The sequence below is a fragment of the Rattus norvegicus genome, chromosome 1, assembly GCF_021556685.1.
Source record: "Rattus norvegicus strain SHRSP/BbbUtx chromosome 1, alternate assembly SHRSP_T2T, whole genome shotgun sequence".
Lineage (NCBI taxonomy): Eukaryota > Metazoa > Chordata > Mammalia > Rodentia > Muridae > Rattus > Rattus norvegicus.
In genome coordinates this window covers 119,457,970-119,602,148 of record NC_141534.1, presented here as the reverse complement: position 1 = coordinate 119,602,148, position 144,179 = coordinate 119,457,970, and the positions used below count along the sequence as shown (strand labels likewise).

The 144,179-nt window shown below is 40.5% G+C and overlaps 1 protein-coding gene across 4 annotated transcripts; it reads left to right on the top strand.

The window, feature by feature from the left end:
* Positions 1 to 26,476: 26,476 nt before the first annotated feature.
* On the top strand, positions 26,477 to 132,144 carry Gabra5 (gamma-aminobutyric acid type A receptor subunit alpha 5). Of its 4 annotated transcripts, none has more exons than XM_087551803.1 (11): positions 26,477 to 26,643; positions 28,103 to 28,162; positions 28,521 to 28,680; positions 44,937 to 45,058; positions 46,665 to 46,732; positions 46,837 to 47,057; positions 83,647 to 83,729; positions 109,749 to 109,892; positions 113,319 to 113,471; positions 119,813 to 120,024; positions 130,911 to 132,144. In XM_087551803.1, exons 5-11 carry the CDS (start codon positions 46,730 to 46,732, stop codon positions 131,214 to 131,216), a joined length of 1,122 nt encoding a protein of 373 aa, XP_087407929.1. In that variant the 5' UTR covers positions 26,477 to 26,643; positions 28,103 to 28,162; positions 28,521 to 28,680; positions 44,937 to 45,058; positions 46,665 to 46,729; the 3' UTR covers positions 131,217 to 132,144.
* The last annotated feature ends 12,035 nt before the right edge of the window (positions 132,145 to 144,179 follow it).

Below are 144,179 nucleotides of genomic sequence, written 5' to 3'. Positions count from 1 at the left end.
TGCACATTTGCATGTAAAACAATTTGCTTCCACAATGAGATTTTTTTTCTTTTGTGGAGGGGGTAGCAAGGGAAGAGAGCAGGTACTAAGGGAAGGGAGATGAATGGGATTGGTGTGCATGATGTGAAATTCACAAAGAATCAGTAAAAGTTAAATAAAAAAAAAAGGTTACTTCTGATGCAAAGATACACTGATTGCCAATACTGACCCCTTTATAGTAATACAAATACCACTATTTGATCACCACGTGATGTACGTACATGTTTTAAAGCATTGTGCGCTATCCCATAAGTATGCAGGATTATATGTCAACTAAAAGAACCATAGAACTTTCAAAAATGGCAATTTCAATGTTTAAAGAAAGGACACGAAAATAAACAGGAAACTAATGAGAAGAAAAGAAGAGGAAATAAGAGAGGTAGAATATGATTAAAATTAGTCAAATCCATGAAAATATAATGAAGTTCATTACTTCATACAATGAACACGTGTCAATAAAAAGAAATGATGTCCACATCAAACACAATGTAACTTAACAGCAAGATTACTGTAATGAACATGGTTATTTCTGACAGCCTTAACCAAGAAACCTTAAATGGACCTATTTTTATCAGACTAAATAAATTTAAGCTAAAATCACCATATTAGACAGATTTTTGAGAAAGAAAACTCATCTAATGGACTGTAAAAAAATCACTTAAAATATACTTTCATAAAACTGTGTTAAAAGATATGAAGCAAGCATTTAGAGAAATAGGAAAAGAGATTAATATGCAACAATACTCACAGAACTTTAATACATTTTCCATATCTATCAATAGAAGCAGAGAGATTTGTAGTGGACTATGGATAGTTCAATACCCTTGCTAAGAAGAAACTATCTAGACCATGTGGACTACAGGACACGCTCACTGCAGAGTCCCTCTGAAGATCTATTGTCTCGGTATTACACTGTCAAACTGAATTCATTTCCGACATTTTCCAAAGAAGACACCATACATACTTTCCCCCAATGATGGGATTCATTTCAAAATCATTGGCAAAAAAAAAAAAAAAAAAACACAGCAAAATTTCAACCTGTTCAGAAATTAACCCATGGATTAAAGAAGAAATGGGGTCTTAAAATTTAGAAAGTATATTAAAAAAACTATTAAACTTTGAACATGCAACTGAAACTGAAAATCATAAAAGAATGTATAACCCAAATTTATACTGGAGAAAGTGACTAAGAAAGATGAGATGAACCTAATCTACCTGAAGTCAGAACAGAAAAAGATATTTTTCAAGTCAAGAATAAGAAATATAATTAGCAGATACTGGATAAACATCAAAACATAAAATTAAAAGTAACAGAATCAAAAGTTGGCTCTTTGAGAGACAAAAACTGGGCCATTTCTGGTAAGAACATGACAAGGCTAAGACAACTAAATATACACAATTTGCAGGAAGAGCAAACTCTGCTGCGAGGCCTGCAAGCCCACCAGAAAGGAGCTGTGAGGCATCGTGCCCTAATATTCTCTGAACACGGAGATGAAAAGAACACTTTTCCAAGTAAATGAAACTGTAGAAGAGCAGTCCAAAAACAAAACCGGACATTCAGCTGGAAGAATGCGATTGACAGCTTCACCTCTTTATCCTCCTCACTTTTTGTCTGTTTGTGCACTTGATATTCTTGTATAGAGTCAGGAAAAGCAAAGTAACACAGTGGACACAGGGAAGCTGTGCTGCTGCACACTGAGGACAAACAGGAGCTGCTGTGAATTCTACAGAAGGACGGATCTGGTCTGACCTGCAAGGATATGGGTCAATAGCCACAAAGAACCAGCAAAAATAAAAAATCATCTACAAAATGTAGATACAAAATGTGTACAAAATCACAAGCTTTCCCATTCACCATGCCCGTGAACAACGCAGCAAGGAGACAAAGCTAATAATGATTCTGAAAACATGGATAACTCAGAAAAACCCCAAAAGGTGTCAAGTTACTAGAAATGTGATTTATGAAGCACAACGACAGGTACAGGATCCTGGAAAGACCAATGAAACATTCCACTCAGAGAAAAAGATTCCCATAGGCCTTAGTGAGCTCCAAGGTGCCATGTTGCAAGCCCCAGCTCACAAGTCCACACCAGCCTCCATCCCCAGAGGCAGAGGGACAAGAACCTAGGTCACATACCTCTAACACACAAGACCAACTCCATGGCAGAAAGGGGCCTGGAGAAGGTTTGCAGGAACTGAACAGCATCTGACAGTGGACATGCCCATCAGGAGAAACCCAACTAGGAAAAGCATTGCTTTTGAGAATCTCATTGAGCACCTGATGGGCTGCACCTGCCTGCCTGCAGAGCTCCAGTCACTCCAGTGCTGCTACGTAGCTAGCCCTGGGGTTGCCCCCCTCCACCCGCTCTTGTGACCAGAAGTAACTGGATGTCATTTGCCCCATATCTTTTTAACACATTTCCCCCTCAAAAAGGACCTGAATGTACCTTGACTTTCAAGCTCTAAATGAGCTTGTAGCAAGTTGAAAGTACCATCAGAGTGGGAACACCCCTGACCACAGTGGGATGGAGTGTATACATACATTCAGGGGGCTTTGCACTGAGACCTGTGTTCAGGGAATCCAGGGATAGGTGAAATTCAAAGTGTGCAGGGGCGGGGGTTGGGGGAGCAGTTGCACAGCGCATGGTTTAGGACCCTAAGAAAACTATGGTCCATTATCTCAACCCAAATACAAAATCTAATATTTTAGAATGATTTTAAAAAGAGAAACCATGTGCTTGATGGAAGTTGTGGAAAGAGTCAGAAGAATGAAGCCCGGCAACAGAGAGACCGTAAGAAGCAGAAGCGAAAACTACGAACTCCGTGTGGTAGACATATATCTCAGATTGCCAGTGAAGGCCCAGGAAACATTCATGCCGTCCATCTATTTCAATCCTCTTGCTGAAAACACACTGCATACATGGAAGAAAGCAGTCTGGAAGGCTAGGCATTGAACGACTCCATCACCATGACATCGTCGAAAGGCAGACTTACTGAGGTCCTTCCAAGACAAGCAGTTGCCCGCGACTGAAGGGTAGAAGAGGCGAATAAGCACAGGAAACTTTTAGGTCAGTGAGACTGGTTTGCACGTAGTTTCAAAGGTGTGTAGCTGATATTTAACGTAGTCACAATGCCTAACTCATATCAGCTGCTAGCAGTAAGGAAGCCATTACTGGGAGAATCGGTGCAGGGCTTCGGCTTGCACAGTTTCCTCAATTGCTTTTCAAAACTCTTCGTTACTTTTAAAGATTGGAGGAGTTGAAATTTTGATACCAAGATATGTATGCAGTCTAAGAAAAAGTACTGAATGAGAAAATAAAGAGCATTTTGTTATAAGAAAGGCAACAGTCCTCCAAGAATAAAGGAGTTATTTTTATCAGTGCACAAATTAAAGTAAAATTGTTCAGCACAGAAAGTTCGAGTTCCTCGTGTTAATAGAAACTGACGCTAGTACACATTAACACATTGTGCGCAGGCAAATGCAGAATAAAAACCAAAACAGTAGTTAGGATATAGACGTGGGGCCGTGGCTCAGTGCTGCTTCGCACTCCCAGGAGAACAGAGTTCTGCTTTCAGCATCCACGTGACTCATATCCACTTGTATCTTCAGCTCCAGGAGGCCTGATACCCAGGTTTCACAGGCACTGCCCTCAACATGTGGCACATGCACACACATACACATAAATAAAAATATTTTTAAAATATAAAAATAAATTTAATTTAAAAGCAAAACTAATAGAAATACGTTAACCTCAAAACCCTAATAGCCAGAGAATAGCCCTAACTTTCAAATAGACACCAAAGTCAAAGGAATAATGTACCGTGCAATAAAGCTGTAAAAGAACGAGATGAACAAATAAAAATAGGATTTAATGTAGGCCATTACTCTTTCCATGTAAAAGTATATGACATTAAAGGTAAGGTAAAAAAAATATCCGGAAATAGTGCTCTTAAACCACATCAAACAGGAACGAAGTAAAAACAGGAACAAACTAAATAAAATTTAGTTAAATTCATTAATTGATGCTAATTAGCAAGATAGACCATATTAAAATATAGAAATGGTCCTTAATTGCCATTGATATTATTAAATTGAAGTTAATTTTGCTCTCACAAGAAAATAAATGTCTTCGAATCACGTTATACAGGGCTAGGGATGAAGCCCATTGATACAGACTTGTCTAGCAAAACCTAAATGAGAGGAAGTGGGGAGAGGAGTATCAATGGGAGGTAAGAAGCCTGGAGAAGTGGTGATAAATGGCCCACTGGATACATACTGTGTGTGAGCTGCGGCCACCATCCCACCCCACTGCTCTGGCACTGCTACTGCTGAGTGCTAAATTTCCTGAAAAATGGTCTGTCTGGATGTTCCAATGTGCACACTGACCTGTGAATTAGTTCTGACATGCCCATTGAATGGCATTCCTGGGAAACAGGGCACAGCCTAAAGCGATCTCAGGCTGCCTGTCCACAAAGCTCCAACCTCAAGTTAAGGTCCGGGTGTGCTCATTCATGAAAATTGGAGATAGTCCGTACCTCCAGAGGGGTATGTGGAAGAAGGCTGTCAAATGCTGATATCTCTTTGGAGCATTCACATGCAGTTGGTGCTTGTTGGTATAGAAGAGTTGGTACGTTGATTTCTCGGATCCTGCCACATTCACAGTGTCAGGCCCAGGTGACATCCCCAGTACACAGAGAGTGATTACATGCAGTCCGTGACTGACTCCTGGTCTTCCCCAATCTCCATCAGCCCCACACACCTGGCTGCCAGCCAGTCAGTAAGTTCTTTCCAGGCCTGTGTTCACTGTCGCATGGTATTTCTGTTGGCAATGCGTTCAGAATCTAACCTACCACAGAGTCTGCGAAATGTTTCTTAGGAGCAGGTGTCAGGGCTGAGTCACCTCAGGAAACACTGCACATTTTGTTTCTCTTTTATGCATTCATATCAGTCTGAGAGACATCATGATTATGTATCTCTTCAGAAGATGATGAACTAGCCAGGCCTGGCGGCACATACCTCTAATCCCAGTAGTCAGAGAGGCAGAGGCAGGCTGACCTCTGTGAGTTTGAGGTCAGCTTCATCTGTACAGTAGTTCCAGGCCGCACAGGTTAATCCCTGTCTCAGAGGGAAAAACAAAACAAAAACAAAAACTAAATAAGGAACTTACTGGAGTCCAAACTATATTTTTTGGAAAGGATTCTGCTGTACTAAAATGTCAGCAGACATATGGTACACTGAAACAAGTGTGTTATGATCCCTGTCGCTTTCGTCATGCTTACAGGTTTCCTAACAACTCATACATGTTTTTCATGGATCCTGTGCATCCGTATACTCAGGATGCTGAGGCACAGAGCTCACATAGCTGCCAGTTCACATCAATCTGTCTCCGCCTCTCAGAACCCACTTTTGCTTCTTATGCTGAATTTAAAATAAAAAATAAATCACAAATGAGAAGACTGCCCAGACAGTGACTAATTCCCCGTCATTACACGGGGCATGGCATCCACACACAGCTGACTTTTACTTCTCCCCTGGATGAAAGCTCCAGAGAGCACTGTTTAGGGGACTAGATGATTTGAACAATATACATGATGACTAGGAAAAAAACATCGATGGATCAGATTGACACTTTTCACTAGCTGTTCCTCTTTTCTCTTCCTTCCTTCCTCTGTCCCTTCCTTAAACAGAAAAGACAGATGATGGAATGGTGCTCTGCTTGATCTACAGCAAGGGACAATGCTTCTTAGGTTCTCTTAAAGAGCACATGCTTTGGGAATTGGCTGCGTGTGAATTTTTTGTTGCAACTGTACATTTGATCCCCTTCCTCTATGTTTCGGTATATTGGATCTCTACATGAACTTGCTTCGACAAGCGATAAAATGGTGGCCAGTGAGGTGGTGGAGAGAATGCAAAAATCACATGTGTTTCAGGTGTGTAGACCTGAGTTCGGATGCTTGTAAGCTGAATGAAGCCAGATGGTAGCAAATAGAGGTGCTCCTTCATCACATTAGGAGATGGAGAAAGCATAATCCCTCACTCCCTGCAAGCCAGTCAGGATAGTATCTACAGCAGGGAATAAGAGCCTTGTCTCAAGGTCAGGGCCAACCCCTCGGATCTTCACATGAACCAGAGAGAGAGAGAGAGAGAGAGAGAGAGAGAGAGAGAGAGAGAGAGAGAGAGAGAGAGAGAGAGAGAGAGAACAGTTCATGGAGCATTTATAGCTGCTATCAAATGGGTCATATAAACACACTGTCTTTACATTCATCATTTTCTCCTTGCCTTCTCCCAGGAGGCACCCATCTCCACTCATGTAGGTTTGAAGATACATAAGCCCCATGTCACTTGTCTAATGTCACTAGCCTAGTAAGATATGCTCTAGTGTCAGCACCTGGCCTCAAATCATCCTAACCCCAAACCTAAAATCAGGTCAATCTCCACTGATAATTCAATTCTGCTTCTGCAGGAACACACAGTACTTCCTAAAGAATTTGGTTTCCCAAGGTGTCATCACAGGCTTAGTGAGACAGCTTCTTAAGGAACAGGAATTTCAAGACTTCTTTACAGGAGTTAGAAGAAATCATGGTTTCTTTGTGATGTGTGGGTCTTTGGTGTTAATTTCTTCTAAGTAGTTAAAGTGCCTTAATTTATGTTCCAATTAGCATGACATTATTTCAAAAGATCGCAGTAATTCACAATTCTGAAGTCTGGAAAACATGCTATGAAAATAGGCTGGCAAGCTCACAGAGGTAACATTGCTGTGGGAGGTACTTTTCCTCTGCAGACATACACGCTCCACTACAAAGACCTCCCTATCCCATTTGGAAAGTGGAGATCTTAACCACATTTAGCAATTATGGCTATAGAGCCAGAGACTGAAAATGGTAACTGACAATGAAGGAGGTTAGTAGACATGGTGGAAATTTACCATTGTCTGGTGACTATCCCAATCCTGACTAGATCCCAATACACTGCTGCCCCAAATAATCATGCATCAGATCTTCCTTTGATCCAGAAAACTATTTTTCAAATGTCATAAAAATGGATAAGTAGATGGTTCAGTGATTACCGAGCTTGCTGGGCCATCAGCAGTATAATTTCCTAGCGTCCAGGTAAATGCTATTCCAGCTTCAGAAGGCACAGACAAAGGATTGTTACGGTGTCATGACCATCTCTAACTACACGGAAGTCTCCTTACTACAGTGTATAAGACAGAAGAGTGGGGGAGGATTGATCATAGCATTCACCCCATCACAAGTGCAGGTGCACGCACACTTACACTGGAAAATGGAGACAAATGCCATAGATAGGCTTCAGGTACCATCCAGTGTCGTGTGCCTATAACAGCTCGTATGTCTTATTCCAGCTTGTTTCCTCAAAACACACACACATCATTCCACATTTTCTGATACTTTTTTCTTTTAAAACTTTCATGCTGACTAAATCAACTTGACTGAATTTGATACAATTTTGATGTAATTTAGATCTGAAATATTTCTTTTCCTTCTGGGCAACATTTGCATTCTTTCAAACCCTAAACTCATAATTCTCACCTAAGAAATTCTATCTGAGAAATATATCTTTTTACTTTGAGTGAATGTTGCATGTAAATATGTCTCATCTTGCATCAGAGGCTCTAGGGATGTATTTGTTTATGTTTGGTCCAGGACAATATAGAGCAGAAATGCATACTAATTCAATCTAATTCAATTTCTCTTGCCACACTGTCCTCAGTCCAGAGCTGTTGCAGTTCTTCTGGAGATACTGATTTCTACCTGATGTGACTAAGAGGCATCTATCTGCAGGGTTCCTCAAGAGTCCTTCAAAAAATCTGGGTGCCCATTAGTAGGTACTCGGACATATTCTAATATGTCTGCTGTCTAGTTGCTAAGACTGGTTGTCACTAAACAGATGCTGCAAAGAGGAACAATTGTCAGTTTCTTCTTCTTCTTCTTCTTCTTCTTCTTCTTCTTCTTCTTCTTCTTCTTCTTCTTCTTCTTCTTCTTCTTCTTCTTCTTCTTCTTCTTCTCTCCTCCTCCTCCTCCTCCTCCTCCTCCTCCTCTTCCTCCTCCTCCTCCTTCTCCTCCTCTTCTCCTTCCTCCTCTTCCTCCACTTCCTTTCCTCCTTCTCCTCCTCTTCTCCTTCCTCCTCCTCCTCCACTTCCTTTCCTTCTCCTCCTCCTCCTTCTTCTTCTTGTTTCTGCTTCTGCTTCTTTCTCTTTTTATTATTCTTGTTCTTCCTGTTCTTGTTCTTGTTCCTCCTGTTCTTCCTCTTCCCCTTCCCTATCGTCATCTTCCTTTCTCTCCCTCATTTCTCTTCTGTTCTTCTCCATCCTCTTCTTTATCTTTCTTTTTTTCCTTTTCCTTCTTCCTCCCCCACTCTGTTCTCGATTCTCATTTTACTTTTCTTTTTGGAATACAGTCTTAAGAACTGTGTAACCCAAGCTAGTTTCATCTTACAATCCTTCCGCACCCAGCTGCAGAGTTTTATGTTTGTAGGCATGAACCACCACCTCAGCTAGGGCTTTTCAATGCTGCACTCTTTTCATCTGCTTGCTAGATCCTTGCACATAATGGGTGCTCAGTCAAGTCATCTGCCCCAGATTTTCCTGCATCCTCTGTTTTCCTTCATACATTGATGTGAATGTGAATTTTCCCTCAGAAGTTCATGTGCTAGATGCTGGTTCCTCATTGTGATTATGTTGAGGTGACTGAACCATTAATAGATGGGGCCTGGCAGAAGGTAAGTAGGTCATTGGTGCCATCCTCAGAGGGGACTGGTATAGTTTTAAGGGGACCTTCAGAGTTGTTATGAAAAGAGAAAGCCTATTCTCTGAATCCCTCTCTGCTTTTTTTCTCATGAGACTTCTTGTTCCTTTGACTCATACTTCTACTGTGACATTTTCTGCCACATTGTAGGGTGCCTGAAGGAATCTCAACACAGGCCACTCAGGAGAATCAATCTGATCTTGTACTCACAGCATCCTTATCTATGAGTTACACAAATGCCCCTTACTTTATGAGGTACCAAGCCCTATGTGGTTTGTTATAGCAACAGAAAATTGCCTTAGGCATTCATTTATGTAAACTATATGTGTGTATGCCATGTGTGTTTAATTTTCTAGATACTCAAAACTCCTTCCTATGCATATCCTTTCTTTACTGATAAAAGACAAACTTGTAACTTTTTAGATGGCCATTTAAAATGGCTATCTAGGAACAAAATATGCAGGTCTGGAGACAGAAAACAGTGTAAAACACCATATTTTGCAAACAAAACAAGAACAACAAAAGCCTTCTGTTTCCTTTATAAGAAGCAAAACATGTTTATATCTTGAGGTGTGTGTGTGTTTCTTGAAAGTTGTGTTTGTGCTCAACAGATGCAAATTAGCACAGAAACACATGTGCCTTTTAAAATACCATCCTAGGGTGTAGGGAGTTGGCTCTGTACTTAAGAGCATAGACTGTTCTTCCAGAGTACCAAAGTTTATTCCTAGTACCCACAGGGTGGCTTACAACTGTCAGTGACTCTAGTGCTAGGAAATCTAATGCCCTCTTTTGGTCTCCATGAGCACCAAACACATATATGGCACACGAACATACATGTAGATAAAGCACTCAAACATACAAAATCAACAAATGTTTTAAAAAATTAAAAACCTGCAAATGATAAATTGTTACATTGTTACCATCATGAGTTTGGTTGTGCAAACTGACCAGAATTGTGACTAATTGTTTTTCTTACATAATGTTCTAAGTTTTAACTATAATAAGTAAAAACCTAGAAATTCCTTCCTTGTTGTTAGGATCTCCAGGACTGACATCTAAGTGGAGGAGCATTTTTAGAACATGCATTTGAGTTATACCTCACCGCAGCTCAGTACAGGAAGCTCCCAACAGGTGCAAATGTCGTCTCTCAATTATACGGTGTTCTAGGGGGTCCTGCTCTCTGAATTTTTTGTTAGACCATACAGCGCTGTCACAGGCCAATGGAAGACACTGTTTTTGAAACAACTATAGATATTGGTTTTTAAATGCAAAGCACTCATTAAAAATTTTTTGCATATACCTTTTTAAATCTTCCCTTCTTCTGGATTAGGAGTATCGAACCAGAACAAACTAAAAACTCTGTGAGATCAAAACTACTTTCATCCCTTCACCCAAAAGAATCTTGCGGTTGGCTTGATGGTGAATGGCCATAATCTCAGCATTCAGTTCCAAAGACTGAGACAGGAGGGTTGAGGATTGCACATTCTCAGCAGACAAGAGTATGCCGTGAATTTTAGAAAAGACTGGAATATGTTGAAAACACCACTCTTTCATCTTGAACACAAAATGAATCATTTATCAAAATAGAATATAATTTTGGGTTTTCTTACAAGTAACTCTGAGTGAGAGGAAAAGAAAGGACAAGAATTGAGCAACATGGATGGTCTGGGCTGGAGCTGTGTGTGAGTTATTACTCCTTGTGTTTTGTGCCATTTCCAAATCCTCTTGCTCATTCTCACAGAAATACCATTGTGGATACATATAGCTACTTTCTTTTGATTCTGAAAACATAGATGCACACAGAAAGGCATACAAAATGAAAATGTTTACTGTGATAACTTATTAAAAAAAACAAACATCTGCCAAAAGACCATCTTGTTTATGTACTTCCTTACATGTCTAACAATTTCTATTAATATTTTCTCAGAACATCAGTTTGATCTAAATTTTATATTTTATTTACTCTAGCTTTAGCTATACTGTCTTTTGATTTGTTTCTTGACTACTGCTTTTTTAAAACAAAATAAGCAAAGGTAAAATTAAGAAAGAAACTACTCAAGCATCTTAAAATTAATTCAAAGGAATCTGAATGTATTTGATTTTTTAAAAATGTTTTGTTGTTAATGGTGCTTGTTATTGAACCCAGGTCTTTCAGTTGCCAAGTGCTTTCTCCACCAATGAATTATTTGGCCAGTCTTTGAAAGATGAACTTAAGTACTTTATTTTTATAACAGATATTTAGTTTTGTTTAAGCTTATATGATAACTTTATCTCATTTGTATTAATACTATTTTTATTATTACTAAATTTAATTTTTAGATTTTTCTTTGCCATTTCTCTTTTTGACATGCTAATTACTTAAAAATATGCTGGTCACTTTCAATAATTATGGAAATATTTTAGCTATCAATTTCCAATTTAATTTTCATGTTGTCAGGACTTTGAATTGATTGTTCTGATTCTCTATGAAAAGACTAATGAGAAAAGGGTCTGGGAAGATGGATTTTTCTTTGCCTTTCAGACTTACTGGCTTTTGAATAAAGCACAATTTAAATATCCAGATTCCTGGTTTCTGTTTATATGATGGGAGCAGGCAGTTCACAGCTCCTCTTCTACACTGTAGTCCAGGCTGTACTGGGAACAAACCCACGGTATCTGGGACAAACCCAGACACTGAGACTCAAATATACTAGGCATGGGCAGCAAGCCAAATTACTTAGACTAAGAGAGCTTTAAGGGGAAACAATAGGAGTTGGACACTCCTTTCTATCCTTGCTACTCCCCATCTTAGTGATGCATGGGATTGAATCCAGGGCTTCCCATAGACTGCAAAAGCACTCTACCCCTGAGCTACATCTCCACAATTATTTTACTTGAAATAGATCTATATCATTTAGACTTGTCTCAAGCTTAAACTTCCCCTGTCTTAACTCTCCAGATGAGTGCTATGATTTCAGAATTCCACTGCTGTAACTCTCAGCCTTCTCTTTTAATCCCCTTTTCTTTTTATGCTGCCATGTTTATCTGACTTTTTAAAAAGGCAAGACATGGTGTCCCACAACGGAAGGCCAGCACTCGAAAACATAACTGATGTGCTGATGTTTTGCAAATGGAAAAGAACACCCTTCAGAAACCTAAATGTGGTTGTTCATATTTTAAATACACACATTGTCAAATAATTACAAGAAATTAAGGTATGTACATCATAAAAATGTGTGACGAAAACCAGAATACATGTAATCACCACCAAATAGAGGCATGGACAAACCAGTTACAGACCTTTGTATGGTCTTCTCAATGTTTGTTTGAACTTGTTTTATAAGAATAGTGTAGAAAATGTGTGTGTCTGTGGGCTGTTCTGATGGGATGGAAACTCATGAGCTTCTCCCCATCTATGCTGAGATTTTGAGTGTCTTGCCATTGTGCAGCTTATGTGTACACAACTCCAGTTGTTGAAAGTTCATCTGGACAATGGCTATGCCATTACCTGTAGGTTGATGTCATTATGCAGGTAAGAGGAGGTACAGGATAGAACGAAGCCAGTCATTGGACAAGAAGGAAGGTTTTAGAGGAAGAGGATACTGGAGTTAGAGGAAGAGAGGAGCCAAGAGAACATGGTAGCAGACGTTAAGATTTCTCTCTGCACATTTACAGGTTGTTATGACTATTCTTAAGGGATGGATGTGTACAGCATTTTGAGTGTCTAGATGAGTAAACTGTGTCTTATCTAGGTGGGCAATTTATATCCTTATCAATTGGTTGTAAGTTAATTGTGTGGATATATTGTAAATTAAGCATTTAACATATGAACCTGGTTACTGGGTTAGAGTTTGTTGAGTTATGTCTTTACTAGATAGTTGAAAGCATGAACAGAGTCTGTGACAGGAAGCCATGCTAGGCTATAGAATGCTTGGGGCTAGCTTGGCATGGGACTATGCTAGCATGGCCCACAGAAAGCGATGTGAGTCTGAGGCATGGTAAAAACCTGCCCGGGGACAGTGTGTAAAAGTGGTAACAGAAACAGAGCACACTGATTCTTGTGGAGTGGGAACTCTGGGGACCAGGACGAGTGCGCCTTTTTAAAATATATTGCAACAATTACTAGCAAATATTATTTCATGACAGATATGCACTCCCTCTGGCTCTCCCCCTTATATAACAATCCCTGAGCCTTATAGGGAGGGAGTATGACATAGATGTCTCACGAGTACTCCAGAGTCTTTTATTCTTTGCATGTTGGCCAGTCTTGGGTTTCTACATTAATTGTTTTTACTGCAAAAGAAGCTTCTCTGATGAGAGCTGGGAGATACAATAATCTGTTCACAAAAAGATGCAAGCTATGTGCTGAAGAGATGGCTCAGTGGTTAAGATAACTTACTTCTTCTGTAAGAGAGGAGCTGTGTTCTGTTCCCAACACCCCCAAGGTGTCACAACTGTCTGTAATTCTGGTTCTCCAGTTTCATGGGATTTGACACCATGTTCTGGCCTACACAGGCAGTAGGCATACATGTGGTAGATATCCATACATGCAAACAAAACATTAACACTCATAAGTTTTTCAAGTCTTAAAAAAGAAAAAGAAAACAGTGGACAGTTTAATGCTATGTCCATTCTATTGAGAAATAAGGATTTAGCCAGCCAGAGGGTAGTGACCCAGTTAATGCTGTGAAGAGGGCCTCAAATCCAACCAGAAAATGTTTAGTTGCTCTGACAATATTCACACCACTCCTGTACCAGTGAGTGTTTCTTGTCAGGGATGCAGTTACTGTAGTTCACAGGGCTAATAGTTGGATGAAACTGTTGATTATTTTTCTCTCTTCTTGCTTTTAGATATATTTCTGATGTAAATGTTTAATTTATCATTTTGTTCAAACAACTCTAATTTTAAGAAGCCTATCTAAGTCTCAGTAAAGCTCTCTGTTTCTTCCTCCTTGAATGTGCATGGAACTTGCTTTAGGTAGTATTCCCCCTGCTCTACAAGCAGACCCATGAATTCTTGGAGACTCCCTGATATTCTTTAGTTGGTACCTTAAATACCCAAATTAAAATCTCAATTCTTCATAGAGATAGAAAGAGCAATTTCCAAATTCATTTGGAACAACAACAACAACAACAACAACAACAACAACAACAACAACAACAAAACCCCCCAAAAAAACCAAAAACAGGGTAACGAAAACTATTCTCAAAAATAAAAGAACTTCTGGGGGAAATCATCTTCCTTTTCCTCAAGCTGTATCAGAGCAATAATGATAAAAACTGCATGGTATTGGTATAGAGACAGGCAGGTAGTTCAATGGAATAGAATTGAAGACCCAGAAATGACCCCAAATGGTCACTTGATCTTTGACAAAGGAACTAGAAAACATCCATTGGAAAAAGATAGCATTTTCAACAAATGGTGCTGGTTCAACTAGCAGTCAGCATGTAGAAGAATGAAAATTGACCCATTCTTATTTCCTTGTAGGAAGCTCAAGTCCAAGTGGATCAAAGACATCCACACAAAACCAAGTACACTGAAAGTAAGAGAAGAGAAAGTGGGGAAGAGCCTTGAACACAGAGGCACAGGGGAAATTTTCCTGAACAGAACAACAATGATTTATACTCTAAGATCAAGAATCAACAAATGGGACCTTGCAAAATTGCAAAGCTTCTGTAAGGCAAAGGATACTGTCAATAGGACAAAATGGCAACCAACAGATTGGGAAAAGATCTTTATCAATATCCCATCTGATAAAGGGCTAATATCCAATATATGCAAAGAACTCAAGAAGTTAGACTCCAGAGAATCAAATAACCCTATTAAAAATGGGGTACAGAGCTAAACAAAGGATTCTCAACTGAGGAATATCGAATGGTTGAGAAGCACCTAAAGAAATGCTCAACATCCTTAGTCATCAGGGAAATGCAAATCAAAACAACCCTGAGATTCCACCTTAGACAAGTCACAATGGCTAAGATCAAAAACTCAGATGACAGCAGATGCTGGTGAGGATATGGAGAAAGAGGAACACTCCTTCACTGTTGATGGGATTGTAAGCTGGTACAACCACTCAGGAAATCAGTCTGGTGGTTCCTCAGAAAATTGAACATAGGACTACCTGAGGACACAGCTATACCATTCCTGGGCATATACCCAAAAGACACTCCAACATATAACGAGGACACATGCTCTGCTATGTTCATAGCAGCCTTATTTATAATAGCCAGAAGCTGGAAAGAACCCAGATGTCCTTCAACAGAGGAATGAAACAGAAAATGTTGTACATTTACACAATGGAGTACTATTCAGCTATTAAAAACAATGACTACATTAAATTCTTAGGAAATGAATGGAACTCGAAAATATCATTCTGAGTGAGGTAAGCCAGTCAGTCACCAAAGAACACATGTGGTATGTACTCATTGATAAGTGGATATTAGTTCAAAAGCTTGAAATATCTAAGAAAAAATTCACAGACCACATGAAGTTCAAGAAGAAGGAAGACCAAAGTGTGGATGCTTCAGTCCTTTTTAGAAGGGAGAACAAAATGCTTCCAGGAGGAAATACAGTGGCAAAGAGTGGAGCAGAGGCTGAAGAAAAGGTCACCTAGAGACTGTCCTACCTGGGAATCCATCCCATATGCTGCCACCAAACCCAGTCACTATTGCTGATATCAAGAAGTGTTTGCCGACAGGATCCAGATACGGGTGTCTCCTAAGAGGCTCTGCCAGCACCTTAGTGATACAGATGAGAATGCTTGCAGCTAATCATTGGCCTGAGCCTGGGAACCCCAGTGGAGGAGTTAGAGAAAGGACTGAAGGAGATGCATGTGTTTGTAACCCCATAGGAAGAACAATAATATCAACAAATCAGACCACACCAGAGTTCTCAGAGATGAAACCACTATCCAATGAGTACACATGGAAGGACCCATGGCTCCAGTCACATATATAACAGAAGAGGGCATTGTCCAGCATCAATAGGAGGAAAAGTCCTTGGTCCTGAGAAGACTTGTTTCCCCAATGTAGGGGAATGCCAGGGCATTAAGGTGGGAGTGCGTGGGTGAGAGTGGGAGCATCCTCATAGAAGCAGGAGGAGGGGGTGGGGTACGGGAGAAGGGGAAAAGGGGATAACATTTGAAATGTGAATATATAAAATATCCAAGAAAAATAAAATTAAAAAATGTTCGATCACTAATGGCTGCTAAATGTTTTCTGCAATTACTAGAATGAATATAGAGTATAGAGCCTTTGCATTATAGTAAGAAAGAACTTTCAAAGACTTAGTTGACCTTAGATGGACCTGCCATCCGCTACTGTTACTCATGGCATTGTCTAGTGCTCTGTGATGATATTACTCAGCTACACTGTTCGTGACTTTTCTTTTTCTTTTTCACCCACCCCTTTTTTTCAAATAATATTTCTGGCTTTAATAATCTTGCAATTTTTTATTTCTTATTTTATTTCTCCAACAGAGACTAGAAAATATTGCTTTTAAATTGAAAGTGTTTCGTAGGTGCCAGGCCTAGAGCTTTCTCTATACCTTTTAATTACAGACTCAGGTTTGTTATAAAGACACGTGACACATTCCTGTTTTTCTTTCAAATGTACCAGTTAGGAGAGTTTTGTTCTTTCTTTTTTTCTTAAAGAAAACCATGCTTGTTTGCATGATGTGATCATGTGATTTCCTGTGGGCGCGTGGTCTGTAGCATGCTTCATTTATGCAACTGGGTCTTCGTGTGGGAGTCCTAAAGCAGGAGCAGGGACTGTCTCTGTTTCGTCTTTCTCCTAACTGGGGTGTCTAGCCTCAATGGAAGAAGATGCTCCTAGTCTTACTGTAATTTGATATGCCAAGGCTGGTCGATATCCTTGCGAGTCTTTCCCTTTTCTGAGGAGAAAGGGAGGAGGAGAGGACTGGGGAGGAGGTGGTTAGAGGGGCATGGAGGAAAGGAGAGAGGGAACCAGGGAATGGGATGTAAAGTAAACAAACAACTTAACCAAAAATAAATAAGTAAGTAATTTTCATTGATGTACAGGACCAAAGAGATGTCTCGGCAGCGAAGAGCACGCATTCCCTCTTGCAGAGGGCCAAAGTTCAGTCTTCAGAATCCACATCACAATCTACAAATCTTGCGATTTGAGTTCCAGGGAATGTGATGCCCTCTTCTCTCCTCCACATCCACCGGGAACACACATGATACATATGCATACATGCAAGCCAAACATTTATATGAATTAAGTAACAGAAGTGAAAATGTTTAAAAAGGGGGCTGGAGAGATGGCTCAGCGGTTAAGAGCACTGACTGCTCTTCCAGAGGTCTCAGTTCAATTCCCAGAAACCATTTGGTAGCTCGCAACCATCTGTAATGCGATCCCATGCTCTCTCTGGTTTGTCTGAAGACAGCTACAGTGTACATATATACATAAAATAAATAAATTTTTATAAAAAGGAAATGTTTTAAAAAAAAGCAAAGAACAGGAAATTTCCTCCCCTCTCCCCCATATGAATTTGCATGATGCTGCACTGGTTTTTAACATTTGGTCTAAAAGAGCATGCAACACACTGAGGCAGAAGATACATGAATTCCACATGAATAGTTCACTATCTTAAGACAGAGTCTGAACAGATGTGGCTCATCTCACAGAAATTCTTCAATGTACAGTTATTTGAACAAAACTAGTATGCAAATTATTTTTAAATAAAAAGCATCCTAAAATCCTACTTTTATTTCTAGCATATTTAAGATAATAGCTATAAGGAGCATTTTGAATCTGTGGAAGGCTGAGGGATGGTAATTAAGGATTCAAAGCGCAGTGGGTGATAAGAACCAACATTGTTGGCAAGTGCAGTCTACTTATTCCTGTGTCCCTGATGCCATACAAATTGTTTATCATGAAAGCAAAATACTGCAATTAACCTACGAGACCTTCAGCAAAGGGAGGCGATTGGGTAGTCACTAAAATGGTAGGAAGAATTGTTTCCTCATAATGTGTCACACAAACATGAAAAAAGATTGAGCTTTTATTTTGAATTTTGTCATATCTAATAATCAGTGTTTATGTAGAAAGCATATTGCTTATACAGAACACATAAACACAATAACTTAATTTTAAATAGGCCATTTCAAATAATAGGATTGAATGGATGCAGAGAATAAGCTTGAAGCTTTAATGTAATCAATAATATATTTCTGAAGGTCATTGGTTAGTTTATGTATTGTTGTTTTCTGTTGCTATAACAACCTACTCAAGGCTACATAGTTGTGAAGCAAAAAGCTTTACTGAGCTCACCAGTGTATAAGTTTAAGAATGTGGTCTTGGTTTCTGTTCAGTCCTGGTTGTGGACATCTGACCATATCACATCATGGTGGAGTGGCAACATAGTGAGAGTATGTATGAAAAGAAGACATCATTCAGCAAGTCAGGGAGTCTGGAAGGATCAGTGCCAGAGCTAGTGCCTTTGAATATTCCCAATGACCTAACTCTCTACATTAGATATTCTGTCTTCACAGTCACACTGCCTGCCAGCAATCCCACTCCATAGGCTTTGGAGGCCTCACCCAAACCATCTCCATTATAATAATTAATTAACTTATAAAATTTGACCATATTTCATTTTTATTTTGCACATTTCTATATTGATAAACTTACGCAATTAATATTGTACAAATAAATATAACTACAGATAAAAGAAAGCCTCTATCTATCTATCTACCTACCTATCATCCATCTATCTATCTATCTATGTCTGTGTCTGTGTATGTATCTGTATCTGTATCTATATATTTATTTATTCGGAGAAAAGGTCTCTCTTTGTAGTTCTCGCTATCCTGTAACTTGCTGTGTACACCAGGCCAACCTCAAATTCACACAGTCCCTACTTCTGCCTCCTCAGTGGAGTTGTGGGATTAAAGAAACACCTGGCCTAGAAAACCATGTTTAAAGGTTTAAAACAATACTGAGCTGTACAGTTGACTAGAGAAGAGTGCCGGCACCACAGGAGGAAGAAGAGATTAATTAACTCAGGAAGCATCTCTCTGTAGAAAGTTGAAAAGTGAGATTTACAAAAAAACTTTTTTTAAAAAAAAGATTGGTTATAAAAGGACACTAGAGATAACCAAAGGTTCAGCTTACTCATGAGAGTATCATCTTTACTGATGATAGCTTGTAGCTCTGCTGGCTGTTTTTTGTCAACTTAACACAATCTCAGGTCATCTGGGAAGAGGAAACTCAATTGTGAAAATTCACCCATCCTGTTGGTCTGTATAAGTCTGTGGACATTTTCTTAATTCATGACTGATATAGGAAAGAGCAGCCAAATATGAGTGGCCGCACTACTGGGCAGGTGGACCTTTACTGTATGAGAAAGCAGGCTTTACAAGTCACTAGGTTCAAGACAATAAGCAGTGCTTCCCCATCGTCTCTGTTTTACTTTCTGCCTCCAGGTTCCTACCTCGACTTCCTGCCCTGACTTCTCTCAGCTCTAAATGGAAATAAATCACATATTCCTTTTGATATTGGATTTTATTACAGTAAAAGACAGGAAACTAGAACCTACCCTTTTTTTGACCTATGCTATTGTCTGCCTTTCTGTTTTGAGACACAATCTCATTGTGTAGACAGAGCTAGGCTTGAATTCATAATCTTTCTGCCTTAGTTTCCAGAGTGCATGGATTACAGGTGCATACCACCATGCCTGACATTAGAGGAATTTTCTAATAACCAAAAGTAAATAAAACAATGCATATCTATGTATGGCAAAAGTCCCTTTTTACTTCATTGTCATAAAGGTCCACAGGAGAAAATTACTACACGTGCTCATCAGAGTAAGTATAGGGGGTCATAGTGAGATAAGTGTAATAGGATTCAACATATCCTTTATAAAAACCTAGAAAATCAGACAGAATAATACCTTAAGTAGCTTTCCAGATGCTAGACAGCTGTACATAGACACAAGGTCTCAGTGAGAAAGTAAACACAAGGAGAAAGGAGAAAGCCCAACACCCCAAACCAGACCAGCCAGCTGTTACAGACAAAAGGGAGACAGTAACTGGAACTTGTAAGGTAAATTATCAGACAGAAGGAGTAGTAGCAAGTAGTAGCTGCAGAAGTCTTCAGAGATGCTGGTAAGTGTGGCCAGGAATACATTGTTATGTATTCATGCAGGAAACCCCAGGAAGCTGAATAATGCATGGCCAGGAAGCAGTCAGATGAGCAGCTCCCAGAAAGCACCTTTCCTAGACATAAGCTGAAGAAACAGGACTTGTACAGCCCAGTCTTTGATGGAGGCACTGAAGGGAGCACACGTTCATGAGGGACTAAACTACTCCTATACTGAAGCTTTTGCAAATTAGTTACTGTAGAGCTTAAAGACTTGGGATCATGTGCTGATTTTTCAGGTGGTTTAACTTCCTTTCCATATTAAAATGCATAGTCTTAGTTTTTAGTATAGATGTGTGTGTGTGTGTGTGTTTACAGTATCTACACGTGTTCATATGTGTACTGCATGAATGTTAGTGATACATGCATGTGTGTGGTGTGTACAGGTATATGTGCATTATGTGGTATGTGAATGTGTATGTGTATTATATGGAATATGCATGTTTGTACTGTGTGAATCCACATAGGTGTATAGTGCTGTATGTGCACACACATGTGTGGTTTATGCAGACATGTGACATGTACATGTATGTGTATATGTATATTCCAATACATGGACATGTAGATTCTAAAGGTTGATATCACTGTCTTTCTCTACCACTTCCATTTTATCTTTGACACAAGGTCTGCCAGAGAACCTGGAACTTGCCATTTCTGCTAGACCAGCTGGCTACCAAGTCACCAGGAACTCTTGTCTCCATATCCTCAGTGCTAGAGTTAAAGGTGGACACAACTCCTGCCTTTTTTTCCCAGAGGCTTGAAGTCTGAATTCAGATCCTTACACTTGTACAGCAAGCTCCCTACTCATTTAGCCATCTCCCTAGCTCCAAAGGACACAAACGTTAAAGGAAGACAATCAGACCACACACTTAACAAAAGATTCATAATCCAATACAAAAATCAGCAGCCGGAGCACATAACAGAAAACTATGAGTCATAAGCCAAAGAACTAGTAACCCCAGCCTCAAACACCATCAATGGTGGGACTTACAAATGCCACTAAATATCTATAACAAAGGTCTGCTGAAGTTTAAGGCAAAACATCACATGGTAACTGGGGGTATAGACAATAAAAAGATAAAATCAGAGAGATGAGATATGCAATGGCTGAAGTAAAAGGTACACTAGGTAGGTCAGGGCAGCCCTTCAGCCTCAAAAGGAAAGGTTATTAGGAATAACCTTTAGGTTATTAACCTAGGCCTAGGATTACAAAGTGCCCAGAGAAAGAAGTTAAGCAAATGTTCCATGACCTGTGGGGAAGGCAGGAAACAGAGCAGGATATAAAAATCGGGACTGAAAGAAGTGATGGATTTAAAATGCTTTTAAATTTGACGAACATTTTTAGCTAACATAACCAAGGCTCTAGGGTCGAAGATTTTAAATCAAAACTGAGGGGGGAAATGAGAGGAGAGAGAGAGAGAGAGAGAGAGAGAGAGAGAGAGAGAGAGAGAGAGAGAGAGAGAGAGAGAGAGAGAGGCTGAAAGTGGTGATCCGGGGGAAATTTGAAAGTCAGACTCAGGAAAGGGCATATAAGAGAATAACAGTTGGTTTCTTATTAGGAATGGGATGCATCCAAATGCAGAGACACAGACCCTTAGTCAACACAGAAACACCTGCCAGGCTGGTATTGAGAAGTGATTCTAAAAGAAATACTCTTTCAAGTAATGCATGTTCATGGAGTTTATTATAAAAGATCTGTTATGTAGAAATGATAAAAATAAAGTTTCTCTGAGAATAATTAAAAGGATTCGCACTGGAAACTTTCCTGACTGAAAAATCCATTAAACATTGATTGATAATCTAAAAAAAAATAATTGGTGGAATATAGAATTAATCCTACCAAGTAGGACAGGAAAGAACAGTGGGTTGGTGTGTAAGATTCACACGCTACATGACTTGTCTGTTCACATACTACCATACTCACCTAAGTATAAGAAAGCCTTTGTCAGTTGTATCCATTTTAGAAATAAAAGGGCAGAATGTTACTTGAGAAAAACAGAGAGACCTGAAGGTTATCTATTGAACGTAAAGTCAAGACAGCTTCCACTGTGACAAACAGTGAATATAAAATGGAAAAAAAATAGACGTTTCAACAGCTCTCATCAGCTCTCAGTCCCTAGTTACAGAAATGAGGTCTTGAGTGGAGAATCCAGGCTCTGTTGCTCTGAGGAGCCCATTCCAGGGTAAGTGAGCAGAGCTGGGCAAGAATGTAGAATGTGACAATGCAATAAAATCTGTGTGATAATTTTTTCATTTTGTAAATGGAACCTAGAAATCTGAACATATGCATCCATCTATTCATTGATATACAAATCGGGTTTTAAAATACCATCTCTATTTTAAACCTATCCTAGCTAATTACAGAATGGCCCATGTGTATGTAGTCTTCAAATGACTAGTTCCACCATTCAAATTTAAATAACACAAACCCCAAAGGAACCAAGTACCAGATTGAAGGCAGGCACAATGTGCTTTCTCCTCCATTGTTGCCTTGCTCTCTGTCATCCTTTGCCCCTGCTGCCCATATCCATTGTCATGGTCAATCCACTGTTGCTTCCCTACAAATGTGCCTGCATCTCCTATGTCAGTCTCACCCTTTCTGTTTCCCTAACAACCAAACCATCTTCCATGTGCTCAGAGTGCTCACGTGTTGGATGTACAGACCTGTGGCCATGCTCTTTCTGTCAGTGAAGTAGCAGCTGCAGAAGTGCCTGCAGGGCTGCCCTGTGCTGCCTTGCTGCACCTGTTTGCTGTTAGGCTAGATTTCCCTCTCCATGCTTGCTCTGTGATAGCTGCCAATGTGATTCTTGCTTAGTCTGGCACTTGTGACATCAGAGCTCCTTAGAAGCACCCAAAACTTTCAGGAATAAGTTATTTCTTCATCCATGCCCATCTCCTTCCCAGACTCTACACACCCAGCTCACGTCATCTCTTGTGACTTTCACCTTGAAATTGAGTCTTCATAATCACACGAAGAAAGCACATACAGTTCCATAAGTAGGTCTCTCATTCCACACGCGTGTACTCTTAGCTTGTAGACTACTGCGTGCTCTGCTTGATGGGCTTTTTCTTAGAGGTATCACTAATAAGTGAAATGCTATGGCTTAAAATCGATCTACTTTATAATTTGGAATATGCATACACAGGGTAATTATAAATGTGTGCACTGCCTCCTTCAGTCTCATCCTTGGTCCTTCTGTATGGTTGGGAACTCTTAAAGTCCACCCCCTCAGCAAATTTTAAATGTATAACACGATGTTGCTAATAGGTGTCAAAGTGCTATATATTTCATATTTATATACTAATTCCTGTTCATATATGAGCAGAAGCACACAGACATATACATATACACATAACCACATATGTATGGTAACATGCTAATATAGCATCTCCATCCCATGCAAGCTGATCAAGTTCTTCTCCTTTAGGCTTTATTTCCATGCCCTCTATTTGGAGGATATATCTGAAAAAAAAAACCCATAATGCTCATTTTGAAAAGATATTTGGGTCCCTATGTCCATATTAACATTTTTCATAATAGTCAAGATATGGAAGGTAGCACAAATGTATGCTGATCATTGAAAGCATAAAGAGAATGTATAAATTATATGAAATATTCTCTAGCCCTAACAATGAAGGATGTTCTGCTGTTTGTAACAACATGGATGAAACTGACAGAGATGCTAAGTAAAATGAGCGAGGCATTGAAAGAAAGATGCCACATAGGCTCGCTAATGTGATACACCTGTCATGTTTTAGGTAACTATACCCTATACAGCATCCATCTACATAAGCATAGCTACCACTCAGCCTATTGTACATGTAGTGGTACTCTGTATTTATTGGTATATGGAGTCAGTGCTTCTTTTGCTAAAATGTCCCTCCATCCATTACACAGCTACTCTGGGAGTAACTATTTTAGGCTTTCACATTAGAAATAAAATACAGAATGAGCCAGTATGGGGATTATGTGGAACTGGGGTGCCCTCTACTGTTTTCCAGACTTAAAGCTACGATGTTTACTTTCATTCAATAAAAGGAGAATTGCTAATGAACAAACAGAAATGTGGTCAGGACTATTAGCCAGGACAAACACTGCATTCAAAGTTACCCCAAATTTGTTGAAAGGACAGTACGTAGACTTCTGGAATCAAACATTTCTGTAAGCCTTGGGTTCTTGGTCAGAATTCCTTCAGCCCCATCTATGTTGATTATCTTATAGCTGTGTTGAATATCATGTAAACATCCAGGGGAGAGTGTGACAACACTTCATCACAGGAAGGGGGATGGAACTTAAGCAATATGATCACACACAAGGGTTTTGTTGGTGATGACTGGATTTGGAGGTAGTGTTGTAACCTGGGCTTACTTCAAATTCACGATTCGTCTCCAGCCGCCCAGGTACTGGGCTTAGAGGTGTTTGTCCCATGCTCAGTTCAATAGTTTTAAGGAATGGATTTTATTTTTCATAATTTTCATTTTTATGTTTAAAGGTGTTGTTATGAAACTGGTGGTCCAAAACATTAAAATAGCAAATGTAGCCTGTCAAAAGAAAAGGTTCAGACACAGTTGATATTTAGTTCATGACAAATTAATATTCATAACTATGCTAATACAGAAGTTATCCTATTAGTACATGGAGTTGTTTTTTGTTGTTGTTGTTTGTTTTTTTGGTTTTTTTTTTGCCAAAATAGCCCTAGCTACTTTGCGTTCAGCTTTCTACTCACTAATTATTTAAGTCTTCCTACTTGCATTATGCTATAGTATTAGTCAAGAGGATAGCAGATGCCTTGGCATTTGTAAATCTAGAATTAACACACAATAAGTGAAAAGCACATTAAGCTAGTTATAAATTCAAATCAACTTTTTAAAAAACTCAGTGATTTTATTTGTTATGTTATATTTGCAACACCATGAGGAAAAAATTAGAATAGACAGCTTGCAGGAAGGAAAGGTCCTTTTGGGCGGAGTCCTAGAGATTTCAATAGCGTTGCCTCTGAGTTTGTGGCTACTTAGTCCTTTGTGGCTGTGAGTGCAGGATTCAGGACGGTGCTCATCAGGAGCAACAAGTCAGAGGGGTTGTCCCCCCATTCCCTTTCAAGGACACACTTCCAATGGCCCAACACTTAACACCAGTCACCTCTCTTCACCAGTCTCACTGTCAGGTAACCAAGACTCTGGAACTTGAACCTTCAGAGGACATTCAGAATCTTACCTATAAAATACTCAGGGAACTTTTAGAGCCATATCTTCAGAGAACTGGGCAAATGGAGAAATGCTTGTGTTCGTTTTATCCATCTTAGAAAAGCCACTTGAAAGAATATCTTCTATTTCATGAAGAACTCCTTGACTCAGAGTTAAGACTATGGCTAACTGTATAGTTATGGTAAACACTATTACTGGTGCACAAAAGGTAACGTTTCTATTCTGTTTCTGAAATAATTTTAAAGTTAATCATTTTGGGAAAACCAGAATTTCAGTAATGTGTAGAAGTACCATCAGGTACTTTGAAAAACCCCGTGACTAACAAAACTGGAGAATGAGTAAAGGCTTGGGTGGGTTTTTCTGCTCAGCGTTGTTAGAAAAGGGTCCAGAAGGAAGAGATAGATTTAACTGTTCTTTCTGTCACTTAGAAGTCACTGAACAGTCTGTCCCCCACAAATTTGCAGCACCAAAGCAAATTCCGAGGTTTCACTTTAAGTCTTTTCTGGTGTTTTGTTTTTAGACAGGTTCACATGTATCTTAGGTGGGCAAAGACTTCTCAGTATAATGCACAATAACCTTGATCTTCTGCTCTGCCTCCTGGGTTCTGGGATTGTAGGAATTGCCAACCGTGTAGGGATTACGTAGTGCAGGGAATGGAACCCAGTGCTTCCTGCAGGCTCAGCAAGCACAAAGCCTACTCCAGTGGAAACAGCACACTGCAGTCAAGGAGCCTCAGCGTCCAGTTTGTGTAGCATTTGAAAGGGCCTCTTTCTGCCCAGTGCTAATTGGTCCTGGCTGCCCTTGCCTCGCAGAAATTATGCTACTGACATTGGACCAACATGTTAATCAACCGCATGTGCCCGCAGAGGTGATGTCTTCCTTCCAGGCCCAGAGGGTCACCGGAAAGCCTTGCATTGCCTGTGACCTACTTTTAAATCAGTGACCCCATACCCTGTCTCTGCACTAAGGATTCTATAGCTTGTCAAGGAATGAGTCTTCAGTAACCCCTTAAACATGCCCTGCTACTGTGAAAGGGTTTCATTATCAGCTCCAGCAATGATTACTATCGGTGAATTAAATGACGAGCTTCTCTTGTACCAGTTTCCTTCTGAATAGAATGGCTGGGTAACTCCAAGGTTGCTCCTGAGGACTGAGGAAGAACAGAAAGTGCTGGCCATCCTACCTGACCTAAGCATCCACCTAGGTTACAGACGCTGCTGCCAGTCTCCACACCTTTTCTCCTCTGTCCTAAAAGGTGACTAGCGGTTATTCTAAGGGGGGGGGGGGGAACCAAATATGCTTCTAATGCCCACAAGCAACTTCAGCAGAAACGTGGTCTTCCCCGAAGCGGGTCAGACTTGCCCTCGCTGGACTGAGCAGGGGCTGGGGGCCGGGGGCCGGGCATTTGGTGAGAGTCTGGCGGCCTCTACCGGGCGCCTAGGCAGAGGGACGTTCCTCAAACCCAGAGACGACATGTGGCGCTTTGGAGAGGTGAGAGCGAGCGAGCGCGAGTCCGCCGGGGGCGCTGGGGGAATCTGCAGCCGGGCAGCGCGCGGCCTCAGGCCCGGCGCGAAGCAGAGCCGCAGGGCGGCGGCGGGAGCGCGGGGCTCCCGGACTGCACGGCGCCGAGCGCCGGGCAAGTTCGCGCCGGCAGCATGGGGCGGTGACCCCTCACCGGCCCACCGCGCCCGCCGCAGGGACAGCGGGCGGCGGCGAAGCAGGATGCGCCCTCGCCGACGGCTCGCTAGCCGGCGTAGGGTAAGGAGCTGCGGCGGCCACCGTTGCGGGCACCCGGGCCTCAGGACCGGTAGGAGCGCAGAGCAGTTGGGCGCTCGCGGATACCGCAGCGCAAACTTTGCCCGGAGACTGCGGAGGCCACCGGCACGGAGGGCAGGGGATCCGGTGGCGCGGCTGGACGGGGCTCCGGGCGCCGCGCCTCCCGGTTCGCTGTAGACAGCAGATAGCCGCTGCCTGCCACCGTCGCGGAGCTCGCCCGCCTGGAAGGAGGCTCCCGCCCGATAGCAGGGGCGCGCGGTGGGCGCGGGCCCCACTTGGTGTCGCGCGCCTGTCGCGCGGGTTGCTCGAGGCCGGGCTCTGGCTGCGCTGCCACTGCACCGCGCGCAGCAGAGGAGGAAGGCGCTGCCTGGCGAGCGCTCAGCCGGCCGGCTCAGGGGGCTAAGGAGGTCTGGAGGGCTCGGCGCGAGCCTGAGGGCCGGACCACTAGAGGTATCGGGTGGCGCTGCGGAGCGGCAGCAGGTGCGGGGTGGCGGAGGCTGCGGCTCCGCAGTGCCATCCCTTATTCCACCTGCGCTGTGCGCCAGCACTGGTGAGCTCGCGCGGGGATCTGGGGTCCCCCAGAAGAGCAGTCTCGCGGTGGGGATCGGGAAGTCGGGGGCTCAGGGGAGGCAAAAGAAACCGCCCGGGTTTTCCCCGCATGCGGCGCCGCGTGCTCGCCTCCTAGACTCGCCAGGCTACGGGCGCCTAGCCCTAGGATTCGCCCAGGCGACCACCTCATGCCAGCTTTCTATTCTTGAATGGAATATCAGAGGGCCTTCTCCTCTGAGATGGAAGTACCTGTTGTGTGCCTTCTTCAGTTCTAGACATTTTTTGGGGGAAGAGGGGTCTCCTTAGAAAGGCGTTTCTTTTGGAACTCTGGCTTACTAGTGTACATTGAGCATCTATTTGCGTTATGCGCATGTTGAGATATTATGTGCCTTCCCTAAGGTTGTTGCTGGCCCAGGGGCAGTGCTTGCTTCGATTTCCACTGCGCTAACCAGAGTCTAGCTAAGAACAGAGATTATTTTCCAAGCGTCGTGATTATTAAGCCATGTAGTCCTGGGGGCAGGTTGCCAACCCAGAAAGTCTGACCCTCACAGGCAAGTCTACCATTGCGATCCTGTAGATGTGTTTCTGACATGTGCCTTTCCCCCCTCTTCCCACACACTTTCAGCACCTTGCAGAACCAGAAGCAGCTTGCTGGCTTTGAACGTGTGGCAAATATTTCAGAAAGGTAAATTTATCTCACTTGTGGATTTGATAGATGCAAAATGCAATTGTCCGATAACTTTAAGCCCTATGTTAATAACTGGGTCATTTATGCCATGCTAAAACAGTACACTATCGAGGGATGCAAGCAGTCTGTTAGGACGACTGCACACTCTGTAAAAGTGGACTAAAGCTGTCCTGTCACCTTTTTACACCGCCTTGCTGCCCAGAGAAGGTGGTGCAAACTGTGCTGGCACAGTCTGCTGGTAACAAGGGCCAGGCTCCAGGCTTTGTCAGCTTCACTGTGGCAGCAGCATGGTTGGATTCGCTGTAGTGATGGGAATATCCATGTTCATGTGCTTCTCCCCTTGATGCACTTTCAGCTTCAAGATCAAGTTGGAGGAAAGGACGGTTTTTCTTCTAAATTCATCTGCTTCAACTATTATTCTTACTGGGAATGGACAATGGAATGCTCTCTAGATTTATCATGACCAAAACCCTCCTTGTCTTCTGCATTTCCATGACCTTATCCAGTCACTTTGGGTAAGTTGTCCCCTGTGCTTTCATTGTGTGGTCTTGGGGACCTGTGCTGTTGTGAAGCCGGTAGATCAGGACAGCCCCTGGTTGCCACCTCTGCAGTCCTGCACCTTCTGGTTTGTGTTGAATATGTCCTGACCCATGCTTTCTTCCTGAACAAAGCTGTTCCTGGTGCAGGGTCTCGGAAATTAGTTAGACAAAAGGAAAGAGGGTTTTGCAAGTGGAAGCAGAAGATAGTTTAAAGGAAGCTGTTTCCTCCTACTCGGGTTGGAAGAGATTCAGAAGTTCATTTGTTTTAAGGACATCTGCTGCTGTTAGACAAGTGTGCCACACTTTGATTCTCTCCTTGGGTCCATTATGACACTCATTTTTTTCAAGCCAGGCTAGTGCTATATATGTGTCATGGAAAGGGATCCACAATAGTCTTGGCCTGGGCCAAGTACAGAGATCATAAACTACGACTGGCTCATCCCTGCGGTTTTGGAAATGTCGTTTCCCCTGACCGCTCTCATCTGAGCCTTCAGTGTCTCTGTACTAATACCAGCCTTCCTTGCCACACTAGTAATACCTCTCATTCAAGATGCATGCTGTTAGAAGGCAACCAATGTCCGTCTTCTCTCCTCTGTCCCTCGCTGCCCCAAATTGTCCTGGCTAATCAAAAGGATTGCAGGTTGAAGTACTCCCACTGAACAGAGTGTGCTGCTTGACTTCCTGTTTACCAGTGCTCTTTCCCAAGGGAACACTTGGGATACTTAAAAGGACTGCAGCGCACAGTCACCTGTTTCCATTCGTATGGCCAGTGTACAGGCTACTTGGCAGGCGTTCACAGGTCCACTCTGCTGAACAAAATCTCCGTGAGGGCTGGGGCTTGTGCCTGGGGCAGTTACAATGTATTCTGAGTATCTGAGAAAGTCTTGTCAGTCTGTCTTTCCTATCTCCTCTCATCTCTCATACCTCTGGCATCTTTCTTCTTTCCTCTCTTGCCTCATCTTCCCCCTATCTATCTCTGTTGCCACTATGTGTATGCTTCTGTCTCTGTCTCTTTTCTCTCGTCGTCTCTTGTTCTTTGTCTCTCTTCCTCTGTTCAAATTGGAAGGGTCAGAAAGGCAGAGAATGTCGAGAGCACAGGCAGAAAATGTCATTCCCCAGCAAGGACAACTTTTCATGCCAGGAAAAAAAAATGTCTTTGTGGGCTGTTTCCCAGTCCTGTGCATTTATCATGTACACATGTGCAGAATATGCTCTAGAGTCCATTTTTGTTTTTCAGGTCAAATGCTTGGGGATTTTGGTTCTGAAACCAAGCCTGTCTAGCAGGTTGTATGTTCCATTGATTATAAGGCACACCATGAACGATGTGTGAGGGCCTACTTATTAGGTGCTATTCTTGCCTTGCTTAAAGTGGGGGAAACATGTTCCCTATCCCTGAACCTTTGATTCTTAATGTACTATATGACGGCTTTTCTTTGCAAGTTTTTAAATTAAATCCTATAAATTGTAGTTTCTCCATTGCTTTTCTGAATGGAAGGTGTCTGTGAATGAAGTCTCATGAATATTCATCACTGCAAATTAATACATTAAAATAGTTGGCTTGTTTTCTGATATCCTATGTATACTGGGAGACATTTTAAAAGTGATGCCCATGCTGAGCTGTGCTATCTTGGTAACATACAGTTTGTAGGATTAGTACAATAATTCTGACTATGAATAGAATAAGGCAGGAAAAGCTATTACACTTTCTGGTAGTACAAGTCTGAAGTAGAAAGTTATGTGTATGAGTTTAGTTAGTTTCTTATTTGTGTTATTTTACAAGGTCTTCTACAAAATGCAGATTGAGCTTGTCAGTTTCTGGAAGGAAATTCTAAGTCTGAGGATAGCCCTCAATCTCTCAAAAGCATTAACTGTTGTAGAAGGTATTCATCTTTCAGATAGAAAGATTTTCATGGTTTTAGAGTCTATTATAAAGCAATACCTACAAACTGCAGGAAATGTGTGAGGTGCAGACTACTTTATGAACTTGTACCAACTCCCAGGTTATCATACTTTCCCTTCTGGTTCCTACCACTGCCTGCTCTCCTGTGTATTGTATATATCTGCATACGTCTGTATATATCTGTATTGTCTTCTACATATTCAGCTTTTTGTTGGTTTTGGGCCCTACCTTTCCACAATTACAAATTCTTTAGGCTGTGTGATTTTTAACATGGATAGATACTGTAGCAGAGCAAAGTGGGCTGACATTAGCTATTTCCCTACTTTGGGACATTTACATCATTTCTCATTTTCCTGCTCTAGATTCTCTTGTAGAGGACACATTCGGTTTGGAAATTTCTTAAGAATTTGCACTTGTTTCTATTAGAAGACACACAGACTGGTCCAAGCATAGCAGAGGACTGCCTTGTCTGGCCTCAGTGGGAGAAGACGAGCCCAATCTTCCAGAGATCTGAGGCTCCAGGGAAGGGGGATGCCTGGGGTTGGGGGAGAAGAGGAGCACCTTCTCAGAGGCAATGGGGGTGGGGTGGGATGAGGAGCTGTGATAGGGAGACTCATTGAGGGGGAGTGATGCATGGAAAGTAAATGGATAAAATAATTAATAAAAAAAGATAATCTTATGATTGGAATTATACACCAGGTACTGTGGAGACCAGCAAAACACACTGCACACTGAACACATCATAAGACATATCAATCCCCCACTTGTTCCTTCTTAAATGAGGTTCTGCTTGCTTTCAGATTAATTGTAGGTAGGAATAATTGTGTTGAAACCCAGGCAATTTCATAACATTTCCTTGACTTTAGGTCTTGACAGAATGCAAAGTACCCAATATCATAAGGTTTTAAGTCAATCCCCGGAGCCTCGTTATGAGCTCAGTATCATTAGCCCCATTCTGCAGTTGGCAAAGTGGGACGGATAAGTATCTAAGCAGGGAGCTCTACCCAGTCAGCACCTGCTGGCTCTCCTCACTCTGCACCGCTCTGTGTCATTTTGCTCAGTTTCACCCTGTGCTTTTTTTTTTCTCTGACTACAATTTTGAAATATGTCAAAGCAATCTAGAAGCTGGGAGGATATGGACCTGAAATGTATTGTCCACTTTGGGCTTTTTCTGTACTCTGAAATTGGGGAAAAGAACAAGTTGAACAAATTCTCTGTCCTATCCTCCCTCCACCAAAGAAAGGATTTCTGTGATTGAACTTCAAAGGAAGTTGAAAAGGGAAGTTACAAAGGTCCTGGTTTGATCACTACTTAGTCACGGAACTGCTGATGCTCCGAAGTATGCCCAGGAGACTTGAGAGCTGGCAGGAGTAAGGAGTTCTATGCAAAGGGCAGGAGAGAATGAGAAAGAAACAACATACAAGGTTCTGCACAGGTACAAGTTGACACAACACATTTGTAAAAACCTGCACATTCAGCAACAAAAGATGCACTTGTGAAGAGGGAAGTGTATTTGGTGATTACATAAGATAGTTCAAGCAAACTTGCTTTGAAAATAGCAAGAGAATTATATGACTTTCTCCACATCTTTTTCCAAATTTAATCACCAAGAGTTCATTTTCGGGGCTGGGGATTTAGCTCAGTGGTAGAGCGCTTGCCTAGCAAGCACAAGGCCCTGGGTTCAGTCCCCAGCTCCGAAAAAAAAAAAGAGTTCATTTTCAATAGTTTTTTAAATTTTATTATACATTGTGAATGATAGAGCATACAACTGAACCAAGGCCTTCTAGTCAGTCTTTGCTATGGCCCATGCAAATAGATGGACTTATTGAAGCCATTACAGCTATTTTAATGAAACCAGCACAGTATAGAAAAATTAGCACTGAAACACTATGGGATCTAATTGCTGCCAAATTAGTTTAAACTAGAGTTAACTTATCAACATTTAAAATCATACTTTACCAGACTTGATAGGCCAGTGACAATTGCAAAGCACATTTGAGGGTTATCAGCTCAATAGATAATGCCAGATTCCATTCACTTACTGGTATTAGAGTAGAGATTTGTTCATTGAAAGGGAAATGTATTTTAATTTTTATTACAGTGGAACTGCAATTCAAATACATGTTGGAAAACAATATGTTTAAATTGGCAATGAAAAGCAAGCTCTTACAAACAAGAAGAAAGATCTTTCTCTGTGTACATGTGCGCCAGCTTGGCCTTGTGTCCCACAAAGAGGGTCCTTTTCATCCTCCCTCCTATACTCAAGGGCAGATGCTGCTTCTCACTGGAGCTGTAGGCATGTCTGAATCATATCTTTTGAAGCTGGAAGTTGGCTTGCATACCCTCAGATAACCGACTCATCCTTTTCCAGAGCGGCAGGTTCCCGAGGCTCAGGGCACACAGTCAGTATAATGTTTGTAAGAGCACCATAGCAGTGCAGTCAAACCAACTAGGAGGGACAGAACTGCTCTGATGGCTCTTCTTGGAAGCTGCAGAGAGGGACAGGCAGAGAGGAGGAAGGGGAAACTGCACAGCGCCTTAGTGGAGTTAGAGAGCCATCTCAAACTTTGTTTTACAAGACAGAAAGCAGGGCCTATTTCCAGACTCTTGACTTTATAAAGCTGACTTTAAGGATGTTTGATGCACCCGTGCTCAGTGAACAGCACTCAGGACAGCAGAGAGCACAGCTCTGGGAAGGAGGATAGCCCTAAGCTCCAGGATGATTCACTAGCTGGGTTCTGGGTAGAGGGGTGTGTGTGTGTGTGTGTGTGTGTGTGTGTGTGTGTGTGTGTGAACGTGCACAGATTGTGTGTATTTGGATGTTCATGAATATTCAATGGCACAAAACCCACGTTTTAATTGTTGTGCATTTCAAAGGGACGTATTAGAATTAAAGCAAAAAGCAAAGCTCACTCTCCTAGTAGCAAGAATTACCAACAGGCATATAGGTGCTTTGCATGAATTTCAGAATGACGTTGTTAAACCATGCTGTTCAATGTTCGCCAAGTCCTCACTTGGTGCATAAGGAGAGCCCCAACTTTAGAACTTATTGAATTGTGTCCACGTTTTTTGCTGACCAAAGTGGTGGAATCACCCCTTGCCTCCTAGATGCCTGCCAGGGCAAGAGTTCCCATTAGAAAGGCCTCTCCACCATGTCCTAATATTTATGGCTCTGCAGAAAAGAAGAGGGCAAGAGAGGCAATTTATATGTTAGAAACATCCTAAACCAGTAGATGAATCGGATCACTCCTGAGCAGCCCAGGCCAAGCTCACTATGATGTGAGTTTCTGGCAGGTAATGCATAGAGAAGCATCACATGTGGGGAGTAGAAAAGCTCCACCTTATCTGTATTTACGAGCTGTTTCCAAAACAGACAGAATGTAAAAGTCAGAGCAACATAAGGCATTGATTTTCAGTTAAAAAAGAAATTTCCCACCAGTTCACAATCAGTTTGGTTCTACCCCAAGATCACTAATGATAAATACAGAGTCTTGTTGATAGTGGGTCCTTCTATGGAGCCAGAAGTTCCATAACCATCCTGCAGCTCAGTTTCTGAATGTCATACCTGGGGATAATAACGGACCCTTCATCACAAGACTGATTGATATGCAAAATGCTAGACCAGGTTAGTGATTCAGATGGTAAGCAGTGTTCCTGAGCATGGCCTGAGCACAATTAAGACCATCACTTGGGTATAGCCAAGCAGCCTCCCTTGCCTGAGTGTGGTGGAAGTTATCACCCTGCTTTGACAGTAGTATGAATGTGTCCCCTTCCATGTGCTAGGCACCATTATGGATGCTAAGGGCCTAGCTTCAATGAGAGTGTGTTCAGACTTGAAAACGTCAGGCAATGAACAAGCAACAGGGAAGCGATGGTGGTTACTAAAAGAGCAATTCAGAAGGAGATAGTGAATGTGATGGAAGCAGGTGCTATTGCAGGAACCTGAGGGAAGTGGGGTTTAGTAACAGCTCTAATCGTTGAGAAGACCAAACCAGTGTTGGGGAACGGTGATAATGGCAGAACACCACACAAGGAATTGGAAGCCGTCAGAAGCTAGCTTGGCATTGGCGGTGGAGATCCATAGGAGGTATAATCACAGTGTAAGGGAAAGAACTGGACTAGATCTTGGACAACCTGCCATGTTGGGTAACTTTACCTGGAGAGTAACAGAGGGCCATGGAGTGGAGTGGAATTTTTATGTTTGTTAGTATTTTTGTTTTATTATTGGTATATTTGTATTATTATTTATTTTATTATTTGTCTCATATAGCCCATGTTAGTTATGAACTCTCTATGAAGCCAAGGAAGGACATGAACCCCTGATCCTTTTACCTCCATCCCTGACTTGTGAGATGACTGCATGTATCATGGTGCCCAGTTTATGCAGGACTAGGGTCAAGCTTAGGGCTTTGTGCAATTTAGGTGAGCACTTTACCAACTGAACTACAGCCTCATCCCATTTTACTGTTTTGGACATAAGAATGGTTGATGTTATGTAATCCTCCTACCATAGACTGTACCAAGTCGTCTCATGGTCCTATTTAGAAGTGGACCTTAGCATTTCATCCCCTGTTAGAGCAGAGTAAAGAGAATTAAGTGGAATCCGGGGTAAGAAGAGGAGAGATGAAAGTGGTATGCAGTCAGTTAAGAGGTATTCACATCAGGACACATCTGTTTTGACTAGTGGGATGTGTGGATGGTCTGACATAGGCACGAGGAAAGATTAAGGGTCAAGGATACTCCATCAACTCTTTCTTCTATCACTGAGATGGAGAAGAAGGTAGAAGATGTTTGTGCTTTATAAGTCCTTGAAGAAGCCACATCCATATCCAAGTAGCTAGGGCAGGCCTTTGGAGATGGGGAGCTAGAGGCCAGAAAAGGACTGGGCTGCATCATGATTTAAAAGACAATGGGCATGAGAACTGATAGAAACTGAGCATAGGCATTAATGAGTTTAAGAGGGTATAAACAAGACTGAGAGGTTCAGAGAAGAGGAAAAAGAGTATAGCAGGACACAGTAGCTTAAGGATTCAAGCAAGATTTTAGGTTCAAGCTACATAACATAACACTGTCATAAAAAATAAACCATTAATTCCAACACTTGGGAGGCAGAGACAGGCGGATCTCTATGAGTTGGAGGCCACTCTGGTCTACAAAATGAATCAGGCTATTATACAGAGAAACCTTGTCTCAAAAACCAAAACAACAACCAACCAACCAACCAACCAAAACCATCAAATATGAAGGGGCTCGGGGCCCCATATGAACAACAATGCCAAGCAACCAGAGCTTCCAGGGACTAAGCCACTACCAAAAGACTATACATGGACTGACCCTGGGCTCCAACCTCATAGGTAGCAATGAATAGCCTAGTAAGATCACCGGTGGAAGGGGAAGACCTTGGTCCTGCCAAGACTGAACCCCCAGTGAGTGTGATTGTTGGGGGGAGGGTGGTAATGGGGGAGGATGGGGAGGGGAACACCAATGTAAAAGGGGAGGTGGAGGGGTTAGGGGGATGTTGGCCCGGATACCAGGAAAGGGAATAACAATCGAAATGTAAATAAGAAATGCTCAAGTTAATAAAGATAAAAAAAAAAAAAAACTCCATCAAATATGCACACAACAGCCAGAACCTAAAGAGAAGAGTTTTCAGAAACCAAGAGGAGAAAGCTCTGTAGGAAGGGAGACGCAGTCATTTCTGCTGAATGTAACTACTGGGCCCATGAAGGTGGGTGATTGGTCTTGACTTTTGGATCTGCCCATTCAGAGTTTCATCTTGGCCTTTAGCAAAAGTTATAGGTGATAGGTGGCAGGATCTAGATAGGAGCGGCTGTAAGAGAGGGAAGGGAGGTGTGTGTGTGTGTGTGTGTGTGTGTGTGTGTGTGTGTGTGTGTGTGTGTGTGTGTAATATATATGGTTTTTCCAGGGAATTTTCTGAGAAGAGGAACAAAGGGCAGGGTAATTTGTAGGTGCTGTAGCCTGTAGAGCTCCAGTGATGAGCTTTGGGATTATGATCCAGGCAGCAGAGAACCTGCAGAAAGGGTCCTGAGGAAGACAACTTTGATTTGGGTAACTGAAGGGCATCATGGTGAAGCTCTGTGAGCATGAGGAAAACCCCCCAAAAAATTTTAAGGCCAGAAGAAATACAACTAACTAATGACATTTGAGTGTCCATCTCTTGTCACCATTGTTGTCTCCTGAGTTATTTTCCAATCTTACTTCTCCCAAGTCTGTAATTTATAAGCAGACCATGATCTTGGTCAAAAACAAAACAAAACAAAACACAACAACAACAACAACAACAACAACAACAACAACAACAACAACAAAAACCCTGCAGGTTTCCATTACCTTGAAGAAGATTTTAAAAGTATAGCGTGACGGGGGGAGGGGGATGTTTGCCCGGAAACCGGGAAAGGGAATAACACTCGAAATGTATATAAGAAATACTCAAGTTAATAAAAAAAAAAAGTATAGCGTGGCATTCAAAGTGTTTTATAAACTTGTATGTGATTAGTTTCCTTAGGTTACAATTTTGAGTTTTAAAAGTTTTGTGGTATTGATGAGTGAACTTAGAGCCTGGCCCCTTCCAGCACCTGGTGCTTACAGTGCCCTGTTACCCACTGCCTGGTGTTTGCAGTGCTTTGTTACCCAGATGCTAGCCCCTTGCTGTTTTGGTTACCCAGAGGCTAGCCCCTTGCAGTGGTCTGTTACCGAGTGTCTGGCCACTTACAGTACTCTCTTACTGAGGAGCAGTGCCACCCTAGCGCTGGCTTGTATCAGAGGTCTCCCACTCGTCTTCTGCAAATGACAGTTGCCATTTCATTCCAAACCTAGACAGAGTCCATGTTCTCCCTCCCCCTTATGTTCCTATCTTGTCATTCATACTTTGTGAAGTGACACTAGATTCCTGCCCTTTATGTACTCTGCTGAAATTCTCTAGTATGAAAATCGTTCATAATATGTCAGGGACAACTCTGCCTTCTACCTGTGCTTAGATCTCACCAGAGTGAGACACAGGTTCAAACACCATTCATTGAAACCCATCGCTGGCATTGTCCAGGAAGTATTTGAAGACTGTAGGGCTGCTGGGGCCCATGTTACTGGCCCTGGGGCAGTCGATTTGCCTGCATCTTACGCCCAAAACACACACTTTCCACCAGAACCACATAGGAAGATCTCCAGATAGGAGTCAGGCTCCGAAAATACGGTTTCCTTTTCCCTCTGTGATCAGTTAAACCCGTGTCTCCAGGAGCCAGAAACTGAGATGCTAATGCCTGGAAAAGGACAGGAATGAGACAACATTGAGTGAGAAAGATTCCTGTACTTGGAAGATTTCACTCTTGCTGAAGGCATGCACAATTTATTTCACTTACAGACTGCCTGGAAAGCCTGCCTGCTGGTAGATCAGATTTCATGAGATGGTGGTTCCTAAATTCGGTTTATCAGAATCAGAAGTTAGATCACCATGACAGGGATTCCAGTACATTCAGAGCTCTGCAGTACCCACCAGTGTCCCTCCAGCCCCTGCCCCATCCTGTGTCACTGTTTTCACCAGCCTAGAAAACAAGGCTCATTTATGTCATTTATTTGTCAAACTCAACTCATCAGAATCATCAGGTCAAATCCTTGTCCCTTCTATATAAACTAGAAAGGAAATGTAAGAGGGAGTGGTTTTTAAAAGCAGGTTGGGTTGGTTCTATACAGGCCCAACATACCTGCAAATTCTGCATCTGTGGATTCGACCACATATTTTCCATATTTGATTAAAAATCTCCTCTGTAACTGAGAATATATAAACTCTTTTCATTTTGTTATTCCCTAAATAACATGCTTTAATAACATCAGAATAACTAGGTCTAGAGATCATTTAAGTATAAGGAAGGCTGTGTGGAGATGCTATGGAAACCCACAACAAATTATGAAAAGAGACCTGAGCACCCACAGGTTTGGGTTCTATATTGAAAGGTATTTCTGTAGTCTTAATATCTTTTCTACAAGAAATCCAGAGCATTGTGAAATAATATAACATGACAACCAATGGCTGGAATTTAAAAATGTAAACCACAAGTGTGTGTGACATATATTGACAAACGTACTGTCTAGACATGCTAAAGGACTCTTGCCTTTTACAGAGATTTTGAAAGGAGATTAAGAGTTTATTTGTTACCAGTGTACAATTTATGTTAGAGCAGAAATAAACTAAATGTGATAAAAAAGACTTTGCCACAGGGGGAAAAAAAGGAATATCTTTTCTGCCTGGGTTCATGTTCCAACCTCTCCATTGGAAGTCTTACCTGGTTCAGGAAAAAGGCAGGTTCAGACTACATATGCTCCATTGCTAGGAGTCTTTACGGGGTCACCCTCATAGGCTTCTAGGAGTTTCCATTGTCCTGGGTTTTTAGCTCATCTCAAAGATGACCTCCCATTCTAGTTGTCTTTCTAAGTATTCCCTCCCTCCATCTTCCTCTGACCTGATCCCTCCAACCCACACTCTCTCTATCCATCCCCCCTCCTGCATACTCTATTTATTCTACTCCCCCTTCTCGGTGAGATTCATGTGGCTCTCCTAGAGCCCTCCTTGTTACTAAGCTTCTTTGGATATGTGGCTTGTGGCATACTTATCCTTCACTTTATGGCTAATACCCACCTATAAGTGAGTATATGGCATGTTTCCCTTTCTGGGTCTGGGTTACTTCCCTCAGGATGATCTTTTCTAGCTCCATCTATTTGCCTTCAAATTTCATGATGCCATTGTTTTTAGTAGCTGAGTAGTATTCCACTAAATTCCATTTTCTTTATCTGTTCTTCAGTTGAGGGTCATCTAGATTGTTTGCAGTTTCTGGCTATTACAAACAACTGCTATGAATCTAGTTGAGAAGTGTCCTTGTGGCACATTGGAACATTCAGTATATGCCCAAAAGTGGTATAGCTGGGTCTTGAGGTAAATCTATTCTCAATTTTTTGAGAAACCACCAAATTGATTTCCACATTGGCTATACACGTCTGCACTCTCACCAGCCAGGAAGGAGTTTTCCCTTTCCTGCATATCCTCGACAGCATGATCTGTCACTTGAGTTGTAACCGTTGACCTACAATTTGCCTGGCCTACAGGATGTGCAAAGGGTAAAGTTGGAACAGAAATTAAGAAGATGGCTAAGCAATGACTGGTCCAGCTTGAAACCCATGCCAAGAGAGGGGCCCCACCCATGACACTGTGGTATTCTTCTATACTCACAGAGAAGAGTCTAGCATAACTATCATCAGAGAAGCTTCACCCAGAAACTGAGGAGACCCACAGACAAAGATTAGGTAGAGCTGCAGAATCCTGTAGAAGTTGGAGAGCAAGGATGTTAGGAGCCTGAGGAGTCAAGGATACCACAGAAAATTTACAAAATCAACTAACTTGGCTAATAGGGTTTCACAAAGACTGAACTGCCAATCAAGGAGCATGCATAGGATATACCTAGGCCAGCTGCACATATGTAACAGTTGTATAGCTTGCTCTTCATGTGTGACTCTAATAGCAGGAGAGGAGGCTGTATCTGTTTCCTCCCTTTGGGTTTGGATCCCTTCCCCTAACTGGGCTGTTTCGTCTTGCTTCTTTAGGAGAAGATACACCTATTCTTATTGCAACTTGATATGCCAAGGCTGGTTGATATTCATGGGGCCTCTCCTTTTCTGAAGAGAAATGGGGGAGGGTGGATGGGGTGAAGAGGTATGGGAGGAGGAGAGGAAGGGAAACTGTGGCCAGATGTAAATTAACTAACTAACTAACTAACTAACTAACTAACTAACTAACTAAAACTTAAAATGCAGTTTAACAAACATAACAAAATAATCAATTTTCTGAAAGATCAATAAATGTGAAGAGGCCATAACTGGACCACTGGGTATGTGTAGCATGTTCTACTAAGTAATATTGATGAACTCTAAAGAAACTTCCACATTTTAAGAGGATTTGGCTATTTTAGCCTTGATTATATTTGAAGTAAGCTACCAACATTTAAAATTATTTCTTTTATGTTGAAAATACTTGTCAAAACAAAATAGCAGATTTTGTTTCTTTTTAAAAAGATTGATTTATTTATCATGTATAAGTGCACTGTAGCTGTCTTCAGACACACCAGAAGAGGACATCAGATCTTATTACAGATGGTTGTGAGCCAGCATGTGGTATCTGGTATTTGACCTCAGGACCTCTGGAAGAGCATTCAGTGTCCTTAACCACTGAGCTGTCTCTCCAGCCCAGAGATTTAGTTTCACTTCACAAAAAAAATCTAGTCCTTCACAGATCTTTATTTTGCTGCTGAAGCAGTTCATCCACAATTGTGCTAGGAGTTGACCCCATAGAACACTCTCAGCAGTGTTAAGAGGGTGGGTAGGCCTGCCTGGAAGCCACCATCGCGTCACATGATGCTCTTCAGTCACACTGTTTCTCACTGTACACAGATACTAGTACGTCCCAGTTGTTTTCCTTTTCAAGGGCTTTTGTTGAGCCAAATGAGAGTTTCTTTTTGCCTAAGTAGTTCTTAAAGACCTTGCAGCCTCATGGAAGCATAACCAAGTCCTCAGATATCTGTGGGTGAAGGAGGCACCATGCCAGGGGGAAAACAGTACTTGCAATCTCCTCAGTACTGTGAGAATAGGACATTGCATGGCCATGAATTACAGTTCATTTGTTTTTCAGGTTGATTGTGGAAAACAAACAAACAAAATGCCCAAAACAACATGAGCAGAATGCAAACCCTGCTTCTGCCCTAAGAGGCATTTCAGAAGATCTTTATTTCTTGATGTCTTTTTTCCACTCCTCTTGCTATATGACTACTTAAATAGAATAGAAAATATTCCAGACCCCCAGCCCTGAATGCTGCTATGGAAAGAACTAAATAAAGATCAGTACAGGAGGAAATAATGGTAGGACAGGGAAGATATTGAAATTTCTCCAAGAGAAGTGTCATTATGGATAAGTAGTGTGAGTAGACATTTAAAACTGTATCATAAGAATTGTGTATAGCTGGAGAGGCGTCTCAGAAGTTAAGAGCACTGACTGTTCTTCCAGAAGACCTAGATTCAATCCCTAGCTCCCACATGGTGTTTCACAACCATTCATAACTCCAGTTTCAAATGATCTAATACCACCTTTTGGTTTCTGTGGGCACCAGCCATGTACTTGTTATAGAAAGCCACATGCAGGCAAAAGAGCCATGTATATAAAATAAAAAGTAATACATTAAAATATGTGTCCAATAAATGTAAACAGCTCTGGAATTTATAAGTACTCTATCTATCCCTGGAATTGATGAGAATTTGGGTATGAGTAAAGTGAGATTCCAATCCAAGGAACATACGCAAGTGGTCTGAAACAATGAAGCAGTGGGCATAGCACACACACACACACACACACACACACACACACACATATACATATATGTATATATATACAGAGATAGATAGATAGATAGATAGATAGATAGATAGATAGATAGATAGATGGATAGATAGATGGATAGATAGATAGATAGATGGATAGATAGATAGATAGATAGATGGATAGATAGAATGCTAAACAACACTGTGGCTCACTATCATGAAAATAGCCAGTAATACCATCTGATCATTTTTTTCTTGATGGCCAGGGACATTCTTATCCAATATGATTGAAGAACATTTTACAACTGATATGGACAAACTTAGAAAAGTCCTTGAAAGATGAAATAGTTGTTCTTTGATTGTGGAGATATATTCCAAACCTTTGGTGTATGCCTAAAGCTTAGGATAGTATTAAATCCCCCATCTTTTAATTTCTTTTCTGTACTGAACACTGTGGTAAAGTACAGTCTATAAATTAGCTTACTAAGATATGAAGGACAACAATTTAAGTAAAATTTAAATGTTATATACTGTAATGAGATTGCCAACATCATTACCCTTGTACTTCGGACCACTTATGAAGTAAACTAAATTTTACTTGACACTGTACATTACAGTGATTTTGACAGAGCAGCTGAAACAACTCACTTCAACCGAGACAACTATCAAACAACTAACTCGCAGACAGCATATACAGTGTGGATACTCAAAACTATAATTTTTAGAATAATATACAATTTATAAATTCTGAGGAAATTTTATGCTTATTTTTATGCTTAAGACTTTTGTTTGAAGTGGACCTTGGGTACTTTAAATGGCAGAAAATAGACTTATGTGTGAGGAGAGACAATGCTGTTGTTGTTTCCTACAGTTGTATTTTCTCACATATTACTTTTTAAATTGAAGAAATAGTGAGGCCCTTCCAGTGTTAGGCATCTGGACATTGCCTTAAACTGAGAAACCAGACTGACAATCTTTGAATGTCATGAGAAGCAGACTATGAGGCCAGACTTTTTGGGACCAGTTTTTAGACAACCAGGCAAGACCAAAGGACAATATTCTTCTTACACAGCTCAAATGCCTCAAGGCTTTTCATTCCACTAGTAGCTATGGGGGTTCTATTGTTTCTTCTGAAGGATGAAATTATCATGAGTATTAGAATTGAGAGACACATGGGACCGCCAGGTGATAGCATTTGTCTTTAATTCTAGCACTCAGGAGGCAGAGGCAGGTAGATCTCTGTGAATTCAAGGTCTAGTCTACAAAGTTCCAGGATAACCTTGTACAACCAAAGCTATAGAAGAAGACCATGTCTCAACAAATGAGAGGTAGGGTGGGGGAGAAAAGCTCAAAGTATTTTAAAATAAAAGAAGAAAATATTCACATTTATGGGTTCTGTTCTAACAGGACTGAGTTTTAGTTTGTACGAGCTACAGCTGTACTCATTTTAGTGGCGATGTGAAATTTAGATCAAGGAAATTTTATGCTTATTCTAAAGGGACTCCCTTTGGGGCCGGTAAAGGATTGATCTGCTTAGATGCAATCAATGAAGATGCATGGTTTTCAAGAGCTGAGTGGGGAAAGGGCATGTGCATTCTGACCTCAGCTTCTTATAGGGAGATGGCAACTCGGATTCCAACAAAGGCATGAAAGAAAGTGCTTATGCAGATCTGCCATCCCACAGCCAGGCTTCTGGGGGAAGAGCCAGGAATCATGTGCTCTTTTTTTTGAATGCCAAGAGTACTGAATTTCATCCAGTAATCTGCCTTGAGTGTGCGGAGCCAAGACCATCTTGCACGTCAAGTGCTGATTGCACATCTGAAAGCAACGGAAATAAATGGAGGAGGCTCTGTTAATCTTCAGGCACATTTCCGTCTCCTGGGCATGTAGACTTTCTGTCCCCCAGGTAGTCTCCTTGGCTTGTTTAGCATTCCTCCAGGTAGATACTGAGGTCAGAACTGCTGTATGTCTGCCACCCCACGTTCATGGAACTTGGCTGTGGGATGCCAGGTCTGCATAAGCACTTTCTTTCACATACTTGTTGAAATCAGAGTTGCCATCTCTTTGTGAGAAGCTGAGGTCAGAATGCACATGCCCTTCCCCCACTCGGCTCTTGAAAACCATGCATTTTCATTGATTACATTGAAATGGGTCGTTTCTAGTGTCCATCTCCAGTTCCACCTTCTTTTGCAGTCTTCAAAACTTTACACTATTGAATAAAACCAGAATATTCTTAGAATCCCTTTTCTGAAGGGTAGTCTGCTAGTAAGAGTGCAGTGAGATTTGTGTTCATTAACTTGTCTTCCAACTTGGGTACAATTTTTATATACATTTTTGAGATAGGCTCTCACCATGTAGCTTTTGTTGGCTTAGAACTCACTGTATAGACCAGGATGGTCTTCTGAACTCACAGAGGTCTGCTTGCCTCTGTGGCCCGAGCTCTGGGATTGAAGTTGTGTGCTACCACACCATACTTGGATTGAAATTTTCAGCCTCCCTGTGTTCTCATTGATGACTTGCAAATTCATTGTTTTAAATAAAAATTCCAAAATCCCATGTGATTTCATCATCCTCCTAGCCCATGTACAGAGGTTCTTTTTTTCAAAGGTGGCTATAGCATTGATAACCACGTTCTGTGATACAGTCATAGTGTACTCTCTTTAAGAGTAGCCTGGCATTTAGAAAAGAAACACAGACCTTCAGCTCTTCAAACAAAGGAGAGGGGAACCTGGAACATGATGTTAAGTTAGCAATAACTTGGCCTAGAGCAGAAGAAAGAATAGTCAAGCTCCAGAGCTCATTAAAGGAATCCAGTTGTCAGCCAAGGCAGTGTGGGCGGTATGTTTCTCAGATGCCAGTCCTCCAAGGTCAGATGCCATATGAGTATTGTGTTCCTGTCTTGGAAAAAAATATTTATACAAAGCAATTGGAATTTTCTCTTTCTTTCTCTGTTTAAAAGCTTTTCACAAATGCCAACTAGTTCTGTACAAGACGAGACCAATGACAACATCACAATATTCACCAGGATCTTGGACGGGCTCTTGGATGGCTATGACAACAGACTGCGGCCTGGGCTGGGAGGTGAGTTCCAGATGAGGCTGATGAAGCTACAGGGAGAAATTACCCTCAGCCATAAAGCTGTGCTGACTGAAGTCCAGATAACTTAGGAGAGAACTACTTTGTCAGGATTCTGAGTTGAAAACCAATCTATATCATGTCCTGTTATCGTTTTTCAGATTCATGATGCTGGAGTGAAATGGTCTCTTTATTAAAGTCTTAAGACTCCCTGTTTGCTAGATAATGGGACAGTCTATTTTAGTTCCTTAGGAAAGAACCCTGGTCCATTTTAGTTCTTAGGTTCTGTTAAAACTGAGCACCCAAAAAATAATTTTAAAAAACTGTCCCTCTCTTATCTGTAAATGCTTGTCAGAACTTAATGATCCACTGCAGTTTTTCTTTGTGTCTTTACATTCTGAGTGTATGATTTCTCACTGAGACCACAGTTAAGGTATTTATAATATCCCTGTTTATCTAAAGGGGAATTCTCCTGAACCCCAGTGAAGGTCTGAAATAGCAAATACTTCCAAACTCTGTAGCTACTATCCTTGCTCCTAATACATAGAAACTGAGGTTTAGACCTTTTGCCAGAAGCATTCTTGAAGTAAAATGAGTTCTTCAGTATTTGTATTATTAATGAAGATTTACAGAAAGCAAAGTTTTGTATTCAAAGGTTCCAGTGTAAGAAAGGTCCTCATAGGTTAGGCCACATCTCTCTGTGCCACTGAAAGACATTATTAGGCTCAGTGCCCAATGTTCCCATCTTTGTTTGCACATTGAAAGGGCCAAAGTATAGGGAGGACTGTTGAGCTGTCATTGACTCTGGAATTTTATTCAGGCACTCTCATTCAGCAGAGAACCTAATGGGACACACTGGCTCAGAGGGTGCCGTAGACCTGTACCTTATCCAGAAGGCAGACTACACAGACATGGCAAATAAGTTGATTATCACTGTGAGAGAAACTTTAGGGAAACTATCTGAGCCCACTATGCCGTCAGGCAGTTTGGAGGTGGTGGATTCTAGATGGAGTATCTACTCATGCATGATCCATGGAAAACATTTGTCCCTACCCCAGCATTATTGATAATTTTGATCAATTCTGCATATTCATTACTTTAGTAATATAATAGGACCCTGTGATGGGGGTTTCAAACAATTCACAATGTCATATAAGGAGGAGTGGTTCTTGTTTTCTAGCCGCACTTGTGTTGGTGTGCTCCAAAACCCTTTCTCATTACCCTTTTCTTGAGGCCATCTAGTGCTTCCAGCTTTATTGAGAGATCACTCAAGTCAGTATCCAGAGCAGGATGGCCTTAGAGCTCCAGGTTTAGTAGTGTCACCACTCATTACCATCCATCTCAGTCCACATCTACTGAGGACGACTCCCCAGGGACAGAGGTACCATGAGACCTACGCCATTTTGCTAATGATGGATAGATACACTATTGGATCTGTAGTTTGAAGCAGTCTAGGTCCAGTGAATATTACTCCAGTCTTCTAGGTTTACAAAACACAAAAGTGTGCTATGGTTGTGAAGAATGAAGTTGTGCACTACACTGAGATCAACAGCACACTACAGAGGAGGCTCTTGGTAAGGCAGTTGCAAAGCAACCTGTGTCTGTGTTTCAGAGTGAATCACGCAGGTGCGAACAGACATCTATGTTACCAGCTTTGGCCCAGTGTCCGACACGGAAATGGTAGGTACCAAAGCCTGGTTAACACAGACAATTTCTATATTGAATTAACTGTGGTAAGGACCCCTCTCGCTGAGATGTCACCCTGATGTCTTCTTGTGCATTAGGAATATACCATAGATGTGTTTTTCCGACAAAGCTGGAAAGATGAAAGGCTGCGGTTTAAGGGGCCTATGCAACGTCTCCCTCTCAACAACCTTCTTGCCAGCAAAATCTGGACCCCAGACACATTCTTCCACAATGGGAAGAAGTCCATTGCGCACAACATGACGACACCCAACAAGCTGCTGAGGCTGGAGGATGATGGCACACTTCTCTACACCATGCGGTGAGCAGTTGCATAGCCCTGGGTGGTGGGTCAGGTCAGCTGATGCTGTCCTGGACATATCTGGACCAAGCTCAGTGGCTAATGTGTATGTAGATGATTTGAAGGTTGCACGGGTTGCAGAGGTGTGATGTATAAGCACAGTGAGCACTTATGCTTTAAGAACTACAGATACTAAGGCTAGATCAGATTGTTTTCCTGGGCTGTAGGGGTCAATGGCCATCAACATCTTAACTCAGTTTTATTTTTGGTATGTGTTCAAGAGCATCTTTTGAAGTTGCAACTCAGATAATGAAAGAAGGAAATTGTATTTTATAAAAATTTTATTAAGAAACTAAAAGGAGCCCATTTTTTTTGTTGTAGTTGTACAGGTTTTTCAGGGTTTGAAAACCCATTTCTTATGTTTTGATAAGATTCAAATACTAAGAATAAGTCGTAGAATTTATAATTTTAAATATTTGTCGCTCTTAATCATTCACAGACTTCAGTTAATCAGTGAATTGGCCAATGAGCAAGAGTCCTTCATAGGTTTTCGGTTTCCATGGCAAAACTAAGTAGGTTGCAGGAAATGCTTTCAAAATTATAGAAAACAAAACAAAATAAAAACCAAAAGGCTGCATTTCTTACACATACACCCTCCCAAAAATCTGGGTATCTGTGGAAACTTTTTTCAAAAATAACTTTAATTTGTAAACATATTGGAAAATAATATAGCTATTCTCATGGAGGCTGTTTTGAATTATAGGCACTCAAGAACGTGGGCATATGGTCCTGCACCTATCTTATAGCAACACTTGACTTTTAGCAAGGAGTGGTAGCAGCAGCAAGCCTGTGACACACATCTTTTTTTTTTTGAAAGAGCAACATACTTATTTTAATTTCTTTCTTTTATATAAACTAATATATTAAAAGACAGAAATTAAAAGCAATTTCTCGTAATAAATTTTAAAAATACATCATTATTGATATATCCTAGTTGTATAGTAACATCATGCTCATGGATATGAACTTTTCTGCATGAGTGTGAGGTGTATGTGTTTGTGTAAACATGTACAAAATCTTAGTATTCCCAAAGGATTTTTATCACATTAGAATCTATAAAAAGTCCAGTTTCTAATATTATTTAACTATGTAGCATGGATTTAATGAAATTAGTCCCCACAGACTTACATTTCGTATACTTTTGTGACACACATCTTGGCATCTCATTTTCTGTCCAACTTTCCACTTTCCTCATACTGCTCTTGAACTTGTGCCTGTCAATGGACATAGCACGTGAGAGTATGTGTCTCTGAACAGTACATTCTCCACGCAAAGAAGTCTGTGGAGAAGTTGAGAAACAGCGACAAAACTGAGAACAAATCCTGGCTCAGCAGCCTATGGAATACAGTCTGCAAGGGAACTCAATACAGCAGAGAAAGGTGCAAGATAGAATAGGAGCTCAGGCAGTCAGCGACGGGGTACTTAGCTTTGGGGTGAAGGATTGAATGAGGCTATTGTGGGAGTGACATTTTTCCATATAATAGAGACATCTACCATCTCATTAGATTATTGTCCTCGAGTCTCATTTCTGAGAGAATAGTTAAATCCAAAATATAAGCTGCACATCATAAAATGGGCAGCTTTACTCACAGCTCTGGTGCAAATTGCCTATGTGAGGAGTGGAATTAGGTATACTACAGACAGCGAGAACAGACAGAATAGGGAGTCCCTCACTGAGTCTCATTTTCAGAGTACAGACAACAAATCCTTCCACTCTCAATGAGTTCTGCTAGCCAGGTGCAGGCAAACACCTTCACATCTAATGCTCAGAGCAAATGAGGCCAGAGGAGTTTGGTAATAACCTCAGGGTCACAGAGCCATCAAAAGGCCAGCCACAATTTAAGCAATATCCTTGCTGGATCCATCACAATTGACCACTGGAACACAGCCACATTCTTACTGGATCTAGGAGAGTCCTATTAGTGTATCTTTTGAGTACCACGTCCAGAAGGAAGGGAAGCATGATGACAGAGCTGCTTGCGGCAGTAATGAGTGGTTGTTTATGCAGAGTGAGGCTGCTAATGAGCTGCAAAGTTGATAATGAGTTTTCTTTCTCTCGGTCTACAACATTTGAGAAGGGGAATAGCTCTTGGAACTGCTGTGAATCTTAGTATGCTAAAGCTGTCCAGGATGGGTTTCCACTGCAGTGATAAACACCATGACCAACAGCAAGGTGAGGAGAAAGGGGCTCATTTCAGCTTATATTTCCACTGAGGGAAGTCAGGACAGGAACTCAAGACAAGACCTGGGAGGCAAGAACTGAGTCAGACACCAGGAGTGCACTCACTGGCTTACAGTTCATAACCTTCTCACTCTGTTTTCTCATATAAGCTCTGGCCACCTTTCTGGGGTGGCACCCCAACGGTGGGCTGAGCCTTCCCATATCAATCACAAATCAAAACATTACCCCCAAAGACTTGCCTACAAAACAATCTTACAGTGGTATCTTCTCATTTTAGACTCCTTCTTCCCAGATATGTCTAAGTTTGTGTTAAGATTGCAAAAGCTAACGAGCATGTGACTGATTTAGAAAGAGGGTGAAATGACCGTACAAATCACTGTCAATTCACAGAGCACGTGCTGGTAACCAACTATCATGGGCATTTGGGGGAGCAGCTTTTGTGTTCAGTACTGAGGTTACTCAGGGGGCCTGACATTGTAGCTCAGATCTTGAATTTCCTTCCTTGGCCACTATGCTAAAGAATTTACCCTCCAAGCAGCAATATTGGGCAGGGGTGAAGTCTTCAAGAGATGTAGAATATTCTTTAAGTCAGGGAGTAACTTCCCCCTTCCTCCCTTCAGCTCCCTAGCACAAGACCTGTGGTGTGGTTCCGCCGTACATTCCTGCCATTGTGTGCAGGAGTGTGTTATGTGTATTGCAACAAGACCACAGCAAGGAAGACAAGAAGTCATTCCTGCAATCTCCAAACTGTCAGACACAAAGGCCCTTTTCTCTGTAAATTGATATTTTGCAAGCATTTGTTACAGAAACAGATAGCAAATTAACACACACCATACAAAACTAGTGGTTTTCCCCTAGTGCCGCGATTCTTATGAAGTATGCACCTTGGTGATAAGAAACACCTTGGGTCATAAGAAACAGGCTATGAACATCTGTACAGATGTGTATTATGACATTGCTCATGAGACCCAACAGTAGAAGAAATATGCAATGGGCACAATTGTAAAGTAAAAATTTGTCCCCATTCTTCTGTAAGACTGTGTATCTAATTTAAAAGATGTAGTGTAGGAAGGGCATGGTGTCCTTTTTACCTAAAGGCGGACCTAGAAATACTTAAAAGCAGTAGCCACTGTCTTATAAAGTGAAGCTCCACCACGTACAGTAAAACTCAATGTGAAGCAAAGAAGTGCCTGCGCTTGGATAAGATTTTACTTACAATCCCTACCGCACCACCGGGATCTTTCTAGCCTTTGCTGATGCGAGTTCTTCAAGTGCCTGTTACCTGACACATTTATAAGGAGCCAACAGTGAATGGAGTATCTGAAAACACCTATGGGCCCTTATTTCCATGATCTAAAGACAAACTTTACCAGCAACTCTAGTAAGCCTAAGGAGAACCCCTGACGGTTCCCATTATCTTAAAAAAAAGTTACTTTTGGCTGAGAGTGTATCTCGGAGGAAAATGTGTTAGTTCAGCATGTATGAGACCCCAGGCTTCACTCTCGGCACCAACCAATGAAACACACAAGAAACACAATGATAGATTCAGAGACTTATGATGTTGTTTTAAGGGTTACATTTTAGTAGACCCATTGTAAATGAAAAGTATCCTGAGCTGAAGATGCCTTTTATTCCTTCAGACTGGTAGACAAGATTAGTAGTAGCATCTTGCAAGTTTTTGATGTTTTCCCACAAGCACAAGGCTTCTGGGAACATGGTTCTCTGTCACTCTGGAGATTTGTATTATATTTTATATTATACATTTATTATAGATTTATACAATACATTTATAGCTAGAAAAAAATTAACCAGACACTGAATGTGTGTACATATGCAAATGTAGATACCTCTACATAATCATGGTCTAAGAAGTTCAGACTGCAGTATTCTAAGCCAGGAAGGACTAATATGAAATTCAAAATACTGTTGTTCCTTCGTGTCTTATTTTCACACCCTGTTCTTATCAAATCTTCAAATCTGACATGGGAAGTAAGAGATTGTGACCAGTGATTTCTGATAGGACACCTCCAGCACACACCCTCCCTATAGTTGTGTGCCCACTGGTGGGTAGGTCACTTCTGAGGATATTTCCACAGAGATGCCCAAGGCCTTTCTACCTGGGTCACGGAATGGAGGCATAATGTCTCCAAAGACCTCGTCATCTCTCCAAGAGTGCGGCTATGACCAGCCCATGTAACTGCTTTTACTTTTCTCGATGGAGTTTTCTGACATCATGCATGGAAGGTGAGCTTGGAGGACCTCTGGTAGGCCTCAGAGCTGGACATCAAGCTGTGATTTGATGTATCTCATAAGCAGCTCGCTTGGCTATCAATTGCTGCTTTTCCTTTTCCCTTCTGCTGCAACCCCTGTACATGCATGCTCCGTAAGATAATGCTGTAAGCACCACCGTAGGGAACATAACATTGAATTATGGGCTCCTGGCTGAAGTTGTTAGTGTGTTGGGCAGAAAACCACCAGAGGCAAGAAATGAGTTATGGGAATAGGCTTGCACCACCAGAGTCCTTCCTGTCAGGAACCAGCAGCTCTTTCACCTGAGATCCCTTCAAGATCTGAGCAGGAACACTGGAGTGTTGACAGTTTTACCATTGTATCAAAGCACATGGCAGAATAGCAGCTGCCAGCATTGTCTGCGTCAAGTGTCACTCCAGTTTCCCTTTTGCCCAGTGAGTTTGCCTTCTGCTATTCTACTTTGAAGAAAGCATATTAAAAACAAAACCAAAATTATTGCCTTTAAAAAAAATCTAGTAGTGTATATTAGTTGTGTAAGATAATGGCTTTCGTTTCCACATTTTCATAATGCATATAATGTATTTTGATCATGCGCACCTCTGTCACTGTCTGTTTTTATCTCTTCTATTACAGCAAGAACATTAGGTCTTAAGACTTTTTGCTGAGAACACGGTAGAGTAAATATGCACATCAGCCCAATGCCCACTGGAGGGCAGTATATCCAAGTTCAACTCAAAGATTGGCATCATCCTTCTGGTTAAAGTGTAACATAAGGGAGTTACATATGTTATAAATATCTGATTTATAGGTAATGTATTTGAAGAGTACCATACATTTATAACCACAAAATTTTAATTGGACAGTTACATGTGTGTATGCATACACACATGTAAACATCTACACATAATATACCCCAGTGTCTAGTTATGGGACTGAGGGCAGTGCTTGTTCTACAAGAATGAGAACTTGAATTCAGATCCTAACATGCACAAAGAAAGCTCATATGTGAAGGACTTGTCTCACATCTAATCCCAGCACTGCAAAGCAAAGACAGCAAGACTCTGGGCTTAATTGTGAGACAGGGTAGCCAATTAGTGAACTCTAGATTCAGTTGAGAGACCCTGTATAAAGGAGTGATGGGGAGGGATTGACACATGTCTCTGGCCTACACACACACACACACACACACACACACACACACACTCCTACCTAAACCAAACCAAACCAAACCAAAGCGGAAAAAAAACAACTTATAAACTAGGGTCTGTAGAATTGGAACAGTGTTTAAGGGTACTTGTTCTAGGGGTTGGGGATTTGGCTCAGTGGTAGAGCGCTTACCTAGGAAGCGCAAGGTCCTGGGTTCGGTCCCCAGCCCCGAAAAAGAAAAGGGTACTTGTTCTTCCAGAGGACCTGAGTTCAATTCACAGAACTCACATCCATCTGTAACTCCACCTTCGTCTGACCTCCTTGGACACCAGGCATATATGTAGTGCACAGACATACATGCAGGTAAACTGATTGTACACATAATATGAAAACTGCGAACTAACAAATGCATTAGCTGAATCTTACATTTGATTTTAAAATTTGAGAAGCACAAAGCATAGTAGTAAATCAAGAGTCTAAATTAATATTTAAGAGGGTAGCATGTTATCATGTCTGTGTGTCTAACATATAGTGTATGTTTACACACACACACACACACACACACACACACACATGAGTCTCTCAAAGATTTTAAATGGCTTATTTCTTCAAAATCTAGTTTGTCTATTATGGAACATACATTGGAAACCTTTCATGTGTCTTAAATGTTTCAGAATAAAAAATTGAAACTCTGACACATTGTCTTCCATTATGTAGGTATTTCACCTTCACGAGTCTGTACAAAGGTCATGCTACTTCAGATTTCTAATTATGATAAGATATACTGTGGATTAGTTCCAGGAACTGGAAAAAAACAAGCAGATACTTTGAAGTTGTTCTCTAGAGAGTCTGCCGTCATCATTCCCACCAACATTAAAAGGTAGAGATTTCTTTAATTACTTCCTCCCATACTTTATACGTGAGGGTGAAGTGGCAGTCCTTCCATAAGATGCTCTAGCAACCAGCCTGCTTTTTAAAAAACTTGCATAGCTGTCACTCATTTTACACAGTCTAATAACATCAGATCTCTTCTAACCTTTTCTCCTGTAAGGTTCAGAGAAGCCTCCTTTTTTACTGCCCGATTTCAATGCACTCATTCTGGAGCCTGGAGTCTGGAGCCTGACTTGCATCTCTTTGTTCTCATTTGCTTGTTCTCGCCAAGTAGTCACGCACCCATCATTACTCAGCTTCCCATTCATTGGCTGCTGGCTCTCCTAGACATGACTCTGAAGTTTGCTCCTCTGTCTAGTCTGCTCCAACAACCTCATCTTTTTGTAGTCTGGGCTTTCAACATGCTGAGTAGCATACTGTTAGATTAGACAGTGTTCCATGTTTAAGACCTTTGAAAGGGGCCTATCACACAGTCCCAGCTCTCACATAGTAAAAAAACAAAACAAAACAAAACAAAACAAAAACAAAAGCAAACAAGCAAACAAACAAAAAACACAAACAAGAACACCTGCACCAAACATGACAACTTTTCTATTCAACACAACATAACAGTTATTTATCTAGTTTCATATTGCATTTTGTATGAGAAGTCACCCGTGGGTGAGAAAAAGTCTACCAGGAAGATGTTAAAGTGTGTCTTGAAGTTTCTCTTCTTGTTGTTTTTAGCTCACAAGATAATGTGTTTCATTATGACACTTTCATACATACATCATGGTACTTATTTCCCATACTTGTCACCCAACTCTCCTCCCTCTCCACCCTCACTTGTCCTCTTCCTCCCCACAAATATTCCCCATTCTGCCTTCATGTGACCCGTGTGCATGTACAGATGGGTGAATCTGAGTCTAACATGTGTAAGACAACTTAGGTTATTTTGCCTCTCTCCCACACCCACGTTCTTTCTTGTTCCCCTCCCTAACTACCCTTTTTGAAGTTTTTTATTTCATAGTTCCTTTTCTAGTAACAACATGCATTACTACACAACACACATAAAACAATACCTGTAGCATTTGTCTTTTTGAGTTTAACTTACTTTGATCCAATTTTCCTGCCAAGGATGTCATTTCATTCTTCTTGATGAAGAAATAAATAGTCCAGTATATATCTATAACCCACTTTATTGATCCATTCATCTGTCAGTGTACATCTAGACTGGTGCCATATCTTGGGCATTGTGAATAGTACTTCAGTAAAAATGGATGTGACCATATGGATGTGGTCTGTTGACTTAGAATTCCTTGGGTATATTCCATTTTTAGTTTCCTGAGCACCTTCCTCACTGATTTCCATAGTGGTGCACAAATTTACACCCTTACTAGCAGTGACTCTATCATCTTTCCTTGCAGACTTATAAGTATTTCTTGTAATTTGTTTTTTTCATAGCCCCATGGCTGGTATGTGATGAAATTCTAGAATATATTAAATTTGCATTGCCCTAGAGACTGAGAATTTTCAACTTTTTTTTCTTCAAATATTCTGTGTGCATTTATATTGCTTCCTGTGAATGCTATTTATTCAATTCATTTACCCAATTTATCTTATAAACTTTATTTTCATGACTCCACAGCATATATGTGTAATATAATTTGGTTATACTCTCCCCCATTATTCTTTCTTATTCACTTCTGCCTCCAATCAGATCCCTCATTGCCAAGAAGCCCCTGCTACGTCCATGTCTGTGTCCTACTGTAGTTAGGGTTTCTTTTGTGAGCGTGGGTAGGGTGGTAGGGTGTTACTTGCTTAAGCTACCAAATGAAGAATATGACTCCCCCACCTCCATCAACCATGAACTGCCTCAGGGAGGGCCAGGGTTTATGAATTTTCCCTTGATCTATGATAGAATGCTGACGAGGATGAGCCCAGTCTTCTGTTGTTGTGAATTCATGGATTCAATACCTATGTCATAGCCAAAAGATAGTTTTTGCAAACACTCCTTCCCATCCTCTGTCTTTTTGCCTTTTTTCTAACTTCTCCTTAGCAGTGTTTCTTGAGCATTGGAGGGGTACTCTAGATGTTCAGTTAGGGTCGAGTACTCCATAGTCACTTTTTCCCAGTGCTCTCATCTGTCAGGACTCTCTGCTCTCACCATTGCCCACTTCGAGAATATGCTTCTTTAACCAACACTATGCATAAGTAATGTAAACATGAACATTTAGACGGCTGTTTGACACCATGCTCATACAGCAAGACAGCAGTAGGTTTTCCCATAGGGCCTATGATGCCCATAGCCATGGATTTTGGACCAGTTTTACAGATCTGGGCATGAATTCCTCCTTGGAGTAATAGAGTCCTCCCACTCAATTCACAGCCAAGAGCAATAGCAGAAAGTTTGGGGAGGGTCTGTGAGACCCACCTGACAGACAACTCAAAGGTACTTGACACCTAGCTTTTTACTTCAGTCTATAGTTTCTAAAAGGCACTACCACCACCCCTCATTATAGGCTAACTCCAGCTAAATTTCTTTTTATATATTTAGACATATTTTAGGAATTTGTTGTAATAGGTTTCCATATGGCATATTCAGTGGTCTTTAGTGTTAGTCATTCTTCCCCCTACACCTTCTTCTCTCACCATCCATCCTGCAGCCCATTTAACTCTTCTTATGCCATCATTCATCCTTCTCTCTTTGTACCACCAGGGTTTTATTTCCTTTACTTTGATGTCCACCAGTAGCCTTCTACTGTTTTCTGTGTCCTATGAGTGTGCCAGTTTAGACACATTTATCCAAACAACCAAAGCAATCAGCATTTGGAACTCTGGGTCAGGGTTGCTTCACTTGACGTGATGATTTCCAGCTTCATCTGTTTACCTGCAGATTTCAGTATTTTGTTTTTCTTTACAGCTGAATGATGGTCTGTTGTGTATATGTACCAATTTTTCACTGTAGTAATCTTCATTATCCATTTACTAATTGGAAGACATTAAGTCTGTGTTTTGTGCCTACTGTGAATGGAGCAGAGATGAGCAAGAATCAGCAAGTATAGCTACAGGAGGATATGAAGATGCTATTAGATGTATGCTCGGGGGTGGTAAAACTGGAGCGTGTGGTAGATAAATGTCTAGCTTTTGGAGGAATCCCCCTGGAATTTCATAGTTGCTGTAACTGTTGGCAATATCAACAGCCATAAAAAAGTGTTCCCCTTTCCCAGAATCCATGTCAGCATATATTGATTTTTTTGTTTGCTTATTTGTTTAATATTAGCTTCTCTACCTGATATAAAATGAAATCGCAAAGTTGTTCTAATTTGCATTTCCCTAATAGCCAAGAATGTTTAACACTTAAAAATATTTCTCAGCCATTTGTTTTTCTTTCAAGAATTTAAAGTTTCTCAATCATGTTTTCTTCCCAATATCTGGAATTTCCAACGATAATCATTTTATTTTATTGACAGCAGACTTTCTACTTCAGATTATTTAGGTATCTTACAGCAAGAACAATTGCATAAGATATTTTATTAGATAATACCATACATTTCTGAGGCACATGAAATTATAATTACGTCAACATCTGATCCCATAGCTTACTTCTTACAGATGTTTGCTGAACTATACATGGACATAACTCAAAAGTTAAATTCTGTGTATCAGTGATAACTGAGACTAATGCTTCTAGTGAAGATTTCAAGAATCATATTAAACAGGGTTAGGGAGAGTGGCCACCCTGTGTTTGTTCCTGATTTTAACAGAAATGCTTTGAGTTTTTTCTTCATTCAACCAGATGATGGATGTTAAATTGCTGTATAGCGTCTTTATTATGTTGAGATGACTTTCCTTTATCTCTAGTTTCCCTAGGACTTTTAGCATGCTGCAATGTTGCATTTTGTTAAAAGACTTTTCATTTGAGATTATTATATGATTTATGTCAATGAATCTATTCATGTGATAGGTTCAATTTATTGATTTAGATAAGGCAGACCAATCTTTTTTTATCTTTATTAACTTGAGTATTTCTTATTTACATTTTGATTATTATTCCCCTTCCCGGTTTCCAGGTCAACATCCCCCTAGCCCCTCCCCCTCCCCTTCTATATGGGCTTCCCCTCCTCATCCTCCCCCCATTACTGCCCTCCCCCCAACAATCACGTTCACTGGGGGTTCAGTCTTGGCAGGACCAAAGGCTTCCCCTTCTACTGGTGCTCTTACTAGGCTATTCATTGCTACCTATGAGGTTGGAGTCCAGGGTCAGTCCATGTATAGTCTTTGGGTAGTGGCTTAGTCATTGGAAGCTCTGGTTGGTTGGCATTGTTGTACATATGGGGCCTCGAGCCCCTTCAAGCTCTTCCAGTGCTTTCTCTGATTCCTTCAACGGGGGTCCCGATTTCGGTTCAGTGGATTGCTGCTGGCATTCGCCTATGTATTTACTGTATTCTGGGTGTGTCTTTCAGGAGAGATCTACATCCGGCTCCTGTCGGTCTGCATTTCTTTGCTTCATCCATTTTATCTAATTGGGTGACTGTATATGTATGGGCCACATGTGGGGCAGGCTCTGAATGGGTGTTCCTTCTGCCTCTGTTCTAAACTTTGCCTCCCTATTCCCAAGGCAGACCAATCTTGTGTTTCCGATATGAAGCCAACTTGTTCACAGAAGATGATATTTATGGTATACTTGATTTCAGCTTGCAGATATTTTATTGAGAATTTTTCTGCCCAGGGTTCAGCTACGATATTGATTTATAATTATATTTTTTATTGGGTCTTTGTTTTAGGTACCAGGGTAATACTGACTTCTTAAAGAAATTGAAAGACTTCCTTTCTATTTCTATTTTATAAATACGTTGAGATTAATGTCAGTTCTTCTTTGAGGAGTATATAGAATTGTGGATTGAATCCATCTGGGCTGTTTTAACTGGGAGAATATTTTTTTCAAGTTGTTACCACATAATTAGTAAAATAAAATATAACAACTGCATATAATGTAGGTTGTTAAAGTCAAGATCATATTATACTGCACTAGCTTTTAAGAGGGCTGTTTTACATTACATACATATAGATTAGCTGGGATATTTTTAAATATTGCTTTGGTCTCATTTTTTGATATATGTCTATTTGAATTATCTACCTCATCTTAATTTAATATTCATATGTTACATGCATTTAAAAATTCAATCATTTCTTTTAGATTTTCCAATAAATTTTAAAGTATGTTCTTATGATTGATTCTCTGATTTAGTGTCTATTGTAGTGTCTTCCTTCTTATCTCTAGTTTGGGGCCTACCTGTCCTCTCTTTACCTCTCCTCTCTCCCTATCTGGTTAATTTGACTAAAGTTCTGTCAATCTTGTCAAAGAACTTTAACTTTATTTCACTGTTTTGTTAAAAAAAATCTATTTTATTAATCCCTAACCTTCATTGTGTCTTACTTTCTATTTTTTTGGGGGGGTGCAATTTGTTCTTGGTTTTGAAAAGGTCTTCGGGTGAATCATAAAGTTTTAAATTTGATATATCTTAAACAATTTTGCTATAACATTTCCTCTTAGGACTATCTTCACTCTTTCCCATGAATTTTCATATTTTCTGGATTCATTTTCATTCAGTTCTACAAGATTTCAAACTTCCTTTTTGATTTCTTTCCTGACCCAATGATCATTCATAATGTGTTGTTTAGCTTTTATGAGTTGATCTACTCTCTGTAGTTACTATTGTTGAGATCCAAATTTGTTCCATTGTGGTCAGATAAGATAAAGGATGCTATTTTGGTTTCCTATTTTTGTTAAGAGTTGTTTTGTGTCATAATATGTAATTGACGTTAAGGAAAATTCCATGGGCTGCTGAGAAGAAATTAGTGTATTTAGTGTTTGGATGAGGTGTTCTGTAAAACGTCTGTTAGGTCCATTTGATTTATGATGTAATTTAACTCCAGAGAATCTCTGTTTGTTTTTTTTTTTTATTTATTTTTGTAGATGTCATGTGTATTGGTGAGCCTCAGGTATTGAAGTCACTCATTATCACCATGTTGGATATACTCTGTGCTTTTACATTTGTTTGCTTTGCTTGTATGGAATTAGGTACCCGTGTTTGGTACATATATGTTTAGGACTGTAATATGCTCTTCATTGATTCATTCCTTCAGTGAGTATGAATTGAGCCTTCTTTGAAGACTTTTTTGTCCCGTGTAAGAATAGCTATGCCTGCTATTTCTTGGTTTCATATGCTTGAAAGTGCACTTTTCCAATGCTTTAACCTTAAAGCGGTGCCTACCATGTATGGTGAGGTAAATTTTTGGTGGCAAGAAAAAGATGGATCCTGTTCTATAATGTAGTCTGCTGGTCTGTGTCTTTTTATTGAGGGAACTGGGACTGTTAATTTTAAGATTTATTTTGAATGATGTCTCTTAATTTGTGTCATCTTATTGTCTTGTGGTGTTTCTTAGATCTTTTCTCTTGAACTCTTCTGGAATTACTAATTTATGTGTGTGATCTGTTTGTGCTTGTCTTCAGATCCAAGTAGTCATAAGTTTCTTTATCTATTGTCATTTGAAATGTTTTGATTTTACCTTTAATTTTAACAGTTAGTTTGGTTGAGCACAATAACTGAGTTCATAAATGTGGTCTTTCAGAACTTGGAATACATCCTTTCAGGTCTTTTTAGCTTTGTACTTTTTGTCTAATAATCAGCAGTTACTCTGGTGACTCTCCCTTATAAAGTACCTTGACTTTTCTGTCTCAAAACCTTTAAGACCCTTTATTTGTTTTTTAATGTTTTAACTACAATATGTTATAAAGATTTTCTCTTTTGCCCCCATCTCTTTGAAATTCTGTAGATATCTTGCACCTGCACGGGCATTGTTTTCCTCTAAGTTTGGGAAAATTTCTCCTATGATTTTCATGAAAATATCTCTATCCCTTCACTATGATGTTTTTCTCCTTTTATCTGCATCTGACATCTATGCCTTTTTATGGTGTCCCAAATCTGTGCCACTCCATGTTCATATTTCTTTTAGAAATTCTTCTATACCTTTAATGAGTGATCCAATTCCTCTATCCTGTCTTCTGTCTTTGATTCGCTGATTTCCACATGATCCATTTCATTGGTGAAGCTTTACGCTGTAGAGGCAGCATAGATCAGACGCTGAGCATGAGGAGGCCCCATGGCCAGTGACGAGAAAATAAACTGTAATGTTACACACGAGCTCAATTTCAGTTCTCATATCTGAACATTCTTTGTGGAAATATTTAATCTCAATTGGAGGCTTCTACCTCACTTTTGATCAATAAGTTCCTAAATAAAAGCCACTCAACTTTGATTAATAAGCCTTTATCAGCACTAGAGCTGGGCAGATATTTTCCCTTGAAGATATTAGAATCTATTTTTCCACCAATAACCCCAAATGATAATTGGCTGCTCTTAACTTCATTTGGCCAGCTCTCATGTTCTTGCTTTCATGCCTCAATGAATCCATAGCATCTTCTTCTCTTCTTTGTGGTTCTCAGACCCCAAACACAGAGAACCTTAATCCTAGCCCATCTCAATTTTGCCCAGCTATAGGTGGCAGACATCTTTATTACCAATCAGGGATAACTTGGTCCCAGAGTCACTTGGGTCTACCTGCAGATTCTCTTGTTCTTTGCCTCAACCAGGCCTTGGGGTGGGGCGGGGGCAATATTTAGCATTACAACACAGCAAAGGAACAAACCTAAACATCACATACAAATAAGTATGTTCAGTATGCAAAGAAAAATCGATTATTTCATTTTGACAATTGGAACTCTAGTTTTATGTTGTAGACTTTTATTTCCTTTTGTTCTATCTTTCTCTGTTCTCCACACCCTCCTTTCTCTTTTCTCTGTCCTTTTTGAATATATTCAGTCTTCATTGAATTGTTAGAACATACTTGAAACATTCTCTTTGTTTGCTATTTCTTCTAAGGACTTTTCATTAGGTACTATCATTTTGGAATTAATGATTTGTGAAGGAGATATGGTGTCTTTATTTCTTAGGATGTTTCTTATCTGTACTAGAACTTGCAAATATAGAGTTAGTTCATCGTTGAGCTTTTCTTTTAGATTTTAATTTGGAAATGGTAAGTCCTGTTTTTGCTTTCAGTGGTGGGCTTTGCAGTATTCAGTGTGAGAAGAATTCCTGGTAGGGTAGATGGTTTGTTTCTCTCCAAGGAGCTGGTGTTTGGGGCTAGAGTTTCTATCTGGGGTCTTTCATTGGATACCAGGTATTGCCTTGTTCGTTAAGGCTTCTTGCTTACGTCTGCAACCTTTGCTGTGAGTTGTGGAACTTGACAATGACTGTGGTCCTTAATGAGAGTCAGATCTGAAACCCACTCTGAGTCTTCCGCTGAAGCATCACAGACCACTTCCTTTGTGGGGAGGGTCTGTTCATTGAAAAACTATTGCTGCTTCAATTGGCTATTTGCTATAGATCTGTCTAAATCATTTATAACCTTTTTTTAATTTTGGTAGGTTATAAAAGGGAGTTTACACATTTCTTTTAGATTGTCCACTTTGTTTTCAAAAAATGTGTTTGCTAATGATCGTATGGTTTTCATTGCTGTCTTTTACAATGGAATAGCATGCTAAATTTTAACAATTTCGGTTTATTCTCTTTTGGTTAATTTGTTTCTATTTGTGACATTTGGCTTTATGGGTCTTTGAGGTTTTCTTTTCACCTTCATTTTATTATCTTCTGACTGGTCTTCCTAATTTCTTACTGCTTACTACCTTAAGTTCGGCTTACATTTTGTTTTCATCTTTACTAACTTGGGTATTTCTTATTTACATTTTGATTGTTATTCCCTTTCCCTGTTTCCGGCCCAACATCCCCCTAACCCCTCCCCCTCCGCTTCTCTATGGGTGTTCCCCTCCCCATCCTCCCCCCATTGCCGCCCTCCCCCCACCAGTCTAGTTCACTGGGGGTTCAGTCTTGGCAGGACCAAGGGCTTCCCCTTCCACTGGTGCTCTTACTAGGATATTCATTGCTACCTATGAGGTCAGAGTCCAGGGTCAGTCCATGTATAGTCTTTGGGTAGTGGCTTAGTCCCTGGAAGCTCTGGTTGCTTGGCATTGTTGTTCATATGGGGTCTCGAGCTCCATCAATCGGCTTATATTTTTTACACTACCTTGAAGTGCATTATAAATATTTACTCATGATCTTCCTGGCTTTTATTTTGCTTTATTTTTAAACATGTTCTCACTGTGTATGCAGCCCATGTTTAAATTAATGACAACTTTCCTGGCTCAGCCTCTCTACTGCTAGAATTATAAGCACGGAACTGGAACCCCATGTTCCCCTTGATGCATGATTTTTATTGTAGGCATTCATAGCTATAAATTTTTCTCTTAAGAGTCCCTCTAATTTGCTATTAAAAAGTTCTAATAAGTGTACTTTCGCTTAAATTTAATTCTAGGAAGTTTTTCATTTACTTCTTGACTTCTATGAGTCACATTTCACCAAACAGTGTAATACTGAATCAGTAAATAGTCATATAGTTTCTGACAACACACATAAGTAGGCAGGCAAATATATACACATATAAAATTATACAAATGCATAAAGACACACAGACACACAAAAATACAAACATACAATATACACAAACACAAAACCATACAGAACACAAATGTGAATCTTATTTCATTCACAAATCTGCTGAATGATGAGTTTCTTCCAATTATGTGAAGATTTGAGCTTATATTTAATAAAAAATATGCAAACAAGGAAATTCTAAGAATACACCCCCACACACACATATATTTGTTGCTCTGAAAAATATGACTAGAATTCTTCTGGGTGTGTTGTGATTCCATAGTCAGTGCATCCGTTCAGCCCATGAGTGCTCTTGGCATTTGGAAGGATGCACAAATGGACTGTTCCTCCTTGTTTGTCTCCCTATACCTGTCCCCTCTCCAATGCTATGGGTCATCTCAGTCCTAATGTGCTGCTCTTGCCTGGTGTCATCATGTCATCCCCTGGTTATTGAGGATCTTCTTAAACAGAGCTACCTATTATATAGGGCTGCAACCCCCAAAGGTTCTGGGGAATGTCTAGTGAGAGAGAAGATGGTGGGCTGCGTGCTGAGTCCCAAGCTTGTGAGAGTTTCTGCTTCAATCTTTCATCCCAAGCTTTAGAAGAAAATGACCTGGCAAACAGTTCTGTCTGAATGAAAGGAACCATTTGATCTGGTCTCTTGCTAACTACAAGACCTTATATAGTTTTGTTTTGCACGGGATGTTTCGACAAATACAAACTCATGGTAGAATTTGTGACAGCATTGTCTACATCCAAGGATCAACAGATCATGTAAACTGTAGGCATACATCTATCTGGGAAAGCCAGTAGGCCCCTGTTCTGCAGAAACCCCAAGAAACTTGGGTAGTGAACTTTAGTTAGACAACAGGGCTGAAAATCACAGCCACTAGATGGTGCTATGAGTACATACATGGAGGGGAAAGTAGGCCAGAGAAGGGAGTCTGCTGCTGAGCAAGCATCCATGCAGGGCTTTCAGGGGAAATAAGATGCTGGCTGTCTGGAGAGCTCCTGAGGGAGCCAGCTGTGGTCATCACTCATGTGTGGCTGGACTGTGACTGGGAAAGACAGGGGCAACACCAGAGTTCTGGGCCAAGGTCAAAGGTTGCTAAAATATCCTAACTTCCCATCCTGTTGAAAAAAATGAGTAATCGGGCCTCATGAATTTACTAAACAAAGGACGTGGCTAGGCTTTTAGTAGTTAGAAATTGATGAGTATATGTCATACATCGCCCTGTCTGCACTCCATCCATGCCTCCTGAGCCTGAGATGATCTATAAATGTCAGCCAAATGATCGATGGGGGGTGGAGTAGCTGTGAGATTTTGAAATTTATCTGGAAATGACTAAGTATGCCCCTGATGCTGATGAAGAGATATGTTACAGAGTCCCACATGCGTCCCATTTCTCAAAAAATTTCAAATAGTAAGTTTTTTTTAATGGTTTTTCTAGATGCAGTACAGACCAGTCTTCTATAGCATTTAAAAAGTAAAGATGCGGTTAGATGGCTTGGTGGTTAACAGGGTGCTCTACTCTGGCTGAGAACCTGAGTTGGCTCATAGGATCTACAGTAGACAAATGACAACCTCATGTAGCCCCAGCCTTTGAAACTATGGAGAATCTGAGGCCCTCTTTTAGTCTATGCGAATGCTTGCACTCAGAGGTACATACCCATAGTTCACTCCAGCCCCTCCCCAGCAGCACACTTTTTTTTTAAGGAGTAAAATCAAATCATAAATCTTAAGAAACTAAAGAGAGATGAAATCAGTGATTCTGCTCTCCAGGGTATTTGCCACACGTGATGGTTTGACTATGTTTGGCCCTGGGAGTGGCACTATTAGGAAGTGTGGCCTTGTTAGAGTAGGCATGGGCTTATTGGAGAAAATGTGTCACTGTGGGAGTGGACTTTGAGCTTCTCTGCTCAATCCCTTCCTAGTGTGGAAGAGACAGTTTCTTTCCTGGTTGCCTTTGGATCAATATGTATAACTCTTGGCTCCACCAGCATCATGTCGGCCTGCATACTTCTATGCTTCCCACCATGATGCTCATGGACTGGGCCTTTGGAACTCTGAGCAAGCCCCAATTAATTGTTGTCCTTATAAAAGTTGCCTTGGTCATGGTGTGTACTCATAGCAATGAGACTCTAATTAAGACACTGTATTTCAAGCAGCCAGTAGCTAGATGTGAGCGGTATTAGGCAGATCATTCAGGGTAATTCATTTCAGTCCACCACGATCTATTGGAAATTCAGGCAGATTTGAGAATCAAGCTCTGATCATGACCATACATACCTATCACAGGCGGTAGTCTCAGTGGCTTTGTGCTAGTCATGTGAGCATACAAAGAGCCAAACAGCTGAGAATCAAGGGACGTTTTAGGCTTTGGTGGCATCTTAGAGTACTTTGAGGAACATTAAAGCTTCTGTTAGCATGAAGAGACTTTCTGAAGCATTTCAAACATGAGTGTGGCCAAACAAACTCTGAGTACATTCATAGACAGCTAACAGAAAAATAATACATGGCTAACTTCTATTATTGAAGTTTGATTTCTTTCCAGCGGAAGCTAAATTCTTCCACAGTACCCTACACAGTGTTAGTAAGGCTGGTCAAAGATCATGGGTTGTTTCTGACTGACAGTACTCAAACACAGTAGGGGAACAGGAGATGCCCTTAGAGCTAGCCGAGGCCAGCAACAGCTTCCTGGAATGAGCTGTCTGTTATCAGGCCCAAGAGAAAACATGGCCTTGAATACATAAGAGGAGACTAATCATGGTTGTTGGGAACGCTGCACCACTGAGATATGTGCAGGTGAGGGAAAGCATCAACACTCACTGTGTTTGAAGCAAAGAACCTGCTGTTTTGTGAAGATAATGGACGGTGGGATCACCATCCAAGAGTCAGCCATTGGAGACTATGCTTCCAGACAAGAGAAGAGGGCAGACTCCATGGGTGTAGGAGAAAGGGACCATGTCTGCTCTTTAAGGAGCTAACAAGATTGGTCAAGATGGGAAGCAGTCAGTGATTTGGAGGTGTTAAAAATAATTCTGGCTTTAAAATGTTGTCATTCCCCCTAGGTAGTGCCTGGAAAGGGGAAAAGGAATAAGCAGGGACATTTGAAGGCTGCCAGGGTTTCACAGTGAGTGACAGAAATGAATTCTGTTCTAAATTTTACGAAGATTTTCTTCGAGACAGCTAAATGAAACTGTCTGAGAAAAGAACATCCCAAGTAACATTTGTGTTTGACTTTACAGAGAGAGCACTGTAAGATAAATTTCCCTGGGTACTGACCTACAGAGACGGAGCCCTAGAAATGGGGAGGGGGTCATAGGCCCTTTGGGTAGGTACATGTAATAAGTGACAAGTGCTAGCCATTCTGAGCAACGCATCTCTGTGTCTACTGTGTGCCATCAGCTCAAAGTACACATCCTGTTCTACCCAGCTGTGAAACCTAACATGCTCAGAATACTGGAAGAAAGCCCTTTTGTTAACTTTCCCTGTTCTGTTCTTTGATGGTGCACCATTAAGCTTGAGAACATATCACTGAGGATGGCTATAATAGGAGCTGGTGAGTGTGAGTATACAGGTAGATAGATGAGTATGAACGGGTATGCAAGGTACATAGGAGAGTGAGTAGTATCATATATATGAGCGTTTGGTGTATGGAATATGGTATATTTTTCGTAAGAAGTATGGCAGTGTGCAGACAGACATGGAGTTGGAGAAACCAGAGTTCTATGTCTTTATCCGAAGACAGCAGAAGGAGACTGTTCTGCTGGCAGCCAGGAAGAGAGTCTAATTCCACCCTGGGAGGTGGTTAGACATAGCAGAACTCAAAGCCCACCCCCACAGTGACACACTTGCTCCAACAAGACCCCACCTCATAATAGTGCCATTCTCTATGGGTCAAGAATTCAAGCACATGAATTTATAGGTGCCAAACCTATTCAAACCACCATATATGGATATATGGTAAAGTCTACAACTTTGTAAAAATCTCTCTCTCTCTCTCTCTCTCTCTCTCTCTCTCTCTCTCTCTCTCTCTCTCTCTCTGTGTGTGTGTGTGTGTGTGTGTGTGTGTGTGTGTGTTGATCTGCCTAATTGTCAATTCATGTTAAAAAAAAGTAGTGTTTCCCTGGGACACTGGTTTAGCTGCCGCTCTACCCTGTTGTTGCTGCCTCGGCCCTTTACATCCACCCTTTCCTTGCTCCCTAGTCCTTACTCTATCCATTTAGTCACATCGCAGTTTCTTACTCTGAGCCTGTCTGAGAGCAGCTGCCTGCCCAGCTGTCAGGTCACAGTGATGATGGGGCATGCTGAGGATGCAGTAATGAATGAGGGGCAGTGTGAGTTCATACGGAGACAGCTAGGCTGGAATGAACAATGACCTGAGGAAACAGCTACCAGAGTGTTCTGGACATAGGGACCAGCAAGTTCAGAAATACGTACAACCTAAGGAATGAATATGAAGTTACGTAAAGTGTTTACCTGATAGTGTTGCTAAGAATTGATAAGAATTAGTCAAAAATGAGACATAGTATATAAAAAGTAACCCAGGGGGTCTATATACAGGTGAGAATAGGTAGTAAAAATCAACACAGGGAACCCTGTGTGCAAAATGACAGTAGGTAGTAAACAAACAAACAAACAAACAAAAAAACAACCCAGAGAACTCTGTGTGCAGGGTGATCATAAGATACATCATACGATAAAAGGACTCCTGCTAAGCCAGACATGTCCTCATGCTCAACTCCTTTTCCTCGGAATTCTGGGGAGTAGCCACAACTGTAAGCAGACTTAGACTTTTCAAAAGCTCCCTTTATCTGGAGGCACAAGTACTATACAACAGTCTATGCTGTTGGGAAAAATATCAAAACAAAATCTACTGGGGTAATGGTATACACTTTTCTCTCAATGTATGAATGGTTTTACTTCTTTATTTGTGGTATTCTGGATGGAACCTAGGGTCACAGGCATTCAAGCAATTGCTTTACCCTGGCATCTCTCCAGCCCTTAACATTGCTCTTTTTATAGAGAATATAGGAAGTGTTTGGAATGTTCACCTCTCCCAACAGCCTAGGCAGTGGTATCTTTGTCTCACCAATGCACAGGTGATATGAGCCCTTGTTCACCATTTCCATCCATAAGATTCGGATGACATTGGACCATTAGTGAGATGGCGTAGATATGTCTAGAGTAACTTCTAGAGGCCTCCTATGTGTCGAAATTCCATTTTTCTCTGGTATGCCCAACAGCACACGGTTTTCTCAGAGCCTTGCCTCCTATGCTTCATTTGCCATTCCTTGCAGATGCTAGCCTAGTCAGGCTAAGTGTCTTCTGCTTAAATCTAGTTCCCCTTCTGTTTACTTGACTCAAATCCTTGGTTCTCATCATCATAGGTTGATTAAACCCGTGCCTTCATTACCAGTGCCATGTCTTCCCTTCTCTGTACCTTTCTTGGTGTTGTTTCTAGCCTCTGTCACTGTGCTCTATGCTTCCCTGTAAGGTCCATTAGTGTATATTTTTGCACCATTTTGTAGTAAACTGAACTGGGATTTGGCCTTTGTCAAAGTTCTAGTTACCGGGTCTGGACGATGTATCCCTCTATCACCCACCCAAGCTCAGTCAAGATCTCAACAATCATTTGTCCCCAGACATCCAACTTCTGCTGCCACCACCAAGCATAGAAACCAACCTAAACTCTAGTTGAAGTCTAGTGGATTATGCATGCTACTCCCTATGTATTGCCTGTAGACTCCTCAAAACAGTCCAGAGTCCCTCTCATGCAGTAGCTGCTGGCTGAGGTTTACATTAACCAGCCAGTTTTGTTTGCTTCCAGCCCTTTGCACTGTTTTTTATGCTATGGCACTCATGACTTTCTTTTCCTGCTGCCATCTCCCAGAGGCCACTCTTACTCCTGGCCTACATCTATGGACACCTGTTACCCACGTGAGCTCCTGTCCTCAGATTTTAGATAGTTCTACTTTTGTTTGGCTGACACCCTCTTTTCAGTTTCTCTCAGATTCTTTCTGAATATATAGATGTAAAGCCAGTTGGCAAAGACCACTGGGATCCTTACAAAACACTTGACATGTTTAGGGCTTACTTCTAGCCAACTAACTTACATACTTTTATCCAACTCTTATTGCTGTCCAGGATCTGAACCTATTCTACATGAATTGAAACCTCAGTCTGCCACTAATTAACTTCTGCATTTCTCTTAATTTATTCTCTGTGGCTATGACAAAACACTGTGACAAACACTACTTTGGGGTGAGAGTTTATGTCGGTGGAAGTTTTTGGTTGCAGTACCCTATGGAAAGGATATCACAGCATCAGGAATAGGAGTGTCAGGCACATTCTGTCTGCACACAACATATACAATCAATGCATGAACACATACACCTAAGCTCAGCACTACATTCTTCACTACGATATATAGTGCCTAGGGAATGTTGTCACTCACAGTGGGTGGGTCTTCCCACTTCAGTTAATGTTATCAAGATAATATTTCACAGCATGCTCAGCAGCTCATCTTCAAAGTCATTTCACATTTTATCACACTGACAACATTGGCCATTATACCAACTCTTAAAGAAATCAAAAGAATTTTTGTTTGCTTAAGTGATAAATACAAGTGAAAGGAGTATTTTAGAGTTCATAGTTCTGACAAGATGTGTACTTGTCCTTCTTTGCCACACTGGGTAAAAGGTCACATACACTCTTTCTCCTGCACCATATCCCTATTGTTGTCCCCCTACGTCATCCTTGTCCATTGTTCCCATTCCTTCCTTTAGAGTATTCTTTGTGTATGGGTGTCAATGTCACCCTCAAAGAATCAAAGAATCTATTGGTGTCTCTGTAAAGAAAGCCAAAAGATCTCAGTAAATAACCTCATAAGAGCAATATGAATAGGAACCATTCCTCGCATGAATTAAGCTTTTACCCTTTAAAAATGTTACTATTCAACAATTGCAGTTGAACTGGTTTAAGTCTACTTATTCATTGCTTCTTTCTTGGCACCATCATGTGTCATGTCAGAAAGCAAGTAGTGCCATGGGTGAAGTGAAAATGTGTAAACTAAATTTTATTAATCTAAAACTTTTACATTAAAGTCTCAAACCCCCTGGTACCTTAGAATATGACTATATTTGGAAACGGATATTTGAAGAGAAAATGACAGTTAAAATGGGGTCTTGACCAGTGAGCCTTTATCCAATCTGGCTGGTGTCCTTGTTTGAAAAGAAAAGGACATAGCCAGACACAAAGGAAAGAGCCTGTAAGGACACAGGCAAAGGCTGCTGTCTCCAAGCCAAGGGGAGCAGTCTCACAAGAAGCCAAATGTATGATTTATTCAACCCAGACTCCCAGCCTTGAAAATTATAAGAATATATTGTGTTGTTATGGCAACATGAGCTGACTAATGTAAATGCCAACTCTGGGAAAAACTATTGTGCTATGCCCTTGAGGACTGGGGCAGTAGTAGGGTAAGCTACTCCATGTGCACCATGAATCTTTCTATTTCTTTACCTACTACACAGAAGGATAGGTTACTCATAGCTACAGTTATAGAATCTAAGAGTCCTTCTCAGGAAGAAGTGGTATGGTTTTTTTCAGTGCTGGGATAGACTTCCAGGCTTCCCAACTCCATGTTTCTTTTACTTATAAGTAGCTGAGTCAAATTCCTGCTGTCATGGTCCCTGTCACGGCCACATTCCCTTCACAACACATATGTTGTTTAATGCAACCATAGCTGTATGATTTCTTAGAAGGCCTGGATTGGAGTAGGTTACAAGGATGTGTCCTTGAAGGCTACATCTTGTTCCTGGACCCTTCCTCTCTGATTCATCAGGGTTTATATCTATCCTGAAGTGAACATCTGTTTTCTCAAGCCCTTCAACTTCAGGACCAAAGCAAACAAGACATCTAACATGGGCTCAATGCTCAGAAACTATGAAACATAGAGAAATTTTTCCTTTTTAAAAATTATTTTTCTCCAATGTTTTCTAATAAAAACTGAATAAAACAGCAAAGTCGTGAACTTAATATTTTTTAAAAAATAAATGTATTTATTTACCCATATATTTTTAAATTTTTATAGTTATTTCTATTTTGACATTTTAATTGTATATAATAATACATTTCAGTTTGGAATTTATACATATGCATACCACATTCACTGATTAACTACAGGCTGCCTTTGTTCATCCCACATCCAAACTTACTCCTCTCAACTTTTGTTAATAACTGCAAAAGAAATTCACCTTTCAGAGCAGTTTCAGAATTAAAAGAGACATGCAGAGAATTTCCCATGCTGCCTTGACCCATCCATCCACAGCCTTCCCTGCCCCAGTACCACTGTAGTAATGTTCATGTTGTATCCCCAGGTCCATGGTTTATCAGAGTTCATACTTTGAACTGTCTAGTTCATGAGTTTGGCCAAAGGTGTAATAACACATAGCCAAATGATATCTCATAGAAATCTTCTACCCTAAATATCTGATGTATGTGTGTGTGTGTGTGTGTGTGTGTGTGTGTGTGTGTGTATATATATATATATATCCCTCCCCTTGGTTTCTGACAATTGTGTAATTTTTATTGTCTCCATAAATTTGCTTGTTCTTGTTTTAACTTTTTTCATTAATTCTTGTAGTTTGACTATATTCACTTCTTCCCAGATCTAACTTCCCTTTCATATTCACCAACTTTGGGATACTATTGATAAAACAAATCATGAAGCTCAATTTGTGCTACTGTTCTTGAGTATTTAGTCTTCCACTGGAGCATGGTGAATTTATCAGGGCCCATACCCTTAAGTGAAAACTAATTTTCTCAGCTCAGCAGATATATTACCAATAACACCTCTGCTAAAAGTAGGACTTTATACCTCCCATTCCGTGGATGTTCTCATATACGTCTTGTGGATACTGTCATAACTGGTGAGAGTTCATATAGTCAACTGCCTTGTTATGTCAAGGAAACATTTTCCCTGTGGTCATCTACTACCTCTGGCTTTTACCGCTTTTGCATCCCCTCTATGTGAAGATTTCTGAGACTTGATGAGGGTGTGTGTGACATAGATTCTCTGTTTATGGCTGAGCATTCTAACAGTTTTTGATTCCCAATATTTAACTCACTTAGGAGTCTCTGTACTCATTGTCAACTATTACATTAAAAATTTCTCTGGTGAGGATTGAGAGAAGAACCAGTCTATTGATAGCACAATAATCATAAGGAGTCATTTTATTTTATTTATTGCTTGTTTTTCTGGGTTTGGTTTACCTAACTGAGGATGTTTTTTTTCTTTTTCTTTTATTTATTGGATTTTTAAAAATTTATTTACATTTCAAATGTTATCCACTTTCCCAGTTTCTCATCCATAACCCATCTATTTCATTCACCTCCCCTTCTTCTATTCCTCCTCCCCGCCCTGACATTCCCTACACAGAGGGGTGGGGGGTGGAGCCTTGGCAGAGCCAAGGGCTTTTCCTCCCATTGGTGCCAAAACAAGGCCATTCTCTGCTACATATATAGTTGGAACCATGGGTCTGTCCATGAGTACTCTTTAGATGGTGCATTTGACAAAATTCAACACCCCTTCAGGTGAAAAGTCTTGGAAAGATCAGGAATTCAGGGCCAATATCTAAACATAGTAAAAGCAATATACAGAAACCAGTAGCCAACATCAAACTAAATGGAGAGAAACTGGAAGAAATCTCACTAAAATCAGGGACTAGACAAGGCTGCCCACTCTCTCCCTACTTATTCAGTACAGTACTTGAAGTCCTAGCCTGAGCAATCACACAACAAAGGAAGGTCAAAAGGGTACAAAGTAGAAAGGTAGAAATCAAAGTATCACTATTTTTCAGATGATATGATAGTATAGTTAAGTAACTCCCAAAAATTCCACTGGAGAAATCATACAGCTGATAAACAACTTCAGCAAAGTAGCTGGGCTGGATATAAAATTAACTCAAACAAATCATTAGCCTTCCTCTACTCAAAGAACAGCAGGCTGAAAAAGAAATTAGGGAAATGACACTCTTCATAATAGTTAAAAATAATATAAAATACCTCAGTGTGACTCTAACCAAGCAAGTGAAAAATCTGTATGACAAGGACTTCAAGTGTTTGAAGAAAGAAATTGAAAAAGGTCTCAGAAGATGGAAAGATCTCCCATGCTCATGGATTGGCAGGATTAATATTGTAAAAATAGTCATCCTGGCAAAAGAAGTCTACAGATTCAATGAAATCCCATCAAAGTCCCAATGCAATTAATTCTTCATAGAATTAGAAAGAGCAATTTCTATTCATTTTGCAATTTGTAAATTCATTTTGAATAACAAAAAACCCTGGATAGGAAAAACTATCCTCAACAATAAAAGGACTTATGGGGGAATCACCATCCCTGACCTCAAGCTGTATTACAGAGCAATAGTGATAAAAACTATATGGTATTGGTACAGAGACAGACAGGTAGATCAATGGAATAGAATTGAAGACCCACAAATGAACCCACACATTTATGCTCACTTGATTTTTGACAAAGGAGCTAAAATCATCCAGTGGAAAAAAGACTCCATTTCAACAAATGTTGCTGGTTCAACTGGAGGTCAGTATGTAGAAGAATGCAAATTGACCCATTGTTATTGCCCTGTTCAAAGCTCAGTACAAGTGGATCAAGGACCTCCACATCAAACCAGACACACTGAAACTAATAGAAGAAAATGTGGGGGAAGAGCCTTGAACACATAGTCACTGACTGATACTGTAGCAGAACTGCAGAAGAGGGTGGGATCAATAAGTAAAGGCCACAGGTCTTGCTTACTGTGGTCTAAGTCCTTTTCATTCACCAAGCATCTCACCATGGGTTGTAGAGTTCTTAATAGATTATGGATTATTTTTAAAGGAAAAGTCTTGCTGGTAATTTTGATACATCATTGTCCTCCTGGACTATTGGAATTCTGAATGGACAAGTTTTGGTGGTGTCATCTTAATCCCTAGAGTTTCTGTTTTTCCAATTTTTACTTGATGTGTATGTGTTCATGGCTGAGTGTATGTAAGTGCATGATGTATGTAAGTACATGTATGCAAGGGATCAGAAGAGGGTGTCAGATCCCCTGAAATTGGACTAACTTATGTTAGAGTCTCCACAGAACTTGGAAACTAAATCCAGATCTTTTGTTACAGAAGTTAGTGAGCTTAACTACGGATCCATGTCTCCAGCTCCTTCCCTAGAGTTTTAGAAACATCCATTACGTGTCACACATAGTGCTCCTCATTTCATATTCAGACATTTTAAAGAATACTGTACACTAGGCTTTATAATCTCCATAGGGATTTGAGCTCCAGATCTTTGAGTAGTGAAAGCTTTTTTCACTATGCTGTGCTTTTGGTTGTCTGTGCTCTATACTTAAAGAAATGCAGTTTCCAAAGTTGAACTTTTAGTTTGCCTTACAGAAAGAAGCTCATTTGCATGGTTTTGCTTTTCTATTTTGTAACAATTATTTACTGTTCAGGATTCTCTTTATTCCCCCACATTTGATCTATTATAGTGCATTTATTTTGGGGTATATAATACACATAAAATTAAATGTCTCTACTCCTCCATTCATTATTGAAATGGCTTCTACAGAATATTTTTAACAAAAGAAAGTCATTAATTGAAATAGACCCACAATAGCCGTGTCCCTTTTGGTTCAGCAACACATCAGCTTTTTGAGACGATTACATCTATGCTGATTTTCCTAACATAAACAGGAATTGCTGACATCTTCTCCCCAACAGCTGAAGAGGAACAAAAATACAAATAAGTGGTGCACATCTCCATGGGTATTTTTAGCTCAGTGTAATTCTGGTGGTTGGACTCATGTACATTCCAGTTATACGCAAGCATATAAAATGAGTCAGTTATCCTTAGAACAACCCTTGAACTCTGTAACTGAAGCTTGAAGTAAGTTGTAGAATTTGTGTGTGTTCATTTCTAAAAAGAATGTAAGCTATGCTATATCAATAGTAAATGTTGGGGAGGAGAAGAGATTTTGGAATCAGGATCTTGCTATTTAGTCCAAGGTAGCAACGACCTCCGAATCTTCCTGCCTCAACTTCTAGAGTGCTGAAACTGCAGACTTGTACTGAGTATAGTACTTTTTTTTAAATTAAAAATGTCAACAAAACAGCTGCATTCTTTTCAATACAGAGTGGTGCTCAGTTAATAGAATAACAATTGCCTTCATACGTGCTGCATCAGGGACAGCTAAAGATGAAACAGACCAAGACGAAAATAAAGCCAAAAGAAAAAACAAAAACAATAGAACAAAAACAACACCAAACGACTGTCCCCACATATAACTAATTTGTGCTGTGCACCAAGAACCTGCTTTACATTTCCATGCCAATGTACACCCCTCAGACTGTACCGGGCAACGTTAGTGGCTACTGGAAATACCACCAAGACAGGACTATCTAATGACACATTCGGTAGTGTGTTAACTATACAAGAAATAGACACTCTACAGTTTAGAAACAAGTTTTACACAGCCGTACTTTTTGATTGTTTTCTTTAAAAGGAATGAATGGTGTACAGGGAGAATAAATGCTTTATTGCCAAGAAAAAAAACTGTGCTAGAACCAACTTATTCATTATTTTCATCTTTGTCTTCCTCTTCTCCCTCCTCTTCCTCCTCCTCTTCCTCTTCCTTATTTTTCTTGCTCTTCTCAGTCTTGACCACCCCCTTTTTCGCTGCATCAGGTTTTCCTTTAACTCTGTAGGCAGCAATACCCTTCTTGTATTTCTCCTTTCAGCTTGACGACCTTCTTCTCATAGGGCTGCTTATCATCCACAGCAGTGTTCTTCCACATCTCTCCTAGTTTCTTTGTGACATCAGCAGTGGATAAGCCAGGCTTGCCTTTGATTTTTTGGCGGTACTCAGACAGAACAAGAGGAAGGACGAAGGAGGCCTCTTGGGTACACTGGGGTCCCTGAACTTCTCTTTGATCTTCCCTTTGGAGGATGTAGGTTTTCATTTCTCTTTCATAACAAGCCTTGTCAGCTTTTGCCTTATCTTCACATTTCTCCTTTTCTTTAGCAGACGTGGTCTTCCACCTCTCTGAGCACTTCTTGGAGAATTCTGAGTTGACAGAAGCATGTGAATGCTTCTTGTTGGTCTCCTCCCGGCAGGTTTGCACAAAGAATGCATATGAGGGCATTTTGCCCCTCTGCTTCTTAGGATCTCCTTTCCCCATGTTTAGTTGATTTTCCTCCGAGAGGCAAAGAGTTGCCCAGTGGCCATCTTGCTCTAGCTTGTCCAGGTGCTATCTCTGAGTATATTGCTTTTTAAAAAGATTTACTTATTTATTTTATGTATGAGTACATTGTCACTGTGTTCAGACACACTAGAAGAGGTCATCAGATTTCATTACAGATTGTTGTAAGCCACCATGTGTTTGCTGGGAATTGAACTCAGGACCTATGTAAGTCAGTGCTCTTAACTGCTGTGCCATCTCTCCATTTAAGGCCGAGCATATTACTTTTAAAGGGTGGAATTCTACAATTGTACAAGTGAAAGCATTTAATGCAATGTTATTGTGAACATTTAAAATTTTGCTTTTCACAAAATTCAGTAAAGTTCCAGTGTATGTAAAGTAGGTTACTGTGCCTGCCACTCTTCCAACTCTGATCCCCTATCCTAGCAGCCCTACTGGTTTTCTTAATTATGCCAAGTCCTTCTGAGGGTGTGAATGAGACATAGTTCTGAATCTGGGTAATAAGGATATGACAGTGGTCGGCCTCTGGAAGGAAGTCTATCTGCAGTTCTGTGCTAGACAGAACACAGCTACTGTGAATCTACAATAGTCACTGAATGGACACATTTCAGGTGACACAGGCTGTGACATATGGGGAGTTGATCCAGCTGGCAATGACCTTCATGTTCCAACACAAACTCCTAACTCACCTCTTTTCATATGCAATACAGTTCAATTTTGTATTGTTAATGAGGATTTGAAGACATCAGCTCTCCGTACACTATTATGAACTACAGTTATATAATGAGGGATGTTTGCACAACCAATATCCACAGCATACTTTATTGATGATTGTTCGGGCATTATCCTCTCCTTGGGTGAGCTTGGGACCAGCACACAGCAGGACAGAGAGAGAAATACTCACAGGCATTCCCATTTGACAGGCCATAGAAAAGAAAGCTTTATCCCCACACCCTCACAACCCTGGCCTTGGAATAATTATTTGGAATCTGAAGTCCTGCTCCTTGTTCTAATTTTTGGTCTATTCTGATCATTCAGAGGCTCTTGACAAAGTGTGTCCTATCACAACTTTGGGCTTCAGCTTATACACTCCTGGTAAGGTCTATACCAATTACAGCAGAGACAGGCTGTAAAGTGTCATGTCATCAAATGTAACTCCATTGTTAGCAACCTTCCCTCCATCCCTTTTCTCCTCATGATTTAATATGAAAAGTGGGAATTAAAAAGGTAACTTCTTCCACATGAGTACCGAATTTCATCCTGGTATTCACATTCTGTGATTGCTCCCTAACAAGTCACCACAAACTTAGATACTTAACATAATACAAGGATATTCTCTTAAACTTTTAGAAGCCAAGAATCAAAAATTGGTTTCATAGGTACAAAATGGAGATGTTGGCAGAACCATATTCTCTCTAGAGGCTCAGGTAAGCATTACCATCATTTTTCAGAGCTGTGCCTTTCGCTTTTCTTTATCAGGACTCCTGACTGCATCTTCAAGCTAACAGCATAACAGCTCACACACCTCCATTTTCAGCTCTGCTCTTCTGCCTGGTTTCATTTCCCACCTCTCTTCCCCAGGAATTCCTGTAATTTCTTGGGGTACACTTTGATGTTCTCTCTATCTCAAGATACTTTATTCACATCCACAACCCACACCCCCTTTTTTCTTTTCACCTTTACATGCATGTCATGGTACATGATTGTGGATGTGCACACATACACAATAAACATAACAAGCTTTTAAAAATAGTTCTAAGTCCATAGTAAAGATATATACAAATATATCAATGTAGTGATTACAACAGGAAAGGGGTTCTGAAAACCAAATGCAAACTCACAAATCATCTGAAGATACAAAGGAAAGACTGACAACTACCAAGGTGCTATATTCTGGTTTATGAAGCACAGTCAAATAGTTGAAAGACGTAAAGGAAGATATATTTCAAAATAGAAATAAACAATGGCAGAGTCTAGATAGGGTGACTTTGGGAAGCCCAGAGTTAAATGAGGCTCAAAAACTCTTTCTTATGCATGGGAATATTTACATGCTGTGGAGATTAATGTAGTACTATTTAGCTTAGTAAATCATGTGCAAATTCTGCTTCCTTGTTACTGTAGATAGCATTTAACTGAGCGTACTGCTACCATATGACAGGATCTGTTTCCAGTAACTTCAGACTCTGCCCTTTGACATTTGCATTCTTTCTAACAGTGACCTTTGACAGTTCTCCACCTGCTTCTCACCACTGGTCCTAGTTTCTTTTCAATTACATGGCCAAGGCAACTTATCTAAAAGTTAATTGGGGGCTTACGGTTTCAAAGGGTGTGCCACGAGCATTATGGCAACAATCAAGGCCCGCATGGTTCTGGACCAGCAGCTGAAAGCTTATATCCAATTCACAATCACGAGGCAAGATAGCTAACTGGAAATGGCAGAGGCTTTTGAAACTTTAAAACTCACCTCTAGTGACACACCTCCTCCACAGGACAACATTGTATAATTATTTTCTCAAACACTTCTACAACCTGGGTACCAAGTATTCAATTAAGAACCTATGGGGGCTATTCTCATTCAACCACCATACCTTCACGAGTCGTTAGTTACTCATGATCTTTCCATTGTAGGCTTTTCCTGTCAACCCATTGTTAAACCCATTTCCATATTTTCAGATTTTGTTACAATAATGGCTCTTTTCTGGATGCCAAAATTTGTATTTGTTTCTTATTGGTACTGCAATCAATTGCCACAAATGTATTTTCTTAAAATACATCAAAACCTATTGACTTCTAGTTCTGGAAGTCAGAAGCCACAGAAGTCTCATAGGGTTGTATATCAAGGTATTGGCCAGGTGCATTAATTCTGGGAGTTCCAGAGGAGACGCTTGTCTCATCCAGTTCCTGGAAGATACCTGCCTTTCCGAATGTTTGGCCCTATTCTCACATCTGCTTCCAGTTACTGTGGGACACTTGCATTTCTGGTCTCTAGGCTTTATCACACTCATGTCTGCTTCTGTCTCTGCTTCTCTTTTGAGACTCCCACTCTTTCATTCCTCCTATAAGAAGCCTTGGGATTATACTGCTCTACTTGGTTAGTCTAGGGCAACTGCCCCACTCTGAGAAACTTACATTAATACTACTGGCAAAAATCCTTTTGCCATATGAAGTGAGTAGTCCTAGGTCTTGGAGAGCTGTTCATTTTCTTAATGTTTGCAATGCAGTATGCCTGTTCTCAGCACACCTTCTGCTGTAGTTTTGCCATGGAAACAAGAAAGTCTTCAATCTGTAGTCACTTTGTTGTCCCTGAACTTCCTACTTTGATTAATCCTTTTAAACCTTTCGTTTCCTAGCTACATTTTTCAGAGTGTACAATCAACTATTTTCTTTCTTTTCCAAATGGGAAGACTGGACTAAAGAAGTTAGGCCTTTTTATAAATATCACACAGCTAATAAAAAGTATCTTCTGGGATGTGGTTGTGTAGACTACTTGAAAGCATCTTCTACTTTTGAGGGGATCTCTGGCCAAACTGGAAGCCCCCTAATGAGTTTGGGGTCCTAAGATCTCATTTGTGATATGAAACTAATTAGAAACAATGATCTCTACTTGCAAAGTGTCCTTTTCCTTATCATAAATTAAGTTGTGCAGATGTTGTGTCCTTTGTGTTAATGCTTGAATTGACTTAGCAGAATGTATAAGTAAAACAGAAATTGGACCTTTGGAAAACAAATACCAAGTATCAGTATCTTCTAGTAATTCATGAATTTCTGTCAATAGAAGAATTCTGATTCCTTTGAGCTTTATTTACTTTAGCTAAAACCATGAAGACTTTGAAGATGTGACTTAGGTGTCTCTTTTGGTCTGTGACAGGCAGCCCTTCCACAAAAGGGTTTGAGCTGAATTCCATGTGGAGCTTAGTTACTTGAGAGTATATTCTGTGTTTGGAAGCTCAAACCAGAAGAATTCGTCTATCTAGAAAAGCCACGGCCATTTGTGCAATGTTTAAAGATAGCAGAAATGTTAATTTATTACTAACACTGAAGCACTTGCTCTTGAGGGATTCATCAGAACGGTTGATGTCTATTAAGAGGGCAGAGTCCACCGCTGATGAAGTGATTGTCCTGAGGCTTCAGACTGATTACAAGGCACTTTATACAAATAAGTATGACTATTACTAAGATGATAGCTGTATTATACAAACTGTTGTTGTTTGTAGTTTTGCTGGAACCATTTTTACAGAGTCTTTAAAACATACCTAGATAAATAAGAACTACTGGTTTCTGCACACATTTTCCATAGCCCTCTAGCCACTGCTATATGTACGTGACATTTTCACTCTCACAATATTCTAGAAGATGACTCCTGTTGAGCATCTCTTGCCAGAATTCTTTAAACTGGCTGGCACAGTGATTCCAAGGAGGTGGACAGCTCTTACGGCCAGGCATCTGCAGTGAAGCCCACAAAAGTAACCGGGGTACTCTGGTCCTCCTGTGCCTGATGTTGGCCAGCAATGGAGAAAAAGTGTACACCAGAAATGGACAGAGTGACCAAGCTCGGAGTCTTGTTCCTGTGAGGTCTATTTTGGCAATTGAAGATAAATGACAGAGATTCTAAGTTTTAGTTAGATCCATGGGAGCCATGTGAACAAAATGAAGCCAGCACTGAGGGGTGAAGAATGGAACTGTAATCCCCATGCCAGCAATTAAGCTGAAGACTCAGCTTCCAGGAAGCCTGCACACCAATGGGAAGCTGAGATCTTGTTGGAGTAAGGACCAGTTAAGAGAGTTGGTCAACATGGAAACAGCCAGAGAGGAGTCCTGTCATTGCCATCATCTCTAGATCTGCCCTGTGGGAAAAGGAAAAGGAGGCCCATGAAGTTGCTCATGTCATTAAGAGATGACATAGAACTGAATCTGCTAGTTGACGTTTTTTTGTGCTGTATGGTATAGTGGAAGCCACAGAAGCTTGAAACTCCCCCAGTAGTCTTCTATCCTATGCCCACTGTCATGTTCCTTGGTCATAATGGTTTCTGTTCCATTATTGAATCTCTCTGTTCATGTTGCTTTCTCTAATACATTTATTAAATTACTAACAATCATAGATAGTATCTTTATGATGACTGGATACTATTCTCAAAGGCTGTGCTTTTTAAGTCCTTATTTTCCTAATTCTGATACGTTAATCTCATTGCCATCCCACAGTTTTGGATAATTTCTCTCTTTTATAGTTTGTAGCTGGAGACATTCCTTTCAGTTACCAACCCTGTAAAATACTAAGAGTTTAAGGAAAGTAACTTAGTTATGAGCAAAGCTGAAAGATATACACATAATGCAAATCACATTTTTAAAGTCAGGTTTTAAAAGTCATAGGTGTGAAGTTTTTGTGATGTGGGTGATAGTTCTGCTTGAATGTGTAGAAGGTACATTTTTATACTGAGTAAGAAGGCAGTAGGTACACACATAGAAAAACTCCAAATTAAATGTTCCAGATAGAACTCATAGAACAGAGTATATCCCCTTCAATGCTATCTCTGCATCTGAACATGAATATGAGAACTGGTAGCATTTCTGGTCACCCTGTACTCATGGCCCTCGGTGACTTACTCCTTCCCTGGGTACTGTCCTGCAAAACAGTGTCAAAGAATTTCCTTGTATTGATGGGCATGCACTTCTATCCTATTTATTCGTAGAATGACTAAATTGGCCATTCAGGCTGCAGTGGTCACCTGTGATTAATGTTACCAATTTAACAACAGACTAATCTGCTTTAACAAAAGAAGGTTGTAAAAGCAAAAATGAATGTTTTTGCATTTCATTTGCATCCTGTGAGCATGAACAACATCTCTGCTTAATATAGCAAGCAATGGACAATGGCTAGCTATTTATTTTTTCTGCTTTAAAAGTATACTATAGAGGAAGTCAAGTGTTTCATATTTTTATTTCATCTTGTGTAATTAATTTAATTTTAAATGATGGAAAAGTGCACACAAAACAAAAAACAAGCTCATTAGTACAATTTAGAATTTTGCCAAATTAGTGAAATCTCTGTAGAGACATAAAAGCATGTGTATTATTGTTCTGTACAACACAATGTACAGATGCTGAGTAATATACAAAGAAAAGAGGCTTATTTAGCACTTGCTGTGGAAGCTGAAACATCTAGGTAATTTGTGTCACCTCTCTAATATGGTCTCTGTGGTGATGACATAACAGTGACTGGAGCATGTGTGGAAGAAACCCATGGTGAGATGGGAAATCAAAGGAAATCAGAGGCTAGTTTGGGACTTGTAGCCACCCATTCTTGAAGGAACGACTAGAACTCTTCAAGAACTAAATCGCTCTTTCTAGAATGGTTCCCTGAGTGACCAGTCATCACCTCTTAAAGTTTCGCCTCTTAAAGGCTCTACCAACTGTACACAACCATGCTGAAGACTTCTAGCATATAAACATCCGGGGATTCCACTCCACCATGGATGGGCCTCAGCACCCACACCCTGTGGGGCAGTACTGTACCCTCTTACAAAGCAGAACCCACAGTCATAGGGCAGGTTCTAGGTGCTATAAGAACCTCTCTGTAGATTGAGCCAGCAGCTTGAGCTCCACTCATGGCTGTGCCACCGAGTAGATTTCCATTCTGGGCCTTGCCTCCATCTGTAATATGATGTGGTAGCTGCAGTAGACCTCCATACTCTACTGTGGTGATGGGGGTTAATGTAGCCAGAGCACTCACACAATGCCTGGCATAGCATGAGCTACTGCATCCATTAACCTTGTGGTCTGTGGAATTCTAATGTAGAAGACTAGATTTTAATTAAAAGGCTAATAATCAGATTGTGCTAGAAAATTGCTATTGCAATACGAGTTCCTTTCTGGACCATTAAGCAATGAAAAAAGCAGAGTCTGGTAAAGATGAGATTGGACATTTACCTTACATTTATATTTTTTAAGAGCATAAACTATTTAAGAAAATAAATGTATATTTAGCCCTGTCAAAGAAACTATGTTAGACAATGATGGACAAGAGGTAGGACGTGGCAATCATTATTGGAAAAGCACCCTAGATGGCATTATGAGTGATGATGTGTATATAAGTACACATATCAGGCTACAGGGGTTCTGAGTACTTTGGAGCCATACCTTTACTCCCAATGATGCTTTCTTCAGCACAAACGTGTAATTTAGTGGGAACAGTTAGACAATTCCATAAAAACATTCATCAAATTGTTTAATACAAATGGCTTTGTGGGAGGAGGAGGTGGGCCCTTTTAACCATCTTCTTTTACTTTTCAGCCTGACGATCTCTGCTGAGTGTCCAATGCAGCTTGAGGACTTCCCGATGGATGCCCATGCTTGTCCCCTGAAATTTGGCAGTTGTGAGTTATTTTCACCTGTTAAGAGCCATGGCTGTGTTTTGGGGTCAAATCCACATTTATTCAGAATTGGGCTCAGTCTGCGAGTGCATGTGTTGGGATATGATTTATCTGGAGACCCTGAGTGTGCATTATCCATCTGCATGCCATCTGTACTATGAAAACTGGTGCCGTGAGCCTCCATCATAGATCAAGGTAGCTGGTCACGTTTTAAGACACCGAACAGTCTAGAACGTGTATCTCTGATATGGAAGTATTTTCGAAGATCTTTGCTAGTAGCCCCTCTTACCAGCATTTCTTTGCAAAGACTTCTCTCCCCTGTGTTCTTCATAAATTAGATTATAAGTCTCCAAGTTTTGAGTATGCAGCCAATGATTTTTTTTCTTGCAGTGCTATATTGACTATCTTGTAGAGTCTAGTAAGTTCAGTGGTCTTCTCTGTCATGTATATGGTCTCTGCTCATTCAGAACACTCAAGATGTAAGTCAGTTGTATCTTCACACATGACAGGCTTATCATGATCAATGATGGATGCTCACAGCACCAGGTCTCCTGGTACAGACCACATGAGGAGGATAATTACTTGACTAACTGGTCAAATGCAGATACAAATACAAATGAAAATATATTAGGTGCACATTTCTCAAATCTTAAGGATATTCTTGGGTTCTACTCACTGGGCTCCAGTCCCTGTGTGTGAAGTTGGAACTTAACTACCTGCCTTCTTTTTTTCCTCTGTGCTCATATGACCTGACACTCTTCATTTAATCTCTTTCTGCCCCTAGAGCCCTGCTTTGGACTGTATCTCTAGCTTTCATTTTATTTTTCATTTTGATATAAGATCTCACTAGTTAGCCCAGGTTGCCTTGTATGCACTTCCTCTACAGGCTGCCCTTGACCCTATGATCATCCTGCTTTAGTCATCAAAGTGGCTGGGATTTCAGACCTCTGTAAGACCTCTGTTCAAGGTTCCATTTTTGAAAACAGACTCTCCTTTTTGAGATTAATTGTGAAAGGTAGGGGTTATTGAGTCTTGGATACCTTACCCCTTGGCCAAACGCCTGAGAGGCCATTGAGACTTGCTAAGCCCCCAGAATCAATTCATTCACTATTCCGCTGTGGGACAGATGACTGGGACATTAAGTATACGTAAGTCACTTTTGTTCATTCTGCTGTCAACCATCTCTTTGCTCTTTGGCTTTGATAACTTACTCACAGTGTGTATTGGTGTGAGTTTCTTCGTGGATTGAGAGTTGGCGGACAGTTTTGGCTTCCTGGGTCTGTTTGTTCATCTCTTTTGCCACGTTTGGACATTGCAGAGTCCCCTCTGTCATCTGAAGCTTCATCATGTTGGTCCACTTGATGGTGTCTTATAAATCTCTTAAATATCTTTTTCTCTCATTCTTTTGCCTCTTTTTTCAGCTTTGGTAGAATAATTTCCCCTTACATATCTTCAATTTTACCAATTAGTTTTTGTTATTTTTCTAGTCTTTTGTTTATTCACTTTATTTAAATTTTCAGTTCAGATGTCATAGTCCTCCACTCTGTTGTTTCTGTGCGGTACTTTTTTGTACATTCTTTTTCTGTTAAAATTTTACTTTATTCATGTGTCACTTCTCTGACCTTGGTGAACATGCTTGCAGTGGTTATTTTGAAGATATTGGTAGGTAAGTCATGTAACTTCATTTTATTTGAGTCTGTTTTTAATCTCATCTCATTTTTGAACATATTTATTTTCTTATGTTCTCGTCTATTTATTTATTAGTCATTCATTCATATTGGCAATACCTTACTCAAAGCGTTGTTTTCTGTCACTATAACAAAATATCTGACATAATCAACTTATAAAGAAAAAATACTTTTTGGATCAAAAATTTTCAAGGTTGTAGTCTGTGATAACTGATCATTCTGGTTTCTTTGGGTCTATAGCAAGATGGCATGTCCTACTAGAATCCATGGCAGAACCAAAATACCCACTTCACAAGATAGAGAGCAAAGAGAAAAGGAAGTAGGTGGATCCCAAAATTTCTTTCAAGGGGTTACCTTCAATGACCTAAGTACTTCACTCAAGTACATTGCCAATGTATTGCCTCAGGGAGCAGGTCTTTAGCACATAAGCCTTTGGACGACGTTGAAGAACTTACTGTAACTGTCTTCCAGTCTTCATGACCTGTCCATGTTCTTTAGGTATCCTGGTTAGACACTCTGAACCTCATCAAACTAGTCTAAGCTATCAGCATTACTTTAAGCAACTCTGTGATGTTTCCTGTGCTTGCTGAGTTCTCTTAGTGCTCAAAGAGTAGGATGATCAAGGCCTACTTCTCAAGCAGCCCTCAGAAAAAGTTGGATCATTAGAGTCTCCACCCAGCACTTTTATTCCCCAAAAGAAGCTGATGAGTGGGGGAATGGATCTTGCTGGCCTGCTGTGAGTTTCATCAGACTAAATCTTTGGTTCTCACTGACTCTTTAATAGTCCTCCATATAGCCCCTAGAGGAGTCAGCATGGTGGATCTCTGACCTACTTTATCCACTTTCCAGATGCTTCTTCATGTGTATGTAGTAGCTGTTGTTTGTGCCATCTTGAACTAAGCTCCATGGCTATGACTGCCACCAGCCTGAGCTGCAGTACCTGTGCTCACTGGCCTAGTGTTGGCCCCTTTGTTCTTAGTTACTTGCAGCTTTTCTAATCCCTTCAGTCAACAACACTTAAAGTAAAATGAAACAGAAACCTTTCCCTATGGAAGCACATAGAAAGGTCTGGATGGAAAGATCTCCCATGCTCATAGATTGGCAGGATTAATATAGTAAAAATGTCCATTTTACCAAAAGTGATCTACAGATTCAATGCAATCCCCATCAAAATACCAATCCAATTCTTCAGAGAGTTAGACAGAACAATTTGCAAATTCATCTGGAATAACAAAAAACCCAGGATAGCTAAAACTATCCTCAACAATAAAAGGACTTCTGGGGGAATCACTATCCCTGAACTCAAGCAGGATTACAGAGCAATAGTGATAAAAACTGCATGGTATTGGTAGAGACAGACAGATAGACCAGTGGAACAGAATTGAAGACCCAAAAATGAACCCACACATCTATGGACACTTGATTTTTGACAACGTAGTCAAAACCATCCAATGGAAAAAAGATAGGATTTTCAGCAAATGGTGCTGGTTCAACTGGAGGTCAACATGTAGAAGAATGCAGATTGATCCATGCTTATCACCCTGTACAAAGCTCAAGTCCAAGTGGATCAAGTACCTCCACATCAAACCAGATACACTCAGACTAATAGAAGAAAAAGTGGGGAAGCATCTCGAACACATGGGCACTGGAGAAAATTTCCTGAACAAAACACTAATGACTTATGCTCTACGATCAAGAATCAACAAATGGGATCTAATAAAACTGCAAAGCTTCTGTAAGGCAAAGGACACTGTTGTTAGGACAAAACGACAACCAACAGATAGGGAAAAGATCTTTACCAATCCTACAACTGATAGAGGGCTTATATCCAAAATATACAAAGAACTCAAGAAGTCAGACTGCAGGGAGACAAATAACCCTATTAAAAAATAGGGTTCAGAGCTAAACAAAGAATTCATAGCTGAGAAATGCCTAATGGCTGAGAAACACCTAAAGAAGTGTTCAACATCTTTAGTCATAAGGGAAATGCAAACCAAAACAACCCTGAGATTTCACCTCACACCAGTGAGAATGGCTAAGATCAAAAACTCAGGTGACAGCAAATGTTGGTGAGGATGTGGAGGAAGAGGAACACTCCATTGTTGGTGGGATTGCAGGCTGGTACAACCATTCTGGAAATCAGTCTGGAGGTTCCTCAGGAAATTGGGCATTGAACTACCTGAGGACCCAGCTATACCTCTCTTGGGCATATACCCAAAAGATGCTCCAACACATAAAAAAGACACTTGCTCCACTATGTTCATAGCAGCCTTATTTATAATAGCCAGAAGCTGGAAAGAACCCAGATGCCCTTCAACAGAGGAATGGATACAGAAAATGTGGTACATCTACACAATGGAATATTACTCAGCTATCAAAAACAATGACTTTATGAAATTCATAGGCAAATGTTTGGAACTTGAAAATATCACCCTGAGTACGGTAACCCAATCACAGAAAAACACACATGGTATGCTGCAGGCCGACAGGAACCAGATGTAGATCTCTCCTGAGAGACACAGCCAGAATACAGTAAATACATAGGCGAATGCCAGCAGCAAACCACTGAACTGAGAACGGGACCCCCATTGAAGGATTCAGAGAAAGGACTGGAAGAGCTTGAAGGGGCTCGAGACCCCATATGAACAACAATGCCAACCAACCAGAGCTTCCAGGGACTAAGTCACTACCCAAAGACTATACATGGACTGACCCTGGGCTCCAACCTCATAGGTAGTAATTAATAGCCTAGTAAGAGCACCAGTTGAAGGGGAAGCCCTTGGTCCCGCCAAGACTGAACCCCCAGTGAATGTGAGTGTTGTGGGGATGGCAGTAATGGGGGGAGGATGGGGAGGGGAACACCCCTATAGAAGGGGAGGGAGAGGAGTAGGCGGATGTTGGCCCAGAAACCAGGAAGAGGAATAACACTCGAAATGTAAATAAGAAATACTCAAGTTAATAAAGATTAAAAAAATTTAAAAAAAAAGAAAGGTCTGGATGCAAATTCATACCAGGTACATTGCAGAGGCTATGAAATTTACGTTAAATTTATATATTTTTTACAATGTATAGGTATATATTTAAATGATATTTATAATAGTTATATATTTAAATATTATATTTGCTACCTTTATATTAAAAGAGAATATGCTCTACATTTAAAATATCACAACACACACACACACACACACACACACACACACACACACACACGTTTGAATAGAGGTACATGGCTTCAATCTCAGCTTTTCCTGGCTGCAGTGTTGCGGTGAGCTGGAGGATTGGGGTGAGTGTGAGCATGTATGTACATCACGGTTCTAGCGTCTGTCAGGGACTGTTCTCTGAAAGATCCAGTTCCTCCCTTTGCAGCTGTGCTGCAGTGATGGCTCAAGTTCTTCAACAGGACAGAGAAATTCTCTCTGACTTATAGCTTCCTCCTTCCAGGAAGCTGACACTTCTTGGTGTCAGCTCTCCTCAGTATCTTTTGTATGGGGATCCAGATAATAGTTGCCTGATTTCTACCATCTGCTGTTCCTAGAAGTGAGCCTTTCTGACCCAAAGGGCTTCATTATGGGTTACCCTATGCTTCCAAAATGAGGCTTGGTTACAGGAGGTAAGTAAGTTTGTCTGATGAGCAAAACACTAAGTGGAAGGAAATCTTTTATTTAGTTTTTCAAATTGTTACCTTCAAGTGCTCCAGAGCAATTACAGCATTTGGTTCTTAGGGGGTTGGTAGCAGAAAGGACTCTCACCAGAATTTCTTGGAATTCCTTGTGGGTGGCAGTGAACACCAGTGTTTGTGATGAGGGGCCATTGAGTCTGAAGGTCCTCAGGTAGGTCATCTGAGAACACATATCCCACGCCTGAAGGAACAGGAATTGGCCTCATCTCTAGAACATTAACTGTAGTTTAACTTAACGCTGCTCTTAATATATGAAGATTATCGTTTGATTTAATCCAAAAACAAAATACAAAGACTATTCTTGCCACCCTATGAGGCTGCTCTGGTCACTGGCTAGATGAATTCAGGCCACTGTGATCCCAGATTTAATGGCAATGACGTGCAGGGCAAACAGCTCAAAAGCAATTTTGGATAAAGAAAGGTATTTGACAGCCTAATTTTTTTCGTCACTAAAATTATCTCATACTTGTCAGGCAACCAACTGCAGTGAAATCACTTCTCACACTCAGAGATGCACACATTCCTAATGGAGCCTCCCCACTCTTTCCATCACAGTATGAGCACCACACATAAAGCAAAGTCAGCAGGGACAATTACTGACCTTAGTAGAAATTTGAGATTGTCATGTCCAATTTCTTTTAATGTCCTTGATGAGATTGTCATGTTCGATTTCTTTTAATGTTCTTGATATTTTGAAGATGGATTTGATTTTATTCCAGTGTTGGTCATTTATTCACAGTGTCTGTCAATAACACTATGCAAACCGTCACATAACATGTTTAAATAAATTGACCAAGAGCTAGAAAACTCTGGAAAAATTATTCTTCCTCATTTCATAAGCTTCACACTCAAACACACTCATTTTAAGAGGAGAAATGCTATTCAATTAAATGTGTTTCATTTGTCTTTTATCTATAGATTTGCTGAAAAACATTAGAAGCTCCTCCAACATGTTCTCTTATACTACTTATGCATATGAGCATGCAGAAGCTAAATGTGCAAGTGTAATGAGTTTAAATTACCCAATCCAACAGTTCTTCGCTATTAGGAGACAAAAGAATGCAAATGAGTGTCTCTCTTCTGGTTTCCCTGGTTTGTGAGAGCCTGAGTGAGCTAGCCACCTATCATTGCTGCCTCTCCTCTCACTGTTGAAATTAGTTCTAGCTTATAGACAGGCTTTCCTAGACTTTAGAGATGCTACTTAGGGATAATGGCATGGCTTCCATACGCTGCATTCCAATCCACATTATTTGAATAAGAGAAAGTAAGGTCCTAATTTTTTTTAAAGATTTATTTATCTATTTATTTATTTATTTATTTATTTATTTATTTATTATATATAAGTGCACAGTAGCTGTCTCCAAACACACCAGAAGAAGGCATTAGATATCATTACAGATGGTTGTTTGTCACCATGTGGTTGCTGGGATTTGAACTCAGGACTTTTGGAAGAGCAGTCAGTCCTCTTAACCACTAAGCCATCTCTCAATCCCAGTCCTAATTCTTTTGTTCATTTTATTCTTAGAATGGTACAATACATGTTGGATTAAATTATGAGATAATATCTGGAGACTAGAAAACACTTATTAAGTTACAAATAGAAACTTATTTGGTGAGAAAATCAGTTGTACATTTCATGCTATGAGCTTTCAGTGCATCTCAAGTATGGGTACATGAGCCTGTCCTTGTGCCCAAGATACCCAGGGAACAGTGGCTCTACAGTTTCCAAAAGCCTGGTATATATGAACATCAAAGTTCATAAGGTCTAGAAACACATTAAAGTGTTACGTGTGTGTGTGTGTGTGTGTGTGTGTGTGTGTGTGTGAAGTTCAGATTTGTTGAATAAGAATGCAGACACAGTAGTTAATTTTAACTTTTTTGTGGCCTGAATGATTTAAACTTAGTATTCATGTTTGTAAACTTAGTTCTCAGTGCATTAAAGATAAAGTGATTACATCATGAGGACAAAGCCTTGAGGAATAGGATTACTTGCTTACTAAAGAGCTTCTCTTATCCTTTCTGCCCCATGAGGACATGGCACAAAAATAAGAGAAATACTTTTGAAGAGACTAAAATAAATACTGCTTCAAATTATTTTGTATGTGGCCTTAATTTGTTTGGGCTGTTAGATTATCATTTAGTCACACTGTTCATTAATAGCATTTATAATTTTATGTTTATGGACAGATTAGTATATTCATTCCCCACATTTCTGGAGGCTGGGAAGGCCAAGGTCCAGTTGCCATCAGAATTTGTATCTAGGACAGTCTTGCTTCATCTTTACCCAAGGCTGTCTTTTTGCTATAAGAGTAGAAGGAACAAAAGACCTCCTTGTACCTGTTTCATAAGGGCTCAAATCCTATCTTGATGGCTCCATCACATAGCCTATTCAAGTGCTAATAACTTACCTCTCCAGAATGCTAACCTAGTATGAACTTTAGAGGAGTGGGCAGTTAGTGGCATGGCAAACTCTTCACTGTACTAAATGCAGTGAGAAAATTAGATACATGACCATAGACTTTCCTCAAGGAGCTGATTATGGACACACATTGGAGATTGACTCTGTACCTTTGTGCAGTTAAAAAGGCTAATGGGATTCCCAAATGATAGAGCTGTTTCACAAAGGAGAGCATGTTTTGAAGTGAACCTGGTTGAACCCATAAGAAAGAGACCTGAATGGGAATGAGGGCAAAATACCAGAAAAGGTCCCAACAAGAGAAGCTACAGTAAAATATCACAGAAAATTGGAGACCATGTGATCTCAGTCTAAAAGTACTTTGGTTCTAGAAACAGAGAGGAGAATGGATTGTTGCCAGAGCCTAGAGCTAGCAAGTGATGGATGTTAGAAATGGGTACAAAATCAGTTCAACCACAAAAAGGAAAATTCAGTGATTCACTACATAGCACATGACCATGGTGGGCAATAGCTTGTATATTTAAACATTGCAAAAATTATAAACATTATGGTATAAAAGATAAATTACTCAATTGAATCTGTCATTAATATATACATAGATCAAAATATATAAAAAAAGGTTTAGAAAGAAAAGGTTCATTTAAGGAAATGAAGGCTAGACCACAGCTCCAACAAGAAGGGGAACTAATATGAAGTGCACATTGGTAGCAGAGCTGGTGATGTCCGTTGAGTCAAAGAAGCATATATTGCCATGACTGTTCATGGAGATGGAACAAAGATGTGGGGAGGGGCAATTCCCCAGACAAAGATAGGAGGCAGCCAGATAGTACAGCATTTTGGAACAATAGTGTTCATGAAGGAAACTCAAATGTGTAACATATATAAAGGCCATTGCTTAATAACTACAGCATGATATAAACACCAGGTACTTAGAAAACAGTTTTGCCTGAGAGATTTGAAGTGACCAGAAGCAGCTTCGGTTTGGTTGCTCTATGATGAATAGGACATTGTACATTTAACTTCACCATACATTATTGCCTAGTCTCCTGCCCCCTCTGAGACAGAGAGGTGGGGAGGGGGGTGCATTCTTTCTATAGGCTGGGTGAGAGTCCATTTCTTTTGCTCTACATCTGATCTAACTGAGGTCCATACTCATGGAGAGGAGTATCTAAACATCTTGCAAGGCCTAGCTTCCCTTCCTGTCCTAGCAGCCATGATCCTACTCTGCACCTTAGATGGTAAAAGTGAGACACTTTACTGGTTCACCCTCCTGCTTTATAATTTTCTTACCTCTTAGCTGATTCTGGTCAGTGGGTAAAACCTAGTGGACCAATGCTCCTTTCTGGATTTGAAGCAGGGATACTGATCTTCTAGGACGACAGCGATGCTGCACTGATAGACATTTACCCTTTGCAATGTTGTCTTTTCTATATTTTTTTATTAACTTGAGTATTTCTTATTTACATTTTGAATGTTATTCCCTTTCCCGGTTTCCAGCCAACATCCCCCTAGCCCCTTCCCCTCCCCTTCTTTATGGGTGATCCCCTCCCCATCCTCCCCCCATTACCACCCTCCCACCAACAATCACGTTCACTGGGGGTTCAGTCTTGGCAGGACCAAGGGCTTCCCCTTCCACTGGTGATCTTACTAGGCTATTCATTGCTACCTATGCGGTTGGAGCCCAGGGTCAGTCCATGTATAGTCTTTGGGTAGTGGCTTAGTCCCTGGGAAGCTCTGGTTGCTTGGCATTGTTGTTCATATGGGGTCTCAAGCCCCTTCAAGCTCTGAGTAGTTAACTCTTTTTTTTTCTTTTTTCTTTTTTTTATCAGAGCTGGGGATCGAACCCAGGGCCTTGCGCTTGCTAGGCAAGCACTCTACCGCTGAGCTAAATCCCCAACCCGAAGAGTTAACTCTTAACTCTTGTGTTTCTACCCTTGTTTTATAATAGAGAGGACTGCTAGAGATATGAGTTTTCCATTACTCAAATCCTATGCATTTAAAATCACAATTCTGATAAACTCTAATATGTTCAATGTCAGATTAAATTAATCCTGAGCAAAATAACATCTTATATATTGATCAGAAGCTCCTAAGTGTCCCTACATAGCCAGAAGACAAGGCTACTACTGTCCTCACAGGCTGTATGAGGCTCTGAACCTAAAATGAGAAATTAAAGTCAAAGTTGGGTCATAGCTCAGAAGTGTGCACTTAGCTGGTTTGATGCTCTGGACTGGATCCACAGCATTCATGAAGAGAAGGGGGAAAGGGAGAGAAGAAAGAAAAATTGAAGAAAAAGGTAAAGAAAAGAGAAAATGAATAAATTCAAGTACAAGGGGTTTCCATGAGATTAAATTTGACAGCATTCTAGAATCCTCCATATCTGGTTACATTAATATTAGGTATTAATCATTAAACACCTACTGTGAATAAGTCACTTCTTTACTAAATGTATATGTATGTCTATGTTTTGTCCTCATTTTGATCTATTAGAAATGGACATTGTTTATCCTATACTTCAGATAGGTAAGTTCTATTAAAGTGGGAAGAGCTTACTCCTGCTCACTTCCAGGACTTTGCTCTCTAGAGATCATAATTTCTGAATGGCCTTGTCAAAAAGGGGATGACTGTACTATTGCCTCCCCTTACATCTTCAGTATTAATGAAGTCAAAAGCGTCACTGGGGGACGGTGGCCTCTGAATTAGCAATATATCCTCTGCAAGTTACTTGTAAGGGAAGATGCCTGTAACCTCCCTGCACAGTTCAGCTCATGCCTGTCAAGGAGGAAAAGTGTGAGTCTTTCTGAAGCTCTAAGTTACAGCAAATGGCACTCAGCAGACCTCGCTGCTGGTATATTTTTAAAGCTATTTTATTGGGTTCTTATATCTCTCCCTCCCTTCCAACCGTTATTCCACACTAATCCCTTTTAAACTTCCAATACTAGGTAGGAGAAAAAGGGAGTTAGAGGGAAAAGGGGGATGTAGACTTTTATAGACTACTCCCTGCTGTTTAGGGTTGTTGAGTTCCTTGAGGGACAGTACAATCTCTGTCATTGTCATGATATCCAATTTCCTCTTCTGAATCTATTGTTCATGGCCTTTTGATAAACCAAAATAACAGCAAGAGTAAACAGCAGCCTTCTCAGAGTGTCCACCTTCCCCTCTAGGGGCTCTTGCATTTATACCCAGTCTAAAGTTCCCAGAATTCCAAACATAAATCATATGTAGCTGGCAAAACCACACCCCTGCACAGGGAAAAATCATAATCACCTACTGTGAAACAGCCTCTGATCACATACCTGAGAAAATAAAAACATATTCACAGAACATAACTGGATTAAAAAACAAAATAAAACAAAACTCTCATTATGAATCACTGTCTACTATATTGTCCCAGCAGAAATTACAGGTCTAAACAAAGAGATTTTAGTGTTGTATGCTAACATCCAAGCTGAAATAAACATGAGTAGCCATTTCTTCCACTCTTAGCATGATCAGGAGAGCTGAACTCTCTCAGCCATGTTGAACTGACAAGGCAGACATGCTAGTGGCCACATGGTCACTTTGCTGTTGTCAATACTTTACTAACACCAGACACATGAATAAGTCTTTTAATACTCACAATTTGAACGTTAGAACATGTAAGTTATAATGTGTTAATTCTGTGATTTAAATTACAATTACTATTCTGCTAAACCCTACTGGAAGGCAAATACTGATTTTTAATCTTATCCTACAACATCAAAGACGAGCTTAGGAAATCATGCCTATCAAGTAGCAAAGAGCAGTCTGGCCTCCATCCCTTGTGTTTCTCCCCACACCCTACCCAGCTGGTAACCCAGGGTCTATCTTTGGACATAATGATCTCCAAGTCCCAAAAGGAACATCAGCAATTGTGTCACCCCCAATACATTGCTCTCAAAAGGCAGACAAAGGAGATGATGTTGAAGAGTTTCATGACTTAGAAGATTAGGCTGTGATGGCTGTCAGGGTCACCAGTGTGGCTCTGGACTATATGACTCAACTACATATTAGGAAGCACCAGAATTACTAGAGCTTACCACTCTTAGGATCATCCCTATGCCTTGTGTGACTTCCTGTGCCCCATGTCAGCTATTCCCCATCCCTTTCTTCTTTAGCCTATGGAATAAAGATTGTAAGCCAAATTATCCCTTCCTCTCTAAGTTGCTTTGGTTATGGTTTTACTTACAGCAACAGAGAATGAACTAGAACCCTTTCTATTTCCCTCAGTAATTCTCTGTCACAATATTCTAGTGCCCCAAGTTTTGAATCCTATATGAGTTTTCTGATTCACATTTCCCAACTTATTCAAGTCTCTCAATAAATGTAAAACTATGTTACTTTTCCTGGCTCTGGGCAGGGGGTGGGAATCCTAGTCCCCGTGAGAGGGTCTATTAACAGCACCCCTCCCCCCATGTAAGTACATCCCTATTTAGAGGCCAGGTACAGAATCCCTGCATTTATAAAAGTGCAGCAAGGAAGGAATACAAAGGAGGTGCTTGGGACAAGGGTGCACAACCAGTCAGAGACAGCCTGGGAAGAGCAGAAAGTAGAAGATTGCTCTCTGCCTAAAGCATACTACTTTGCTGCCCTCCTTTGACCAGAATCTAGAGGACTACTTTGTTCACGAGTCTTACAGTCCTGCATGATTTAGGCTTCTGCAAGAAGTGTGCAGATTTGTCAGAAGAACAGCTGATTTTTCAAGTGAGATTTTAAAAGCCAGAAAGGCTTGGGTCAACGTAATATAAGGTTTGAAATGCCACTCATGCAAGCATAGGCTGTTACACACAGCAAAACCCTCTATTCTAATAGGACGACAAAGTCTACTAAGCTAGGGGTACTGGGGATACTAGAAGGAATGCTTGAGACTCAAGAAAGAAAGAAATATATCCAAGAAGTGACAGTGAAAAAAATAACAATGTTAGATCACTGGCTGAACAAAGGGAGATTAAAAAAACAAATACCGTAAGACCAATAAGACCACAGAAATCAATATGCACCTTTCAATAGTAACAAAAAACACTTCTTAACAAATGCAAAAATTGTACTATCTCTTGGCCCCCACAATAAAATAAAAATCACCAGCAATAGAAAACAAAAATACAATCATTAAGATTTAACAACATATTATTGAAAAACAAAAAGCCACTGGAGAAGTAGAATATTTACTAGAATGAGTGGAAATGAAAACACAGCATACCTAAATATTAAATCATCACTGCATTTCAGGAGAAAGTCAACCTGATCATGGTGTAATTCTTTTTGATATGGGTTTGCATTCTGAGTATATTTGAATACAGGTTTACTGGGGATATTGACCTGCAGGTTTTCCCTTTTTTTTTGTTGTGTCCTTACCTGGTTTGGACATTTGAATGATAATAACTTCATAGAAGGTGTTTGGCACTGCTTCTTCTCTTACTATATTTTTCACCAAGTTTAAGAAGGACTGTCTGTAGACCTTCTTTGGATATTTGTCCAATTCTTCTGAGAATCTATCTGGTCATGGCATTTTTTTTCTGGAAGAATTTTTATTACTCTTTCAACTCATCATTTGCTCTACGTCTGTTTGAGTTATTGATGTCTTTTTGCTTTAAAGTTGGTAGAATTTATCCATTACTTTTGGTCTTTTTAAGCTTTAGGGAGTACAGGCTTTTAAATATTTCCTTATAATATCCCAAGTTTCTTTGCTGTCTGCTGTAATGTTCCCTGTCCATTTCTGATTCTGTTAATTTGGGTCATTTCCTTCTTCTAATTAATTGGGTCAAAGGCCTTTCAATATTGTTTATCTTCTCCCTGTAGGTTGATATCATTGTGCAGGTGAAGGCTGGTACAGGATAGAACGAGGCCTGTCATTGGAAGAGAAGGAAAGATGGGTGGGAGAAAAGTTTTAGAGAGGCAAAGGAGGTTGGAGCAAGGAAAGCAGCTGAGAAAACATGGGAACAGACCTTAAGATTCTCCTCTGCACATAGTTACAGGTTTTAATGACTATTTTTAAGAGATAGATGTGTATAGGATTTCGTGTTGTCTAGATAGGCAAATTATATCACATCAATTGTATTAGAAGATATTGTGTGATGTATTCTTTCATGCGGCGACTTAATTTGAGTTCAAGAGAGTGTATAGTGACAGGATGCAACTGGGCCCACCACCGAATTGGGATATGTATGCCTGGCATGGTGGAAACCAGCCAAGAGAACTGGGAATGAGGGCTGGGTGGCCTGACAGGGTGCTGCATTAGAAAGACTCTCAGACAGCCGGTCAGAAAGTACTTGGGGGCAGCATGAGCCACTGAGATAGATTAACGGTAGTTTCAATGGCTAGTTGGAACCAGAACTAGCGACCGCCAGGGTATGCATGGGAAACAATTTCTCTGCTTTTTTATTTTTACTGCAACATGCCCTCCCCAACGAATCATCTCTTCTATTTGTTGATTCCTTTTATTGTTCTTTGTTTCTATTTCATTGATTTATGCTGTGGATTTTATTATTTCTTAACATATACAAGGTTTGATTTTAATTTGTTCTTGTTTTTCCAACTTTTTAAGTTGTATCATTAAGCCATTTCTTTGTGCTCTTTCTGATTTTTTTTAATATAGACACTTAGAGCTATAAAATGACTTTTAATATGTTCCAGGGGTTTTGTTGTGTTGAATTGTGTTTTCATTTTCATTTAGTTCCAGGATGTTTCTTCTTATTTCTTGGTTTCTTCTTTGACAGGCTCATCATTTAATAATGAGTGTTGTGGAGTATTCAACAGAGGTGACTGTTCAGATTTAGGAATAAGACAATAGAAAGCCTTTATTAGCTGTCTGCCAACTACACTGGGTATTTGGAATTCCAGTGTAGCTTTGAGCCTTTCCCCCAGTGAATTTTAAGCACAACAATGTTGTTGTGGTTTGACATACTTCTGGATAACAAGGGATAGTTATCCAGAAGGAGATTTACAGAAGCCACAAGCAAGGTTAGTACATATAGAGACTTTCCCATGACTATGGACTTTGATAGATTACTTTTAGTTTTGGCAGGTGTTGTCTACACACTGAGTTTTAGAACCTGATATTACTTCCGTCACAGAGTCAATTGTGCTAAGTTCTCTGGATCTACTAAGGCCTGGGGCTCTGTTACAATGAGTTGTTTAATAACCATGAGTTTTGTGTATTTATTAGAAGATTTTTGCTTGTTTTTTCTTTGCTTGTTTGGACTGTCAATTTTAAGGTTTTTTTTTAATTAAACATTTTCTTTATTTACATTTCAAATGTACATTTTCTGGTTTCCCTTCCGGAAGTCTCCATCCCATCCCCCCTCCTCGTGCTTCTATGAGAAGGCTCTCCCATCTACCCACCCACTCCCTCTCACTTACACCCTGGCATTCCTCTACACTGGGCATAAAGCCTTCACAGGACCAAGGGCCTCTCCTCCCATTGATGCCCAACAATATCCATTCACTGCTACATATGTGGCTGGAACCCAGGGTTGCTTCATGTGTATGTTTTGGTTGGAGCTCTGGGGTGTCTGATTGATTGATTGTTGTCCTTCCTATGGTGTTGCAAAACCCTTTAGCTCATTCAGTCCTTTCTCTAAGTCCTCCAGTGGGAAACTCTTTTTCAGTTCAATGGTTTGCTGCTAGCATTCGCCTCTGTATTTGTCATGCTCTGGCTGAGCCTCTTAGGAGACCGCTATATCAGACTCCTGTCAGCATGCACTTCTTGGCATCAGCAATATTGTCTGGATTTGGTGACTGCATGTGTATGGGATGGATTCCCAGGTGGGACAATCTCTGGATGGCCTTTCCTTCAGTCTCTGCTCCAAACTTTGTCCCTGTATTTACTCCTTTGAATAGTTATGGTTCCCCCTTCTAAGAAGAACTGAGGCATCTGCACTTTGGTCATCCTTCTTAAGCTTCATATGGTATGTGGATTGTATCTTGGATTATCTCAGCTTTTCGGCTAATATCCACTTATCATTGAGTGCATATCATGTGCATTTTATTTATTTATTTTTTTGATTGGGTTACCTCACTCAGAACGATATTTTCTAGTTCTATCCATTTGCCTATGAATTTCATGGTCTGTTTTTAATAGGTGAGTAGTACTCCATTGTGTAAATGTACCACATTTTCTGTATCCATTCTCTGTTGAGGAACATCTGAGTTCTTTCCAGTCTCTGGCCATTATAAATAAGGCTGCTATGAACATAGTGGAGCATGTGCCTTTGTTATATGTTGCAGCATCTTTTGGGTATATGCCCAGTAGTGATATAGCTGGGTCCTCAGGTAAGACTATGTCCAATTTTCTGAGGAACAACAGACTGATTTCCAAAGTGGTTGTACCAGCTTTCAATCCCACCAACAAATCCTCACTAACATCTGCTGTCACCTGATCTTAGCCATTCTGACTGGTGTGAGGTGGAATCTCAGGTTGTTTTGATTTGCATTTCCCTGATGACTAAGGATGAAGTCAAAATATCACTATTTGCAGATGACATGGTAGCATACTTAAGTGACCCCAAAAATTCCACCACAGAAATCCCAAACCTGATAAACAACTTCAGCCAAGTGGCTGGATATAAAATAAACTAAAAAAAAACAAAATCACTAGTCTTTCTCTACTCAAAGGATGAACAGGCTGAGAAAGAAATTAGGGAAATGACACAATTCACAATAGTCACAAATAACATAAAATACGTTGGTGTGACTCTAACCAAGCAAGTGAAAGATCTATATGACAGAACTTCAAGGCTCTAAAGAAAGAAAATGAAGAAAATCTCAGAAAATGGAAAGATCTCCTATGTTTATGGATTGGCAGGATTAATATAATAAAAATGGCCATCCTGCCCAAAGAAGTCTACAGATTCAATGCAATCCCCATTAAAATTTCAACTCAATTCTTCACAGAATTAGAAAGAGCAATTTGCAGATTCATCGGGAATAACAAAAACCCAGAATAGCAAAAACTGTACTTAATAATAAAAGGATGTCTGGGGGAATCACCATCCCTGACCTCAAGCTGTATTACAGAGCAATAGTTATAAAAACTGCATGGTATTGGTATAGAGAGAGGCAGGTAGATCAATGGAATAGAATTGAAGACCCAGAAATGAACCCACACAGCTATGGTCACTTGATCTTTGACAAAGGAGTTAAAAGTGGAAAAAAATATAGCCTTTTCAACAAATGTTGCTGGCTCAACTGGAGGTAAGCATGTAGAACAATGCAAATTGATCCATTCTTATCTCCTTTTAGAAAGCTCAAGTCCAAGTGGATCAAGGACCTCCACATCAAACCAGATACACTGCAATTAATAGAAGAGAAAGTGGGAAAGTGCCTCGAACACCTGGGCACAGGGGACAAAACAGCAATGGTTTATTCTCTAAGATCAACAATAGACAAAGGGAATCTCATAAAATTTCAAAGCTTCTGTAAGGCAAAAGACACTGTCAAATAGGACAAAATGGCAACCAACAGATTGGGAAAAGATCTTTACCAATTCTATATTCGATAGAGAGCTAATATCTAATACTTACAAAGAACTCAAGAAGTTAGATTCCAGAGAATCAAACAAGCTTATTAAAAATGGGGAATAGAGCTAAACAACGAATTCATTTTTTCTTTTTAAAAATTTTTTCTTGGATATTTTATGAATTTACATTTCAAATGTTATCCTCTCTCTCCCCTCTCCTCTACCCCTCCCCCTCCTCCTGCTTCTATGAGGATGCTCCCTCTCCCACCCACCTACTCCCCCCTTAACATCCTGGCATTCCCCTGCATTGGGGAAATGAGCCTTCACAGGACCAAGTACATTTCCTCCCATTGATGCTAGACAATGCTATCCTGTGCTACATATGTGGCTGGAGCCATAGTTCCCTCCATGTGTACTCAATGGTTAGTGGTTTAGTCCCTGGGATCCCTGGTGTTGTCTGGTTGGTTGATATTGTTAAACAAAGAATTCTTAACTGAGAAATATCGAATGGCCTGGAAGTGCCTAAAGAAATGGTAAGTTGTATTGCATTGGGATCAGATAATCCTACAAGGAATGATTTAAATTCTTTTTAATTTGTAAAAATTTCTTTTGTGTCCCAGGATGTAAAATATTTTAGAAAGTTTCCATGTGTTGCTGCATAGACTGTGTATTCTTTTGTTTGTTTGTTTGATTTTTGCCCAGATGATCTGCCTAATTGAGAAAGTGGGGTATTCCTGGATTAATATTAATCTGTGTCTTTGAATATAGTATTAGATTCTTAATGGAATTGGCTCACACCTGAGTTTTGCACATATACACTTAGAATAATACTATTTTTTTGATTAACTGTATCTTAATTGGAATGCAGTTAGTCACTTTATCTCTTCTGTTTAGTTTTAAATTGAAGTCTATTTTGACAGATATTAGCAGATCAATAGCAGCTTTCTTCCTGGTTCTATTTGATTAGAATATTTTTGTTTATCTTTTTAGTCTAAGGCAACGCTTATCTTTAAAACTAAGATGTGTTGTTGGGCTGCATGTCTGCCTCTGGCGTGCCCGAGTGCTGCCAGTGAGACATTCAGGGGAGGCAGAACACAGTCCATAATAGGGATCTCAGACATTGTTTCCCCTGGTGAGAAACAGCAGGCTTTGGGACTGATGCTGAGGCTAAACACACCAGGCTTATCTAGGTATCTCATTAGCATGGAGAACTCCAGGTTTTTATGCCAAGTGACTGATTGTCATGGTTCCCTCAGTAGGGTGTCAGGATTACCATTCCAGATCAGGTAGTTTAGCAGGGAGATTGCCCCATGCCTGCCACTCACAATTCTGAGATTCCCAGGGGTTTGGGCTGACTCAATCATACCAGTTCTTCTGTCTAGTGGCACCAGCTACACAATGTGTGTCTTGGAGGTAGAAGATAAATAGATTTTTGCCTCTTCATCCATTCAGTCAGTATATTTTGAAAAGAAATTGAGTCCATTGATATTTGAAGTTATTACTGAAATTTTAATGTGTTAGTTGTTGATGATGTTTGGTGTTGTTTATTATTCTATTCTCATTGATAAATTTGGCTTATTTCCATGGAAAAATTTTCTTCCTCTTTCAATCATGGTAGATATTTTTCTCAGTTTGTTATTTTAAGCTGACTGTCACTTGGGATGCACTGCTCAAGGCTCTTCTTGTTTTCAAAGCTTCCACTTCAAACGTGTTCAAAGGTGTTATGATGATGGCTTTTCATTTATATGACTTGTGTTCTTTTTCTCTTGCAGTTTTCAATATACCTTTCTTTGTTATATCCTAGTGTTGTAACAATCATACACTGTGAGGATTTCCTTTGCTAGTAATGTCTATTTGGTTTTCTGTGTGTTTCTTATATTTGTATGTGTGTGCGTTTCCTACGTTTGGATTAGTTTTCTTCTGTGATCATGTGGGAGATTTGGTCTATGCCACTGACTTGAGATTATTCTCCCTCATATGTGCCTATAATTCAAAGACTTTGGATTTTTCACGGTATCCCAAGTTTTCTGTGCTTTAAAAGTTTTCAATGTTTTGTTCTTATCTGATCTAGATCCTCTATTTAATCCATGAGACCTGTTAGTCTTTCTTCTGCTCAATTCATTCTACTTGTGAGGCCTGCCTCAGTTTTCAAACTGAGCTACAGGGTTTTTAGTTTCATCTTCTCTCTGCTTGAGTCCTCTACAGTGTTCACATCTCTCTGATTAATGGTAATATGCAACAAGCTCACAAATGATATCAACCTAAATGGAGATGAAAAAGCACTTTCTCCAGAATCAGGAACAAGACAAACTTGTCCATACCTATTCAATGTAGTACTTAACACCTAAGCCAGAACGAAAAAGACAATTGAAGGAAATCAAGGGTATACAACTGGGACAGAAAATAGTTGATGTATCTGTTTTTGTAGATGATAATATTTTGTATATAACCTAAACTCTACCATGAAACTTCTATAACTAATATACAATATAGCATAGTATAAAATTGACACACAAAATCAGTAATGTTTATATATACAAATGAGAAACACACTGAGAAAAAAACTTAAGGGAGTGGTACCTTTCACTGTAACCTCAAAAATATAAAATACTTTGTGATAATTGTAATCAAACAAGTAGAAGACTTGTATAATAAAAGCCTTAGGATATTGAAAAAAGACATGAAAGATGATACCAGAAGATGGAAAGATCTCCCCTGATCATGGCTCAGTATGAATAATATTGTGCCAATAACTGTCATACCAAAATCAGTCTACATATTCAATGCAATCTCTATCAATATACCAACAAAATTCTTCACAGAAATTCAAAATATAAAATAACTCTCAACATACGGAAACACACACACACACACACACACACACACACACACACACACACACACAAAGATGTCTAATACAATCCTAAATAATAAAAGAACTGCTGGAGTTACCAGCATCCTAGATTTCAAATTGTACTACAGAATTATAGTAAAAATATTGTTGCATTGGCATAAAAATGCACATGTCTTTTAATAGAATCAAAGTGAAGACCCAGACGTAAGTCCACAAACCTGACTTTTGACAAAGAAATGAGAAATGCATATAGGAAAAAAGACAATTTTTAGCAAACAGTTCTGGTCAAACTGGATGTCTACATGTAGAAGAATAAGAATAGATTCATACTATGATCTTGCAGGAAACTAACTCCAAATAGATTAATAACCTCAATATAAGACCAGTACCCTGATAAAAGAGAAACTGGGCAATAGGATTGAACTCACTGACACAGAAAAGTACTTACTTTCGAATAGCACACTGATAGCATAGGCATTAAGACCAACAAATAGTAAATGGAAACTCATGAAGCTGGAAAGATGTGTGCTAACGTACACCATCACTGGGACAAAGTAGCAGCTTACAGAATTGGAAAAGATCTTTGCCAATTATAGACCTGATAGTTTATGACAGAATAAACTACTAAAAACTGAACATCAAGAAAAATAAATATAGAGCTAAGTGAATATAGAGTAAGTAAAGACTTCTTAAACAAAGAAATAGAAATGACTGAAAATGCTTAGAGAAATGTCCCACATCCTTAGACATCAGGGAAATGCGAAGTAAAACCTCTAGGCTTAGATTTTTCATACTTTATTTAGGATTTTTAAATGCCTCATTCTCCCTTCTAGCCCACTAACCAAAGTTAGGGGAAAGGTTAAAAGGAAAAGGGGTTTGTAGACCTATTTAGTAGTAGTGCTTTGGGATGACTCCACTCTTCATTCTCAGAATACCAGCAGTTCAGTTTAAAAGCACACTCCAGAAGCAAACGGCAGCTCTACCCAACAGAAACAGGAAGGATCCACTGAATCAGCACAAGTCAAAGGAAGCAGCCAGAACTGACCTGAATCTTTGTTGTGTTCCTCTATATGAAATGAAGGCAAGCAAAGACCAGTGGAGAAGCCAAGTGTTACATGGCACAGCAATGCAAGTGTGTCAGCTTCTCACTGTTTGTGGGATTATATTCCTTCTAAACATCATGTAACCTCTCGAATGTCTGTTTTCAGCAAATGTCATGTGCCCTCTCACAAGACAGCTTCCAGACAAACATCACGTGACACAACTAAATTTTTGAGAAACCAGAAATTTCTACTTTGAAAGCCACTTTCAAATTTCATGTCACACCTGCCAGAATGGCCAAGACCAATAAAGCAAATGACAACTCATGCTGGTGAGGATGTGGGAAAGGGGGATACTCACATACTACAGGTGGGAGCGCAAACTGATGCAGCCTCTATGGAAATCAGTGGTTTGGTTCCTCATGAAACTGGGAATAGATCTATATGTGCCAGCCATAGATCTGACAACAACAACAAAAATGACGGCGATGATGACAACCACCCCAAACACCAAGAAAACAACAAGTCCAAATAAAAATATGCCATGGAACTAAACAGAAAATTTTTTCAAAGAAGGAGGACAAATGGCAGAGAAGTATTTTAAGATGTCCAATTTTTTTAGCTATTAAGGAAATGCAAATTAAAGCTATTTTGAGTTTTCATCATACCTCAATTAAAATGTGTGAGAAAAATTACAACAAATCCTGGCATCAGTGAGTAGAACAGTTATTCACTGCTAATGAAAATGTAATCTGGTATTGCCCCTATGGAAATCAACAAGGAGTTTCCTCAGAAAGCTTGAAATAGATCTACCATATGATTCAGCTGCCCCACTCTTCCCTTTATACCCAAGGCACCGTGTATCCTACTACAGAGATACTTACTCACCCATACTTATTGTCGCTTTTTCACAATAACAAGGAAATGGGAAAAGCCATCAAATGGTAAACGAATAACGAAAATATGGTACATATATATACAACAGAATATTACTCATAAAAATGCAATCTTGAAATGTAAAGATAATGAAGTAACATAGATCCTAAACAACAAACTACATACATTCTTTCACATATAGATCCCAGCTCTAACTCTTTAAATGTATGTGCTTACATTGTAGCCAGAATTTTAAGTAATGGCTGATAGAAAACAGGAGGTATAAAGGGGAAGTACATGATGGATAAGAAAAAGGTAGATGTGGTAGAGGTTGGCAGGTCAGGTTAGTAGAGAGAGGATGGGAGGGAATAACTAACACTATAAAGGTTTGAAAATGGAAGGTGGAAGACTACTGCTATAGACACTTCCTAAAATATACACATATATTTAAAGTTTAAATTAATTTATCCTATAAAGTGACGACAGTGCCTCTCTAGATATTATAGGCTACCAAACAAATAGCCCGGGGTAGGAATGGGTTACTTCTGTTTGACTTGGTGTTCAGTGAGATGCAATAGACCACCATTACCAGCTATTGCCTTTGCCCTTGGTTAATCTCTAAAACTTAATGTGAGACCCATTTCTGAAGATGTCACGTACTTGAATCATAAGTCATTGAGAATTCAAGCTGGTAAAGACTGGGGAGCTTCATCCCTCTGGCTATGTGTCACAGTGCTTAAGGTGTTCTGCACATTACTGTTAAAGTACTCAAGTGTCTTACCCAGATGTGAACTCTACAAGCTACAGTAACTATTGACCTGACAAGATATGGCCACTGGTAAAATAGTGTCCAGGGTAAACAACTACAATTGTGATTCGATTTATGGATTTGTTCCATAAGAATTCATGCCTGGTACTGCTAACTGGGTCAAGAACCCAAGGCCAGTTAAGTCATAGGTCCTAAGGGGAGAATGTAATACTATTATTCTGCTAAATATACATAGTAATAAACTGCCCCCTAACTATTAATCTTTATATCTATTAGTGCATCCTCCTATCCTAGTCAGAGAAGCATATGTTTGCAAAAGATTTCAGTTAATACAGACACCCACAACTGGTCAATGTGAACAGTTTAAGAGACTGTGGAATATTTGGCTCTAAATGAGACATCTCTTCCACACATCCTTCTCCCAAAATCATCCTGAAAGAAGAATAGAAAGGCTTAATTCTTTGCTAAATCAGGGGTAGCGGGACGACTGCTGCGGAAGATGCTGTGAAAGATGTGCTACTGCAAACACGAACTCACAGGGACAGTGATTACAAGCACATCTGTATAACACAAAGCCAGCCAAAATCCCCAAATGGATGGAGAAGACCCACAGGCAATTGATGTTGTTGGGGGAGGGCGAGTCAAGTTTTCTTTAGGGATATGACATCTGAGAGGCAACCTATGTACCTGCAGATTGTCTCTTGCCCATGCACATATTGTCAGGATTAAGTGCCTGGGCAAATGAATACAAGTCAAGTCCAAAACTAATACAAGTTCAGAATATGAAACCAGAGAGAATGTAAGATTTACAATACTGCTTTGGCAGAAAAACAGGGGCTTCATGAATCACAGCAGAAAAAGGGATATTTTTATGTACACCGTTTTTTCTCACAACTGTGAATAATTGTTTGAACAAAGAAAAGGAGTCAAGGTTACAATGTAGTTTTACAGGGATTTGGTATTTTTCAGTAAGTCAACCACCTGATTGCTCTGGCTTATCCCTACTGAGCCTTGTCTAGAAGCCAAGCAGGGAGCTTTGCCTGTTAAGACCAGAGAATGGCTGCTTGTAGGCACACTTGGAGGAGTGGACTAGCCTGAGTGCTAGGAGGCGGTCCCTGTAGCCCATTTCTCCAGCTCATTGCTAGCTCCTGGCAGCTTACCTCCTGCAATGGGACACTGGTTTTCTTAACCTGCAATTAGGAGTTGGAGCATGAAAGCTGAAGATATGATAGCTCACTTCCCCACATGGGGGCATCTGTGAAAGATTTTGTGTTGGGCTCTTGGGCAGACGTGCTGTTATAACTGCAGGACTGACAGACAGCTCAGATACACAAGCTCGAGTGGAACTGCTCCTAAATTGCTGTGTCCCTGGGCATCCCTCAGCTACCATCAGCCACTTGTGCCCCTCCCAATGAGGTAGTTGCTTGCTGCTGTTGACTTATCTCAGATTCTAGAACCTGCAGTGCCTGGAAATGACATGGGTAATCTCATAGCCCATGCCTTGGGCATACCCTGACCATATTTGGGAATTCTGGACTTGTGCACACTTGTCTTCTCAGTACCCCAAGTAGATCTTCCCTTCACAATTTTCTTTGCCCCCTGCCCAGTCAGCCTGGAATAGTGCTTTTACCAGAACCCAAGACTCCAGAACCTCTATTTTCTGCTCAGTAGAAACAAGAAAAACTCTTTCTCCATCTCACATTGATTCAGTTAGCCGCTAAAAGTGCATTCCCCATTTCTCTCCTTCCTTCCATTAGTGAACAAAATGAATTAATGATGAATGTACTTCTTCATCTCTTCCCTCCTATAGTCTGTGTCTCACTCTGGCTGACAGACCTTGATAATACCTACATTTGAATAGGTCACATACTTTCTTTAAACCCCTTTCTCCAAGGTTTACCTGGCTCAGATAAAAAGTTTAGTGTCCCAAGACCCTATCATCACACCTGGCCCGCTTTGTTATATTACTATCTTACTTTAGGTATCTAAGGATTGCCCTTTTGGACCTTGGTTCCTTCAGCCTCCTTTATCCCAGAGAGTCACTCCTGAACATCTCTTAGATACGCTAAATGGAGCTTTGTTAAGTCCCGTTCTTTAACAGGTCTCCTTCTTCTCTGAGGACGTGCCTTCACAGCACTTGCTGCTGCTACCTCTCACACTGTGTGTCTTTCCTGTGAGAGCTCTTTCTCTTCTCTAAGCATGAATTTCTTGAAGAGAGGTCCTTGGATCTGTTTTCCATCCAGTCTGTGCTAATTTTCTATTTCTGCTAGTGTGGCAAACTATCACCATCTCTGCAGATTAAAATAACGCTGTGCTGCCCCACAGTCTCATAACCAGAAGCGTACATTACCTCATAAATTTCTTTGTCTCATAAGGCCGGAGTCATTGTGTTAGAAGAGCTTCATTTGGGGGTTCCGAGTGGTTCAGCCGGTTTTCGAGGTGGGGTGTAATTCAGTTAAATGTGTCTGTGGGTGAAGGGTCTTTTCTTCTTGTCAACTGCTACACATGGATCATTTCCTTCTTCTTGGTGTGGTCCCTCCCTCCAGTGTCAGAGCCAGTCCAGCTGAGCCCCTCCTTCATTTGCAAATCTCCTCCTGGCTCCAGGTTGAGAAAACAGTTTTGATTGGACTGACTCATATGATAATCTGAGATAATCTCTGGATTTCAATCCCATTGCTGTTATTTCATCTGCACAGTTCCTTTTCCCATCTAAATAACAATTTGGCAGGTGTGACTCTTGGGCCAAGATGCTGATGCCTACCAGCCCTCCTTCCTGGACTGTATGGTCAGTACACAGGGAAGGTTTGGAATAGGAAGATCTGTGTGCTACAGATAAGTATTACTGTGTGAGTCAGGCAGCCATCTATATCTCGAGTGTGAGTCCTCTATCACCCCACCCCACAGATGATGGAAATGCAATACAGAATAGTTGACCTATTACACTCACAGGTCTGCTGGGATGGCAGGGACTTATTTCATATCTGACTCTATTCTTTTGATGTGTGGAAAGAGAAGGTGTATGAATTGGCTTAATCTGTGGCATATTTGGTGGATCAGTTCTATTGAGGTGGGAGGGTCTGACCCACAAGGGTGCGGCTCTACATGCTTTCTTAGCCCTGGAGGTCGATTCTCAACTTCATTCCCCCTTCCAACAACATCTTTGTCTTTCCTCCAGTGGAAACTACTCTGTACTTACTCCACTTTCTTTCCCTTTCCCCACAGATGCTTACCCTAATTCGGAAGTTGTCTATGTTTGGACCAATGGTTCCACCAAGTCTGTGGTGGTGGCAGAAGATGGCTCCAGACTCAACCAGTACCACCTCATGGGGCAGACAGTAGGCACTGAGAACATCAGCACCAGCACAGGTAAAGATGCCTGACTTGTTGCCTGGAGTTAAGGGGCATCCCACCGTCTGTGGCGTCATGTTCCACTCTGCAGGAGTAGAGACTCCATGCAACTACTCTACCTCTTGTAGGTTCCCTTGCAGCTTGACAAAGGGTCACCATCTGCAGTGACCTGAGAATGGAGAAACCAAGGATCTTTAGTGCATGTGGTATCTGCACTGTACATGTAGGTCGTGTCTGGAGTCGCAGTTATCAGCTTCTATAATATACTTCCCCAAACCTGAGAAAAAAGGTGGTCTCTTCAAAGCGGGGTTTGCCTACTACTGACAGTCCTCTTGTTTCCTTCCCCGAACATCTCAGAAATTCCTCTGAGGTTGAATCTGGAAAATCCAACTAGCAGTAGGAAAAGAGTGTCTAAGGTGATACCAACAAGGAAGGAGATGCAGTCAATCACACAATACTCTCTCTGTAGGCAGTGCATATGGCTTCAGCTAATAAAACATGAATGTTGAGGCCAAAGAATACCATGTACTCAACCTGTACTACCTTGAAGTTGGCTAAGCTTCTCTTGGCTGGGGGACAGCATGGCTCAAGCTATCACCAGATGACAGTACTGAGTAACAGGGGACATGGTTTGTTTCTTTATATAATAGGAGAGAAAAGTCTGAAAGGATGGTCCAAGCCATGACTGCAATGTGGGCTAAGCCTCAAAGAAGCCTTTGCTTAGCTTGCTGTTTGGTCACAGTCAAGCAGCTAGAAGAATACACACAAGACATCAACAACAATCCCTTCTTTATATGGCATGTGTGTGTCAGGGCAGGGTCCTACTTACCAATAGCACAGTGCACCAGGCATACCTGAATGAGAAAGAGAGCCTGAGAAGGTAGTGTCCCTGGCTAGGTACCATGCCCTGGGTAAAGGAAGTGAAATTTTACATCTGGTTTCATGGAAATGAAATGAAAGTTATGTGGCAGAGTTTGGAGTGCTGATGCAGGGTGCTGCCTTTGAGAATAGTTTCATACAATCCCTTGAAATTTTAGAACAGAGGCTCTGCTCCAATCCGAATTCTACAAAGATAACATTTTAAAAAGTAGTGTCCTGTTTTGTGACTAATAACTCAAAACTAAGCAATAAACAAACAAAGGGAGGAAGAATGCAAAAGATAGTAATTTTAGATCCTTCTGTATTTTGAATGACATTTCTTTTCTTCATGTGTTATGGAGGGACAAAATTTAATCATTTCAAAAGAACAAGATCTTGCTACTAGACATATGTCCATCATTCTCTCTATCCCTGTTTCTCTCTTTTACATGAGAGCCTGTTCAGCCTTTCAACTGCACTCAGCTGCCTTGAGTTATTTAAAAACATACTACACCCCACCCTGCATCATATATAGGCATTGTTTAGAACTTTGTCTCCTTTAGTGTATGTTAGAAGACATATTTTACCTCCCTTTGTCTCTGAGGTTTCATTTTCTCTGATATGATAAATAAATGTCTTGGGGTGTCTACAGCAACCTTGCTAAACTATGGGCTTTTGTTCAAGCAGCCTCCAACATGCCAATGGCCTGTCTGCACAGCCAGAAGATGACTTACCCTCATAGGCAAGAACCCAACTGGAGTTTGCATTGAGAATCTCTCCAAGACTCTGCTTGTGATCATAGTGCCCAGCAGTCCAGACCCCAATACCCAATCCCGGCTTGATACTACTCCCTGAAGAAGTAACCAGACCATCCAATATTTTTTTACTACTCCAAGCATCCCTTCCATCTCTAGGGAGACACAAACTCATCCAGAAATCCTCATTCACATAGCCCCATAGCCCACCCATCTTAGCTCCTTACCAGTTAACCATTAGGACGGCGTCATTTTCAGCAAAAAATGGAAGATCTCCACTTGCCTCCAACACAACCAGGCAAATCCAGAGAAGGCATTGCGGCATTGCCTAGGAAATCCAGTTTAGAGCAAGAGAGGACAGTAGTGTCTTTTCTGGGTGGCAGAGGAAGGAATGCGATTCCCAGATCTGTAGCCTGTGTGGCTTTTCCTTACTCTCCACCTGGGTTGGGAAAGCACCAGTCCTTGGTAGATGGTAGCGGTCCTGTCTCCCTGGAGCTCAACAGCAGGGGAAGAGGAAGGATGTGTTCAACCACAGCAGAGCTATGGATGCCAGATTTCTATCTGCAAAGACTAAATCCTCAGATCCTGATTGCTATAACCTGCAGAGTGGTAAGGGGGGTAGGGAGCATGACACAGATTGACTGGGGATTAATGAAACACACAAATCTGATTTTCTCTAAAAAAAAAAAAAACCACGCACCAGCAAGGGCCTTTTGGAGGCTAGAGTTCACACCATTTGCTTACGAAATGACCTTTAAGAAAGCAAGGCAGCAATTCCCACAAACCCCCAAGCTAAACAACCACAGCATGTGGACCTAGTGCAGACCCATGCAGGCTCCATGATCGCCACTTCAGTCTCTGTGAGCTCCTATGCGACCTTAGTTGATTCATCCAGACTTGATATGGGGATTTGTGCCCTGTATGCGCATATACTTACTGCATTTTTTTCAGCTGTGTTTGCTTGATAACCCTGGTAAGCCTGCTATTTCCTGAAGCTTCCCTTCAGGAGCAGCAGTGGATCTAGGGGAGGGGGAAAGTGGGACTGAGGAACTGGAAGGAGGAGAAGGAGAGTAGGGAGGGGAGGCTGCATTTGGAATGCATTGTATGAGAGAAGAATAAACAAGAAAAAGTGAGAAAGGAAGGTAAAGAAGAAGCCAAGCAGCTTGCGTGATAGCCATCTCCAACTAATTCATCTCAAAGGCAACCCCCACACCTAGGGAAAATCATGGATGAGGAAGCAGACCCACAAGTTCAGGATGCCTAGTCTGCTGTGAGAAAGTGTGTTCTATATATGAGAAGGAAGCTGTGCCTATGAACAATCAGCAGTACTGATTGCCCGAATAAAATGATAACACCAGTTGACATACTACCATGGAACAGGAAATTCCTACCCCTAGGTGAAGAGCTCCAGGTGGTCAATGGGAGCTGAGAGAAGCAGCAGAATCACTTTCCTCCAGGGGCAAGCTCCTGTGTAAGCTGTCCATCTCAGCGGTCACCTCTGACACATATATGTTCATACTGTAACAATAGTAATTAAAGAAGGTATCATGACTTTAGGGTGAGAACATGAGAAGAGATGTTTAGAAATAAGGCAGTGTACATATATGAAGTTCTCAAAAAATAAAAAATAAAAAAATAACTCATAAGCAAAAAACAAAAGAGAAATTAAAAAATAACAAATCAGGCACCCCCTACTACTAGCTACCTAAGCAAATAGCACAAGTAAGGAAATTGAAGGAAGAAGATGGGAAGCATTAGGAACTCTTCTGAGGAGGGCATTAACCCTGGTCCTGGAAGATAGAACTGATCTCTCTAATTTGTGCATTTGCAGGTGAATATACAATCATGACTGCTCATTTTCACCTGAAGAGGAAGATCGGGTACTTTGTCATCCAGACGTACCTTCCCTGCATCATGACTGTCATCTTATCCCAGGTGTCTTTTTGGCTTAATCGAGAATCTGTCCCAGCTAGGACAGTTTTTGGTGAGTAACTCCAACCAAGGCTGACCTTGGCATAGGTGTTTATAATGACCGGTTCCATAGATACATTTGAACTGTGTGTTAAAAGTCCTTATCGGGTAGCAGGGTAGAAAAGAAGTCAGAATAGGCTCACCAGAGCAGACAGGTTTATTTGGGAAAATCTGAGAAAGGCTTTACACCATGCAAGCAGTGAGAGAACCTCTCTTACAGACTAAGGGGTCTTTTACTGATTTAGCAGGAGGAGAGGGGGAAGAAAGGCTATGTGGGTCAGCAGCTGGCTAAGCTCTTCTTTTGCTACAGGATTTTTCCCAGTTAAGTTGTGTCTCAGGAGCTTAGGATGTGCTGTACAGCACCATGCTGTTTTTAATTCTTCCAAACATCTGTTTCGTAGAACACTCTGTGCTTGTTCTGAGAGCCAGGTGTTTAGGTTTAAGACACGGGAGCAGTTAGGATATCATCTCCTCTCTTGGTAGTATTTGGAGGCTGGAAGCTTTAGGTGATGGAGCCTAGTAAGTTAGGCCATTAGGGGTTTTGCTTTGAAGAGAAAATGACTCTGACTCTTACTTCTTATCCACCACCAAGTGAAACACTTTGATCCTTTCCGTGCTCCTGTCATGCCTAGGTGTTCTACCTTGGGCTCTAAATCAACAGAAGCAACTGGCCTTAAATTAAAATCCCCAAAATGTAAACCAAAGCAAACCTTTTCTCTTTTTAATTATCTCACATATTTTGTGACAGTAGCCGGAAGCTGAATAATATACTGTGCCTCTATTATTGCTTATTCATTGTGACCTTGGAAATAAATGGAGCAATGAGCTAAGCCTTGAATATTAAGAAGTAGGAGGCAGGAGGGAGTGGGTGGGTGGGTGGGGAGGGGAGCACCCTCATGGAAACAGGGGGAGAGGCAATGGGATAGGTGGTTTCCAGAGGGGAAACTGGGAAAGGGGATAAGATTCGAAATGTAAATAAAGAACATACCCAATTAAAAAAAAAGAAATAGGATTTCCCTTTGAATGAGAATTTAGGGAATATCTGTGTGCTTGATTATTATTTCAAGTTTTGAAAACCTTTTCTCACTAGAAGATTTTTTGAAGATTTTAAATTATAAGCATCCCTCCCTTTCTCCCTCCCGCCTCTGCTCCTCCCTCTGTTCCACTGGAGGTCAAACTGAAATCCTTAGGACCATCAAGCAAGTAATTTACCACCAACTACAGTCCTAGGCTGGGCACAGTAGTCTTTTCCCCATGCTTATCAGGTATTTGTTTTTGAATTTTCACATAGTTCCCTTTACAATATGCGTACTACTTTAAGATCTTCAACAAAATAGTTATTCCATTGTATGTACATTAGTGCATTGCACTCCACATGGTAGTAGCAAAACAGACTTTCAGCCCTCTGTGACTATAGGCACTGCATCCTCAGATTCAGAGAACCACAGGTAGAAAATACTTGAAATAACATCGATGCTGTACTAAACATACACAAACTATTTGTCTTCCTGTTATTTCCTGAAAATACGGTACAGGAACTCTTTACTTGATGATCACATTATATAAGGTATTGTAAGGAATGTAGCTATGGGTCATTATATGTAAGAGACAGCCTGAAGATTCTATGCAACAGGTGTGCTATTTTTATATAAGCGACTCAAATGTTTATGGGCTTTGGAATCTGATGTGGTCCCTGAACCTATCCTTAACAGAAGCTAAATTGTGACTAGTGAGTGACTTTTCCTGGGAGGTATGACAAATGTCTGTTTATGCCAGTTGAGATACCAAAAAATTTATTCCATCCAAGTCTACCTTGATAAACCAATGTGTTTATCATGGTAACTTATAGGATCATAGGTTGTGGTTTACGTACAGGAGTAAACTAATGACACAGGAGAGCCTCATCCCTGGCAGCATGCAGGAAGTTCCATACTTAGTCTACCTTTCCTGACAATCGCCATTTGCTTATATAACCCCAGGGAAGGGCCTTGGGACTCTCATAAGCTTCTTGTTTGTCTGTCTCTTTCTTCCTTTAAGCTTCCTGAGACTGTTAAGTTTCCAGGGCAACTTCCAGAGTTATATGGGCTTCCCAGAAACGAGTGTTTCAATTCAGAGGAAATAGCTATGTATCGATGCTATTGAAGAACAATCTGAAAAAACATCATTTGTGTCCCTAAGACACAGCAGAATCTAGCTTAGGAGATTCTTTGCCTTAGTGCATTTGACTGTCTCCCATCTTGAAGCTCACTGCACTAGTCAGCTTTTTAAAAAAAATTTATTGGATATATTTTTTATTTACATTTCAAATGTTATTCCCTTTCCCCTTTTCCTGTCCTCCTCCTCCTCCCCCTCTTCAAGGGTATTTCCTTCCCCATCCACCCCCATCCCAACCTCCCCAATATTCCCCTACAGTGAGGGTCCAACGTTGGCAGGACCTAAGGGCTTCTCCTTCCTTTGGTGCCCAACAAGGCCAGCCTTTGCTACATATGCAGTTGAAGTCATGAAGTCATGAGTCAGTCCACGTATAGTCTCTGGGTCGTAGTTTAGTCTCTGTGAGCTCTGGTTGGTTGGCATTGTTGTTCTTGGGGTTACAAGCCCCTTCAGCTCTTTCAATCTTTTCTCAAATTCCTCCGACAGGGGTCTCGTTTGCAGTTCACTCGTTTGCTGCAAGCATTCGCCTCTGTATTTGACAAGTTCTGGATGTGTCTCTCAGGAGAGATCTATATCCAGTTCCTGTCAGCATGCACTTCTTAGCTTCATCAATCTTATCTAGTTTTGGTGGCTGTATATATATATGAGCCACAGGTGGGGCAGGCTCTGAATGGCCATTCCTTCAGTCTCTGCTCCAAACTTTGCCTCCATATCTCCTCCTATGAATATTTTTGTTACCCAATTTAAGGAGTGAAGCAACCATGCTTTGGTCGTCCTTCTTGAGCCTCATGTGGTCTGTATCTTGGGTAAATCGAGCTTTTGGGCTAATATCCACTTACCAGTGAGTACATACCATAAGTGTTTTTCTGTGAATGGATTTTCTCACTCAGGATGATATTTTCTAGTTCAATCCATTTGCCTATGAATTTCATGAACTCATTGTTTTTGATAGCTGAGTAGTACTCCATTGGGTAGATGTACCAATTTTTCTGTATCCATTCCTCTGTTGAAGGGCATTTGGGTTATAAATAAGGCTGCTATGAACATAGTGGAGCATGTGTCTTTGTTGTATGTTGGAGCATCTTTTGGGTATATGCCCAGGAGAGGTATAGCTGGTTCCTCAGGTAGCGCAATGTCCAATATTCTGAGGAACCTCCAGACTGATTTCCAGAGTGCTTTTACCAGTTTGCAATCCCACCAACAATGGAGGAGTGTTCCTCTTTCTCCACATCCTCACCAGCATCTGTTGTCACTTAAGTTTTTGATCTTAGCCATTCTGACTGGTGTGAGGTGGAATCTCAGGATTGTTTTGATTTGCATTCCCCTGATGACTAAGGATGTTGAGCATTTCTTCAGGTGCTTCTCAGCCATTCAATATTTCTCAGCTGAGAATTCTTTGTTTAGCTCTGTACCCCATTTTTAATAGGATTATTTTGCTATCTGGAGTCTAACTTCTTTAGTTTTTTTTTTTTTTTGTATATTTTGGATATTAGCCCTCTATCAGATGTAGTATTGGTAAAGATTTTTTTCTAATCTGTTGGTTGCTGTTTTGTCCTAATGACAGTGTCCTTTGCCTTACAGAAACTTTGCAGTTTTATGAGGTCCCATTTGTTGATTCTTGATTTTAGAGCATAAGTCATTGGTGTTTTGTTCAGGAAATTTTCCCCAGTGCCCATGTCATTGAGACTCTTCCCCACTTTTCTTTTATTAGTTTGAGTGTATCAGGTTTGATGTGTAGGTCCTTGATCCACTTGGAATTTTAAGCTTTGTACAAGGCAATAAGAATGAGTTGATTTGGATTCTTCTACACGTTGACCTCCAGTTGAACCAGCACCATCTTTTTTTTTTTCCATTGGATGATTTTAGCTCCTTTGTCAAAGATCAAGTGATCAAAGGTGTGTGGGTTCATTTCTGAGTCTTCAATTCTATCCCACTGATCTAACCGGGGTTATCCAATCTTAAAAGAAGAAATATCCATTTTTGCTCAGAGTTTTAGAGATATTTTACTGTGAAGTCATTTGTCTGTTTGTTTTGGGCCTGTGGTAAAGCAACACATCATGATAAGCATTCACCTCATGGCCAGTATACATGAGAAAAAGTGAGGTAGACAGACAGATGGATAGACAGACAAAGACAGAGGCAAAGGCAGTGATAGAAAAAGGTATAGCCATAGAGAGGCTAGAAGACAAAAAGGAGAGAGACAAACACAGCCTGGATCCTAACATCCCTTTTTGGTTATGACCCTCCCTGTGACTGGAAAACTATATGACACTCTCCACCATCTGGAGCTGCAGAACTAGCCTTTAACACTAGGGGTGTTGGGCTGTCACCTGCCTGAACCACAGCACTCTATTCCCAGTTGAGAAGGGATGTTAAGGGCAATTTGCAGATCTTTTGTGACTACAGAGGCTCATTTTTTGCTTGCTGTGAAATACAGTTCACACAGAAGTTCTACATCCAGTTTTCCTTCCACAATAGGAAAGCATTTGCATGCACCTTATCTTGATGAGAGTATGTAAGAAGCCCAAGAGCCCTGGGCATCCCTGCTCATCACTCTACTCCCAACTAAGTTCCTTACCATGATTCAATGTAGAATTTATATCAAGGTGTGGAGATTGACTCATGGCCAGGAGGCACTCACTCACCAAGTCGATGGGCCTAATGAACTAGAGAGTGGACATTTATTAGTTAGGTAAATGAAAGTATGGACAACACTGCCTGTGATTGTCTATTTCCTCTCGAGGTTCTCTGCACATGTTCAAATGTTAAATGACCTGAGTAGAGGCCTATTTGAGTGTCTATACTCAGCTATGTACTCAGCATAAGTCACTGACTGTTAAGAAAAATCAAAATATAAAACCAAAGTGACTCCTTAGGCATTCATTCCACATAGTTCCATGTTCTGTGAGTTGTAGGTCTCCCCGATGCTGGACCACCATTGGCTCCTAGTGCTCCATGTGTTACTGGTTGCCCATGGCCTCTCTAAGAGTTCTACCAGCAGCTGGCTTGGAAACAGTGTTGCAGTCTCAGGAGGGTGGGATCCTAAGATTAAGAGGCTGGCAGGATTGGTTTATCTCTGAAGCTTGTGGAGGAAACTCTCATCCAGGAGTCTACTCTTGCCTTTGGTGGGTCTAGGGCTTATGGCTGCACATTCCTGGGTTTCCTGTGTGTGCATGTTAACTGAGAATTTCCTCTTTTAAACACTATCAGTCACAATGAATTAAGGAGCACATTGTCTGCTGATGTCATTACTTCTTAAGAGCCTAGTTCCTTTTAATCTTAATCACAATCTTAAACTGTTGAGATTCAGACTTCAGTGTGCCAAGTTGATGAACATCACAGTTCAAGACATAACAGGGACATTCCTGACACATCCCAAACACAGGTCCATGTTCACCGAAGTGTGTAAAAAGAGCCACTGTGTAGACTGCAAGAGTCCCCCAGTCCTGACTCCAGAGATGGGTCATTTCGTCACATGATGGGAGGTTGAGTATATTGCAAGTGCTTATAAATCTCCAGCTTTCCTGCATGGTGAACATAGCACAGTCTTCTAAAAAATAGCATAGACCAGAGGCTGAAGCTTGGCTGATAACACACAAATCTTCCAATTTAAAGACATGTATCCTCCCAGCCGAACAACTGCAGTGCTTCTCTAGAGCCACAACAGGTTCAAGGATATTGCCCCTGCTTAGAAGAGAAGGTCTCATCCTGCTGCTCAGGCATCGCCAACGTCTCTTTATGGTCAATACACCAGAAAGGAACACACTGTACCATTCTGTCTCAGCGCACTGCTTACAAAGTACTCAGTAAGTCTCTATGAAGCACTCTGCTAAGTCTTGTGTGAAGGTCACTGCACTCTTCATGTGTTCTTGCCTTAGTCCCATGGAGTCAAACCACTCATCCAAACAGGTACCAACAATTTTCCCAACCTGTCCAAAGAAAGCTGGTATAGTTATATAGAAATCAGACTACAATCCATGCTCTTCTTAATTTTTATTATAGAAGATGAAGACAGTGGGGGAAATTAGATAAGCAATGTTTTCACTGCAGAAAATATGATAACCACAGGGACATTCAGGGAGAAAGGAATTAGATAAGGATAAAGAAAAGGGCCTATGTTCTGTCATATTTCGGAAGGGAGTTCTGGGAAGGGGCACTGATCTCTTTTCTCATGTTGTATTCTGCCCTCTCCTCGTCGAGCAGGAGTGACCACAGTGCTGACCATGACAACCCTCAGCATCAGTGCCCGGAATTCGCTGCCCAAAGTGGCCTATGCCACAGCCATGGACTGGTTCATTGCTGTCTGCTATGCATTTGTCTTCTCTGCCCTGATTGAATTTGCCACAGTCAACTACTTTACAAAGAGAGGATGGGCCTGGGATGGCAAGAAGGCCTTGGAAGCAGCTAAAATCAAGGTAAGGGATGGCTTATTATGCTCCTTTTAGGGTCCATTGAGAGGAAAATGGGTCTAATTCTGGATCCAAATATTCAACTGGGCATTTCTCTTTCAGTCTCTCCCTCTAGAATGATCTTCCCTCTTACCTGCAAGGCTCTTTACAGGGTCTTAGAGATGGTCTAAGTTATTTTAAATCAATTTCGTTCAAGTAAAATGTCTGGTGTTCACTGCATGGTTTGAACTTACTTTTATTCAAACTGACCAGTTTTGCAGAAACAATCCTCTCCAGAGATAATGTGTCTAGGATTTAGCCTCAGTTCACATTGCAGTATGTTCTTTTATCCCTAGGTCATGGATTATATCTTGTTTGAGGTAGCCATCATGTCTCAAAGAGGGTGGACAGCATAATGAATGTTATCTCATCAGCCAAACTGACCCAGTGCTTCTAGGGAATGATTCAGCCGACTCAGCTATGAGCATGCATAGTAGTGTGTGATGTCACACATTCACGTGATCTTTCATTACATGCTTCATACATGATTTCACCCAAATGTAAGGAACAATTGAGGAATAGTAATGTGTGATGTCACATATTCACGTGATCTTTCATTGCATGCTTCATACATGATTTCACCCAAATGTAAGGAACAATTGAGGAAAAGAAGCAGCACAAGGTCCTGAGCTGAATCACTTCCACAGAGATGAGAAAATGTACAGGCACAGAAAATAAAACCAGAGATAATGACCCACTAGTTACTCTATGCTCAGAACAGACATTTAAGTAAGTCCTTTGAACTGAGAGGTGAGGTCAGTGCTTTCAGGGAAAGATTGAAAGGAAATCTTAATCTATCCTTTGTGAAATAAGTCCAAGGAAAATCTAAACTGAGTCATCCATGAATAGAGTTAGATGTGCTGAACCACACCAGCTGGCAAACCTGTGCACTTCCATCCCGTGGAGTTTATTTGGTTTTACCCCATGGTGTCTGGGTCAGCCCTTGCTTGTCTGAGATTGCATATCTTATTCTGACCTTGCCATGGACTGCCTCTTTTCCAAGTCCATTCCCCATGCCCTATGCTACTCACAGAGTCACACATTCAAGTCCAGTTGGCTGTATGATAGGACAGGGTGACAGGAACTGGGAGAGAGAAGGCTGGCAATAGGACCCCTGCTTAGAGGTGTAGCACGGCCTAATAGATAAGTTCTCTCTACTCAAAGTGGAAGTTTGTGAATATAGGCTAACACTGAGCTTCTTCCTGCAAGTTATCACCAGGTGGTCTTTTAGTGTGCAGGCAGCCACAAGCATCTATCTCCTAGTAATATATTAGGTGGGCTGGGGCTCACCCCATCTTTCTACACTATCTATGTTTCTTCCCCACAAAAAACCTTGACTCCCTTGGCTTCCCCTTCTAAGCCTAAAAGTTTAGTGACATCACTTAAAGTCTGCCTGTCTATCATATTTTCCCCCATGCCTGTTGTTTCTTCACAGTGCCTATCTGAGTTTGTTTTCAGGGTTTGGGGAGACACAAATGATTTGGCTGCTGAAGATGATCTGTGGGGTGCTGGAGAAACATTTGTAGAAACAGGATGTTCTTGAACTGTTTCAGACTCCATGTAACTGTTCTTTTCTAGGTCTGTGGGGCAAAAGAAAGTAACATAGCTTGACAAATCACTCTCACAGTGTGACCCACTGGTCAGCCATATGGGACGCCAAGATGATGAATTGTTCCCCAGTCCTGTTCCCTACCCCAATTCTGGAAAGGCTCTTTGTGTGGTGGTACCATTAGAATGCTATTGGCAGATCACACACTCTGTCAGACTCACTGACTAAGTGAGAACAAACATCTTGTTGGGAATCTGTTATTGTGATCATCACTAGAAGTGGAGAAAACTTTTCTTATATTTTTTTTTTGAGAAAAATTTTAGAACTCAGAAAACTCTCCATTGTTTCATGCCTATTCCCAAGAATGGAGGAAGAAGGTAAGACAGAGATGGTGACACTCTGTGTGTAGGCTTAGCAGAGTCTCAGATAATCCATACTCTGAAGCAATCAGAGCACTTGCTATGGAAGTGATGCTTCTGCCTCACTGGCTAATACGTGAGTGCTGAGTGACATTCTTCATGGGGAATCATGAACAAACATCACTCATCCAAGACAGGGAATTGACTACCAATAACTGTAAAACACAACACAGTGAACTCATGAGTTAGACTGGGGTCATAGGAATATAAGTGAGGAGTTACTTATAGGAGCACAACTGACTCAAATGCAGCTGAATTTCCAAAGCCAATGGATCACAAAACTGAAGAACACTGTACAAACTGCAGACACCTCAACAGCCTGAGGGGTGTCCATTCCAGTTAGCTCAGTTTGCTGGAGTCTTGTCTGAACAGTCTGACTGTTCTAGGTGGTTCGTGTGATCTGATTCTTGACAAGGCAGCTTGTCTTGTCTGAGAGTGACTCTTGGCAATATTTCCACCTCATATATATTTGGGAGAGGTGGGGCTGGTGAACCTGGTCAGCTTCAGGGACTTCCTGGAGTTATTTTGGGTTGTTTGCTTCCTAAGCTCCAGTAACTTCTGGCTTGCCCTCCCTGTAAGCATGCTGTTGTCTTAATGAGAGAACTCCAACATGGAAGGTTTAAATCTCTCAAGAAAACTATTACACAGCCAGGGGTCTGCATTCTAGGGACAATTGTGGCTAGAGAGGGTCAGGTAGCTTTCTATGGCTGATGCTGTTTTTGAAGGAGCTGACTGCTGGCTTTTGTTGATGATAACTGGACAGCAAACACTTTCTGGAAGAGGGATCCATGGGGATCTCTATGTGAGGCACTCCCACCTGAACCTTACTGTGTCTTGTGCTATTTCTGCCCTCTCTTCATGCTCATCTCCCCTAGTTCAAAGCTCATGTCAGCATAAAGGACAGGATGTTCATCTTTCCATGTCTGCAGGTCCCAAATCTTTGATACAACTAACTGCAGTTCAAAATGTTGGAGAAAAATATTAGGTATGTACTGCACAAGAACAGAATTCGATTTTTGGTCATTCACTAAGCAATACAAAAAGAACAAGTATGTACACAGTGTTAACTTGCATTAGGTATTAGAAGTCATTTAAAGCATGTGGGAGAATGCCCTCAGGCAATGGGCAAACACACAGTGAGCTATTTTATATATGATTCTTGGGTAACATCTGATCTTCATAAATGTGTGCCTATTGAGGGAATTTTTTTCCTATTGTGTTCTTTCCCTGATTCTCAAAGATGAAAATTGTTTAGAGTAGTTAGTCACACTTACTAATATTCTGGAAGGCTGCCATGAAGCCCATCTGCCCTCCCATAGTCTCTAGGGGTCGCATACTCCTTGCATCTGGCTCAGCACCTGGTTTTCGTTTATTCTCACTTGCACCTCCCTCCTTCTGCTCTCTTTTTGTTTTCTTTCCATATCTTTCCTGGCTGACATGTTTTTCATAATAGCAATGATGCTTTATTTAAATTTTATTTAATAGGATGACATTATATTAATAATGCAAATGAAATGAGAATTAAACTAATATTTTATTAGACATGTTTTCAAGCATACAGTATTGCTTAAAATGTTTCTGCTGGTAATATTTTACTATGTTTTTTTTACAACAATCTATGCACCATTTCTAGCTATTCATCATTATACCTAGTATCCATCCACTCATCAACCAATCTATTTATCATCTGTCATCTATCCAACCATCTATTATCCATGTGTCCATTTATGATCCGTACACTATTATCTTTACACTGATCTATTTTTCATCAATCACCCATTTCATTTTTTAAATTTTATTTTTCTTGGATATTTGATGTATTTACATTTCAAATGTTATCTCCTTTCCCCCTCTCCTATATCTCCTCCTCCCTCCCCCTACTTCTATGAGGATGCTCCCACTCCCACCCACCCACTTTAGCCTCAATGCCCTGGCATTACCCTACATTGGAGAAAAGAGCATTCATAGGACCAAGGGCTTCTCCTCCTATTGATACTGGGCAATGCCATCCTCTGCTACGTATGTGCTGGAGCCTTTGTTCCCTCCATGCGTACTTATTGGTTGGTGGTTTAGTCCCTGGGAGCTCTGGTGGGGGTCTTGTTGATTGATATTCTTGTTCTTCCTATGGGGTTGCAAACCCTTTCAGCTCCTTCAGGCTTTTCTCTAACTCCCCCACTGGAGTCCCCTTGTTCAGTCTAATGGTTAGCTGCAATCATTTTCATCTGTATCACTAAGGCTCTGGCAGAGCTTCTTAGGAGACACCCATATCTGGCTCTTGTCAGCAAGCACTTCTTGTGACCAGTAATAGTGACTGGATTTGATAGCTGCATACAGCATAGATACCCAGGTGGGGCAGTCTCTCAATGACCTTTTCTTTAGTCCCTGCTCAACACTCTATATTTCCTCTCATGAGTATTTTGTTCTCCCTACTAAGAAGGAATGGAGAAGTCACATTTTGGTCTTCCTTCTTGAGCTTCATATGATCGATGAATTTTTTTCTTAGGTATTCCAAGCTTTTGGGCTAATCCCCTTATCAGTGAGTGCATACCATGTGTGTTCTTTTGTGACTGGGTTACCTCACTCAAGATATTTCCTAGTTCCATCCACTTACCTAAGAACTTCATGCAATCATTGTTTTTAATAGCTGAGTAGTACTCCATTGTGTAAATGTATCATATTTTCTGTTTCCATTTCTCTATCGAGGGACATCTGGCTTCTTTCCAGCTTCTGGCTACTATAAATAAGGCTGCTATGAACATAGTGGAGCATGGGTCTTTGTTATATGTTGGACCGTCTTTGGGTATATGCCCAGGAGTGGTATCTTAGTTAGTTAGGGTTTTATTGCTGTGAACAGATACCATGATCAATGCAAGTTTTATAAAGGACAACATTTAATTGGGGCTGACTTACAGGTTCAGAGGTTCAGTCCATTATCATCAAGGCGGGAGGATGGTAACATCCAGGCAGGCATGGTGCAGGAGGAGCTGAATTCTACATCTTCATCCGAAGGAAGCCAGGAACAGCCTCAGCATACCCAGGCAGCTAGGAAGAGGATCGCCAAGCCCACCCTCACAGTGACACACTTCCTCCTACAAGGTCACACCTTCTAATAGTGCCACTCCCTGGGCAAAGCATATACAAACCATCACATTCTACTCCCTGGCCTCCATAGGCTTGTTCAAACACCTGAGTCTATGGAGGCCATCCATACCTAAACATAGCATAATAAAAAAGTACATTTAGTTCAACTTCCAAAGTCCCTATAGTCTATAGCAGTTTCAACAAAAACTGTCCAAAGTTCAGTCTCTTCCAAGATCCATCTAATCACTTAACTGTAATCCCCAAGTTATGACAGGCAACCAGCTAGGCTTCACGAAAAGCCTCTCCTAGGCTCTCTTCATCGTGCCAAGCCTCAGCTCCTTTGCCTGACCCCTTCAGTCCTGGGCCATCAATTGCAACTGAGGGTGTATCTTCACCAATGACCTTCCATGGTCTCTCACAGTATCCAGCTTCAGCTGCTCTTTATAACACCTTCATGCCTTCAAAACCAGTACCACCTGGGTGACTCTGACACATTACCAAGTCCAGTCACAGCACAAGGTACAACCTTGGCATCTCTGGAACACAGTGCTCAGAAAACCCTTCCCAGAAGATTTCACCTCAGTGATGCTGATTTCTTTCTTAGCTCCAGCTAACCAGCATCAATTGTCCCAGTAGTCTCCTTCTCTTCTTGAATATAAAGCCAGAGACACAGGGCTAAAACTGCTGAGTTCTGCTGCTTGTAGGAGCTGAAACATGGTCCCTTGTTCTATTACATTATCCCTAGCTTCCTCTTTTCCACCCCTTCACTGTCTAAGGTTGGCTGTTAGGATCTTGCTTTGTAGACTGACCTTGAATGTAGAGACCTGTATGCCAGTTTCCTGGGATTAAAGGTGCATACTAAGTTGCCTGGAGCTAATTTAGCTGGGTGGGATCTTGCTGCAAGGTCCTCACTTCCTTAATTAATATCCTTGAACACAGGATTCAGCTCCATTTTACTTCTGGGTGTCCCTTTAATACTTGAACCATGTATTTTGTATTTTTCCTTTTTCAACTTCCCTTTCTTCATTAAAATGCTCTTCATGAGTCTTAACCAGAGAACAAAATCTATGATGGGTGTTTTTGAGACTTCCTTTGTCAATTTAATTAATCTGAGTCTTTTCACCTTAGCCTCAGGCAGACTTCAGACAAGGGCCAAAAGCAGCCACATTCTTCACCAAAATACCACAAATACAGTCTTTAAAGAACATACCAAAATTCTTCTCCTCTGAAACCTCTTGGGCCAGACTTGCACAATTCAAGTCACTCTCAGTAATAAACACTTATGCATTCCTACTAAGATAGCCCATTAAGCCCCATTTAAAGCCTTCCACTGCTTTCCAAATCCAAAGTCTCCAAATCCACATTCTTCCAAATGAAAGCATGGTCAGGCCTATCACAGCAACACTTTGGTACTGACTTCTAGGGACTTAGTTAGGGTCTTATTGCTGTGAACAGATACCATGACCAATGTAAGTTTTATAAAGGACAACATTCAATTGGGGCTGGCTTACAGGTTCAGAGGTTGAATCCATTATCACCAAGGTGGGAGGATGGCAGCATCCAGGCAGGCTTGGTACAGGAGGAACTGAGTTCTACATCTTCATCCAAAGGAAGCCAGGAACATCCTCAGCATACCCAGGAAGCTAGGAGGAGGGTCTCCAAGCTCACCCCCACAGTAACACACTTCCTCTTACAAGGCCACACCTTCTAAGAGTGCTGCTCACTGGGCCAAGCATATGCAAACCATCACAAGTAGTATAGCTGGGTTCTCAGGTAGTATTAGGTCCAATTTTCTGAGGAACTGCCAAACTGATTTCCACATTGGTAGTACCAGCTTACAATCCCACTAACAATGGAGGAGTGTTCCTATTTCTCCACATCCACACCAGGATCTACTTTCACCTGAGATTTTGATCTTGGCCATTCTGACTGATGTGAGGTGGTTTCTCAGGGTCATTTTGATTTGCATTTCCCTGATGACTAAGGATGTTCAATATTTCTTTAGGTGCTTCTCAGCAATTCAGTATTTGTCAGTTGACAATTCTTTGTTTAGCTCTGTCCCCATTTCTTAATAGGATTATTTGATTCTCTGAAGTCTAGCTTCTTCAGTTCTTTGTATATACACTAGATATTAGCCTTCTATTGGATGTACAATTGGTAAATACCTTTTCCCAATCTGTTGGTTGCCATTTTGTCCTCATGACAGTGTCCTTTGCCTTACAGAAGCTTTGCAATTTTATGAGGTCCCATTTGTCTATGGTCTTAGAGCATTGGTGTTCTATTCAGGAAATTTTCCCCTGTGTCCATGTGTTCAAGGCACGTTCCTACTTTCTGGATTAGTTTGAGTGTATCTTGTTTTATGTGGAGGTCCTTGATCCACTTTGACTTGAGCTTTGTACAAAGAGATAAAAATCTGATAATTTTTTTAAATTCCTCAGTTTCTGTTGTTATGTCTCTTTTCATTTCTAATTTTATTAATTTGGATACTGTCTCTATACCCTCTGGTTAGTCTGGATAAGAGTTTATCTATCTTGTTGATTTTCTCAAAACTCCTGGTTTTCTTGATTCTTTTTATAGTTCTTTTGTTTTCCTCTTGATTGATTTCGATCTAAGTTTGATTATTTCTCCTTTGACTACGTTATCATTGAGTAGAGCATTGTTCAATTTCCATGTGTATGCGGGCTTTCTGTTATTTTTGTTATTATTGAAGACCAGCCTTAGTCCATGGTGATCTGATAGGATGCATGGGATTATTTCAAACTTCTTGTTTCTATGAGGTCTGTTTTGTGACCAATTAATTATATGGTCAATTTTGGAGAACGTTCCATAATGTGCTGAGAAGAAGGTTTATTCTTTTGTTTTAGGATAAAATGTTCTATAGATGTCTCTTAATTCCATTTAGTTCATAAATTCTGCTAGTTTTACTGTGTCTCTGTTTAGTTTCTGTTTCCCCAATCTGTCCATTGATGAGAGTGATTAGAGTGGTGTCTTGAAGCCTCCTACTATAATTTTGTATGGTTCAATGTATGCTTTTAGTTTTAGAACTTTTTTATTAATGTGGTTGCCCTTGCATTTGGTGAATAGATGTATAGAATGGGGTGTACATCTTGGTAGATTTTTCCTTTGATGAGTATGAAGTGTCAGTCCTTATCTTTTTGATAACTTTTGATTGAAAGTCAATTTTATTCAATATTGGAATGGCCATCCCAGCTTGTTTCTTGGGTCCATTTGCTTGTAAAATTTTTTCCCTGCCTTTTACTCTTAGGTAGTGCCTGTCTTTATCACTGAGGTATGTAGCCTGTATGCAGCAAAATGCTGGGTCCTGTTTCTGTTAGTTTATGTATTTTTATTGGGCAATTGAGTCTATTGTTGTTTAGAAAAATTAAAGAATAGTGATTGTTTTCTGTTATTTTTTGTCGTTAGAGGTAGAATTATATTTGTGTGGCTATCTTCTTTTGGGTTTGTTGAATTACTTTCTTGCTTTTTCCAGGGAGTAGTTTCCCTCCTTGCGTTGGAGTTTTCTATCTATTATTCTTTGTAGGGCTGGATTTGTGGAAATATTTTGGGTAAATTTAATTTTGTCATGGAATATCTTAGTTTCACCATCTATAGTAATTGATAGTTTTGCTGGATATAGTAGCCTGGATTGGTATTTATGTTTTCTTAGAGTTTGTATGACAGTTGTCTTAGAGTTTGTATCTGTCCAGAATCTTCTGTCTTTCATAGTCTGTGCTGAGAAGTCTAGTATAATTATCATAGGTCAGTCTGTATATATAACTTGACCTTTTCCCCTTACTGCTTTTAATATTTTTTCTTAGTTTTGTATATTTTGTCTTTTGACTATTATGTGATGGGAGGAATTTCTTTTCTGGTCCAATCTGTTTTGAGTTATGTAGGCTCCTTGTATGTTCATGGGCATCTCTTTCTTTAGGTTAGGGGAGTTTTCTTCTATAGTTTTATTGAAGATATTTACTGGCCCTTTAAGTTGGGATTCTTCATGCTCTTCTAAACATATTATTCTTAGGTTTGGTTTTCTCATTGTGTCTGGATTTGCTGGTATTTTGGATTAGGAGCTTTTTGCTTTTGTGTTTTCTTCGACTATTGTGTGTTTTCTATGGTATCTTCTGCCCCTGAGATTCTCTCTCTAATCTCCTGTATTCTATTGGTGATGTTTGTGTCTATGTTTCCTTATCTCTTTCCTAGCTTTTCTATCTCCAGGGTTTTTTTTCTTTGTGATTTCTTTATTGTTTCTATTTCCCTTTTTAGATTCTGGATGATTTTGTTCAATTTCTTCACCTGCTTGGTTGTGTTTTCCTATAACTCTTAAAGGGATTTTTGTGTTTTTTCTTTAAGGGCTTCTACTTGTTTGCCTGTGTTGTCCTGTATTTCTTCAAGGGAGTTATTATGTCCTTCTTAAAGTCCTCTATTATCATCATGATATGTGATTTTAAATCCAAATCTTGCTTTTCTGGTGTTTTGGGATATCCATTTGCTTTGGTGGGAGAATTGAGTTTTGGTGATGCCAACTAGTCTTGGTTTCTGTTGCTTATGTTCTTGTGCTTGCCTCTCACCATCTGGTTATCTCTGATGTTAGTTGGTCTTGCTGTTTCTGACTGGAGGTTGTTGCTCATCTGGGCTTGTGAGCTCTTAGCAGAACAGCTCTCTTCAGGCAAGTTTTGGGTCCAAGAGCTGTGGCTCAGCCCCAGCTCTGGTTGCAAATGGAGACCAGAAAGGCCCTGTCCTAGGCCGACCTGTGGCTCTTGCACCTGTGTGCTCCTTGTATGTCTCTCTTTGGACAGTCAACAGAGAAAAAGAGGGGTCCCACCTGTGGGCTGTGGACTTAGAGAAAGGGTCCTCCTGGTAGACCAGTTCTCTGTAGGCAAGTTTTGTGTTCGAGGACTGTGGAACCCCATTTTAAATTTTATGCATATCAAAACAAGTTTCATGCACATCATTCACCAGAGTTCAGTGTAATTTATTATTATTTTATTCCTTTGGAGGAAAATTTATCCAACATAAAATACACAAGCATTAGGCATGTTTTTGTTGAGTTCCTGCAAGCACACACTCTTTTGCCCCTCAAATCTCTATCATATCATTAACAATTAGGAAATTTAATACATCTCTTTCTCAACAGCTCCTGTCCTCACCACTCTAAATGTTATTATGGTTCTGAGTTTTTCACATAAACTTCATTCACTGTTCTAGAGTTCCATATATAATTAAAACAAACAAACCAGCAAACCAAAAAACAAGACAGTGTGCACAAGACCTTTGTTGGATCCAGAATCTCAGAATTGGAGACTGCACATATGCCCATCAAAAGAATATAATTATACATTCTGAAAAGAAATGACACTCAACAATACAAGATATTTTCATTGTGCTGTTGCAAACAGCGACATGGCTGATTCCCGGGAGCCCTTTTTTAGATACACCTTGCAGTAAGGACTACTTACTGTAGGCAGCATTTTAAATTATTCTCTTTTTAATTGTTCTCTAACAGTCATTCTCTAGAATATTTTTTATAGCAAACTGCATACAATATTCACTCCCAAGGGCATACCTGTGATGATTATTACTGTGATCTTAATTCAGTTTACAATAGGTTCCTGAGAAATACCAAATACTAACATCAAAAACTCTTGTTCATCCACACCTACCTGCTGTGTGATTCTAGACTTACAAGAGGCTTGTCTTCTCCCAGGGATGAGTTCATGTTCATTGTCTTTTCTGAAGAAAGGCTGTGAGACCTTATCCAGGAGCTGAAAGATGACTTGTCTTTACCTTATTATATTTTGCAGAAAAAAGAACGTGAACTCATACTAAATAAGTCAACAAATGCTTTTACAACTGGGAAGTTGACCCATCCTCCAAACATCCCAAAGGAGCAGCTTCCAGGCGGGACTGGGAATGCTGTGGGTACAGCCTCAATCAGAGCATCTGAGGAGAAGACTTCTGAGAGCAAAAAGACCTACAACAGCATCAGCAAGATCGACAAAATGTCCCGGATTGTGTTCCCCATTTTATTTGGCACTTTCAATCTAGTTTACTGGGCAACATATTTGAATAGGGAGCCCGTGATAAAAGGGGCTACCTCTCCAAAGTAAGACAGGAAACCATACTTGCACAGAAATGAACCTGAGGAGAGGTCAAGCTCACAGAGACTATTTGGGCGCTGTCTTTCAGGAAATTTTGCATGTTTAATAATATGTACAAATAATATTGCCTTGATGTTTCTACGTGTAACTTCAATGTTTCAAGGATGTCCCCTTAATAAACCAAGCAAATGGCCTTCTACAACAACGGGAGGCAATGACTGACTCTCAGATGCTCAGCGTCCTAACATCAATAGTTTACAAACAAGATAAGTATATTTTTAACTGTTCTGAGTATATGACGTTTTTATACTTCGAATGCCATTTCGTACCATTTTTCCCAGCCAACAGAACATTTTAGGGAATCCCTGTGATGACCACTTGACAGGTGAAAAAGCAAAGATCCTCGGGTACACAAAGTCCATGAAGAGCAAACTGTGGACATTTAAGTCCAGTACGAATTGCCTTTAACAATTCTTCTTGTTCTGAAATTAGAAAAATACTGCATGAACTGACATTAAGAAGTAGAATAAGCAAACATTTATGCAGACAAATTTAATGACAAGCCCATAGTGTCTTAGATTAGTAGATCAAATAATTCCCCAAGGAAAAGAAATCAACTGATTCAAAATTAATTTTGTTGTTTTTTGTGAAAAATGAATTTATTTCTCACCCCGCCCCAACACCTTTACAACCTTAATAATGACTAAGAAAGCAAAATCTTAAAACCTTAAAGCAACAAGGCCTTGGTCTTTGGTGGTGGTATTCTGTGGCCATTGTTTCTGGACCCTGGGTCCTCTTGCTGCTGCTTCAGCGCTGAGAAATTGTAATTGAGTTATTTTCTGTTTTATTTCCCTGTACATATTTCATGATTGGATTATCGCTCTGTTAGCTTTTGTATATGAATCTTAAATGTTCATTAAAAAAATGTAAAACTGCACTGATCTCATGTCATGTAATTTATAATTTAGATTCAAGTTTTGATTAACTAAGTCACTAAAAAAGGTGTAAGATGATCTCATATGAACTTGCTTGGGGAAAAAAATCCCAATCAAAGAGAGTTAAAACCTAGTGGGAGACCCCTAGTCTTCCAATATAATTATGCAGAAGAATGTTTAGAGAGGATACTCTTGATATAGCAAGGGTAAAAAGATACAGTCAGTGTATCTTCCTACCACGATCTCCATGTATTTCCCTCAGCATATTTCCAGTGTTTTCTATAGACATCAGGACTACAGATCCAGACCTTACAACTCCTTTATGGTCCTGATGACAGCTGTTTCTGGCTTTGTGTCCTTCATTTTCAGTCAGATGATTGCAGGACCTGGCCATACAACCTCTCTTATGGCTCTGGTGACTACTGGTTCTGGTCATCATTCTCTTTTAAGGGGCAGATGAATGCTGGTCCAAGCTCTGCACCTGATTTCAATTGTTCATCAATAGTCAGACAGAGTAGAGCAACTGGCGCACATACTTACTGCTGTAATAAATAATAATAATGTTCAGCAAGCACTTTCCTGACACAACCATCTCACCGGCGCCTCTACTATTCCTTCTACAACAATGCTCAGTGTCTCATAAAAAGAATGACAGACAGGCTACTCTAAAATGTTAAGAGGCATTTCCCTGAAATATGGCGATGGGATCTGCAGCATGACATGTTTCCATTACAACTCAGTGTGAAAGTCCCCCAGGAAAACCAGAGCTAAGATTCAGGATGGAGCCTGATTTTCATTACTTTTTTCATTCTGGATTGGTATCCTCTCCTCAATGCTCCGCATCACACTGCAGTTGTAAGAAGTTGGAAGAGGAATGTTAAAGTGTTTACATGTGTTAATGCCCATCCTGGACCGCTTACTCCCAATAGATAGTGACACCTTCTTCACCAGGTTGTAGTGAATTTCTTAAGGTGTGGCTTTTGCACAAAAGTCCTTGCTGAGCATCCTGGAGACTGCCCATTTTATGCTGCTGAATACCTGATGAATATTTAACAAAAATAATCACATTGTTTTCCATTCCCTGATTTTTGTGTTGTAGACATTGACAGAGTTTGTTATTTTTAATGAGAACATAATAAAGAATCACCTTGGGGGAATGATGACAAGGCAAGCAATAACATTTCTGAAGATAATTATAAATTAGACTGCTCTACTTTTAGAGAAGAATATTTAAATGCATCTTTTTTTACATCACCACAATATAAAAGAGGCTGTTCTTAACAGTCCACAATCAGTTCTTTGTATGTCCTTTCTTATGAGTCTAAAGGTCTATCTAGAGCTAGCTGTGATATTGACATTAAAGTATGCGTTTGCTCTTAATGATTTTGTTTACCTGCTTGAGCAGTAACTAAAATTGTCCAGCAAATGCAATCTGTTGAAGATAGGAAAGAGGCTGTGAACCACTCATCCATTGTTTTGATTCTACCTGAGAAATTGCACTGCATTTCTCGCTCAGGATAAGGTAAGAGAAAGAGCAGCAAATAGAAAAATTCTACCTTATAAACAGTATTACTGCAACCCAGAGTCATTAACTCTTTGCCTTAAAGCCTACAGACAGTGAGGCATAAACACGGCCTCTATTTCTGTGTCTCACAGTTCCTAAGCCTGAGTTCATGACACCTTCAAACTCCTTCATGTGGGTGATGTTTTAGAATCAAACGTGACCTAAGATGAAAGCATTGATTCCAGGGCCTGGGTAAATGATTATACATTAAATATGTCTTAGATATTTTTCTCACTGAAAACATACCCAGTCATACTTTCTTTCTTAGATCTGTGGTTCTGCGATGTCACAAACTTAATGCCCTGTTTAGTGTAGCACTCCTATCAAAAATAAAACAGAGAGAGGCAAAGAGTACTGAAAGGAGAAAAAGAGGAAGGAAGGGAGAGAGAGAGAGAGAGAGAGAGAGAGAGAGAGAGAGAGAGAGAGAGAGAGAGAGAAGAGAATTTCACTGAATGAGATATGGGAGACCTGATGTCTTTCATTGGATTGTTCTTTCCAGAGCTCTAGTGTGGATGATTATGGTGATGCTACAGGAGCAGCTTTCTCAAGGAAAACAATGATGTCATAGAGCATTTAATCAACATTAGCCTCTATCATAGGACCTAGTCTCAAAGCAAAAGAACCCTTTCTTTGAGAATTTGGAAATGATACAGTTTTCTCCGTCTTTTAAAAAAATTTAAAAACTAGTCTTAATGCCTTTTTCTTTTAAACCCATGGAAGATTCTAGGAGTTAGAGGGGGTGGAGGATACCAGGAGATCATGGGCCACTGAATCAACTAAGCAGGGCTCATATGGGCTTACAGAGGCTGAGGTGGAAAGCACAGGGCCTACATGGGGCCTGTACCAGAGTACATGCTATGCTGACAGCTTGGTGTTTTTCTGGAACTCCTAACAATAGGAATGGATATGTCAGTGTATCTCTCACTCTTTTCTTTTTCTTTTTTACTCTTTCACAACTGAGATTTTATTGGTCAAGGAGCAGAGTACACAGACAGTCCAATTCTTATCACAGGTACATAAACTCTGAAGAGCCGTAAGGTGTTCATGCACCCAAATTCTGAAGAGTCACGCTGTGTTCATGTACACAAAGGAAAAGCTGTTTTTCTTTGAACTTATTCCATGATGCTCCAGACGCAAACTTGGAAAGTTTCCGTAAGACCTCTCCTAACAACCAAATGCTTGGTTCCACCAATTCACAATTTTATGCCACACACAGAACATACTCAAAATCTACATCTTTCACAGCACATTATCACAACTGTTAGGAAAATGGACTGCCATGATGACAGACATCATAGTTCTGACAGGGAGAGGACCAAAGACTGGCTTTCTTACAAAATGGTTCTACTAGAAACACTGGACTAGATATAACTGAAAATATTCCAGACACAAATGCATGACTGAGACCCCAAATTGCCACTTAGCATGCTTTGTACTGTAGGATATAAAATTAGACCCCTCTGAGGAATGTTATGGTGACCCTCGAGACAGTCACAGCCTCTCCTGACTCAGTATCCTGCTATTTTCTGGTTTTACCAAAAAATAAACAACCAGCAAATGATTTAACCTCTTTAAAAAAATGTTACACTTAAAAAATGGGATGGGGTGGGATTCTCTCACCTTCTAAAAATGTTTCTAGAGTTACTAAAAAACTTGCATTTACAAAATAGTTGATAAAAATATTCCTCTGGATTGTACAAGAAGGGAGGCAGGGACCACTGACAGACGTGATGGATACCTAGTCCGACTTTGCTTCTTTCTCTTCTTAAGAGGCTGGGCTCTGGTTTTCCCACTCTTCATTTTCTTCAGGCAGATCTGTAACTTGCTGGTCAGCCACTTCAGCATGTTTGCTTTTCACTTCCCTCTCCCTTTTATCTGCACTTTTTGTCTGATGCTTTTCTTAAATATTTATTTATTATGTATACATCATACAGTTTTCTGTCTGCATGTGTGCCTGCAGGCCAGAAGATGACCCCAGATCTCATTATAGATGGTTGTGAACCACCATGTGGTTGCTGGGAATTGAACTCAGGACCTTTGGAAGAACAGTCAGTGCTCTTAACCGCTGAACCATCTCCAGCAGCCTTTTTTGGCTTGCGTTCTCCTTGGCAGGGACGGGCTTGACTGACAGCCTCGCAGAGCGGTGCTTGAGCTCCGCCTTCACCGGTCCACCTTCATCTTGGGCATCCTGGCTGTGCAGGGTGGGAGATGCGTGCGATCTGCCACGGAGCTGCACTGCCTAACCCCCACCACACGAACTGCTGAGACCCGTGGCGGGGGTGCGGGGTGGGGGCAGTGGGAGAAGCGGATCGTATCTCTCACTCTTTTACCTGCTCTTGGGACTGCTCATCCTCTTGGGTTGTCCTGCCCAGCCTACATGTGAAGGTTTCTGCCTTATTGTTTCTTGTTTTGTCCTGTGGTCTCTTGGAGGCCCACTTCATCCTAAAGGAACACGAGAGAGGGAGCATATCTGGGGGAGATGAGGTGTGTCAGGGAGTGGAGGGAACTGCCTGGAATGCAGGGAGAGGAACTGTGGTCATGATGATGATGATGATGATGATGATGATGATGATGATGATGAGGAGGAGGAGGAGGAGGAGGAGAGATGAATCTATTTTAATTTTTAAAAGTTTAAAAAAACACAAAATGAATAAAAACAGCATACAAAACCCAGTAGCTTTCATATATCCAAATAATGAACTTCATGAGGAATAATTTTGAAAAATATCCCATTCACAAGAGCTCAATAAAAACAAACAAACAAAAAACAAAACTAAAAGTTCCAGGGAAAAATCTAATGAGCGAAGTGAAAGACCTCCACAATGAAAACTCTAAGACACTGAAAAACAGAAGTTAAAAAAGAGACTAGATGACGGAAAGATGTCCGATGCTTGTAGACTGACAAAATCAATACTGTAAAAATAGCTGTACTGAAAAAAGAATCTACAGCTTTAGTACAGTCTCTGTCAACAGTTAAATGACACTTCGAGAATTAGAATTTTCAATCCAGAAATCCATATTAAAAACACAAAAGTCACACAAATGGCTGAAGTAAAATTCTAAAGCCAAGGAACACAGCAGGAGGCATCACATCACCAGGTCACGCATTATACTACAGAACTACAGTGATGAAGACAGGAAGGCATTACCATGAAAACAGACTTGTAGACACAAAGAACAGGATAGAGGACCTTGCCATACCTAAAAGAGTATGCTCACTAAAAATTTCTGTGAAGATATCTGAAACATACTTTGGGAAAAGTAAAATAGTGCTGTTAAAATTGTTTTTGTTTCCTGTAGAAGAATGAAAATAGTTATCTATATGTCATTCTGTATAGTAGATCAAAGATTTTATTTGAAAATCCAAAATACTGAAATTGTTGAAGCGAACACACTCAACATGGAATCACAGACAAGAACTTTCTACCACAGCCCAGAGACAAGAAAGAAGTAGAAAAGGTGGCATTTCAAATCAGGAGCACAAAGTGGAACTTTTGAGTTGTGTGATGTATAGGCAGCCACTCGAGGGTCCTACAGTTATGTCCAAACCACAATTCAGAAACACAAGCATTAAGAGGGAAATCAAACAGACATCAGATTGAATACTGATGTGTTTTTATCACGTGGGACCATGGGGGTTTTTTTCTGTCTTTAATCAAGGTGCAATAAGAAGGTGATAAATTTGACTAGAAAAGTATATTTAAAAAAATCTTCCTGATAATTTTGTACAGCAGTACATGTGCCAGCTTGGTTTTGTGTCAACCTGATGCAAACTAAAGTCATTCAGAAGAAAGAAATTAGGAAATGACTCCATGAAGTTGGGCTGTAGGCAGGTCATCAGTGTATTTTATTGCCCATTATGGGTGGTGCCATCCCTAGGCTTTTATTGCCCATTATGGGTGTCCTGTGTTTTATTAGAAAGCAGGATGAGCAAGCCATGAGGAGAACTCTTCCATTGCTTCTTCATCAGCTCCGGCATCTAGGCTCCTGCCCTGTTCTTCTTGTCCTAACTTTGTTCAGTGATGAACACTGTAGGGAAGTATAAGCCAAATAAGCCGTTTCTTCCTCAAGTTGCTTTGTTTATTGTGTTTTATCACAGCAATAGTAACCCTAAACTAATACTGTGTTTACATCATTTCCACACTTCCCTTTCCCCTCTAACTCCTCCTTTGTTCCCCAATTCCCACTCAGGTAGGCTTCCACTCAGGTAGGTTCCCACTGAGATTAGCCCTTCTATTTGGGTTACCTAAATGTCTCTTCTACTCTCTAAGAACAGCTACTTCCTATTTCTGTCTCCTTTCTTATTGGATTGGTCAGATACCAGCTCGATCCCTAGCAGGGGCCCTCTAGCCAGCACATGTAATTCTGAGTGCCAAAACCCTCACAGTAGCCAGTCTAAAACACTGCAGTTTTCCCATCTATTCTGAGACCCCGGACCTTGGACTTAGTCCATAGAGCCATGAAAAACATGTCCGAGGCGCCTTAACCAAACTGCTGAAAGCAACACACTTATAGCAAACAGAAAAGCTGGATAAAGCGTGTGTCCCAAACACCAGAAGAAAAAGAATTACTGATCCCAACCCTGCAATGAATTAGTCCATCCTTGAAAAATGTAAACATCTCTGTTTAAAGAACAGGGACTTGATTCATAAAGAAAAAAATAAAGTCAACTCCTAATGACTCATCATTTTACCCACAGATTAGCCTATCTGTCAACACTTGTTCTGTTTACATTTTTGTCAACTTGACACAAGTCATCGTCCAGGAGGAGCTTCAGCAGAACAAATACCTTGATCAGATGAGACTGTAGCCAAGTCTGTAGGATGCTTTCTTAATTAATGACTGATGTGGAATGTCCCACTCACTGAGAACAGTGCCACCACTGGCCAGGTGGACTTGGATAGTACAAGATGATACTTCTCATTCCCTGCACAAGCTAAGAAATGCCATTGCAATTCCTCCCCCAACTCTGCCCACAAGAAGAAAACTCCAGGAATATTCAGCAGCTCACCCATGGGTGCCCAGCAAAGGGTTGAGCATCATATGGACACAATCTTAGCTCCTAGCTGACGTGTCCTCACCCTGTGCCTGAGACCCATAAACTGCCTTGCTTTAGCCTGGACGTGTGACTTCTCTGACCTCCAAGGGTGAGGTCAGTGAACCTACCAGAAAACTGCCTCTTAAAAAAACCTGTCTTTCAGGAAATAATCAAACTCAGAGCTGAAATCAACCAAGTAGAAACAAAAAGGACTATACAACCAATCAACAGAACCAAAAGCTGGTTCATTGAGAAAATCAACAAGATAGATAAACCTTTAGCCAGACTAACCAGAGGACACAGAGAGTGTGTCCAAATCAACAAAATCAGAAATGAAAAGGGAGACATAACTACAGGATCAGAAGAAATTAAAAAAAAATCATCAGATTCTACTACAAAGGCCTATATTCAACACAACTTGAAAATCTGAAGGAAATGGACAATTTCCTAGACAGATACCAGGTACCAAAGTTAAATCAGGAACAGATAAACCATTTAAACAACCCTATAACTCCTAAAGAAATAGAAGCAGTCATTAAAAGTCTCCCAACAAAAAAGAGCCCAGGTCCAGACGGGTTCAGTGCAGAATTCTATTAGACCTTCATAGAAGACCTCATACCAATACTATCTAAAGTATTCCACAAAGTTGAAGCAGATGGAGCACTACAGAATTCCTTCTATGAAGCCACAATTACTCTTATACCTAAACCACACAAAGTCCCAGCAAAGAAAGAGAACTTCAGACCAATTTCCCTTATGAATATCGATGCAAAAATATTCAATAAAATTCTTGCAAACTGAATCCAAGAGCACATCAAAACAATCATTCATCATGATCAAGTAGGTTTCATCCCAGGGATGTAGGGATTGTTTACTATATGGAAAAGCATCAACATAATCCACTATATAAACAAACTGAAAGATAAAAACCACATGATCATTTCATTAGATGCTGCAAACCAGTAGCTAATATTTAACTAAATGGAGAGAAACTTGAAGCAATCCCACTGAAATCAGGGACTAGACAAGGCTGCCCACTCTCTCCGTACTTATTCAATATAGTTCTTGAAGTTCTAGCCAGAGCAATCAGAAAACAAAAGGAGATCAAAGGGATACATATTGGAAAGGAAGAAGTCAAAATATCACTATTTGCAGATGATATGATAGTATATTTAAGTGATCCCAAATGTCCCACCAGAGAACTACTAAAGCTGATAAACACCTTCAGCAAAGTGGCTGGGTATAAAATTCACTCAAATAAATCAGTAGCCTTCCTCTACACAAAAGAGAAACGAGCCAAGAAAGAAATTAGGGAAAGGACACCCTTCATAATACTCCCAAATAATATAAAATACTTCGGTGTGACTTTAATCAAGCAAGTGAAAGATCTGTATGATAAGAACTTCAAGCCTCTGAAGAAAGAAATTGAAGAGGATCTCAGAAGATGGAAAGATCTCCCATGCTCATGGATTGGCAGGATTAATATAGTAAAAATGGCCATTTTACCAAAAGCGATCTACAGATTCAATGCAATCCCCATCAGAATACCAATCCAATTCTTCAGAGTTAGACAGAACAATTTGCAAATTCATCTGGAATAACAAAAAACCCAGGATAGCTAAAACTATCCTCGACAATAAAAGGACTTCAGGGGGAATCACTATCCCTGAACTCAAGCAGTATTACAGATCAATAGTGATTAAAAACTGCATGGTATTGGTACAGAGACAGGCAGATAGACCAGTGGAATAGAATTGAAGACCCAGACATGAACCCACACACCTATGGTCACTTGGTTTTTGACAAAGGAGCCAAAAACCATCCAATGGAAAAAAGATAGCATTTTTAGCAAATGGTGCTGGTTCCACTGGAGGTCAGCATGTAGAAGAATGCAGATCGATCCATCCTTATCACCCTGTACAAAGCATAAGCCCAAGTGGATCAAGGACCTCCACATCAAACCAGACACACTCAAACTAATAGAAGAAAAACTAGGGAAGCATCTGGAACACATGGGCAGTGGAAAAAATTTCCTGAACAAAACACCAATGGCTTATGCTCTAAGATCAAGAATCGACAAATGGGATCTCATAAAACTGCAAAGCTTCTGTAAGGCAAAGGACACTGTGGTTAGGACAAAACGGCAACCAACAGATTGGGAAAAGATCTTTACCAATCCTACAACAGATATAGGCCTTATATCCTAAATATACAGATAACTCAAGAAGTTAGACCGCAGGGAAACAAATAACCCTATTAAAAAATGGGGTTCAGAGCTAAACAAAGAATTCACAGCTGAGGAATGCCGAATGGCGGAAAAACACCTAAAGAAATGTTCAACATCTTTAGTCATAAGGGAAATGCAAATCAAAACAACCCTGAGATTTCACCTCACACCAGTGCGATTGGCTAAGATCAAAAACTCAGGTGACAGCAGATGCTGGCGAGGATGTGGAGAAAGAGGAACACTCCTCCATTGTTGGTGGGATTGCAGACTGGTAAAACCATTCTGGGAATCAGTCTGGAGGTTCCTCAGAAAACTGGCCATTGCACTACCTGGCTATACCTCTCTTGGGCATATACCCAAAAGATGCTCCAACATATAACAAAGACACGTGCTCCATTTTGTTCATAGCAGCCTTATTTATAATAGCCAGAAGCTGGAAAGAACCCAGATGTCCTTCAACAGAGGAATGGATACAGAAAATGTGGTACATCTACACAATGGAACACTACTCAGCTATCAAAATCAATGACTTTATGAAATTCATAGACAAATGGATGGAACTGGAAAATATCATCCTGAGTGAGGTAACCCAATCACAGAAAAACACACTTGGTATGCACTCACTGGTAAGTGGTTATTAGCCCAAATGCTCGAATTACCCTAGATGCACAGAACACGTGAAACTCAAGGATGACCAATATGTGAATGCTTCACTCCTCCTTTAAAAGGGGAACAAGAATACCCTTGGCAGGGAATAGGGAGGCAAAGTTTAGAAAAAAGGCTGAAGGAACACCCATTCAGAGCCTGCCCCACATGTGACCCATACATATACAGTCACCAAACTAGATAAGATGGATGAATCAAAGAAGTGCAGGCTGACAGGAACCGAATGTAGATCTCTCCTGAGAGACACAGCCAGAATATGGTAAATACATAGGTGAATGCCAGGAGCAAACCACTAAACTGAGAATGAGATCCCTGTTGAAGGAATCAGAGAAAGGATTGAAAGAGCTTGAAGTGGCTTGAGACCCCATATGAACAACAATGACAACCAACCAGAGCTTCCAGGGACTAAGCCACTACCCAAAGACTATACATGGACTGACCCTGGACTCCAACCTCATAGGTAGCAATGAATAGCCTAGTAAGGGCTCCAGTGGAAGCAGAAGCCCTTGGTCCTGCCAAGACTGAACCCCCAGTGAACGGGATTGTTGAGGGGGTGAGGGCATTAATGGGAGGAGGATGGGGAGGGGAACACCCATATAGAAGGTTAAGGGGAAGGGTTACGGGGATGTTTGCCTTGAAACCGGGAAAGGTAATAACAATTGAAATATAAATAAGAAATACCCAATTTAATAAAGATGGAGAAAAAAATAAAAAGAGTCCTGCCTTAATCTACTTTTAATTTGGCCTAATCTAGCATATATATATATATATATATATATATATATATATATATATATATATATATATATATATATGTCACCAAGTGAGAGAAAGTGCCTATTAATAAGCAAGTGGATCAAGCCATGGACACCAAGCCAGTAGGCAACATTCTTGTACAGCCTCTGCTGCAGTTCTTGACTCCAGGTTTCAATTTTCACTTCCTGGCCTGGATTACAAACTTTAATATGAAATAAACCTTTTTCTTCCCAAGCCACTTTGGATCATGCCCTTTACCCCAGTAGCAGAAAGTACAAGAAGACAATCTGTTATATAGCAGTTTTAACCTGAAGTCGAAACCTTACATCCTGAACCCAAGCTTGTTAAAACATGATATAAACATCCCAAATTACCTTCAGGAAGTTCCTGAAGCTAATCAGATTCACTAGACTCCCTCCAATCATGGTGTATATACAGAAAAAACTACTAAAAGTCACACTCAGACAAGCCAAGTTCTGAAGATTCGCTGTAAGGAGCAGGAACCACCAGAGCTACCAGAGGAGGCTCAGAACAACTAAGCCACTTAGATAGGACACTCTCCAACCTGTTAAGCTGCCTTCAGGCTGTACAGTGTGCTCCAGATTTCCAGCTTTTGTGAACTGTCACTCAGGTTGTGATGGGCTTTGATGATACAGCTTTCTCAGTCATTTTTGATCTTGTAAATAACCACTCACCCATATTCCTATAAGTAACCCCAATAAAACCTATTGGCTCACCAAGTTGGATATTGGTCCAATCATCTCCATTTCTTTGGTCTGTTGTGGGTTCCCTTTCTATAGTGAATAGACTACTGGTGCTGAAGTGCTCCAGGAGAAGTCTGTCACAAAGCATAGCCCTCACCAGAGAAACTTCTTTTTGCAGTAGATGATAATTAACACAGACCCACAAATGGTCCATGTGCAGCGAATAAGAGACTAGGAATGCTCTGTCCTAAAGAAGATGTTTATATCACGATCAATCCGTTCTTCCAAGGTTAAGCATCATTGTTGAAAACAGAGTAGAAACATAGTAAAAGCCAGAGGTGATAGATGACTACAAGAAAACAGTGCTTTACTGCCCAATGTAAGATAAGTGCACATCTGAATTCACAGCAGTTGAAACAGCATACACAAGAAGATTTAAGCTCAAGCCAGAGAAATTCCAGCAGAGAGATGAGAATTGGTCCTAAAGTCCCTCCTAGAAGTAGCTATTGACGATTGACCACTGATAGGAATGGAAGAGTCAGTTTTCATTAAAGATGTGCTACCTGTTGTGTTGACCGCTCTTCAGGGAAAGCCACATATACAAGAATATGTGGGCAGCACAAAGTAGACTGGATGGTTTTAAAAGCAAATGAAGGCACTGACAGGTTGGGAAGGGAAGATGGACTTTCTTAGAACTGAGGGGGGGTGCAAATATTATCAAAGCACATTGTACATAAGTCTTAAAGAACTAAGAAAATATAACAGAAAAATATCATGAAATTCTGCTGTTAATCTATCCAGGCAAGGCGTTTTATTGGTTTTGATTGCCTTATTTGAGACAGGCTGGCTTATATTGTTCATCTCATTTTGGTCTAATTTGGGGGGAGGGGTTGGATGAATGAATGTAGAAATTCATTTCTTTTTCATCTTCCGCATTATGAGTGTATGATGTATTTCCTTATAACTGAACTTCCATGGCTAATGTAATATTTTCCTAGTTATTTCTGACTCTGTTCATTTGAGTTACCTTTCTTTTGGCTAATTGGGCAAAAGGTCTGGCAATCTTGTTTATCGTCTCAAAA

Coding starts and splice junctions, on each gene's coding strand:
- Gabra5 (XM_087551803.1), top strand. Junction 83,730..109,748: donor TCCCCTGAAATTTGGCAGTT/GTGAGTTATTTT, acceptor CTTTCCCCACAG/ATGCTTACCCTAATTCGGAA. Junction 109,893..113,318: donor GAACATCAGCACCAGCACAG/GTAAAGATGCCT, acceptor GTGCATTTGCAG/GTGAATATACAATCATGACT.